At 40.2% G+C, this 116007-nt stretch overlaps 4 protein-coding genes and 1 pseudogene across 6 annotated transcripts; 2 read left to right on the top strand and 3 right to left on the bottom strand.

Annotated features, from left to right (window-relative positions):
- Nucleotides 1-31217: 31217 nt before the first annotated feature.
- On the bottom strand, nt 31218-33924 carry LOC137838659 (protein FAR1-RELATED SEQUENCE 6-like). The gene is made up of 4 exons (XM_068647892.1): nt 31687-33924; nt 31494-31598; nt 31303-31400; nt 31218-31224 (listed from the first exon to the last, which is right to left on the bottom strand). The coding sequence occupies exons 1-4, from the start codon at nt 33922-33924 to the stop codon at nt 31218-31220; spliced, it is 2448 nt and encodes an 815-aa protein (XP_068503993.1).
- A 9291-nt stretch (nt 33925-43215) lies between these two features.
- LOC137837533 (receptor-like protein EIX2) lies at nt 43216-46879 on the top strand (annotated as a pseudogene).
- On the top strand, nt 43832-56471 carry LOC137837534 (mitotic spindle checkpoint protein BUBR1-like). 3 transcript variants are annotated; one of them, XM_068646552.1, is made up of 14 exons: nt 43832-43971; nt 47929-47986; nt 49970-50169; nt 52127-52277; nt 52373-52476; nt 52714-52797; nt 52890-53042; nt 53124-53281; nt 53645-53729; nt 53821-53885; nt 54240-54315; nt 55239-55316; nt 55441-55523; nt 56234-56471. In XM_068646552.1, exons 5-11 carry the CDS (start codon nt 52432-52434, stop codon nt 54268-54270), a joined length of 621 nt encoding a protein of 206 aa, XP_068502653.1. In that variant the 5' UTR covers nt 43832-43971; nt 47929-47986; nt 49970-50169; nt 52127-52277; nt 52373-52431; the 3' UTR covers nt 54271-54315; nt 55239-55316; nt 55441-55523; nt 56234-56471. The 3 variants fall into 3 exon arrangements, with proteins under 3 accessions (XP_068502653.1, XP_068502654.1, XP_068502652.1); XM_068646553.1 differs by lacking the exon at nt 56234-56471 and having other exon boundaries at nt 52714-52761; nt 54240-55316; nt 55441-55769; XM_068646551.1 differs by lacking the exon at nt 56234-56471 and having other exon boundaries at nt 54240-55316; nt 55441-55769.
- An 8388-nt stretch (nt 56472-64859) lies between these two features.
- On the bottom strand, nt 64860-65726 carry LOC137838658 (uncharacterized). Its single transcript, XM_068647891.1, has 2 exons — nt 65599-65726; nt 64860-65409 (listed from the first exon to the last, which is right to left on the bottom strand). The coding sequence occupies exons 1-2, from the start codon at nt 65724-65726 to the stop codon at nt 64860-64862; spliced, it is 678 nt and encodes a 225-aa protein (XP_068503992.1).
- A 1818-nt stretch (nt 65727-67544) lies between these two features.
- Nucleotides 67545-68264, bottom strand: LOC137838657 (uncharacterized). Its single transcript, XM_068647890.1, has one exon. It carries the CDS (start codon nt 68262-68264, stop codon nt 67545-67547), a length of 720 nt encoding a protein of 239 aa, XP_068503991.1.
- Nucleotides 68265-116007: the final 47743 nt, after the last annotated feature.

The following is a 116007-nucleotide window of genomic DNA, read 5'->3' as shown; positions in this document are numbered from 1 at the left end:
TGTGTTCCCTTATGGCCCTGGTGGAGAGTAAGCAGGAGCATTCGTCAAGGAGCTCCTCGAAGCCCACAGTACAGGTTCTTGGGGTCGACCCTGGGGGGAGTAGCACAGACGACATTCTTGAACAGACTCAGGGAGGTTTGAGTTTTGGCAAAGGTAAAACGCCGGTGAGAACAGACACTGAAGAGCCCTTCGCGAGAGAAGAAAGGTGCAAGAAGAGAGGGCGCAAGAGAAAGGGTGCAAGTAGGTCACGAAAGGTGTGGAAGTGATGAGAACAGTTTCGAAGTTTCGAAGAATTAAATATACGGTTAGAGCGCCAAACGACGCAAAGAGAAGTGTTGCGGTTAGAGCGTTAAACGACACAAATGGATGCACCGCACGATCGAGCCACGTGGCAGAAGATGGAAGGATGGCCCTGGCATCCCTGGTTAAACTCAGAACACGTCGTATCGACAGAATGCCCAGTGGTACGATGCGCCGTCGAAAGTGGGTCAAGGGCACAGTAGGAGTCAGGATCAAGTCAAATGATTGAACGTCCCATCAGCCATACAAGAAGCGCCACATGGATCAAGTCGAATGACTGAACGTCCCATTAGCCATACAAGAAGCGCCACGTGGATGGCACGGGCAAAACCTTGAGCTCTTCGTTGTCCTCAGGCGTCGACCAAGGCCAAGGTCAAAGTCAATGTCAAGGTAAAGATGACGCCCAAGGCGACGCCAGCATGAGACGCCCTAGGCGTCGCCTGGAAGGACGCAAAGGGCGATGCCAGCGTAAGACGTTGCGGGCGTCGCCAACCAAAATATCAGCAGGGTCGCCTCCCCGATACCCACAGGTAGGAAAGACTATGGAGGGAGACGAAATCGAAGAGGGCAAAGTTAGTTACTGGCGTCGCCTCCCCGATACCCACAGGTAGGAAAGACTGTGGAGGGAGACGAGACCGCCAAAACGCCAGCGAATCACTGGCAGGGTGTTCCCCGATTCCTATGGGAAGGAAAGACCATGGAGGGAACGACCCCCCCCCCCAGAGCACTCGGCGTTTTAGACACCCGGGGACGATACGGCGCTGCTGTAGCAGGCCTCTCCTTAGGCGTGGGCGTCGGGCGTTAAGGATCAAGGAAATGACCGTTTGGGTGTTAGAGACACCCCGTAGACGATACGGCTCCACTAGGTGAGCCTCTCCATGGGCGTGGGCATTGGCGCGTGACCTTTCCCGGGCATACAAGGCCGCCCAACGAAGTGAAAGAAATGGGTATAATACAAGCAAAACAACCGAAGCACGCGAAGGCAAAGAATGAGAATAAGATCACACAGGCAGAATTCTATGTCGCGAGGACACGAAAGTAATCATACAAAATCCCAGAGTTGTAGCAAGAGTGCAGACGATTCAAAGAATTACAAGTTTATCAAAGAAGGTTAAAACAAGTATAAAGGAATGGGCTGATGATCGAGGTGGCGGCTCAATCGTCTATCTCCAGAGGCACGACCATTCCATCAACAATGTGGTGAGTGGAATCGCAGCTGGAAATGTCGATCCCCGGGTTCATGCAGACTGCTTGGGCCAGAGCTTCCTGGAATCCCTCCTCGAAAGTGCCCGCCATCTCCTGGATGAGGGTCTTTTTGTCCTTCTCTAGTTCTCCAATGACGGCGTCCCCGGAAGCCACCTGCTTCTCCAAAGCCTCCTTCTCCACGCGGAGTTGGTTGACCTCGACTTGCAGTTTGTCGTAGTCCGCCCGGAGAAGGCCCATAGCTTAGGTCTGGGACGCCATTTCCCCTTCCATCGGCTCCATTGCGCCAGTTTGCTCACAGCAGCGGGCCTTCAAGTCCTTTTGAACTTTTTCGTAAGCTTCGACTATGTCTTGAAGGCTCGTCACCTGAACTTTGAGGGCGACTTCCCGAGCGTAGAAGTCGATCTGGAGCTCCAACGCCTCTGCCAGTTGTCCCTCAGCCTCTGCTTTGGACTCTTGCGCCTGCTTCAGGGAGGTTTGGTAAGCTTCATTCTGGCGTCCCAGAGTTTTCTTTTCCTCCTCCAGGGCAGTTACCCTTGTTTCCAAGGCCTGGAGGGTTTGAGCTTGCAGGACAGCATTTCTGGCCTGGGCGCGCCATTCAAGGGCCACCGCTAAGAAGGCCCCCAAGTAGAAAGGCATGCCCTCCTTCCTGTCGGTGCCCTCTGGCATAGTTTCGCCACTGAAGCCCCTCATCAGATGCATGATTGGAGGAGGGATGGCGATGAGATCGGGGGGCGGCAGCGACGGGAGCAGGGGAAGCAGAGGCCTTGGCGGGGGCGGGGCAGATTCGACGCCTTCGCCCCCTTCCTCTTGGACTGTTGTGGGGGAAGTGAAGTCGCACTTGGAGGTCGTCCATGAAGGAATTCCCTCCATGGGGCGACGCCTCTGGCAGAAGAGGAACCCGCGCAGATTTCCTCCTCTTGAAGGGTGCCACACCTTCCGAGTCCTCATCATCCGATAAAATCTCCAAGACCCGTTTCCCTTTGTCAAGGGGGGTTGGAGCCGGCGACGAGGCCACGGCTAGAGGAACAGCGGCGATGGGCAGAGGAGAGCCGGGAGTCTGAAGCGCCTCGGGGCTATGTGGAGATGACGGAGATGAGGCAAGGGGGGCTTCGGTGGTTATCGGTGGTGGCGGTGGCAGAGTTGGTGGGGGATCGGATCAGTAGCAGGGGCAGAGGAGGCGCTCGCCTTGGCAGCACGAGCCTCCTTCATCGCTTTCGCCAGCATCATCCTTTTGAAGGCGTCCATCACCGATCCTACATCAAAATAGACCAAGCAGCAGAAATCAAGGGCAAAGCAACTATACAAATTACAAAGCGCATAGATGCGTGAGATGCAAGTAACATGGCACCATGGAAAACAGGGGGAAGAGGCTGTGGGAACAAACATCCGGTAGCAAGGTGTTCACAGCAAAAGGGATGAAGGGAGAGTCTCCTTACCAAAGTATGTTGTCAGGGCGTGAGCATGTATTCGCTAGCAACAAGCTTCAATGTATCAAAATGATCCCCAGCCCAGCCAAGGCCTTGCTTACCTCCCTGTCAGCAGGAGATAGCTCTTCCAGGGCTTTGGCCCTAAGCAGCTTAGGGCGCTCCGTCCAAAGCAGCTTAGGGCTGTGGGGTCATGCTTGGCGCTGCACACTCTAAAGAATTTCCCTTTCCAGTTTTTGTAAGAGTTTTGGAAGAGGGAGAGGAGGATCCTACCCGCGATCCCGGAAAAGCTTACCCAGAAGCTTTTCCCCTGCTTCTTCACTTCGAAGAAATGCAGGAAAACGTCTACGGAGGGAAGGATGCCCAGGTGCCCGCAGAGAATTTGAAAACCCCTTACAAATGCCCAGCTGTTGGGGTGGAGCTGGGCGGGGGCGGTATTGATTTCGGTGAGGAGTTCCCTTTCAAAGGGGGTGAATGGGAGACGCACCCCTACGCGTTTAAACACCGTCTGATACATACGGAAGAAAGGGTTCCCCTTTCTAGGTCTGTCGTCCACGCAGACAGGTTCCCCAGGCCTGCCGGGACGGACGGATATGTGAGCGTCGTGAGTGCGGCAGAAAGCGTTAAAGTTATACAAGTGGGGATCCCCACGATGAGCTTCCAGGTCCTGGAAGGTAGTCAGGCTGGTACACTCGTTCAAGAGCTCGTCGAGGGCCCATGGGTAGTAGGCTTTGTAGTTGGACTTGGGGGTCTTGGGGGAGGAATCAGACTCCGCGTTCGTGTGCGTCATGGTGTGAATAAATAGCTGGAGACAGAAGAGAGGAAAAAGGTTTTAACAAGCGTAGCCATGGAAGGGGAGTGAACCCCAGGAAACACCACCCACGCGAGAAAACCCAGAAAGAAGGAGAAGGGAACAGAGAAGGAAGGAGAAGCGGAAGAACGTAGTAATGCATAAATGATTAACAGTCCCAGGCAGTTCAATAAATCATGCAATGCGACGAAAGGGAAGAGTCGTGGATATGCGAAAATCATACCTTTGCTGTCAAAGTGAAGGAGGAAGGAGAGCACGGGAGGGAGAGAGCAGAAATTGCAGAGAAAGGGGGTTGAAGGCGATGAACAGTGCAGAGACGCAGAGGGAATGAATGTAACAGTGGGGTGAGCGCGGGGTTTGGGGTAACTTGAACGTTACATTTGCAACCCAAGAGGCGCTAACTAGGAGCCGTGAGATCGTGCCACGTGTCAAAGGATCAATCGCCCAGGGGTAACGCAAGGGTCTCTAGAAGCTGGCCGTACGATGGGTCACGTGGCGCGCGATCAAGGGTAGCCCCAAAAGGTGTTATTTTCCCCGTTTCAGAGGATGTCCAATCAGTCATTAAGAGCGCTCCCATGGTTCAGAGGGTGTCCCGTCAATAATTCCAGAATTGTTGAGTCAGCAGGGAGTAACACGTCATCAGGGTGGCACGTGGACGGCGTGGGCGAGGCCTTAGTCTTTGCGCTGAAGACAAGTCTTCGGCTTAAGACTGGGGGGCTTGTGTACCGTCCCGTATCCGGGCGTTGACTAAGTCAAGGTCAAAGTCAACACCAGGAGTCAAAGTCAACACAAGGCGTTGCCTAGATGAAGAGACGCCAAGTGCCAGCGTCGTCAAGAGGAAGCGTCGCCCAACCAAGGCGTCGCCAGATCAAACATTACTAAAGCAAGGCAATCACAGTGTGGTTCCCTGATACCCATGGGTAGGAAAGATCAGGAGGGAGCGACGCCGTGGAAAGGCCTCAGGTCCCGATGATCCGGGAGAGTGATAAAGAGAAGAGAAAGGTGGCTTCAAGGCCATAGTAACAACACCAGTGTAGGGCAGCGTGACTCGTGAAGTACCCCTGCCGCCCCAGAGACGCCTTTGGGACAGATACGACTCAAGAGGAAGGTCACGCCCAGGGTAGCCGGGTGCAAGGTACGAGAGGAAGGCAGATACGCTCTCAAAGTGAGTGACTAGATGATTGGGGGCATGAGTTGGCACCCAAAAATTTACCCCTTGCACAGTAGCACTCCCAGGCAGGAGGACTCACACGTAGAAACGTCCCCAGATGGGCAGAAACGCCCCCAAATGGGGTCATGGCGTCGTGAGGCCCTCCACGTGTACGACAGCCAGGTCAGAATAGAAACACCCTTTAGTCAGGTGCCAGGTAATTAAAGTCATTCAATACAGTTTCCGTTTCTAGCGTTTAGGTACTATAATGGCTCCCAAGCATTTCAACGTCTTAAATGCGCTACGTTTTCTAATTAGACGCCTTAATTGAGCGCGTTACGTTTGTGATTAAAAGCGCTTTAAGGCGCTTTAAATGCTTGGGTAGTTTAAATAGCGCTGAGAATGTTGGGAACGGGGTTCGAGGTTTTGGCAAATTTTCCCATAATACACTCCAGTTGCTTGCTCGAAGTCGTAGGGCTACACACAAGGGACTGGAAAAGAGGTTGTTTGCCAGTGCGAGAATATACACACAATACACAGTTCTTTTTACCACCTTCAGAGTGCCATACGCGGTGCTCAGATACGGAGGTGCACAGTTTTGGTGTTTCTTGCTGGCTGACTTGAGCGTCGGAGTGCAAACGGCCGCTAGGGCGCCCCTTTGTCCTCTTTTGCAGGAATCCCCAGGTAACCAGTGGGAAGGAGTCCCTAGCTGACGGTTGAGGTCGCGCACAAAGACGTTCTAGGTCAACCGGACGGAACAAAAACCTTTAAATCCAAATGTTTTAAATGCTTAGGTTTTGGACACATAGTTGCCAATTGTACAAGCAAAAGAACCATGATGGTTAAGGGGGGGGGGGGGTAAGTGAACATAGTGATCAATCTTCTAGGTCTAACTCCCCTTCCCCTTCAAATACCCCTAGTGAAAATAAATGTGACATACCTTGTGAAGGTGACTTATTGGTGATAAGGCGAATGTTGGGAACAATTCCAAAACCTTTGGATGACACCCAAAGTGAAAATATTTTCCACACTCACTGCCTTATCAATAACAAGTTATGTTCCATGATAATAGATGCGGTATTTATGCTAATGTGGTAAGTACAAGAATGGTGGAAAAGCTTGAATTACCCACCATCTCTCATACAAAGCCCTATAAGCTCCAATGGCTTAGTAAAGAGGGTGAAATCATGGTTAATAAATAAGTCCTCATAACTTTTGTTATTGGAAAGTATCAAGATGAGGTTTTATGTGATGTTGTTTGAATGGAAGTAACACATATTCTTTTGGGAAGACTTTGGCAATATGATAGACAAATTCTACATGATGGACTAACAGACAAAATGTCTTTTAACTTTCAAGGGCACAATGTTATCTTAAAACCTCTCTCCCAAAGAAGTTCATGAGGACCAAATAAAAATGAAAACCAAAAGAGAAAATGAAAAAGGAAAGGAAAGTAAAATGGGTTTCAACACCTCTTCTCAAGCAATCAAAACAATAATGTTGGCCCATACAAAACTAATTGCGCCTCCTAGGTATACTTTCTCCTTCTCTTTTTTCATTACCTAATAAATCTAAATACTTAACATCTTGGACAAAAACGTTTTGGGATGAAATTCAAACACCTCCTAAAGGTTATCACCTTCTAAGAGAATTTTCATCAAAAAGTCCTTTCATCCCTAAATATTCTTTCCCAACATGGCTTGTATCGAGAGCTTTTTCTTTTGAACTCCCCAAACTTAAGGAACATAAGTTTACTTCACATACCACTCCTTGCAATATCTTATATGTTAACAAACTAACTATGTTATCTACAGGAGTTCTAAATTTGAGGTCGAATTCTATCAAACTTGGGGGGCATTATACAATCCAAGTAAACAAGGAGATGACCAAGGTCTTAAGAGACCATTCACACTTTGAGCAGTCATCTCAACAATCAAGTCAAGTCCCCACCAAAGATCTAGTAGACCTCACCAAAAGAAGAAGTGGGCATAGACCAGAACACCAAATGTTCTTTCTTCTGGTCTTCTTAAAAATAAAAAATGTTGTAAATAATTTGGGCTCACTTTAGGGGTCCAAATAGCAAGATAGGCTAGAATAGGCTAGAATAGGTGCCTTTAGCATAATAAGGGTTGTAGTTATCATTTTAGCTTGTGCCTAGCTCTTTAGGAAGGAAATTTGACCTAGTTTCTAGAAGAACAAGCCTGTGTGCAGTTTTGACTTAGTCAAACCCTAAAGGCCACCCCTCACACTTTTACAATCATGCTTTTGCTCTTCTTGTTTTCCAAGGCACTCATTCCTATAAATAGGGGGCCTTGCTCCAAGTATTTTCATGTTGAATTTGAATAGAAAAGAAACTCTGCACAAATTGTGTGAGGCTTGTGTCCTCTTAGAATTCGGTCTTATCTTGTGAGAGTTTAGAGTTCTTCAAGTGGCAGCCCTCCACACTTATCTTGGAGAAATCACACTCCAAGTGACGTGTTCAATCTCTTTCATCACCAGAAGCTTTCTTTCCTTCATCTTTTCTTCCATTTTCTATTACTCCATTTGCCTTTGTTTTTATGTCCTTGTTTTTCCTCCATTTTTCTATTCGGTCATTATCATCTTAATGTGTTACATTTCATGTTCTTCCATTTCCGCAAACCACATCATAATCACCCTATCTTGTGATTTTTCTCTTTGCCTTTGGAAGTGAACCTTCACACTTACTTAATCACTTGGTTAAGTTTGTGTCCAGTGGGAATCTTCCCTAGGTCTCACCATATAATTGCTAAAACCCAAAACATAAGAAAAGTGTCACCTCTAAAATGGATAAACCTAAAATCAACTCACATCACAAGTGTACTCAATCAATGATGAAGACGCTTCGAGAATCATACATAATAATTTTTATGAATGGTTCAAGAGCTACGTGAGTATAACCTAAACCCATATGTTCTTATTTAATCGAAATTCATAAATAAATGTAATGTTTTCTTATTGCTATAACACATGTTCATGATGAAAGGAATGCAATCAACCTAAACTTGAAGAGACTTTCTTGGAGACCTAATTCAAAGATAACATCATGGAACATGTACTTCGTTATTGGATATAAGTTTCATACAAAGGCATAGGATCATGGTAAAAAAACAACAAATAGTGGGTTGTTTGTTAAAGGTGTTACTAACGGAGGAGAAGACGACTTTTATAGTATAATTCATTATATATATGAATTTGAGTATGTTGCCCTGAATAAGAAGATCTCATTATTCTATTATGAATGGTTTGATCCTACAATTAATGTTGAGACTAGATTTCATTCACAATATAATCTAGTTGAAATCAAGTTAAGTGGAAGATATGGACCCTATGATCCATTCATTCTTCTACCAAAGATCAAACAAGTTTATTATGTTAGTTACCCAAACATATGTAAAAACCTTCGTGGATGGTGCGCTCCAATTAAAACAAAACCCCGATAACATGTGCAAGTTGACAACATCAATGATGAATTGTCATATCAAGCTGATGAGACGTCTAATGTCTTACCAGTTACAATAATTGAACATTTAGAATGTTTAACAAACACATCTAATGTCGAAGTACTTGATGATGATGATGATGATATTGACCTCTTAAATGAAAATTATTCGAAAAATCACATAAACAATGATGATTCACATTTTGATAATAATGATGACTCACATATATTACTTTTAATAAACTATAAATAAACGTATCATCATTAGATAATTGTACTGATATTATCAACAAATATTTTTTTAGGAAAAATAGTTAGGACTAGATGGAGGGATGATTCCATTGTTAGGTGTGGTCAGCCGAGATGTGGAGTTTCTACATTGATGCATGGTCAGCTAGCTATAGACCTAAGAAACATCCCTTATTATGGTATTTTACCTATGTCTGATGTTGGTAGTCCACATCTTTCATCCCATTCCTCGACATCGTCTTCTAACTCGTCTTCCTCCACCCCCTCCTTCTCCGGCCATGGTCAATTTTGGTATGCTTCTCCACTATATCACCTCATCACACACATATTTCATCATCTTCACACCCTCCTAATATTCTACTACCACCAAGGTTGTCATTCTTTGTTCTGACTTACCATCACAGTGTCCCTGCACCACTCCACCAGACTTGGATTTTTCCACTCCAACCCACTCATGCTCCATTTGGCCAACCCATCCCTAGTACATTTATGTTGTCCAACACCTCATACTTTTGTGCATACCACTCCTTATACGATTGTCCAAACCACATCTTCTCCATTTGTCCATGCAACCACTATTGCCTCTATGTAAGGCCTTGTTGACCATGACGCTGCTACTGCTTCAGAGCACGACCTTCCCCTTAAGGATGTCCAACATAACCCTACTAGTAGGGTCATCATTCGAATTCTTGGTAAAGGGTAAGTTATCCTAAATTTATATTTATTTTATCTTCATATTACAAAATGTTTATAATTTGATTTGTTTGTATTGTAGTTGGACACCAAATCATTATGCTAGTGATGCCACCGGACATTGCATTCGATCTAAATTTAGAGGTCCATATCATCATTATGATGCCATGAATGAGGAGGAAAAAATAAAATGGAGGACTGACTTTAAGGTAATTTTAATTTTTAATTACAATTTCATACAAATCCACCGAAATGGGAAAACTGAAACGAAATGTTTTCCTCTTTTTAACAGAGTGGAGTCACTTGAGCACCTTAGGATGAGTGACAGATTAAAAAGATCTACGAGTCTAAAGTCAAAAGAAAACTTTGTGACATGTTGACCAAAGCCAGGGTAGGTTGTTCGACCTACCTGGATAGGCGAGCAGGAATGGGTTGAGCTTATGAACTGTTGGGATACACAAAAGATCAAAGATAAATCAATTCAGAACAAAGTGAATAGGGTTTTAGCTCGTGGTGGAGCACTGCACTCCACATGTCAAAAATCACACTAAGATATTATAGTGAACTTGGTAAGTACTCGTCATTGTCTTACATGGAATACATTTTACATTTGCAACATATACTATTTCTAATTGTACAACATTATTAGGAACGTCAATATGGTCGTCCCCCTGAACCTAATGAACTATTTATGGTCACCCAAACAAACAAGAAGGGTGATTGGGTTGATACTCGTGCTTGTGAAACTTATGTAAGTTATTATTCTAATTTTTTAAATTATTTTTTATTTCGTAACATTTCCATCTCCTAATGAGCTGTGTAGGAAAACTGTCATGAACACTTGAGGACCCTTCAAGTAAATAGTTCTCAGGCTTGATGAGGACCTAGGAGAGAGTGCGCCTACTAAGCAGGCTCAACCTTTGAGAAGGAAGACAATGAGCATGCCTCAAGACATAGGGCCCGGTCAGGATTCTCCAACTACTGCCTCAGCACCTAGATTGCCCTAGAGGATCACGAAGAGCAAAGTATAGGCCTTGGGTGCTGAGCATCAGTTGGTTTCATTATTTTTAATTTCAGTAGAATAGGTGTCATTTAGCATAAAAGGGGGGTGCACTAGCATTTTTAGCTTGCTTCTAGAAACTAGGCTTATGGTGCGGCATTGACCAAGGTCAAACAACCTAGTCGCACCATATTTATCTTTTCCATCCTACCCCTCTTTCTTGTTTTCCAATGCTCATTCACCTATTAATAGGAGGCCTACCTAGTGTATTTTTCATGTTGAATTTTAAGTAAAGAAACTCTGCACAAATTGTGTGAGCTTTGAGTGAGGCTTGTTTCCTCTGAACTTGGTCTTATCTTGAGGAGCGTGAGACTCTCAAGTGGCGGCCCTTCACTCATCTTGGTGGCTACCACACCCAAAGTGGCGTGAACCATTCTCACCACCACTCCATAAGTTCCTTCTTTCATCTTCTTTACATTTCCATTCCCATTTTCATTATTGTCTTTAGCTTATTTCTTGTCTCGGTTATTTTTCTCTTAATTGTAAGCTTGTGGATCATCATTTGGTTCGACCATGTCCACCATTGATGTTACCTCATAGCTTCTCTTTTCCGCTTTGCATTCCATCCATCACCATATACTGATTTCTATCTTTGCCTCTGTGAAGTGAACCTTCACACTTACTTAACCACTTGGTTAAGTTCGTGTCCAGTAGGAATCTTCCTTAGGTTTCACCACTAATTGTTAAAATCACAACTCTAAGTAAAGTGTCACTATAAAATGGAACCCTCTAAAAATCAACTCACACCATGTGGTTCGCAAAACTTGTGTTTTTCCAACCATTTTCTGTACCATCCCGTCCCCGGGCGTTGACCAAAGTCAAAGTCAAACATGTGGTGGGACCCATCAAGGGGTCCCAGGGGAGAAAGTCAATGGGTTGACCTCTTGAGCCGTCGCCAGGACAAGGCGTCACCAAGACAAGGCATCGCCAGGACAAGGCATCGCCAGGTTGAGGCGTCGCCAGATTGAGGCGTCGCCAGGTGGAGGGGTCGCCAGGTGGAGAGGTCGCCAAGTTGAGGCGTCGCCAAGTTGAGACATCGACTGTGTTACCCCCCGATACCCATGGGTAGGAAAGACCATGGAGGGGGCGACACCACGAGGAGGTCTCGGACCCCGATACCTCAGAACAGTAATAAAGAGAAGAGAAAGGTGGCTTCAAGGCCATATTCCCAGTACTAGTAAGGAGTAACCTGACTCGTGAAGTACCCACGCCACCTCTGGGAGACCCCTAGGATAGATACAACTCATGAGAGGGCCATGCCCAGGGGCGAACCATGTTCGTAGTGCGAGAGGAAGGTATATACACTCCCAAGGCGAGTGACTAGAGGCTGGGGCACATGAGTTGCCACCCAGAAAGTCACCCCCTACGCCAGATGCACTTCGAAGAATGAGGACTTACACGATGGAATGTCCCTAAGTTGGGTTACGACGCTGTAAGGCCCTCCACGTAGAATAGCAATCAAGTCAGAAGAACACAGATCAATAAGCACTGAAACATGAATGGGTATAAGTTTTCCTGAAAGTTTGCTAAGGTACGTTATTATTCAGTTTACGTTTCAAACGCTTTAAAGCACTTTAAATGCTTTGAACGTTTTAAACGCGTTGAACGTTTTTAAGCGCCTTAAATGCGCTTTAGAACGCTTTGAATGCTGGATACGTTTAAAGGGAGCTTTAGACGTTTGAGGTGGATCCGGACTCAGTTTGACACACACTCTAGTTGCTTGCTCGCGCACCCACTGTACGCACAGGCGATTAGAGAAGTAAATTAGTCACTCAGTTATTCGACCACCTTCAGAGCATCCATTCACGGTGTTCCGATACGGAGGTGTGTCACATTTGATATTTCTCGCTTGTTGACTTGATCATCAGAGTGCAAACGGCCGCGAGGGCGCCCCTTTGTTCACTTCTTTTCAGGTACTCACGATGGCGCAGAACGAAGATGCCCTAGCTCGCGAGTAGAAGCCACGCACGAAGACATCCCTGGTCAACCGGCGGGAACATTTTCAAAGAGCAACATTTCAAATTTTGGGGTTCATCTTGATTTGCAAATTGATTTCAACATTGTGGAATTTTTATCCTTTTTCTTTAACAATTTCTAAAGAAAGTTTCATTGTTAAAATTTTAGCAAGTGTCTTAGAGTCTTTTTGTGTGCTTTTCTTGTTTGTCTTTGTTTTAAAGTTTTGTCATAATTTCTTCTTCCAATTTGGTTTTAGCTTTCTTTGTTTTGAGCTTTTCTTGTTGTCTTTTAAAGTTCTTAGTTTTGTTGTCGTTCTTCTGAAATCAAGTGATTAGGGCTTTTTCCTTTTTCATTTGAGAGTTTTCAACATCAAGATAGACCTTTGTTAGAGGACTTTTTCTTTTTAAGTGCTTTGTGTGTTCTCTTCTTTATTTTTACACAAAACTGACACAAGTTTGAGAGAGAGTGCTCTAACTTTTATTTCACTAATTATTTGTTCACTTGTGAATTATGGCTCATCTTTCTTTAGGGGAATCGTCTAAGCCTCAATCTCCCCAAAAGGCTTTCCTTATGGGTGAATTGGCGGCGACAAAGAGATCACTTGCCCAAAAAGACGAAGAAATGAGACAATTGAAGGAGAGGCTACAAAGGCTTGAATCGGCTCATGAAAGACAACCCAGAGGAAGAAGGTGGGAGCAAAAGAGAGCTTCTAGGAGCTACCATCATTACGACAGCCAAGAAGAAGAAGAGGAAGAATGGATAATGCATTAATATTATGAGAGGCGCCACCAATACCATCTTCCAAGAATTTCTTTTTCTTTTGTCAAAATTCCTAGTTTTAGTGGGGAAACTGACCTCAACATTTACCTAGGATGGGAGGCTAAGGTTGAACAAATTTTTAATGTACATGAGGTCCAAGAAGACCAAAAAGTCAAAGAAGTCTCCTTAGAATTCTTAGACTATACCATGCAGTGGTGGCATAAATCTGTAATGGACATTGGACTTAACAAGAGGTCAGTCGTGGTCTCTTGGAATGATTTGAAATTATGGATGCGCGCTAGGTTTGTTCCTCCACACTATAGGAAGGAATTCTTGTTGAAGCTCCAACGGCTTCAACAAGGACCAAAAAGTGTTGATGAGTATTTTAAAGAGCTTGAAACGACTTTAACTAAAATTGACATGAATGAAGTGATGAGTCTAAAATGGCTAGATTTGTAAGTGGTTTGAGAAGGGAAATCCAAGATGTGGTAGAACTTTATGAGTATTCATCTTTAGAAAAATTGGTTCACCTTGCCATCAAGGTTAAATCTCAACTTTCAAAGAAAACTCATTTCAAAAACTCTCATAATGATGGTTATTACCAATCATCTTGGAAAAACAAAAACAAGTCTTCTTCAAAAACTTTTATCTCAAATTTTGTGAAAGATTCCACTTACAATTCTAGGAATTCTAAGCCCTCCACTTCTACACCTACCAAAACCTAAAATCAAAAGTGTTTTAAATGTTTAGGTTTTGGGCATATTACTTCAAATTTTCCTTCTAAGAGAACCATGATGGTTAAAGGGGGGGGGGGGGGTTGTCATGAGTGACCATAACTCACAAAGGTCTAGGTCCCCTACCTCTTATAGATCCCCCCAAGTTAGGAAGAAAGTGAAATTCCATGTGAAGGAGACTTGTTAGTAGTGAGGTGCATGCTAGGCCATGTTTTAAAACCTTTTGATGAAAGTCAAAGAGAAAACATTTTCCACACTAGGTGCCTCATTAATGATAAGTTGTGTTCCTTGATTGTGGATGGGGGAGTTGTGCGAATCTGGCAAGCACAAGAGTGGTAGAACACCTTGGGTTACCTACCATCTCTCATGGAAAGCCCTATAAACTTCAGTGGTTAAGTGAAGAGGGGGAGATAATAGTAAGCCAACAAGTCCTCAAAGCCTTTTTTATTGGTAAATATAAGGATGAGGTCTTGTGTGATGTTATACCTATGGAAGCTACACACATTCTTTTAGGTAGGCCATTGCAATATGATAGGAAAACCCTACATGATGGCCTTACCAACAAAATCTCTTTCACCTTCCATGGGCTTAAGATCAAACTTAAATCTCTCTCACCAAAATAAGTCCATGAGGACCAAATGGGAATGAAAGAAAAGAGAGAAAGAAAAAGAAAAAAAGAGTTTGAAGAAAAGCCTTCTCATTTCTTCCAAAGAGGTTAAAAGGGTAATGCTTTCACAAAAGTCTATTTTCATAGCTTTTCCAAAGAAAAACCTTAGGAGTGAGTCAACGATAAATAGTCCTATTTGCTTGGAAAATTTGGTAAAAGAATTTGAAGATGTGTTTCAAGATCCCCCTAAAGGACTACCTCCTCTCAGGGGAATTGAGCACCAAATAGATTTTCTACCAGGAGCTTCTTTACCAAATAGGCCAGCCTATAGGACCAATCCAACCAAAACCAAGGAAACTCAACAACATGTGGATGATTTAATAACTAAGGGGTGGGTGCAAGAAAGCATGAGTCCTTGTGTGATGTCTGTAATTCTTGTCCCTAAAAAGGATGGGAGTTGGAGGATGTGTACGGATTGTTGGGATATAAACAACATAACCATTAAGTATAGACATCCCATTCCTAGGTTAGATGACTTGTTGGATGAGTTACATGGGTCTCAGATATTTACCAAAATTGATCTTAAGAGTGGTTATAACCAAATTCGGATTAAACTGGGAGATGAATTGAAAACCGCCTTTAAGACCAAATTTGGTTTATATGAGTGGTTAGTCATGCCCTTTGGCTTAACCAATGCTTCAAGCTCCTTCATGCGACTTATGCACCATGTGTTAAGACCTTTCATTGGCAAGTTTGTAGTGGTCTATTTTGATGATATTCTCATCTACAACTTGTCTTTAGAGGACCATAAGAAGCATGTTAGGAAAGTTATGGAAACCCTTAGGAAGGAAAAATTGTATGTTAATCTTGAGAAATGTGTGTTTATAGTAGACCACATAGACTTCCTAGGGTTTGTGGTAAGTTCACAAGGGGTGCATGTGGATGAAGAAAAGGTTGCAGCAATTAGACATTGGCCCACACCCACCAATGTTAGTGAGGTATGGAGTTTTCATGGACTTGCTAGTTTTTATAGAAGGTTCGTGAAAGACTTTAGTACCATTGTCGCACCTCTCAATGCCATAGTAAAGAAGGACGTGGTGTTTAAATGGGGCCTGGAACATGAAAAAGGTTATGAAACTTTAAAATATAAATTGACCAAGGCACCCATTTTAGCACTACCCAACTTTACTAAGACATTCAAAATTGAATGTGATGCCTCCAACATAGGCATTGGGGTTATCCTCCTTCAAGAGGGTCACCCCATAGCTTATTTCAATGAGAAACTTAAGGTGAGTCATCTCAATTACTCCACTTATGATAAAGAACTTTATGCTCTTGTAAGACCCTTGCAAAATTGGCAACACTATCTTTTTCCAAAGGAATTTGTGATCCATAGTGATCATGAATCCCTTAAATATTTGAAAGGCCAAAGCAAGCTCAACAAGAGACATGCGAAGTGGGTGGAGTTTATTGAACAATTTTCTTATGTGATCAAACATAAGCAAGGTAAAACTAATGTAGTTCTAGATGTTCTTTCAAGAAGGCATACCTTGCTAAATGTTTTAGATACTACCATTTTGGGCTTTGATCAAATAAAGGAAATCTATAAAAATGATCTTGATTTCTCTCATATCTATCAAGAGTGCTCAAAGGGAGGACACAAAGACTATTTCATACATGATGATTTTTTCTTTAAAGGAAAGAGACTTTGTGTTCCTCAAGGGTCTTTGAGGCAATCTCTTGTTAGAGAGGCACATGAGGGTGGTCTTATGGGACATTTTGGGGTAGCTAAGACTTTAGACACATTACATGAGCATTTCTTTTGGCCCCACATGCGCAAATCCGTACATAACTTTTGTGACAAGTGTATAGCATGTAGGAAAGCCAAGTCTAAAGTCCAACCCCATGGCTTATATACCCCTCTTCCCATCCCAGACATGCCTTGGGTATATATCTCTATGGATTTCATTATAGGTCTTCCCAAGACATCAAAGGGTATGGACTCTACCTTTGTGGTAGTGGACCGATTTTCTAAAATGGCTTACTTTATTCCATGCCACAAAGTAGATAATGTGTGTTATATTGCAAATCTCTTCTTCAAGGAAGTAGTTAGATTGCATGGGCTCCCTATAAGTATTGTATCCGACAGGGATTCTAAGTTCTTAAGTCACTTATGGAGGACATTGTGGAGAAAACTTGGAACGAAACTCTTGTTTTCTATTACTTGTCATCCCAAACTGATGGTCAAACAGAAGTGGTTAATAAGACTTTGGGTTAAATGCTGAGGTGCCTTATTTCAGGGAACCCAAGGATGTAGGAAAACTTGATACCTCATATTGAGTTTGCTTATAATAAGGTAGTTAATTCTTCTACTTCCCACACCCCTTTTCAGGCTGTGTATGGGTTCAATCCCCTCACACCCCTTGACCTCCTTCCTATCCCTATACTTGATGAGGTGTTGCGCAAAGATGGTTTTGAAAAAACTTACTTTATTAAAGACTTGTACCATCACATCAAGCTTCAAATAGAAAGGAAGGTAGGTAAGTATGTTGAGCATGCCAATAAGGGGCGCAAGGCATTGATCTTTGAACCCGGGGATTGGGTTTGGCTTCACTTGAGGAAAGATCGCTTCCCTACTCAAAGGAAGTCCAAACTTCTACCTCCTAACGATGGCCCTTTTCAAGTCATTAAGAGGATCAATGACAATGCATATAATTTGGATTTTCCTGACACCTATTTAGGTAGTAATTCTTTCAATACCAGTGATCTGACTCCTTTTTCTGCAGGTCTTCCAAATTCGTGGACGAATTCCGTCCCACCCGGAGAGCATGATGAGGACCTAAGAGAGAGTGCGCCTACTAACCAAGCCCAACCTGCAAGGAGGAAGACAAGGAGTATGCCTTGTAGGGCCCGATCAGGATTCCCCAACTACTGCCTCAACACCTAGATTGCCCCAGAGGATCACGAGGAGCAGAGCATAGGCCTTGGGTTTTGAGCATCAGTTGGTTTCATTATTTTTAATTTTAGTAGAATAGGTGTCATTTAGCATAAAAGAGAGGGTGCACTAGCATTTTTAGCTTGTTTTGACCTAGCTCTTAGAAACTAGGCTTATGGTGCGGCATTGACAAAGGTCAAACACCCTAGCCGCACCATATTTCTCTTTCCCATCTTATCCCTCTTGCTTGTTTTCCAAGGCTCCTTCACCTATAAATAAGAGACCTACCTAGTGTATTTTTCATGTTGAATTTTAAGTAAAGAAACTCTGAGTGAGGCTTGTTTCCTCTAAACTTGGTCTTATCTTGAGGTGTGTGAGACTCTCAAGTGGAAGCCCTTCACTCATCTTGGTGGCTACCACACCCTAAGTGGTGTGAACCATTCTCACCACACTCCATAAGTTCCTTCTTTCATCTCTTTTCCATTTCCATTCCCATTTTCATTATCGTCTTTAACTTATTTCTTGTCTCGCTTATTTTGTTGTTAATTGTATGCTTGTGGATCATCATTTGGTTCGACCATGTCCACCATTGATGTTACCTCATAGCTTCTCTTTTCCACTTTGTATTCCATCTATCACCATATACTAATTTTGATTTTTGCTTTTGTGAAGTGAACCTTCAAACTTACTTAACCACTTGGTTAAGTTCGTGTCTAGTGAGAATCTTCCTTAGGTTTCATCACTAATTGTTAAAATCCCAACTCTAAGTAAAGTGTCACCATAAAATGGAACCCTTTAAAAATCAACTCACATCAGGACTCTAACATTGATGTCCAACATGTTGATATAGCAACAAAGCTTCAAATTTGGAAGGAAGTTGCTAGAGGAAAGAGTAGAGGTTGAGTGTATAGTACGACAAACTTAGCTTATAACTTCCACCAAGGAGTCTCTTCTCTCACTCAACCCTACTTTGCTGCCGGCGCTTCTCAATCTGATTATTTGACTGAAAAACAACAACTTTGTGTAGATCTTAGTGTGTAGGGTCAAAAGTATACACACTTGGAGGATGAAATGAAGCAAATAAAGGAATACCTTGTCTCAGTATTGCAACGTGACAATGCTTCTTCCACTAGCACAAGTCAATTCCACCACCAGTATGCTTCAGAGCATGATGATTAGCCCCTTCCTTGAAGTGCATCCCAAACTATAAGTTTAATTATTTCACATTTTTATTATATACTAAATATTTTAGTTATTCACATTGTTTGTATTTTTTTACAAGTTTTTATGGATCACATTGTTATTCATGGGATGCATTTTATATTTTCATTTTTAATTTTTTTATATAATTATATTATCGTACATTTTAAGTTCAAGTACTTTTAGTTAATTTCTAAATTAAAATTTTATTTTATAAGTGTGAAGTTAAAATAAAATGATGATTAGATAACACATATGTGCTATAATTGGATTGTAAGTATGTTATTCTTCTTTAAAATATGCATTTTGTTATCTGAAAAACTAATGCTTTGTGGAAGCCCAACCTCATTATAACCTTGGAAAAGACCTCAAGATTCATGTTTCTAATATGTTTGTGATACGAAGATGAAAAGAAAAACAACTATGACTTATTGTGATTCAATAAAAATAGAGAGAAATACTTACATGTGAGCATATGAGAAAAAATTCCTTAATGAATTGTCATTTTATTGTTTTGATTTGATCTTGGAAGTTGATTATATCTACATTTTTCTATATTTTAATTTGGAAACATAAGTTTCTGATTTAATTTGTTGTTTAGTCAATTAAGCTGTTTTGATATTTAAATTTAAATATGATTTAGCTATATTCATTTACTTTGCTTGAGGTCAAGCAAGATTCTAAGTTGGGAGGAGTTGATAAGTGCCAAATTTTAGTAATTTTTCATATTAAAATATAGGCACTTATGGATATTAATTGATAAAATAAGTATAGAATAAACCCTAATTTATGAATTTAAACATTTTTACATAATTTGTGATTTTAATTTGAATAAGAATGATTTATTCCCAAATTTGTGTTAATTTCAAGATTTTAGGGAAGAATGGAGATGAAAGGGCAACCGGAGAATATACAAAGCTAAAAAGGGAAAGTTGGAACGCACAAACACTCACCCAAGCTGACCCAAACTCACCCAAGATAGAAGCCCCAGAGGATCTTTCCCAGAGGATCTCGCCCAATCGAGATCACTCAAATGACGTTGGGCCTTTTTTTGTGCAACTCGCCTAGGCGAGCCCAATCACGTCCAAGCGAGAAGTCAGATAGCCTAAACCCAACTAGGTTAAATATGAGGAGTGAGGCACAACCCTAGACATTCAATTGAGAGAATAAGAGGTGTTAGAAACCCTAGAGAAGGTAGTTGTTAAGGAGAAACATCCTGGATCTTCTTTTCTTGCTCTCCATGCTTGTAACAGCCAACATGAGTGGCTAATTCTACCCTTTGGGATTGGGAGTAGTCTGTTAAAACTCTATGTATTGAGGAGATATTTAAGTATAATATTTTGTTCTTGATTGATGATTGCTATTGTCATTTTTTTTGTAATGCTTGTTTACCATGATCTAGTTCCTTAGATTTGACTGGAAAGTACTTTTATGTTTTTGACTCAATGATATTACTTAGCATATTTGAATGCTAGGAATAAATTTGAAATGTTAATTGCTATCGACGTTTGATCGTAATGATAAGAAGTGTTTATAAATATGCAAGGAATCAATATTTAGGAGACTTCTTAATAATTTTATATGTGAGGAATCGATATAAATGATTTTTATACGGGCATCAATATCAATCAAAGGATAAAATATTATCATGCTAATCAAAATACAAAAGAGTAAGAAGGATGAACCCCAATCCTAAATTTCTCAATTGAATTAACTAACTCTTTTCTTTGTTTTTATTTATATTTCATGTATTGTCTATATCAAATCAAATAATTTTTTTGTACATATTCTTATACTTAGTGAATCTTACTATTAGAATTTTAAACAACTGTTCTTATGAGTTCGATATCCTTTCTTAGGGACAAATTATTACTTCTGACCACACGATGCACTTGTCGTAAAAGAGTCATCACCAAGGTCACAAATAATTTTTAGTTTTTTTTTTTTAACTTCGATTTATGCATAGTCTAGGCCCACAAAATATTTTTTTTTCCAGTTTTCACCAAACAAACTCTAATTTGACCTTTTTTTTATTTCTTTTTCATCGGCTAGCCAACGATATTATGTTTGTGTTCTTGTCAGCCAAACCAACAATACTGTTGACGATATTATGTCCTTTTTTACGTTGGCCTAACCAACAATTTTCGTGTCCGTCTAACATCGACTTGATCCACGCAAATTGCGTCGCTCGTGTTGGTCGATGCAAAATGTACTTCGCTTCTGCATTATTTTCATCCGCTTCTTGACCAACAGAAATCCAACATTTGGTTTTGGTTCATTTGCGTCGATTTTTGACCGATGAAATACACTGTTTTTTTCTGGTGTAAACAAAAGGATGAACCATGATAATAAGACCTACCTGTTGATTTTGGCTTAATCCCAAGTCCCACATCGGTGGGTTCATTGTTTGGGAGGAGGTTTGAGGGTTATAAATTAACCTCTCCTCCTTCACTGTTAGATATCCCAATTTGTAATATCTTCTCCCATAATAATAAAAGCGGGTTGTTTCAGCTGTGCTCGGAGATTAGGCTAAATTGGCTGAACTCCGTTAACAATTTTCTGGTGTGTTTTTTCCTCTTTATCTTTTTTATTATTCCGCTATATTTATTCAATATTATTTTTCGGGTAGCTCTGTTAGTGTTCTGTTTTAGTGGGAAAATTACCCATTTTTCCCAACAAGTGGTATCAAGAGCCGAAGGTTCGCCCTTGGGTTGTTTGAAATTGTTTGTAATATTAATACTATATTTTGAGTTTGTGATGGCAAGAGGTCGTCAGCAAAGCCAGACAAAGGGGAGAAGAGGGAGGTCTAAGTCTAAAGGTCGAGCCATTGCCAAAGATGAGTGTGCTTTCTGTCATGAGAAAGGACACTAGAAGAAAGACTGTCCAAAATTGTAGAAGAAAGGGAAGGCTTCGCAAGATGCAAATGTTGCAGAATGCAAAAGTGATGTTGGATCAGATATCTCTTTAATTGGATGTTTACTATGAAGAACAAAAAAGATGTGCTTGAAAATTTCCTTAAGTGGAAAGCTCAAGTTGAAAACCAGATAGGAAGGAAGATTAAGGTTCTCCCAATAGACAATGGAGGAGAATACAAGAGTGATCCGTTCCTGAAGGTATGTCAAAATTATGGCATAGTTCGACACTTCACTGTTAGAAAAACACCACAGCAGAATGGGGTGTCGGAGCGTATGAACAAGACACTTGTGGAGAAAGTTCGTTGTATGTTGTCTAATGCTGACTTAGGTAGAGAGTTTTGGGCTGAGGCTGTGACATACGCTCAACATCTCGTGAATCATTTGCCATCATCTGTTATAGATGGCAAAACCCTGCTAGAGGTATGGTCTGGAAAACCTACAACTGATTATGATTCTTTGCATGTTTTTGGTTCTATTGCATATTATCATGTGATTGAATCAAAGTTGAATCCACGGGAAAAGAAGGCTCTTTTCATGGGCTTTAGTCCTTGAGTGAAGGGATACCGTTTGTGGTGTCTAAAGGCAAAGAAGACGATTATCAGCAGGGATGTTACCTTTGATGAATCTGCCATGTTAAAGAAGGTAAATCCAGAAGGAGCTGATAGTACTCCGCAACAGGTGGAGTGTGCCCGGAAGCATGTGGAGTTTGAGCAGACAGTGGTGATCCCAACACGAAATACCACAAGTGACTCTCCTATGGCAGAAGAAGAGTTAGATGAGGAAGAGGTTCCTACCCAAAAATCTCAACAACAATCAGAACCAATTGCAGTTAGAAGACAGAGACGAGATATTCAGAAGCCTGCTCATTTCATGGATATGGTTGCCTATGCACTTCCAGTTGTTGATGACATTCCATCCACTTACCCAGAAGCCATTCTGAGTTCAGAGAGTGGTAATTGGGCAAGTGCGATGGAAGAGGAGATGCAGTCTTTGAAGAAGAACAAGACGTGGAAGCTGGCACAATTACCAAAAGGTAAGAAGGCAATTAGGTGCAAATAGGTATTTGCAAAGAAAGAATGATTTCCTAATAAAGAAGATGTTCGCTACAAGGCAAGGTTGGTTGCTAAAGGCTTTGCTCAAAGGGAGGGAATTGATTATAATGAGGTATTTTCTCTAGTTGTTAAACATTCCTCCATTCGAATTTTGTTGGCCTTGTTGAATTTGGAGCTAGCTCAACTTGATGTAAAGACCGCGTTCCTACACGGTAATTTGAAGGAGGAAATCTATATGACTCAACCAGAAGGATACAAGGTTGCTGGTAAAGAAGATTGGGTTTGTAAACTTAGCAAATCGTTGTACGGACTGAAACAATCTCTGAGATAGTGGTACAAATGATTTGATAAGTTCATGAAGGATCAGAAGTACAAGAGAACCAAATATGATCACTGTGTGTATTTGCGCAAAATTCAAGATGGTTCCTACATTTACTTACTCTTATATATTAATGATATGCTGATTGCAGCAAAGAGCCAAGTTGAGATTGACAGGTTAAAGGCTCAGTTGAGTAAAAAGTTCGAGATGAAGGATTTGGGGGAAGCCAAGAAGATTCTCGGCATGGAAATAAACAGGGACAGAGAGAGGGGAAAACTTTGGCTGTCATAGAAGCAGTATTTGCAAAAGGTACTACAACGTTTTTGTATACACGAAGATACAAAACCTGTAAGTACCCCGCTTGCTTCTCATTTGAAATTGAGTAACCGTTTATCTCCGACGAATGATGAAGAACGAGAATACATGGCGAAAGTCCCATATGCAAATGCAGTTGGAAGCTTGATGTATGCAATGGTGTGTACGAGACCAGATATTTCACAGGCTGTGAGTGTTGTTAGCAGGTACATGCATGATCCAGGCAAGGGTCATTGGCAAGCTGTGAGATGGATTCTACGGTACCTCCAAAATGCCTTAGATGTTGGATTGGCATTTGAGCAAGATGAATCACTTGGTCAATGCATAGTTGGATATTGTGATCCTGATTATGTAGGTGATTTGGATAAGTGACGGTCTACAACTAGCTATTTGTTCCCTTTAGCAAAAGCGCCAGTTAGTTGGAAGTCTACCTTGCAGTCTACGGTAGCTTTGTCTACGACAGAGGCAGAGTATATGGCGATTACAGAGGCTGTGAAGGAAGCAATTTGGCTTCATGGGTTGCTTAAAGACTTGGGAGTTGGTCAGAAACAACTTGAGTTATATTCTGACAGTCAGAGTGTTATTCATTTAGCAAAGAATCAAGTCTTTCATGCACGGACGAAGCACATTGATGTTCGCTATCACTTTGTGCGTGAGATTCTCGAAGAAGAGGAGATTATTCTCCAGAAGATTCACACTACGGAGAATCCTGCAGATATGCTCACCAAGGTGGTTACAAAGACCAAGTTTGAACACTGTTTAGACTTGGTTAATATCTTGCACATTTGAAGTTGGCACCCGGAGGCGCAAATTTGAAGCACCGCAAAGTTTGTTTTTGTTATGTTTTGAGAAGATTTGTATTGGGTGGGACTTGAAATTAAGCCAAGGTGGAGATTTGTTGATTTTGGCTTAATCCCAAGTCCCACATCGGTGGGTTCATTGTTTGGGAGGAGGTTTGAGGGTTATAAATTAACCTCTCCTCCTTCGCTGTTAGATATCCCAATTTGTAATATCTTCTCCCATAATAATAAAAGCGGATTGTTTCAGCTGTGCTCGGAAATTAGGCTAAATTGACTGAACTCCGTTAACAATTTTCTGGTGTGTTTTTTCCTCTTTATCTCTTTTATTATTCCGCTCTATTTATTTAATATTATTTGTCGGGTAACTCTGTTAGTATTCTGTTTTAGTGCGAAAATTACCCGTTTTTCCCAACACTACCTCCAATAATAATAGATGTTATTCCAAAATCATATATCCTCCGATTGTTTTCTAAAAAAAATTGTATTACCAACAATCTAAATCAATAGGTAAAACCAAAAATCCATTAAAATTACATATTTTGACAAAAAAACGATGACAATAAATCCTTCAGTAAAACTATTGTTTTTAAATTTATAAATTTTACCTACAGATCTTGTAATACTCACAGTAATTACGTATGAATATATTCTTCGATAATTAGTCACGGATATTCTCCTTCATTAATTATGATCGAACATAACATCCATAGAGCATGTGCATGTTCCGACATACAACTTATATACTAATGTATAATTATTAACAATAATAGAATGAGAATAACATACCTAACAAAATAAGATAAAAATAAATCTAAACTTATTACAACCAATATCGACATGAAATACAAATGAATTATAAGTATCATTAATTAATATAAATATTATTTATATTCTTAATTTTTTAAATAATTTCAAAAGTAATTTTAATAAAATTTCTACAAAAATCAACCACTCCACGTATACATGTATGAAATATTAATAGGTGCATAATTTTTTGTTTATACAATATGCATGAAATACGAAGTTTAGACTTTAATTGCAATGGCATGATTTTCAAGGTGTATTTTTTTGTTTTGTTCCTACAAAGTCGTATAAGGGACCGTGCCACTTTATACTATATCCACATTTTTTGTCTTTATCTGGCAAAGTCATATCTATAAGGTGGTCATGTAACTTCGTAACAACTTCTACATTTATTGTTATTGGAATGCGTGCAATTACTCAAGTATTTTCTCTAAGTCTTTCGTCTTTCTTTCTTTTCTCCAACATATAGAAGATAATTTAACATATATTTTTCAGAAAATTTGAAGGAAAATTAAACATGTTAAAGTTCTTACTTTTTTTTCTAACATAAATACAAGTTTATGACTTATTTGTTAAATTTAAAAGAGTAAGCATACTCTTATTTAAATAGTTTAGACATAAAAATTTAATTTTCTCTGGAAAAGATAAATTGATTTATGGCCATGATAATAACTATTTATAGCTATCACTAAATAATAAAAACTATTTATCGTTTTCAAATAAAAAAAAGGAAAATGATTATTTGACACCTCCAAACCGTTTGCTCCAATTTACACCTGTGTGACGTGGAGGAATGGATGATGTGGCATGGGCAGTTTTGGTATTTTTGTTAAAAGCAACGTGGCATGGGCAGTTTTGGTATTTTTGTTAAAAGCAATGTGGCATGTGATCTGAAAAGGGGGAAGAGTGTATTAGGGTTTGAAATTCAAATTTTACAGCAAGCATAGGAACGTGTAGAGATAGAGGAACGGTGACTTTGGTGACTGCGGAGAAGAAGTTGTGTACGGTGACGGCGGAGAGGGCAAAGGTACGAACTAACGGTGACGACGGAGTAGTGCTAACTTAGGGTGGTTTATTGCGAAGTGACAGCGGAGTAGTGCGAAGTGACGGTGGTGTGCGAAACGCTGCGAGGAAGGAGGAGAAGGTGGTTTGCGAAACGGTGCGAGGTAAGTTTGTTTATTTTGGTGTAGTGATTGACCAAATTTGACTGCTATAGTGGATGTATTTGAGATTGTGCATGCATAGGTAATCCTGGGAACTGAATCTGTATGGGGTGTGTGACTGTGAAGGATTTTGGATTGATGTTCTATTTCGTTGGCTGACGTCCTGAAGGGCAGTTATAGGTTTTTGGTCTCCTAATCCTTCATATGAAATTTCATGAAAATAAACGAAGTCAGTATAACACATTTGGTAAGTTGGAAAATCATGTGTTCATAAAAGTACTTGTAATTCCAAATGCCTCCTCTAAGGTTATTCTTTTTTGGACATTTTGTTAACAGCAAATAGGTACCATCATTTGGTGTACATGTATTATTTAGTTTTTTACCCTTGAGTATGTATTTGTTGTCTAGAATTCCAGTCTCTTATTTTATGTTTCAGCCGACAAGAGGAATTGTCGCACACACCTAGAAACGAAGTCAGTATAACACATTTGGTAAGTTGGAAAATCATGTGTTCATAAAAGTACTTGTAATTCCAAATGCCTCCTCTAAGGTTATTCTTTTTTGGACATTTTGTTAATAGCAAATAGGTACCATCATTTGGTGTACATATTATATTTAGTGTTTTACCCTTGAGTATGTATTTGTTGTCTAGAATACTGCAAATATTTTATGTTTCAGCCGACAAGAGGAATTGTCGCACACACCTAGAAACAAAGTCAGTATAAAATTACTTTCTGCTTGGTCATTGTCTTAAATTTTGTTTTTGCATTCCTGTAAGTGGAACTGATTGTTGTATGTAGTTTAGACATATTTGGATGGTATCAATGTTAATTAGGTGGGTTTTAGCATGATTTGGTGGTCATTTGTACCGTTATAGTGTAAGTGGGGACCCATGTGTTAATAAGTGGGGACCCATGAATTACTTTCTGCTTGGTCATTGTCTTAAATTTTGTTTTTGCATTCCTGTAAGTGGAACTGATTGTTGTATGTAGTTTAGACATATTTGGATGGTATCAATGTTAATTAGGTGGGTTTTAGCATGATTTGGTGGTCATTTGTACCGTTATAGTGTAAGTGGAGACCCATGTGTTAATAAGTGGGGACCCATGAATTACTTTCTGCTTGGTCTTTGTCTTAAATTTTATTTTTGCATTCTTGTAAGTGGAACTGAATGTCATGTGTAAGTGATACATAGTTGGACTGTATTAATGTTAATTGAGTGGGTTTTAACTTGATGTGGTGGTCATTGGTTTTTTGAAGTTTTAGAGAATGGAAACTTCACGGTCCAAGAATTTTGTCCGTCATGCAAAAGCTGATATGAAGGTACTAATTTTACATTTTGTTCATAATAGTTGAATATTTTGTGAATTGGCATGGTTCAATAAATAAAGTTGTTGTTATTGGTTTATGTTCTGATGTTGCAGGTACGAGTTAGGCACAATGTGCTGACTCAATATATTGTTGATGTCAACCGTAAACTTAGTAGGTTTCAACAAGAAAGGATTAAACAAACTCCATTTAAGTGGATGCTTGAAATGGACAAAGTGTTGGATATATCTAACAGCCTCATGAGAGAACTATTAAGTAGATGGGCAGCCGATAAGGAAGCATTTAGGATTAGAAAAAGTATAGTTCCATTTTCAACTCTTGATGTGTGTTTTGCATTAGGATTGTCGGTTGTGGGGGAAGAGGTGAAAATGGAGAATGATGGGGGAGGTGTTGTGAATACATTGTTTGAAGAAGGGGAGGAAATGAATTTGTCAACAATTTTGAAAAAGTTGGAGGATAAAAATTTGAACAAAAATGTTGATGATTTTGTTAGGTTATACATATTGCTAGGGTTATATGTATTTTATGTTCCTAGAACTTCTAGAACCTTTACTTCTTTTGCTTTTAAGTGTTTAGACAATTTAGATGCATTACAATTATATAATTGGGGGGGTGCAGTGTATAATGTCTTAGTTACAAGTTTGACGAGGGCATCCCAAGTTTACTACGAAGACAAGAATGTTAGTGAAATATATTTGGCAGGTTGTGTCGTTGTTTTGCAGGTTAGTTAAAATTTGTAAAATTATGTTGTCTTAAATTATTAGTGATTTTGTTTAATTGTTAATTAGTTACGTATTATATTTTTGGAAATAGGTGTGGGCGGTCCACCATGTGGGTGTTGGCGACCGTGCCCAGTGTATTGGTTTTCCACGATTTTTGCATTAGCCGAGTGTTAATAATCGTGGAAGAAGGTTACATGAAGTTTTTTTATCTGCTGAGGTATATTTGCGAATTGTTTAGTTTTTTGTGCATGTTATTGGGGAAAATTAAAATTTACTCAAAAGTAATTGTTTTTTCAGATTGTATGCGATTGGCCAGTAAGTGCTGAAGAGGAAGGAATCCAAATTTTGAAAGAAGCCTTAGCAGATTCTGATGATGGTGTTGGGGAAAATAGTGGTGGTAAAAGTGAGTGGGACGACTTAGTTTACCAGCACAAACTTTGTGAGAAGAAAGTTGTAGATAACGAATTAAAAATTGATCATTTGGACAAGCAAATTAAAGAGGTCCGACAAATGCTTGTTAAAGAAAAGGAGTGGTCAGTTGGATTTGTGCGTGGAGCCAACCCAAGCTCTCATGGAGCAAGCTGTGCTGGTCCAAGCTCATGCAGTTTGGATATTTCCAAAATTTATAAAACATTTTTTGCATTCAAGTTTGGCATGAAACGGTAAGTACATATAATTGTAGGCATTACTTCATTTGTTGTTATTGCTTGATTATTGAGTTGGTGTTAAATGTTGATGTAGTGTCATTGTGGATATACAAAACAACATGTTGACGAGGCTGGATTTGCAATCATTAAGGCCGCAATCAAGAGTTGACAATATGGTAAAAATGTACACATTGTATTAGTTGTTCTATTTACTTGTAATATTTACTTAGTTATATTTAATGTGTTTGTAGGTTATGCTATTTGTAACCGGCTTCTTAAATATGAATCAAATTGTTCATTTTGGAGTGGTGAATCGGTTTTCATTCAATCCGTTTTTTGCGGTTAGTGTCGATTTAAATTCATTTTGATTTCTTTTAAGTTTTGGATTTTACTAATAATAGAAATTGTTGTTGCAGACTCGTGTAATTGAGGAGATGATCAACAAAAGGGTAGAAAATTCATGGTCCAGTTTGGATTACATGTCATTTTATGAGAATGCTTTATTCCCATATCAGGGAATATCTTATTGTGATTATGTAAGTTAATATTATTGATGTTTTCTGTGAAATTTGTTGGTGTTTGTTAGAATGGTGATGTTGAGTGTGACTTTAAACTTTGCAACGTTTTGTAGGTGTTTGTCCCAACCGTGTTCCAGGAACACTGGTGGCTGTACGCACTCAATTCTCGAACCAGGCAATTGCATGTATTGGACTCCATTGGTCATGGAATTCAAGATCGATTCAAGATTGATAAAGCAATGGTAAATACCTGCATGTTGTTGAATACTTATGAATATATTTGGTTTGGATTTCTTCATCATTGTTGTTAAATTGCATGTGGTAGGTTGATCGTCTACAACACCTTTTTGAAATTCTTGACGAATTTTCTGGAAAGAGTGGTCGTCAAATGTTATTGGTAAAAGAAAATGTTCCCCTACAACCGAATAGGTTAGTATTGACAGTAATATTCATATTTATTTTGATTTGATATTTTCTCTAATTTGGTTTGGAGTTAATATTTTGAATTCTCCTTTAGGGTTAAATTTATTTTGGTTGTATGCAGTTATGACTGTGGTATTTTAGTTGTGAAATATATGGAGTTGTGGGATGGTTCACAACACTTGGAAGGGTATACCTTTCCAAATTACACCACAGTAAGAGTTATTTTAATAACTTAACACGTTTTATTTATTTATAGTTTGGTGATTGCAAACTGATTCCATGATATATTATTTAGAAGGAGCTCCTACGCTTTCGTCAAGAGATGCTAACTTCGTGGGTGCTGCATGAGTCTAACGTTCAACGAAAAGCTGTATTGACAGATTTGGAAGTAGATTGCCCTTGATTTTTATTGGACACTTTCAATTGTAACAAAAAAAAGTGTTACTTATTATGAGTTTATGTCAACAATGTAGATACTTTTATTTAATGAATGGAAGCATTCTCAATTTCATTTAATTTATTTAATTTAAGAATTTTTTTATATCATATTTTGGGCAGAAAGTTGTCACTGGAGCACATGAATGTGAAGGTCTTTGTTAATAAATTAATTGGAACCCTTATAGTGTAAGAGGGACCCTTGTGTTAATAAGTGGGGACCCAACAATAACTTTGTGCATGGTCATTGATTTCAAAAAAAAATTTGGATTCCTGTAAATGGAATTGAATGTTGTGTGCAAGTGAGACATACTTCCAGTGTATGGATGTTAATTGGGTGGGTTTTACCCTGATGTGGTGGTCATTGGAACCCTTGTACTGTAAGTGGGGACCCATGTGGTAATAAGTGGGGACCCAACAATAACTTTGTGCATGGTCATTGATTTAAAATAAAATTTTAGATTCCTGTAAATGGAATTGAATGTTGTGTGCAAGTGAGACATACTTCCAGTGTATGGATGTTAATTGGGTGGGTTTTACCCTGATGTGGTGGTCATTGGAACCCTTGTACTGTAAGTGGGGACCCATGTGTTAATAAGTGGGGACCCAACAATAACTTTGTGCATGGTCATTGATTTAAAATAAAATTTTGGATTCCTGTAAATGGAATTGAATGTTGTGTGCAAGTGAGACATACTTCCAGTGTATGGATGTTAATTGGGTGGGTTTTACCCTGATGTGGTGGTCATAGAAACCCTTATACTATAAGTGGGGACCCATGTGTTAATAAGTGGGGACCCATGAATTACTTTCTGCATGGTTATGGTTTTCATGTTGCTTTATCTCACTGCAACTGCATGCATGCAGGGGAGGGGATTACAATAATTTTATGACCAACCTAATTGTCATTCAATTCAACGAAATTCAATGCAACAAATTTAAAATGATTGTATTTTGAAGACATCATGGTTATCATTTTGTTCAATACACAAGGTACAACCAAATGGTGCAAGAATGATTTTTATATAACCATCTGTTGAAACAAAGAAGACATGAAATTGATTTGTAACTTAACATTGCAGTACAACAAGTATTATCAATACATATAGGAATTTATCCCATGTACGATGTTCAAATAGTGAGGAGTTGTGATGCACCAAAAATGATAAAGGTTCTCTTCTATGTCATATAAAAGACTTCCTTGTGTGCAAAAAGTTTTGTGGATCCTTCATTACAACCTGCAACCAAATAATGAATTTAACTTACATGAACAAATTGATATGTATAGAACATTTGTTGGGTTTAAGGTCACAAACCTAAACAACTCTGAAGCATTTGATTCTTCAGATATTGGTAAATTACTTTGGACTGAGTTCAACAATGAAAGAAAGCCAACAGACCCCGTATTTGACACCTACACTTTATTTCGTAGTAATTAAACAAAACAGGTAGTTCCAAACGTGAAAAATAGTGAAGAAGTACAACAACAAATACAATAGACACGTACCCCTGCAATTGCATTAGTCATCCCATTGAATGTATTCATGTTTCCTTCAGTTTGATCAGGCAGATTTGCTTGAACACCTCCCACATAACTTCCTTCCTCAATTCCCTAAGGCATTTAGTTTTGAATTAGATATAATATTTACATTTGACATATCAAAGTAAACAAAATAATGAAAAGAAATTGTTTTACTAACCGTAGTTGGCTGACTAGGAAGTTGACGTCTAGTACATGTATTTTTTCTTCTCGGAGCCTTTTCACACCTGGATTTTTGTCGTGTTGATCGCGGCCGACCCTTTCTTTTCACAAGTATAGGGCTACGGATATCACCGTTCATGTTGATTGTTGTGGTAGGAGTACTTGGTGTTGGTTGTTCAAGAGCTCCACAAATGTTATGCTTTGTCCTATGTTGATCATGTCTTTGTTGACCATATTCCAACACAAATTTGTCAAGTTGTTTATGGAAGATTTCTGTTGTATTAATTTCCCCGCTGGCATGTTTAGCTATGTCATAAAACTTCTTGCACAATCCATCATACCTTTGAACTTGTGGATCCTTGTCTTTTGTGCCAAAGGATGATCTTATGTACGTGTGCTTTCGCCTTAGATTTTTACTCCACCTTTCCAATACATACTTTTTTGGGACTTTCGTCACTTTTTCTTGAGCAAGGACAACAAGGCAGTGCCGACACAAAATTCCCCTAAATTCAAATAACAAGCAAGTGCAACATACATCTAGTTGTTCACGGTCAAAAAGAACTACTACATTGCGGTGTTCAGGTTTACCATTTTGGAAAGACTCCTCTACAACAGTGAAACGACATGCATGACCCTCAATATAGGCATTAGTAACAGCACAATTCATTTTTCCTCTAAACTCCCCTTGCACCTCATTCAATTTTGCATGTGTGTATTCCGATTGGAACTGTCTTTCAATGCCTGATTGAGATGTGCAGGGAATTATGGTGTTAAGAGAAGCAAAATCCGCTTCACACTCTAATTCGGCCTTATGTTGCAGAGCGTTCTCATACTGTTGCACAAATTGTTGGAGACTTGTGCTTGAATTAATGTACCCGTCAAAAAAAGCATTCATGCTTTCACTCCTTTGCGTTGTTGACATTCCGGCCCAAAAAAATGATTTTAGATAACAAGGAACCCAACGATGTCGTTCTTCAAATAATGTACTAAGCCAATCGTTTGTACTTAAGTTAAACGTATTTATCAAATTTGCCCACGAAGACAAGAAATCATCAACACTTGTGGACTCATACACTACTGTCTTCATTCCACGTTTCATTTCCTTGTACTGACTATATCCTTGAAGTTTTTCTGGAATTTTTTTCATAATGTGCCAAAGACACCACCTATGACGTGCATTTGGGAACACAACTTCAACTGCAATTTTCATTGCCCTGCATTGATCGGTCACAATGCCTACGGGGGGTCTGTTTGACATGCAACGCAACCAACTTTGAAAAAGCCACACAAAAGCATCAGTGTCCTCAGAAGATAGGAGTCCACATCCCAACAATATTGATTGACCGTGATGATTTACACCAACAAAAGGTGCAAACGACATATCATACTTATTTGTTAGGTATGTGGTATCGAAACATAAAATGTCTCCAAAACTATCCCATGCTGCCCTGCTTCTAGCATCAGCCCAAAATACATGTCGTATGCGGTTATCATCGCCCAAATGAATGTCAAAATAAAATTGTGGATTCAATTCCCTCATGCGACAGAAATGATTTAAGAGAGCTTTTCCATCACCTTCCTTCCCCAATGCTCTCCTACTTTGGGCAACATAATTACGCACATCTCGTTCAACAAAGTTGAGATTCTCGTAACCACCAGCAGCAGACACAAAAGACCTAAAAGTCTTATTTATACGAACCCCAGCATTGTCATTAATATCCAACACTCTTTTTGTTTGCAAAGATATTTTCCTATTACCGTGAAACAATCTAGAATTCGTCGGGCTCAATTGATGTGAGTGTTCCTCGTGTACCGACATAATATACCACTTGCCTTCTTTTATTCCAACAGTTATACGAGCCGGACATTCAACCGTCTGAGTAGGGTGAGTGCTTAATTCTGGTGGAATCGCAGACATGTAATTTCCCGCCCTAGCACATACCAAGATAAAGTACCTTAATTCCTTGTCAGGTCCTTTTTTTGAACTTCGAGTTCTAATTGCAAAACCCTTTTTAATGCCATATTGTCGGTAATAACTTTTCACGGCATCTGCAGTGTCAAAACACATTCCAACTGTAGGAGCTGATTCATCAACTACATTTGGAACAGACTCATCAATATTGATCTGGGAATCTGTATCAGGAAGTATATTTTCCACATAATCATTCCCAGCTAAATGATTCGAATGCTGAGATTCTTCTAAGAACGGAATGTCATCAAGTGACAAATCTGCCATTACCTTAAACCTGTTGTGTGTACAATGCTTAGCTTAATTGACGTTCACAAAAAACATTAATGCACATGTATACTATTTTCTTTATATAACTTAACTTAAAAATTTAAAACAATGAACAAAATAAATCTACTGCATCATTAAAGAACTATGACTACTTTTATGCATTATTTAACAATTTGCACAAAGTTACAAAATAAGCTATGTATTGAATGCAAGAGTACCTTCACCAACAGAACCTTCAATGGATGCTGACCGTGGTGGACGTTAACTGCTCTTGAATTTGTATTTAATGCAATGAAGAACAATGAAGATTAGTGAATGCTGACAGTGCTGGACGTTATCTGCCCTTGAATTTCTAGTTAATGCAGTGAAGAACAATGAAGAAGAACTGTTGCTATCAATGAATGCTGACAGTGGTGGACGTTATCTGCTTTTGAATTTGTAGTTAATGCAAGGAAGTAGAATGAAGAAGAACTGGTGCTATAATGAATGCTGACAGTGGTGGAGGGGATGCTGGACGTGGTGTTGGACGTGGTAGAATGAAGGGCACACACTTTCTCTTTAATGTGTGAATGGAAAAATCAGCATTTGTGGCATTGAGGAATGAACCCCACCTGCAAAAAACTAAAGATAAAGTTGGAGCAAAACTATCTTTGCACGTAACATTCATGGCAAATTAGCATTTATTGCCATTTTAAGAAGTACCGTACTGCACCTCACTTTAAAACATATTTTAAATTAAATTATTGATGCATTTATGCTAAGTTATTATTAGACAAGACATTTACTTTTTCCTTGCTTGAAACGTGAACATGTGCCCAAAGTTCATCTTTAAATGCCACTCACCTAAACTGTACCACACCTAAACTGCACCTGATATTAAAAATTATTTAAAAAAACAAATTATTGTTGCATTTATGATATGTTATTAAGGGTTATTAATTAGACAATACATCTGCTTTTTCCTTGCTTGAAATGTGAACATGTGCCAAACATTCATCTTTATATGGCACCCACCTAAACCGCACCTAACCTTTAAAAATATTTTAAAAAACAAATTCTTCCATTTTCGTCCCTTTTCCTTCCTTCAATAACATGTGCCCAACGTTCATCTATATATAGGGCATGCGATAGGATGAATTTGTTCAACTATACATCCATTCCAAATGGAGTCATGGGAAGGGCTTGATATCGACGACAATGACATTGGTAGTTATGTACGACGTTGCAACTCTACTACCAATGTCATTCCGGGACCAGCTGGTAATGTGCAAGCCATGATCCTTAATCGGAACTCTGACCAGCCAGTGAACACTCAAGAATTTATAAACTGTATAGGTCAACAAACTTATGATCGTGATTTTACATCCAACCAATGGAAATGGGCAGAAAAATTCCTTCAATTCCAAGGTAATACTCAATCACCTTTTTTAGAATGGAACAACAAAAGTTTATGTCTAATGATGTTTTCATTTTATTGAGAAGGAGAAATTGAAGGACGTGGTTCTGAACAGAGATCATTCCTGGGAAGTTTGAAAGAATTAGATGTTTTCCCACTCTTAAGTTGTCTAATCAAATCATGCAAGCACAATGGTCTAGGAGACATGTTAATAACAATTAAGGTAATATACCTATTATGTAATCTTTCTTACATTTTGCAAAACAAGTTGTATATTAAATTTCTTGCTTTAGAGGATCGGACGGGGACTGCAAGTGCAAGTGTTCATGGGAAGGTTTTAAAGAATGAAGAATTTGGTTCTCTAATTGAAGTTGGCTCTGTTTTAGTCTTAAAGAATGTATTAACCTGGTGAAAAACAAACTTTTCTTTTACAATTCCATATGTCATGTCATTCATACAAGTATTTTTGTGTGTTTTTTAGGTGGGCATTTTCACTCCAAATCAAAGGAACTTCTACCTTAATATCACTCTTAACAACATTGTCAAGGTATGTAGTCAATCAAAATAAATGTAATACAACTGTGCAAGTTAAAATAATAATCGTCTTCTTTAGATTACATTACATGGTTGAAATTAAATTGTCATTCATGTAGGTTTTCAATTCTGACATATGTCCACCCACTGATGACTTAGTTCGTGCTTGTCATCCAGTAGTAAGACTTCCACCCACGACTCTAGGTAAAATACAAGAAATGAACAACACTTTAAAAATTATAATGAAAGTTGCCCATGTATATTGTCTAACATTTGCCTTCCTCATCAATTTTCAGATGCAGAAAAGATGGAGTTATTATTCAAGGCCATCAAAAAATAAGGAATTAGACAATCTTCAATATTATGTAGTTCGAACTTGTATGTGACGTCAAATAATGTTAAATGACGATTATTAACATCTCAGTTTTTTTGCTGTTTTTATGTAAGTGGGGACCCCATTTATTTTAACTGGGGACCTATGTTGTAGTTTGTGAAAAGTAATTTAATCCTACAACTGGGTAATTTAATCCTTAATTTCTGGTGTATTTATATAAGTGGGGACCCCTGTTATTTTCACTGGGGAGCTATGTTGTAGTTTTTGCACAGTCACTTAATCCTACAACTGGGTCATGAGTTTTGGATTTTTCGTCTGCAAAGAGGGTTCAGATGGGAGTCCAGGGACCTCATTGGAGGTTCAGGCCATTCATTGGTGAAAGTCTACCTCAATTTCTGGTGTATTTATATAAGTGGGGACCCCTGTTATTTTAACTGGGGACCTATGTTGTAGTTTTTGCACAGTCACTTAATCCTACAACTGGGTCATCAGTTTTGGATTTTTTGGCTGCAAAGAGGGTTCAGATGGGAGTCCAGGGACCTCATTGAAGGTTCAGGCCATTCATTGGTGAATGTCTACCTCAATTTCTGGTGTATTTATATAAGTGGGGACACCTGTTATTTTAACTGGGGACCTATGTTGTAGTTTTTGCACAGTCACTTAATCCTGCAACTGGGTCATCACTTTTGGATTTTTCGTCTGCAAAGAGGGGTCAGATGGGAGTCCAGGGACCTCATTGGAGGTTCAGGCCATTCATTGGTGAAAGTCTACCTCAATTTCTGGTGTATTTATATAAGTGGGGACACCTGTTATTTTAACTGGGGACCTATGTTGTAGTTTTTGCACAGTCACTTAGTCCTGCAACTGGGTCATCAGTTTTAGATTTTTTGGCTGCAAAGAGGGTTCAGATGGGAGTCCAGAGACCTCATTGGAGGTTCAGGCCATTCATTGGTGAAAGTCTACCTCAATTTCTGGTGTATTTTTATAAGTGGGGACCCCTGTTATTTTCACTGGGGACCTATGTTGTAGTTTTTGCACAGTCACTTAATCCTGCAACTGGGTCATCAGTTTTGCATTTTTTGGCTGCAAAGAGGGTTCAGATGGGAGTCCAGGGACCTCATTCCAGGTTCAGGCCATTCATTGGTGAAAGTCTACCTCAATTTCTAGTGTATTTATATAAGTGGGGACCCATGTTATTTTAACTGGGACCTATGTTGTAGTTTTTGCAAAGTCACTTAATCCTGCAACTGGGTCATCAGTTATGGATTTTTTGGCTGCAAAGAGGGTTCAGATGGGAGTCCAGGGACCTCATTGGAGGTTCAGGCCATTCATTGGTGAAAGTCTACCTCAATTTCTAGTGTATTTATATAAGTGGGGACCCCTGTTATTTTAAATGGGGACCTATGTTGTAGTTTTTGCACAGTCACTTAATCCTGCAACTGGGTCATCAGTTTTGGATTTTTTGGCTGCAAAGAGGGGTCAGATGGGAGTCCAGGGACCTCATTAGAGGTTCAGGCCATTCATTGGTGAAAGCCTACCTCAATTTCTGGTGTATTTATATAAGTGGGGACCCCTGTTATTTTAACTGGGGACCTATGTTGTAGTTTTTGCACAATCACTTAATCCTGCAACTGGGTCATCAGTTTTGGATTTTTTGGCTGCAAAGAGGGTTCAGATGGGAGTCCAGGGACCTCATTGGAGGTTCAGGCCATTCATTGGCGAAAGTCTACCTCAATTTCTGGTGTATTTATATAAGTGGGGACCCCTGTTATTTTAACTGGGGATCTATGTTGTAGTTTTTGCACAGTCACTTAATCCTGCAACTGGGTCATCAGTTTTGGATTTTTTGGCTGCAAAGAGGGTTCAGACGGGAGTCCAGGGACCTCATTGGAGGTTCAGGCCATTCATTGGTGAAAGTCTACCTCAATTTCTGGTGTATTTATATAAGTGGGGACCCCTGTTATTTTAACTGGGGACCTATGTTGTAGTTTTTGCAAAGTCACTTAATCCTGCAACTGGGTCATCAGTTTTGGATTTTTTGGCTGCAAAGAGGGTTCAGATGGGAGTCCAGGGACCTCATTGGAGGTTCAGGCCATTCATTGGTGAAAGTCTACCTCAATTTCTGGTGTATTTATATAAGTGGGGACCCCTGTTATTTTAACTGGGGACCTATGTTGTAGTTTTTGCACAGTCACTTAATCCTGCAACTGGGTCATCAGTTTTGGATTTTTCGTCTGCAAAGAGGGTTCTGATGGGAGTCCAGGGACCTCATTGGAGGTTCAGGCCATTCATTGGTGAAAGTCTACCTCAATTTCTGGTGTATTTATATAAGTGGGGACCCTGTTATTTTAACTGGGGACCTATGTTGTAGTTTTTGCACAGTCACTTAATCCTGCAACTGGGTCATCAGTTTTGGATTTTTTGGCTGCAAAGAGGGTTCAGATGGGAGTCCAGGGACCTCATTGGAGGTTCAGGCCATTCATTGGTGAAAGTCTACCTCAATTTCTGGTGTATTTATATAAGTGGGGACCCCTGTTATTTTAACTGGGGAGCTATGTTGTAGTTTTTGCACAGTCACTTAATCCTGCAACTGGGTCATCAGTTTTGGATTTTTTGGCTGCAAAGAGGGTTCTGATGGGAGTCCAGGGACCTCATTGGAGGTTCAGACCATTCATTGGTGAAAGTCTACCTCAATTTCTGGTGTATTTATATAAGTGGGGACCCCTGTTATTTTAACTGGGGACCTATGTTGTAGTTTTTGCACAGTCACTTAAGTCTGCAACTGGGTCATCAGTTTTGGATTTTTCGTCTGCAAAGAGGGTTCAGATGGGAGTCCAGGGACCTCATTGGAGGTTCAGGCAATCCATTGGTAAAAGACTACCTCATTGGGTTTTTCAATAATCAGAACAAAGTTCATTAATAAAAACAATACTACAAAAGTAATGAATAACAATACTGTTAATGAATAACAAAATTAATCCACTTACACATTCAGAGTTTCCACAATAATTACTCCTCAACAAAATTATTGGTGCAATACTACAAATTACAATGGTTTCAACAATGTCAGCAAAGCATACATCCACTAACTTAAAAACAAAAAGCACCTATAAACATATCCATTAATGAAGTATCATTTTTTGGGTTTTTTTGGCTTCCTCTTTGAATATGTGGTCCAAGGTGTTTTCAAAACAGCACTCTTGAAACGTTTCCTCGGTTCAACGTTCATTTTAGGAAACATGTTGACTTCTTCATTAGGTTGGACTTCTTCTACATGTAATTGTTTATCTTCATGTACATCTTCATGACTGTTAAATTCTTCATTTGGTTCTACTTCATCTACATCTTCATAACTGCTTTCTGCCTTTTTCAAGTATGTGCAATCCATTGCAAGAGGTTCAACTTCAACTACTTCTGACTGAGTATCACGACGAAGACAATTTCTCCTTGCAATTAACTCAACTATGTCATTAACCTCTTTCTCCATACTTGTGATTAATAATTCCTGCTCCTCAGATTTCCGCATCAGTTGAAGAACTTTCACCCTCATTGCACGGACTTCATCCTTTGTTGGTTTCTTCTTCGTAATTCGACACCCAATTTGGTCAAAAGCTTCTTCAACAAATTTACTGCAAACTTCTTCATTGGAAGCACATAATTCAACAACAACCTGTTTGTTGACATATATAATTCCAAAAATAATTATCTACATTCAAAACAACATTAAGGTAATACAAATTACAAAAAAAAAAAAAATACCTTATTCTTACGTAGACCACGTTCAAGTTCATGGTCACCAACTCTAACATTCATCCAATGCATGATACGGGGATATTTATTCCCACTAGTAGGTACTTGACGCTTATAAGAGAACAAATGTTCCATCGTCCATATCTGAACAATGAATACAAAAAAGGCATTTATTAAAAGGTCAACACAGATGCACAATTATTACAAACATTTACTGATAACAAAAATGTTTCATTTTACCTGCAAGAGGTAAACGCAACCATCCACATGGATATACGACATATTTCACCGCGTAATCCATTTTGAAGCTGAACACAAACTATCAACCAAAATCTCATACACTAAACCCCCCCAATTATACATATCAAGTTTGTCTAAATCATCAACAAGGTTAAATAACCCATCATGAACTAAACCCAATCTAGTAGGGAGAATAAACTCCGACAAACCTAACAAGACATACAACTTACAAAAGTCCTCTGAGGAAATATCATTCCCAAGTTTCAAAATAACAGAATATATCATTTCCACAGTTACATGACCTTCTTCAAAAAAACTCCTTATGTGAGATATAATACTACTTTTCCTTAAATCAATTTTTCTACCACCTACTCTAAGACCACACCTAAACACACATCTACCAAACTAAACGACACAAATTGATTATGAATTGAAAAACATTGCTTCCTCTCCACCCAAGAACTACATAACTTACTTAAAAGTCCACGGCTCAATTTGATGTCCTCACGAACAAACAAAAGCCATCCAAATGGGGTGGACTGTATAATACTCTTTTGTTCCAAAGTTATAACCATGTTCACAACAGCCAAACACTTTGACCTGCAATTATGCCTAAACACCTGTATATCAAAATCAAATACAAATACAGTATAATAATTAAAATTAAAGATAAATAAATGTAATTGTCATGTCTACTTAAAAACAAAAAACATCATTTCAAACAAACCTTAGCTTGACCCTCAGGATAACGATCAATTGTAAGAACCTCCTCATCTGAACATCCGCTAATTGACATTATATCCTCAAACAATTTTGTGAATGTTTCCTGTTGAGAACGAAACCACCATACACTCTTATAACATCAGTATGCTTATGCTTCAATAATAGAACATTCAGTTAATTTAGAGCAACATGAATTGTTGTGCAGTTCTATTAATACCTCAATTCTTAAATATATGTGCAGTTCTATTAATAAATAAGTTTTTTCATTTGAAAGGGGCAACATACACTTATAAATGGGAGCAATCAGATTTTCATTTAACCAAGCCTTTTCCATCACCACCTGGCGCCACATCATTAACAACTACAAAGGGATTTAGAGAGAACATAAAACAATATTGTCCCACAATTTCATCAATAACTAACATAAAAGAATACTGCCCTATAGTTGTTTGTTACATTAGTGTCTCACAACCCATCCATTGCAAATTTAGGAACCAAATACCAATTTCAACATAGTTGCAAATTTTAAAACTAAATAACTATTTCAACAAATTTACAATTTAAGAACCAAAGAACAGAATAATTTAAAACTAATTTAGAAGGTACATGGTGGAATCTTCACTCTAACAGGAAGGCTTGTAACATCAATGACGTAAGGCTTTTCAAGACACCAATAACTAAATTGGGGAAACAAAGGTTTAATGATATTTTCAAAAAAATTTCACAACGAATGTAGAATGCAAATGAGTCAAATGTAGACCAAATTTACTCAGCTAACTAAACTGCCAAGAAATTAGATGAAAATAAAATAACATTTTAACAAAAATTGATTCTACTAACCTCTTCTTCATCTTTGGTCGGATCCAATATAATACAATAACTATCTGTTACAGAACGACATATTGAAACCAAACAGACAAGGATGACAATTAATTACTATTAATAGAATTAAAATGTAGAAATAAACCAACAGACAAACTAACTAGTGTACATTACCAGGAACATGCTTTGACGAATTCCAGTCTCTATAGGTGCATCACATGCTGCATAAACTGTACATGGAAGAAGATATATGTTAAGTTAAGTTAACAAAAAGAAGCAAAAATACAGAAGCATATATTTTAAATATTAAGTTAGGATAGGATTACGTTTTGGAAGCAAGCCTGGTTAGCCAACAAGAACTCATTGGCTTGAGATGCAGCTGCAGCTTCAGACACCAACGCCTTTATGACCAAAGTCTTAACCTCCCGGGATTTGTAAGGAAAACCCTCTCTCCCATACGAGTTAACCAACACTGCACTTCCCTCCGTCACCAATTGCTAGGAAACCCTAAAAAGTCAAATCCAAACCAATACAAAGGTCATTCAACATATAGAAAATCAAAACACCAATAAACCCCAGTGTCCAACAATCCAAAACCCCAACATCCAACAAATAAACGAAATCGAAAAACCCTAAGTCCTAAAAAATCAAAACGAAACCAATGAAAACTTGACGAAAAATTATATGAAAATAGATGCCAAATCAAAGACCTCACCGGAATCAGAATCGCAGACGTTACCGGAATCAGAATCGCACACGTTACCAGAATCAGAATCGCAATTTCAGAAATATCCAAACAAAAACGAAATCCAATGTAATGCGGTACCGATATCGCACTACAAATGGTGTTGATCGTAGACTTCACCGGAATCGGAATGAGAATCGCTACCACTCCAAATCGCACTGAGAAAATGGGGCTGAAAACGAATTCCAATGTAATGCGGTACCGATATCGCACTACAAATCGTGCTGATCGTAGACTTCACCGAAATCGGAATGAGAATCGCTACCACTCCAAATCGCACTGAGAAAATGGGGCTGATTTTGCCTTTCTAAAACCTAATTTTTTACTACAGAACCCTAAATTTTAAAATTTTGCCACCTCAACAATACTGCCCCACATAATACTTTATTATATTTTAATCCACATCAGCGGGCGTAATCTGGGGCAACACTTAATTGGGTGTCAAAATATCGGTTCCAAAAAAAAATATGCCACTCATTGCATTTTTACTGGTTCAAGTCATATAAGAAATTAAGATTGAAGCAGTCATGAGTTGTTTCGCAATAAACAAGGCAAAGTCCGCTTTTTTAATTTTGTAAGCAGAGACTGAAGTTGTCTTCTGCTCTTACTGTCATACTTTGTTTGGTGAGTTATGGATGCAAGAAATGTAATATATATATCGTTAATATTGACAGAGTTAAACTCATACTACCAATCTATTTCCAATATTGAGTGTGTTTGATCCATTACCTTTCCTTTGTGAGGATGACGAATTCAGTTGGTTTGAAATTCATGATTTTGATGGTGTGTTTGGTGACGCAGGTTGTTTATGGTGAAGAGGAAGTAAGATGCATAGAAAGAGAGAGGGAAGCACTTCTCCGATTCAAGGCTTCCATTGTTGATCGCTATGCCATGCTCTCTTCTTGGACCACTCCCGATTGTTGCCAATGGGAGGGAATTCGCTGCAGCAACCTCACCAACCATATTCTAATGCTCGATCTACACGGAGAGTTTCATTATGAAATTACTTTCAATTTTTACATTGAATTTATGTCAAAACGTTTTATCAGCGGAGAGATCCACAAGTCGTTGATGGAGTTGCGGCAATTAGAATATTTGAACCTCAGTTCCAATTATTTTCGAGACATCAATATTCCAGAGTTTCTTGGCTCTCTTAGCAACTTGAGATACTTGATCTTTCATCATGTGGTTTTGACGGAAAAATTCTAACCCAGTTTGGGTCTCTTTCTCACTTGAAATATTTAAATCTTGCTGATAATTTTTTGGGGGGTTCAATCCCTCACCAACTTGGAAATCTCTTCCAGTTGCAGCATCTTGATCTCAGCGGCAATGATTTGGAAGGAAATATACCAATTCAACTCGGAAATCTCACCCAGTTGCAGCATCTTGCTCTCAACGGCAATGATTTGGAAGGGAATATACCAAGTCAGCTTGGAAACCTTTCAAACTTACAGGAGCTTTATATTGGAAATGGTGGCAGTCTGAAAATTGATGATGGAGGTCAGTGGTTATCTAATCTTATTTCTTTAACCCATCTTTACTTGTCATCCATATCAAATCTTTATCGCTCTCATACTTGGCTGCAAATGATTGCTAAGCTACCAAAATTAAGGGAACTAAGTTTACGAAATTGTAGCCTTTCTGATCATTTTTTACTTTCATCGAGACCATCTGAATTCAATTTTTCTACTTCCCTCTCAGTCCTTGATCTTTCGGAAAACACCTTCATGTCACCAATGATATTCCAGTGGGTCTCAAACTTCACTCCCAATCTTGTTGAGCTTCAACTTTATAGTAACCTCTTGGAGGGTTCCATATCCAATCACTTTGGTTTGGTAATAATGAATTCACTCCAACACCTTTACCTCGACCATAATTTATTCAAGGGTGGGGATTTGAAATCCTTCATGAATATATGTACATTGCAGTCTTTAGACATGGGTGGAAACAGTTTCAACCAAGATCTTCCATCAATTCTTCATAATTTATCTACTGCTTGTGCTAGATATTCACTACAAGAATTGGATCTGAGATTTAGCCAAATCAATGGTTCTTTATCGGATTTCTCCATATTCACATCTTTGAAAATATTACATCTTGCTGGTAATCATTTAACTGGGAAGATTCCTGAAGGCTGCATATTACCATCTCGATTGGAGTCATTGTCAATCGAATTCAACTTTTTAGAAGGTAGAATTCCAAAATTATTTGGAAATACATGCACTTTACGCTCATTGGACATGTCTGATAATATGTTGAGTGGAGAGTTTTCAATGATAATTCAACACTTATCTGGATGTGCTAAAAACTTGCTACAACATTTGAAATTGGGAGGGAATAATATCAATGGTACGTTCCCTAATCTTTCAAGATTTTCAACTCTTAAAATATTGGATCTTTCAGAAAATCAATTAAGTGGAAAGATACCAGAAGGGAGTAAATTGCCATCTCAATTGGAGTCTCTCTCAATTGGATCAAACACTTTAGAAGGTGGAATTCCAAAATCATTTGGCAACTTATGCTCTTTGCGGTTGTTGGACATCTCTAACAATAGCTTGAGTGAAGAATTTCCATTGATAGCCCATCACTTATTTGGGTGTGCTAGAAATTCATTGGAAATCTTATATCTAAGCATGAATAAAATTAATGGTACATTACCTGACCTCTCAATTTTCTCATCTTTACAAAGTTTAAATCTTAATGGAAACAAGTTAAATGGAGAGTTTCCTAATAATATTCAATTTCCACATCAATTGGAAGCACTATATATGCAATCAAACTCATTAAAAGGTGTGCTAACTGATTACCACTTTGCCAATATGTCAAAGTTACTATCATTAGACTTATCTGACAACTCTTTATTAGCTTTGACATTTACTCAAAATTGGGTCCCACCTTTTCAATTACGGGGAGTAATATTGCGATCATGCATTCTTGGTCCAACATTCCCCAACTGGTTGCAAACACAAAATGAGTTTAAGGATTTGGACATTTCAAATGCTAAAATATTAGATAAGGTTCCAAAGTGGTTTTGGACTAAATTAGCATTGCAAAAATGGGTTTCGATGAATATTTCATGCAATGGTCTATATGGTATAATTCCGTATTTTCCAACAAAGAATCCTTATTCTTCCCTAATTCTTGGATCAAATCAATTTGAAGGCCCTATTCCCCCATTTTTGAGAAGTTCTACATTGCTTGATTTATCCAAGAATAAGTTTTCAGGTTCTCTTTCATTTCTGTGTGTGGGTAATTCAGTTGAAATATTATATCAGTTAGACCTTTCAAATAATAAATTGTCTGGAAAAATTCCAGATTGTTGGAGCCATTTCAAGTCTTTAGCTTATTTGGATTTGAGTCAGAATCAGTTGTCAGGAAAGATTCCTAGTTCAATGGGATTCCTCATTGAACTTCAAGCATTGCTTTTGAGAAATAATAACTTAACAGATGACATCCCTTTCTCCTTAATGAGTTGCACAAAGTTGGTGATGATAGATATTGCAGAAAACAATTTATCAGGATCTATCCCTATTTGGGTTGGGAGCAAATTAGGAAACTTGCAGTATCTAAGTTTAAGAATGAATCATCTCCATGGAAGCTTACCATTGCAAATTTGTTACCTAAGAAACATTCAACTATTGGATCTCTCGCTAAACAATTTGTCTGGTCGAATTCCTAAATGCATAAAAAAATTTACTTCAATGGCTGAGAAGACATCTTCAAGAGAAGGTCATTGGTATAGAGTTGAGACCATACATTTCTATGGTTATCAATGGTATAATTTGAATGCATTCTTGATGTGGAAAGGTTCACAACAAATCTTTAAGAATAATGGATTACTACTTTTAAAAAGTATTGACCTCTCAAGCAATTACTTTTCAGAAGAAATTCCAGAAGAATTTGAGATTTTATTTGAATTAGTTTCATTGAATTTATCCAGAAACAATTTGATAGGAAAAATTCCTTCAAATATTGGAAAGCTTACATCACTTGAATTTTTGGATATTTCAAGAAACCAACTAGTTGGTTCAATTCCAGCAAGTCTTACTCAAATTGATCGACTCAGTGTACTAGATTTATCACATAACCATCTAGTTGGTAAAATTCCCGAAGGCACACAATTACAGAGTTTCAGTGCTTCGAGCTATGAAGATAATCTCAATCTTTGTGGACCACCACTTGATAAATTGTGTATTTATGAAGTACCATCAAAAGAGCCACGAGATGAAATTCACGAGGATGATTATTCCTTTTTCAATCGTGAATTTTATATCAGTATGTCTTTAGGATTCATTATAAGTTTTTGGATAGTATTTGGCTTAATATTATTCAGAAGTTCTGGTTCATGAACGATTTATCAGACAAATGTCTGTATTAAAAAGTAACATGTTTATTGAAGACAGCAAAAGGTTGAGAGGTAATATTATTGTAGCCATTCATTAAATAGTTGTTTTTGCTTTTGGCTTGTTTTTGATCTCCATACAAATTAATTTTATGTACGTTATATAATATTTTCACACATCCTAATTTATTACTCCTATCCTTATATTTTTTCATTGATTAAAATAGTAACTTCTTTACTTAGTTTAAGACCTGAAATAACGATTACAATTCCTGTTTTTCCTTTTTAAAAACCAAATAAACAAAAAATACTTTTATAAATAATTTTAAAAGTGTTTAAAAGGTTTAGATTTATAAAAATGTTTTTTTAGATGCAAAACAAAAACAAATGATATCTCTGATTTATTTTGGTTTACTATTTGTAATCTTCTATTGCTAGTTTTTTCCTTTGCATTCCATTCTTTTACTCTCTAAATAATATATTTTTGACAATTAAGTTTTTAAAAACTAATAAACTAAAATACAATGAAATAAACTCCATATCTTTTTTCTTCACTGTTTTCTTTTGCTCCCGTTAAGTTTCTCTAATTTTTATTCTCTCTAGTTAACTTAAACTCTCTAATTTGTATGTTTTGAAATGGGAAAATTATCCAGATAAATTATATTTATTTAAAATCAGAACCACAGTAATTTTCACTCTTCTAACTATTTTTCCAATCATGATTTTTTTAGAAGCGATTGGATTTCTTTTAGTGGATGTTGAGATGGGGATCGATTTATGTGAAATCCTATTGTTAAGAATTTTAGCTTTTCCGTATATCAATTCTTTTCCGTTGATTTTTTATGTGATCCCTTATATAGTTTATGCCGTTATGCTGATTTATATTTTGTGTAGTATGTTATAATTGGATTGGAGAGATAATCACAAGTCAATTGCATGTAGACGTTAGTCTCTTAATTATTAAAAGCAAACGTGTTCCTTAAAGTTGTAAGATTGGTTAAATTCGAGAGATGACATGAATATATATATTTCATTATAAATTATGTCATTAAAATTCTAGTTCTTTGAACTCTCTTTTAATTTAGAGAATAATTATAACTCTTTTGTATTGTCAGATTACATATATGGGAAGATAGAAAAGATCAAACTGAGTCCATCAGAATATTGATTCGAGTAAGTAATTTATTCTTCACCAAGGATCATATCTCTTTCCTTCTGCTCTTAGACACGTTATAAATGAGAGATGTTATTTTGTGTAGGGCTTGATACTTGGAGCGTACTGGTAAATTAGTTGGGTTTATGATAGTATATATAAAAAAGAAGTTGCAAAGTAGGCACACTAGTTTCAAGTAAGGGGTCTTAATATTAACATCTAATCATTGAAATAATTGTGTTATTGTTGGATTAATAAACATGTTGAGTGTTCATATACATCTTTGTACCTATGCATGGTAATGATTGCAAAGTATATATGGGATTAATATTTAGTATGAAGATTATTATCAATAAATTGATTGGTTTTAAGGCTTTGAGTAAAATATGAGTGTCAATATCCTACTTGAATTCATAATTGTTTGTGAAATGTTTCTTTTGGCTGTGATAATACTCTAGCAATGCTTTGTCGTTTAAGTGATGCTTGAGTAATGTGTAATGATGACATGTATTGCTTACCATTGCTCAATCATTAGAAAGGTAGCTCAAGTGAGAGCTTAGAACTTGATCAAGAGAGAGGTGAAGACAACTCTCTCTTGTAGAGCAACCATGGTCATGCAAATTCGTCAAGCGACACAGAGGACACTTAAGCGATCATGAGCATGCACATGACTTATGGAACATACCAAACCATGCAACAATGTGTCACTCCTCAAGTAGTAGTCTAGTCGCCCAACTGAGGTGAAATGTTTTAATTAATGGTTCTGGAACATGAAATCGAGTGGCATCAGTTAAGTGAGAGAGCAAAGCTTTAGCGATAAGCGCTTAAATGAGGAAAGGACATTCGAGAGAGAAAATAACATAAGCAATTATACTCTTTAGAAATATCTTATTCATATAGTGGGAGACTGCTAAAGTGAGGAAATCTGTCTCAGTTGTTGGAAACAATGTTGCTTGAGTGACACTTAGTTGTGAGGATGAAGATGAGTGAGATTTAATATATTGTTAATTACATATGTTAGTATATATGATTATTGTGTGATATGCATGTTGATATATGAATTTATGGGAATGATAAGATGAATTATTAAGTAAAAAAAAGGAAATGAGATATCATATGTTTCACCATAATGACTTCATAAAGTAGATTAAGATATTACGTAAGATGCTAAAGAAAGTTTGTACATCGAGTTGTTATAAAATAGGTTCATGAGCTATCTTGACATAGGAAGTTGATGATGAATTTTCAAAATGCCTTTGATTGGTTAGGTGTTAGTCTCTGATGAAACATATTTAATACAAGTCTTTCAGATGGTGTCAAATATGACAAATTATACTATTTCATTAAAATGTACTTAGTAATTCTTCAACCTTAGGTTAAAATTATTTAACTGTAATTTTGTGTGTGTAAGAGATGTTGATATATAGTATGGTGTGATAAATATATGTACATGTATATCAGGTTGTATGATGCTTATTTTTAAATTAGATGATGTTGCAAGTGGTAGCAAAGCTGCATAATGATGATATTATGTTTTAATTTAATAAAACTTATTGTACATATTCTTTTGGAAACTTTAAGTTTCGAGTGTTGTGTAAACATACTATATATACGTACTAGTAAATCCATGTTATGTTATATTATATTATATATTGAGTAGTATGAGTATTACACTCTATGTTACATATACATACAGAAATACTCCTTTTCATAACAAATGACTAAGTTGCTTTTATAACTCATTATGTAAATAACTTAATTCAATAAAATTAAAAAGTGTAAATGTAGTACGCTAATCGATTAAGATCCATTAACAGAAAAAGAGCTTTTTGTGTCACTGATATGTTGGTTGCAAAAAAAAGTGAGTATAAAATTGTCCGATAAATTTTTTAAAATAAGTTTAACCTTTTTACATCAGGTGTCCTAGGTCTGTTATAGAAAATTCATTTTTACTTTGAGCACCCAACATAAAAAGTGTTTTAACTTCATCTTTGTTGTTGCAGCTATGCATAATGAAGCTCTATTAGTCTTGTGATCTCTCTCTTCTTTGCCAAGGAATTGTGTTGGTGGTTCTCTTATGCTTTAGTAGCACTTACCTTCCATCTCTATGCCTCATTTTCTTACTGGACATTTGTGTCTAGTCACATTGGAGCATCTCTTATTACAATTCTTTTTACAAATGTCCAACATACTTGATTGTGAGGTTGGTATTCTATATCTTCATTTTGTTATTCAAATTAATCTTTGGTTAATTTGAAGATTTTAATCACAAAGAATGGGTGAACCTCTCTGTTATTGATTGATCGTTTTTATACTGAAATATTGGAAAAATATTAAAAATTGAAAGACAATGTTTTTTTATTTATTTTAAGTTTAAAATTATGTGATTTAAATTAATTTTTTGCATGTAAATAAATATTATAAGTTATTTAAAATTTTAATTTAGACTTTATTTATAGAAGTTTGAAATAGTTAAAAATATGGAGACTAATTAGTTATTTATTAATTAGAAGTGACCAATTTTTAGTCATTTCAATTTTATAAGATTTTAGAGACTATGTTATAAGAAATTTATAAAAACTATACAGTGGAGAAATTATAGGAAAAAATTATATATTTATTTGTATTGTTAAGTTATAAGATAAAAGTTTAAGAAATTGTTCAAAATTTTAATAAATCTTAATAGTAAATCTTTGATTTTTTTTTAAAATAAGGGACTAAATAGAAGAAAATGTTTCAAATTATTTAATATTATAAGGATTACATAATTATACTTTTTTTAAATAGTTTAAATTTATAGAAATTAAATTATAACAAATTTATAAATATTAAGATCTAATGAAATTATAACTAATAAATTATGTATTCATTCCTATTATAAACTATAAAATCTAAAAGTTCAAAAAATGTTTAAAAATATAATTTAGACTATAGGAGTTGACACTACAAGAAAATCATGAAATAGAAACCAATTTTTAGAGACCAAAATAATTAGTTGCAATAGTAACTAAATTAGAGACCATTTTAAAAACTAAAACAAAAATAGTTTCTAAATTAGTTTATATTATTATTAAATAGTTTCTAAATTGGTATCTAATTAACAACCAAGGTTTTAGAGACCAAATTTAGAAACTAAATAATTGGTAGTTAAAACTTGGTTGCTAATTGTATACCAATTTAGAAACTATTTAACAATAATAGAAACTAATTTAGAAATCACTTTTTTTTTAGTTTCTAAAATGGTTTCTAATTTAATTACTATTGCAACTAATTATTTTGGTCTCTAAAATTTGGTTTCTATTTCATGATTTTATTGTAGTGTAAAAAAAATTGGTTAAAATTATTTTAGTTAAACTTTAAAATATATGTATGTTTAATTGATATTTTGTGTTTTAGTAATTTTATTTATATTTGGTTTTGTATTCAGACACACATTGAGACTTGGTTCTTGTTTTAGATTTATCACAAATGATTATTAATCATTTGTAAGAACTAAGTTTTAATAGTTTGAAAATAAAAAATTATAGTTTGTTAATGCATAAAGATTGAGTTTAATCTTAAATTTGATAGAATTTTGGTTCAAACATTTAGTGTTGTTCTCTATTTTCTTGTGGTGCATTGTTTATCACCATTTTCTTTCCTATACTGTGGAAACCAATGCAAAATATTGTCAAAAATTTATTAAATTAAGCTAATAGACTTAATTTATTTTATTAAATTAATCATAGACTTAATTTATACATATTAAAAAATTATGAAAAGTATTTTTTTAACTGGTAGGGTCTCACCATCAATTATAGAAGTGAGAATCATATTATATGATTGAAAAAGCTTTGAATGCATGTAGTTATGAATCGAGGTTAGGTCACATTAGTCAAGAATATGAAAATGCAGATGACAAGTTCGTGCAACTTGATCGGCAAAATGGAAAACATATTAAGGGAACATATTATTATCCATCCGTTTTGTGAATCAAAAGCATAAAAAACTCTAAATGTCTAAATGTCTAATCATCTATTTATGTTTGGCATTAACTCTGCAACTCAGTCTCTACAAAGTCGAAGAGGTTTATCTTCTGATCCAATTCTTTTTATACTTTGATTTGATTGTCTTCTATAATTTCTTAGTTAATCTATTTCGTTGGATTGTTAAACTTTCAGTTCCGGCCCTGATCACTGCCAGCTTCTCGATGTAGCTCATCCTAGGATAGTGTCGATGCACAAAGTCAATTTCGATGCCAAGAATGAGTACGAGGTGATTCAGAACTACAATGTCCTTTAAGATGTCTTTAACAAACTCAAAATCACCAAGGTAATACTCTCCCTCTCTCCTCTTTCAATCTCGTCTCTGTTTTACTTTAATTTTGGACGATCTTCAATTCGGTTGTTGTTCATTGTGTTTGTCAGTACATCGAGATCAACAAACTCGTGAAAGGAAGGCCACTGAATAACCTCGAATTCATGCAATGGATGAAAAGATACTGTCATTCTATACATTCCGGACAGAACAAGTAATCCAATCTTAATTTGATTCTCATGGTATTATCGTTGCAAATTCCTATCTAAATTCGCTGAAATTAGCTTTCAGGATTAAATGGTTGCTTTGGATTGATAATAAGGACTTAGGATTGAAATTCAAACTGATCAGGAGGAGAATCTTGTGAACTTTGGATTCTTTAGTGCAATGTTTTTGGTATTGCTCATATAAATTATTTGAATTAAAAATACTGAATGCTAAATTTTTATAGTTAATTCTTTGGAGAGGAGAGAGGTTTGCAGAGGAGGAAGAGAAACGAGTAAGAAATCTGCAAACACCCAAGCCTCTACTAACGGTTCTACTTCGCAAAGACCTCAGTTTTCCCATAATAATAATAATAATTAAGAAGAGGACAAAGTTTTTATTGGAGTTATTTTAATGTTGAAGGTTTATCAAGTGGGTTCCGGAGGCGTTTCCTCCCGGTGGCATTCAGAGCAGTGTGTGCGCAGAGGAGTTATTTATGAGCAGTGTGTGCGTGCCTTTTGGCATTCAGAGCGCTATAAGGATAATCTGCGCTACCTCAAAGTGTGGCTTGAATATGTGGGTATTCTTATGACACTCTTGTGTGTATTAATGTGGTGATTACTGGAATTATTTGTGACAATTTAAGAAATGTTGTAGGCAGATAATTGCTTTGATGCGGACGTTATTTATGCTTTCCTGGATGCAAATGGAATTGGAAAAACTCATTCCAATTTCTACATTTTTTATGCTTTGCATTTGGAGTCTAAGAACAAGTTTAAAGCTGCCAACCAGATATTCGAGTTTGGCATATCCAAGTAAGGACCCTAATCTCTTGGAGCCGGGGAATGAAGCCTTTTCTCGTTTGATAATAGTGTTATAGCATATTTGGATAACAATTTAAAAGTACTTCCCAATGCGTAATAAGGGACGGGAAATGCACCAACATTTCCAAATTTGTTTGAAATGAAATTACATGGACAAGCACTTGGAGTTATGCAACTGTTTTTTAGTCCCCTTCCAAAAATACTTTTTAGACCAAAAGATACAAAGGGTGTTTAACAACCAGAAGGGACTTTGTGGTTCACGGTGGTTTTTTCTTTGATGCCGTATTTTCCTATCAACATTTTGAGTTGCAAACCTGCAAATGCTATACCTCATTTGATTGCTCCATTTTGCAGGAATGCTCAACTAGATGATAAATTGAAGGTTTCTTTTAGAAATTTTCTTGCACACTCACTGGCAGGGCCAACAAAAACTAAAGATGTATGTGGTGTTCCAATTGAGTGCTTCTTTGAAACTGTTATAGTTGTAAAATGGTCGTTTGATCTATCTACTATATTCTTCTGTTGTCCAGGATTCAGTAGAAAAACTGGCACCCTCGCATAACTTTTGGAACTGTTCTTGGAAATTGAGAAAATCGTGAGTCCTTTACTTGGTGCACAATCATTTGTCTCAAAATCATGAGTTTGAATTCTGAACTCCTTTCCCCGTGGTTGCATGTTCTGCCCTGTCCACCTTGACCACGACTTGTGATCTTTCTGCCAAGAATGATAGGTAATATGATTGTTTCTTTGGCATTATTTGGTTGGAGTTTGCCATGTGATGGTTATTTTTCGAACTGCACACTACAGTTTTTTCTTGTAGAGAAATATCTGAAATTTTAACTCAAAACTCTCACAAGGCATTTCTAATGTGAAGGGTTTCTCAGCTTTCTATGAGTTTTTCTTTAGAATTCTTGATGAATGTCCATCATATTGTTCTCTCTTCATGTAGGACTCGAGCAGATCCCTTTTTCATTTATTAAGATTCAACTGCAACGGATTCTTGAAGAAAAGCTGATGTAAGGCAGGTAGGTTGTTGTTTCTAGCTCTTGGGGCAGAGGAGAGTTTCACATGCCAGTGCTGGAAAGGGTAGCTTTCACACCCTGTAACTGGTGCGGATCAGTAGAGTCAGTTTAAATAGGTTGATATAGGCTTGCCTATTGGCAGTTTTGTGTTGTGGCATGGTGGGGATGTGTTGTTTTGTATTCCTATAGGAGGTGACACATAGTCAACCAAAACACAAGAAGCATGTAGCTGTAGCACATTGGGAATGGGCATATTTGTGAGTCTGTCACTCGTGCAAAGCTAGGAGTCCACACTTGTAGGACGGAGGAAAATTGGAACTCTTCTGTTTTGAGATAAGGTGTGTCCGGAAAGAGCAAACTAGGAGTTATAACAAATATCTATAGCTACGGTCCAAAGCAAAGAGGAGGAGCAAAATAGGATTAAAGAGGTTCCAAGTGGAATTTGGGTGGTGGCTGCTGGTTTTCTGGCTGCTGCAGGTCTACGAAGATCTGATTTTATAGAAGGGAAGCAGGAAGGCACGGTCTAACCGTAATAGGGAAAAAGTGTCTCAGAAGGTGTGGGGTGGTTTTGTGAAAGGAACCTCGAGCATACAGAAGGAACTGCAATTTGGTCTGTTGTAATTTGCTATAAGGCCTGGATCATATACCAAAAGGGCTGATAAAAGGCGTGAGGTAAGTCTTTAGGATCAGCAGGGTGGTTCCTGGTTTGATGCAACACAGGGGTGTTGGTTTTCTGTTCTTCTGAGAAAATCTTCCCAGCTTACAATTGCTTATATCTAGTAATAGGGAAGCAAGTTTAAGTTTCTCTACATACTTGTGTATCTAGTGAGTAAAAAGGAAAAACAAGGTTTTTTTTATAAGGGTTGGGATAGCCCTGAAGTATCCCATTAATTTAATTTATTATTTACTGATAAAAAAAAAATCAGACCAATCGCACTCTTGGAGCTCGAGCTGACAGAAATAAGGAAAACAATGCAATTCCTGACAAATGGAAATCTTTCAAGGTACTAAAGTTTCAACCTTTTGCCTGCATTTCATGGTTGATCATAATAATCTTACAAAACTGTACTTAATTTTGGGTGTGTGTTTCTACGTTCATTTAATGCCCAAGTTCTTGAATGATTTCAGATTCCATAGCGATTTTGGGCAAGAGCTGGAAGGGCTGCTCCAGGTACCTATATCCCAATGTTTGTTGATGAAGAATGTCAAGAGTAAGTGGAATTTGCACAAATTCAGTTTGGCAGTCAAATTTACGTTGATATGTTTCTTAATTGGCAACCTCCATCATTTAACTTTCATAAGATTTTAGGAAGACAACAAATGTGCGTATTCCTTTTTTATTAATTATAGATTCACCACCAAGCTTCTTTTGGACTGAAGTTTCTGCAGAGAATAATTGACTAAATCTGATTTCTAAATTTTGAAACAATTTAATGAAATGATTTTGTTGATTTGGATACTAGTTTTTTAGGCAAGCTTCTTTTGCGGAGGTCTCATGCGACACAATATTTTGGGGCTTTGATACTTTATTTCATAAGTCACTCATTTTATTGTTGAATATTGCTCCCAATGATAATTTTTTAAGTGCATGGTGAAAATTGTATTAAATATTAAATAAGGTTTGCAAATGACTTACTACAAAGGAAAAATGGTAATGGCTATTTTCTGTGAAACTTAAAAAAAGTAAATTAATTAATCAGATTCAGTGTTAGTTGTTTTGTTTGTCCTGTTATGATATCATTTTTTTCTTGCAGTTTTTAAGCATATTTTTTATTTTGTTTCCAAATTTGGTCTGTTATTCAAATCTTTATGCATTTTATTGTTTCATGATTGATTATAATGTCTTTTATAATTATAATTTTGTCTTTTATTTTATAATTATAAATATTCAAAATCAATAACTTAAAATTATTTATTTTAGGCATAAGATAGTTAAAGTGGTGCTCCATCACCTAATAAAATAATAGGATCAAGTGCTGGAAGAAAAACTGAATAGGAATGAACCATGTGTGTTTTAATTTTAAATTATGTACCAAATTTTTAACAATTATATGTGTTTTAATTTTAAGTTATGTATCAACTTTTGAATAATTATTTGTGTTTTAATTTTTAATTATGTATCAACTTTTGAACAATATTATATATGTTTTAATTTTCAATGCAATGAATGGATGCTTATAACTTTATACATTATTTCATTTTATTAGTCTTTTATTTTTTTATTATGAAAATATATTATGTTTAGTTTAATTGTGCAAAGTAGATTATAAAAAATATTATAAAAAAGTGGTGGTTAATTTTTATTTAGAATTAAAATTAAGTTAGTTGAAACCGAATATTATTTTTACAATTTTATTATAATATTGACAGTTAAAAACGCCACATTATACTCTATGTAATGACACTGAAATCTTTTTCAATGAATTAAATTGCGACAGTTATAACTGACACTACTTACATATAAAAATCGTCACTTTAAACATAGTGTTAAAGTGGCGGGTGTTGTGGCGTGTTGCATAAAACCACCACATTAAACTTTGTGGCGGCCAGTTCTATGGCGGTTTGGAAAACCATCACATGCTAATTTATACGAAAATAATCGCTACATTATACACGATTTTTTGTAGTATGAAGAAGGAATAAAGGGTCCCCCTGTTAAGGTATTATGGTACTTGGCAATAAAACCTAGATTTAGAAGACTCTTTAGAGAAGATGTAAGAAACCTGAGATGAGATACAAATGGTAGGAAACATAACTAGTTACTTCACATCTAGCTAATTCTTCACAATGGAAGATGATAGATAAAAAATTTCTAAAATTTGGAACAAAGTCAAGGAAGAATGGAATTGAACTTGTTATAAATTGGATGAACCCTTAAGCCGTGAGCATAGTTCAATATTTTTTAGTAATTTACAATTTACTTCCTTAGTTATGCATGAAGAGAAAATATGTAACATTATGTATTATGATTTCAAGCCCACGACAATCAGGAAATTACATAGTTATATATCTTAGTCCTTTGATTGATAATTTGAAAATGTTTTGGGAAACATGAGTGAATGTGTTTGATACATATTGTCAAGATAATTTTAGATTGCATGTGATGTTATTTTTCACCATAAATGACTTTTCAGTATATGGTAACTTCAATGGTTTCAATTTGAATAGCCATTATGCATGTCCTATTTGTGAAAAATCATTAGTTATACATAATTGAAACATGGAAAAAAGACCATGTACACTACGTATAAAAAAATCCTCATTTGTTTCCACCCATACCATGATGAATGTTAGAACGATGAAGTTTCATCGACATCCCAAACTAATGAACATTGTGCTTGGAAAGACACAAAAGACTTCAAGTAAGAAGTGTTGAATTTAGCTCTTACCACCAGGCCAAAATATATATTTGATAGTTAAAGCGCAACTCGTACTACTTAAGAGCATAGCAACCCAAACACCACGATTTGCTTGTGACTTAGCCCACCTGACCTCTACCATAAGATAATTGATACCCTTCAACAATCTTCCCTAACTAATTGTCCCATAAGAGTCAAAGTATTTGATTGTGACTTGACCCACAAAGCCTATGCCACGTGTTAATTGATACTACATACAAGAATCTCCCTTTTAACATTGTTCCAATAGGAATCAAACTAGTGACTTTAACTTTGATACTAATTGTTGAAATGAGCACTTACCATTGGATAAAAAACTATAGCTAATAGTCAGAGTACAACTCTTCTACTTAAGAGCGTAACAACCCAAACACCACAAATTGATTGTGACCTGGTGATGTGAGTTGATTTTAGGATTGCACATTTTAATTGGTTGCTCTTGTTTATGATTTTGAGATTAGAAATTTAAGGTGAGAACCCTAAAAAGACCCCCACTGGACATGAACTTAACCAAGTAGTTAAGTAAGTGTGAAGGTTCACCAAGGGAAAAGAGTAAAACACAAGAATAAGGTGATTATGATGCAAGGGGTGGAATTTAAGAACAATGGAAATAAAGGATGAATGAAGGTGACCAAAAGGAAATGACATAAACAAGAACATAAGCAAATAACATAAATGGCACAAGGAAGGATGGAAAAAGAGATGAGGTAAAGGAAGCTTATGGTGACAATGGTGAAGATGAACACGCCACTTGGAGGGTGGGGACTCCAAGATAAGTGAGGAAGAGTCGCCACTTGAAATGCTCACACACTCAAGATAATACCTAAAATATTTAGGAGACAAAGCTCATTAATCCCTCAAGCACAGTTTCTTTACTATATTCAAAATCTAGGTGAAAATACATGAGGCAAGACACCCTATTTATAGGAAAGGGTGACTTGGTGGGCAAGATAGGTGAAGGGTAGAAATGGAAAGGGAGAGGGGCATCTTCAAAACCGCACCTTTAGGCATAGCTTCTAGAAGGTAGGTTAAAAATCCTAATTCTAGGTGCCTTGTCTTGAAAAAATGGGCTTGGTACAAAGATGTTTTTATCTTTTAAGAAAACCAGAAGAAAGAACAATTGATGTTCTAGTCTATGCCCAGTTCTTCTTCTGGTGAGGTCTGTCTGATATTTGGTAGGGCCTTGTCTTGATTGCTGAGATGACTGATCACAATGTGAAATGTCTCTTGAGTCCTTGGTCATCTTGGCTACTTGGATTGTATCACCTGGTTCACTTAGCTTATACCATGAGGCAATTGATGCATCCTATAATAAAAAGAACATTTGAAAGAAACCATCTATATTATTTGATCTTCCTTATTGGTATAAACTAGATGTAAGACACTGCATAATGTGATGCATGTGGAGAAAAATATTTGTGATACTATAACCGAGATATTGCTTAATGATGACTTTTTTATAGAAAGTGCACCGCGTTGTCAGAAGTAATAATGTGTCCCTAAGGACGGATACTGAACCCACAAGGAACAGTTGAATAATCAAGTAATTCACTAAATATAAAACAGAATAATAAAAGTTTGTTGAGAATTGTTATGATGACAATGATTAATAAGAAAACAAGTCAAAGAGTTTGTTGCTTCAATTGGAAAATAGGGATTGAGTTTCATCTTTCTCACTCTTTTGTATTTTGATTAGCATGACAATATTGCGTCGTTGATTGATATTGATGCCTGTACAAAAATCATTTATATTGATTCCTCGCATATAAAATTATTAAGATGCTTCCTAAATATCGATTCCTCGCATATTTATAAAATCAACTTATCCTTAAGATCATACATTGATAGTAATTAACATTTCAAATCTATTCATAACATTTAAATATGTTAAGTATTATCATTTAGGTCAGAACCTTAAAAGTACTTGTTGAAGATGAGAGCTTTGATGTATCAAATCCACATGAAGCCTGAAGTTGTGCTTCCTTCTAGGTTTGGGTTTAGATTAGGGTGTTTAGAATCTTTGTAAAATAAGTCCTTGAAAGCCTACACAAAGCTTTATTAAATATGTTTTAAACAACTAAGTGTTTTTTTTCAAGCAAAGGAAAAACAACCGATTGATTTATAGAAATAACCAGTTGTTTGTTACTTAGCTGGTTGAAAGTTCTGAAACTATTTTTAAATCAGTTGTGTAACTGCTTGACTCATTTCAACCGGTTAAATCATGGTTTCAACTAGTTAAATGTATGTTTTCATAACAGAATTTTGAAAACCTGTTTTAATTGATTTAGTGAATCAAAAATGCCTACAACGGTAACTTTTCAAAGGCTATAAATATAGCTTCTTTTTTCAAATCAAAAGACAAAAGAAATACAACAAGTATTCATTCAGATTTGAGAAAGAGTTTTGATTTGTGAAAGAGTTTTAAAAAGCAAGAGTGCTTTCAAGCTTTGTTGTGTGGTGACAAGTGTTGATCCTATGATCTCTGGTTCTGTAAATCCATGTTCTTTCTATTATGTGTAGTGTCTTGTAATTGTTCTTCTACATAGAGTTTGTTGTTGAAATCATGTAAAGGCAAAGGGTGTTTTGTCTTGAGGTGTTTTGTGTGCAAAGGGGGTGAGTAGGCTTTGTGGGATTCAAAGTCACCTCTTTGTGGTGTATGCTTGTAATCTGTGATTGATTGCTAGTGGAACTTAGTGGTTTGACTGAGAACTGGATGTAGCTCAGGGATTGAGTGAACCAGTATAATCTCTGTGTGTAAATCTATAATTCTCTCAAACTCTCAAACTGTTTGATATTTTCGCTGCTATAAACAACCGATTAAATCGTAACTTTAACCGGTTGAAATTCTGATAACTGTTTTGTTGGATTGTTTGATTGCCTTCCTTAAGCGCTTATCTGATTTTTTTTGTTAAGGATTCATTCTAAAGCAAGTATTTGCAAAAATCTTTGATAAAATAATTCACCCCCCATCTTGTTTCAACCATCAGTTCTTACAGTACTTTTCAATCAAATTTAAGATTCTAGATCATGGTAAACCAAGCATTACAAACAAAAAAATTACATCAATCATCAATCAAGATAATAATATCATGTTTAGATATCCCCTTAATACATAAGAGTTTGAACAAATTACTCTCAATCCCAAAGGGTAGAATTAGCCACACATGATGACGGTTACAATCAGGGAGAGCAAGAAAATAAGATCCAGGATGTTTCTCCTTGACGATTGCCTCCTCTAATGTTTCTCACACCTCTCATTCTCCCGATTGGGGTACAAGTCACTCAATGGTGTTTTCCTCTCAATCTTGCACACTAGGGTTATGCCTCAAGCCTCCTATTTAACCTAATTTTCTTGGACTTAAGTGTATTCTCGCTCAAGTGAGATTGAGCTCGCTTGAGCAAGTAAAACATTGAAAATGACCAATGTTGCTGGAGCAATCTCGCTCAAGCAAAAATGAGTTCACTTGAGCGAGATGCTATGATGGTGAGTTGGGCTTTTGTGAGCTGGGTGCGTGTCGGGGCCTTCCAGCTTTCCCTTTTTAGCTTATATTAATCTTCTTTTGCCCAGTCATCTCCATTCTAACCTAGAATCTTGAAATTAACATAAAGTGTGTGAATAAATTGTTCTTATTCAAATAAAAATCACAAAATATGTAAAAAGGTATAAATTCATAAATTAGGTGTTATTTTAGCAATTAATACTCATAAGTGCCCATATTTTAATATGAAATATTACTGAAATTTGGCACTTATCACTTAAAATCAAAGGAAAGACAAAAGATGAAGTGAAATTACATTAGGAATTGGTTGATAGGTATATGTTATGAGTTACACCCATAATATATTGGTAAACGCACTTACTTGTCCCTAACTTGCCAAACATTGTCCAAAAAAATGAAGTTTTTTTGTGTGTTAACATGGTGTGTAAGGCAAGCTACTCATTAAATGTTAAAGGTCTTGTATCCATGCAAGACTCATCATGACAGGATATTAAGGTATATTACCATTGCTTAATGATAGTGATTTATTTTTGCTTAATTGAACAATCTATAATTTTGTAATATCTTTTATGTTGTTAAATTTACATCAAACTTCTAAGATTTAAAGCATTGAAGCCATGAGGAAGAGGATTTTATCTACCATTACCGCTGGATGGAGGGACTTGAAGACATTTTTTTATGCGGGAGTATGTATTTGGAAATATTAAGAGGAAATTCCATGTATAAAGTAGCATATAAGCAAAATGGATTGGAGGCAGTTGCATGTCAGTCAATTGAACTTGAGTTAGCAGGTTATTTCTATTTGTTTTACTAAGTACATATATATGTAGTTATAAGTTTTCCTAATATTTGTGTTATTTGAATTACAGGAGAAAAGAATTGTTGCCCATGAATGTCTAAAGTTGAATGAAGTCCATGTTAAGACACTAAACAATCTAGTTACCTCTAGACAACATAATACCCCACAAGATGCTCCTATATGGATAAGAAAGTCTATGAGATTTTGATAATAACAAAAAACTATAATATGCATAAAGATTACTATCAAAGTTGTGTTCATGTGCATTAAAACACTAAACAATCTTACAATGTTTAACGTGTTAGAACATCCTTAATATGTTAGACGAACTTATGATGTTTAATGCATTAAACACTTAACTAGGTCTTACTAGGTCAATATTGGTGTCTCACTCAAGGGGAAAAGAGTTCTTCTCCCACCCTCCTTTCCCATACTTGAGATTGTTAACACCCCTAACTTTTCAGTTTCATCTTGCCTGAACTCACTCGAGGGTGAGAAGGACTTTTCCTAATGCCTCAACTTGCCCAGGGGCTACATCTCCTCCTCCCCCGGATGCACTGAGGGCTTTCAACTTGCCTCGATTTTCTCACGCAAAGAGGTCTTGTGATTTGTTCTTGCCTGTGCTCGCTCAGGGCGAGGAGGACTTTAATCTTTTCTCGCCTGCGCTCGCCCAAGGCGAGGAGGTCTTTCAAATCTCTTTCTTGCCTGCACTCGCTCAAGGCGAGGAGGTCTTTTAAATCTCTTTCTCGCCTGCGCTCGCTCAAGGCGAGGAGGTCTTTTAAATCTCTTTCTCGCCTGCGCTCGCTCAAGGCGAGGAGGTCTTTTAAATCTCTTTCTCGCCTGGTGGCGGTTAGAAAAGTTAACACTTGTGCCTCCGATCGCCGGGAGGCGGTGAGGACTTAAAAAACTTTATTCCTGTGCCTCCGATCGCCATATGGAGATGAGGACTTAAAACTTAAACTTGCGCCTCCGATCGCCGGGCGGTGATGAGGGTTTAAAACTTAACGTTTCGAAAATTTTGTACTGGATGCATGCGGTTTGGATTTACCATTTTGAAAGCTACATAAAGGCAATAAAATCTCTCCCCACAAACTTGGCAAACAGATAACATGCAAACTTAATAACTGGGAAACTTTGATAAACTTCGAAACCCTCTTTACTGGGTGGCCTCATTAAAACCCTCCTTAGGGAAAAAGAGTGCCCCCTTGAAAAATTGTTTAAACCGATACATCTTAAACTGTTCGAGTTAATTGCTACTTACAATGTCTTAGCTGTAGTAAAACTTGAGATGGGTGGCGTTCCAAGTGCGAGGAATCGCCCCTCCCTCCAGCGTCTCCAAGCAGTAGGCGCCGTTCCCAAGTGCTTCGGTTATTCTGAACGGTCCTGTCCACTTGGGTGACAATTTGTTTTCCATCTCGTACTGATGGGCCTTCCTCATCACCAGGTCACCATCTCTGAACTGCCTCGGCTTTATCTTGGAGTTGTACTTACGCTCCACTCTTCTCTTCACTGCCTCATCCTTCACTCGCGCTTTCTCCCTGACCTCGTCCAGCAAATCCAAGTTCATTCTCCTTTCTTCGTTCGAATCTTCCGCCACGAAGTTCTGGAATCTCAACGAGCTTTCCTGGATTTCGACTGGAATCATCGCGTCGCATCCATACACTAAGCTAACCAGGGTTTCATGGGTTCCCGATTGCTCAGTGGTATGATATGCCCACACTATGCGGGGAACTTCTTCAGCCCAAGACCCCTTGGCCTTTTCTAACCTTCTCTTCAAGCCTCTCAGCAGAACCCGATTGGCTGACTCTACTTCCCGTTCGTTTGGGGGTGCTCCACAGAAGCAAACACCTGTTGCGTTCCGATGTCCTCGCACAACTTTTTCAACAGGTGGCTCGCGAACTGAGTCCGATTGTCTGATACTAGGCGCTTGGGCACGCCAAAATGACACACAATATTTTTCCACACGAAGCTCTGAATTCTGTGTGTAGTGATCTAGGCTACTGGTTCTGCCTCAATCCATTTCGTGAAGTATTCGATCGCCACAACCAAATACTTCATTTTCCTGATCGCCAACGGGAAGGGCCCCAGGATGTCGATTCCCCACGTGTGGAACGACCAAGGGCTGTAGATTGACTTTAACTCTTCTGGGGGCGTCTTGTGCCAGTCGGCGTGCTGCTGGCATTGCTTGCAACGCTGGGCATATCTCTTGCAATCTTCCCTCATTGTGGGCCAGTAATAGCCTGCACGGACAGTCCTTGTCGCCAGAGATCGACCTCCAATGTGGCTCCCACAAATCCCCTCATGGAGATCAGCCATAATCCTCGTGCATTTCTCTCTATGTACACATACAAGAAGAGGGTGTGTAAATCCGAACCTGTACAGCTCGCCATCGATAAGGGTAAACTTGCTGGAGCTCTTCTTTATCTTTCTAGCCTCTGTTGAGTCCATTGGAAGCACGCCATCCGCCAAATAGCGATGGTATGGCGTTATCCATGTATCTGGCTCGTGGATAGCGCAGAATTGTATCGTTTTCACTTCATGCGCAGGGCGCGCTCTGACTCTCGGCGCCCTCAAAGTTTCCTGCGTTAGGGACCTATGGCTCCTCGCCGTTCTTTCCGTCGACCTGCAAACATGAAGAACCTGGTGGTCTTTCACGAATGCTCGAGGCGCTTTCAAGGTTTCTTGAATGACAGTCCTCTGTCTTCCCCCCTTGCCCGAGCTGGCGAGCTTGGCTAGCAAGTCCGCTCGGGCATTCTGCTCTCTTGGCACGTGCACTACTTCGAACAAAACAAAGGATTTCTTAAGCTCTCGCACGTATTCCAGGAAGGCTACCATCTGCGGGTCTTTGGCTTAGAACTCGCCAGTTACCTGCCCAGTGACTAACAGCGAATCACTCTTGGCCATCAGCACCCTTGCCCCCATCTCCTTTGCCAACAGAATACCAGCGATCAAAGCCTCATACTCTGCTTGATTATTGCTTGCTTTAAAAGCAAACCTCAGTGATTGCTCTATCAACACACCGTTGGGTCCCTCCAAAATAACGCCAGCCCCGCTACCCAGCTGGTTAGACGACCCATCCACCGAGAGCACCCAACGAAAATCACCTTTGGCGTTTTGGGTTGTTTTGGAAGACAGCTCGACCACGAAATCAGCGAAGATTTGCCCCTTGATTGGTCCCCGGGGCTCATACTTGATGTCGAATTCCAACAGCTCCACCGCCCACTTCACCATTCTTCCAACTACATCTTGTTTCTTGAAAACCTTCTGGATGGGCAAATCGGTCATTACCACCACAGTAAAGGTCTGGAAGTAATGACGCAGCCTCCTCGCCGAAAATACCATCGCCAGCGCCGCCTTTTCCAAAGCCTGATACCTCACTTCTGGGCCTTGCAGCACCTTGCTAACAAAATAGATGGGTTTCTAGACCTGATCTTGATCTTGGACGAGCACCGCGCTTATTACCCTCTCGGTTATGGCAAAATACAGCCTGAGGGGCGTTGCTACGTGAGGTTTGCACAGAACTGGCGGGGTCGCCAAGTATTCTTTGAGCTTTATGAAAGCTTCTTCACACTCCCTGGTCCAGACAAACCTGTTGTTCCTCTTCAAGCATTGGAAGTACGGGTGACCCTTTTCCCCACTGGCAGACACAAATCGGGACAGAGCGGCCATTCGCCCCGTGAGCTGCTGCACCTCCTTCACAGTGGCGGGGCTCCTCATCGCCAAAATGGTGGCACACTTCTCAGGGTTAGCCTCGATTCCCCTCTCCGACAGGAGAAATCCCAGAAATTTCCCTGCCTCCACGCCAAAAACACACTTCTCAGGATTTAGTTTCAGCTTGTACCTGGCTATGGTGATGAACAACTCTTCCAAATCGGCGACGTGCTTGTTTTTTTCCAGGGACGTCACGACCATGTCGTCAACGTATGCCTGTACATTCCTTCCGAGTATAGGTGCGAGCACCTTGTCCATCAGCCTTTGGTACGTGGCTCCCGCGTTCTTCAGCCCGAAGGGCATCACCTTGTAGCAGTAGCATGACCTTTCCGTCATGAAGGCAGTCTTCTCTTCATCCATGGGGTGCATTTTGATTTGATTGTACCCTGAGAAGGCATCCAGAAAACTGAGTAGCTTGCACCCTGATGCACTGTCTACCAAGGCGTCTATACTCGGCAAAGGATAAGAATCCTTTGGACAGACCTTGTTCAGGTCTGTGAAGTCAACACCCATCCGCCATTTTCCGCTACTCTTCTTAACCAGAACGACATTGGCGAGCCATTCTGGATATTGGATCTCCCTGATGTGGCCTGCTGCAAGGAGTTTCTGCATTTCATCCTTGATCGCCTGCCTTTTCTCCTCGTTGAACTTTCTCCTTCTCTGGCGGATGGGCCTGACTTGGGGGTCCATTGCTAAGCGATGGCACAAGAAATTGGGGTCGATTCCCGGCATATCTGAAGCAGACCACGCAAATGCATCCAGGTGTCTGCTGATTACTTTGGCGATCTGATCTTCCGTCTCGCTGTCTAGGGTTTTCCCTAGTTTAAACGTCTTGCCGCTGATCTTCTTCTCGAGCCATTCCTCCACTGGCTGAGGCTTCTTTTCGCTGGCGACCAGCGCTCTCGCAATACCTGCTTCCCTGGCGGTCTCCGAGCAGTTTCTTTCTCCCTCCACCCGGATGGCGCTCTCGGACCTCGCCTCCATATCCTCCATTGGAAAATCGCCCCCGGCGGCCACTTCCAAAGTCGTATCTGAAACTCGCCGGATTTCCCGTGTAGGCTCCACACTAGGGGGCGGTGTCGTGGTTATGTGACATACAGACCTCTTGTTCTTGAGGCTGTTTTCGTAGCACTTCTTCGCCTCTTTCTGGTCAGAACAGATGGTGATGATCAAACCTTCCATGGAGGGCAGCTTGACCTTCATGTGTCTTGTTGAAGGCACAACCCTGTCCTGTTGAGTGTTGGCCTTCCCAACAGTATGTTGTACGCCGATGGAGCGTTCACTACGAGATACCTGATTTTCTCTGTTCGTGAAGCCAAACCATCTGTGAACGTCGTCCTTAACTCAACATATCCTCTTACCTCCACTTGATCGCCGACGAAACCATACAAACAACCCCCATATGGCCTCAGTTGATCGGGGGACAGCTGTAACTTTTCAAAAGATGGCCAAAACATTACATCTACCGAACTTCCTTGGTCGACCAGCACCCGGTGGACAGTCCTTCCTGCTGTGACAAGCGAGATCACAATAGGGTCGTTGTCGTGAGGCATAACGTCTCTAAGGTCTCCTTTGGTGAACGTGATGTCCACATCGGGTGAGTGATCTTCAAAAATTTCCACTGACATCACCGACCTCACGTACTTCTTGCGCTGCGATGCAGTACACCCCCCCTGAGAATCCACCAGCTATGGTGTGGATCTCACCGTGAATGGGCACCTCGTGCTATTGTCCTTCATTCGCCGGTTGGGAACTTGTTGATTGGCCCGCTTGTTTCTCCAGCAAGTAATCCTTCAAGAACCCACATTTGACCAACTCGGCGAGTTAGTACCCCAAAGCCAAACACGAGTTAAGAGAATGGCCAAAACTCTTGTGGAACTTGCACCACGCGTCTGGTTTGGGTCCCAACACCTTGTCTGTTGTTTTCTCAGGCACTTTGACCCTGGCAGCGATATTTGGGATGGCGATCAGGTCATCCAATCCCATTACGAATTCATACCTTGGCGGGCGATTAACCTCTTTGGGCTTTCCCGGACCCTTGCCCTTACCTTTCTTCGGGTCGTAAGGATGGCGCATCCTCTGATCCCTCTTTCCCGCCGCTGCCTCCATCACCCTCTGCGGCTGGACCCTTGCTTGGGCGCACGGTTTAGCTGGGGCCACGTTTCCCCTTTTCTCGGAGACTTCGCTTTGGGCGGCTATGTGGGCCACAACACGTCGCCGGATTTCAGCAAACGTGGCGGGATGACTCCTGATAAGCGACTCGCTAAAGGGCCCAGGTAACACACCCTTTTTGAAAGCGTGTACAAACATTTCTTCGTCTTTACCTGGCAAGCGGACTATTTGAGCTCCGAATTTGTTCAGGAAATCCTTCAAGGACTCCCCTTGGTACTGCCTTACGTCAAACAGGTCGTAAGACACCAATGGTGGTGCCTTGTTCACTATATACTGCTCAACAAACATCTTGGAAAACTGTTGAAACGTGGTGATGTGGCCAGTAGGTATACTGACGAACCAGTCCAACGCTGTTCCACTAAGAGTGCTCATCCTTTCTCAGCAAACTTAGCAGCTCAAAGAAACTTTTATACGACCCCACGGTGGGCGCCAGATGATCCTACCGGTTGACTTGGCGCTAGAACGTTGCCTCGTCACGAACCTCCTCACCAGCTTGACTCCACGTGCCCTTCAAGTCCACTCCACAAAAAGCCTCTCTTAGAACCTGAAAAGCACAAGGTGGCGCCTCTGCGGCCGGTGGCGCTCCGACGCTCAAGTCAGGGACAAGAACACCCAAAAACTGAGAGAAAACTATACTCTGCAGAACCGTACTAAAGGCACACAACCCTAGCAATAAGCCGTAATGAAAACGTACCTCTGCAAATTCTGTTAAGTTTACCTTTATAGCTAGGTTTCTTCTCTCTGCAGGCCATTATGCTTTTGGACGCGTGACTCGCATCCAGCCCTGCACGTGTCGCCATCTGGGCTGGGATAGCAGGTAGCGCCCAGCCCTACACGTGTCATCATCTGAGCTAGGATAACTCGAGCGTCATTTCTCTATTGCATCCAACCCTACACGTGTCACCATTTGGGTTGGGGTAACAGGTAGCATCCAACCCTACACGTGTCGTCATCTGGGTTGAGGTTAACTTGAGCGTTATTTCTGCGTAGTAACCAGTCGCGCGGCGAAGTCTCCTACTCAGGGAGTAATCTAGCATGCATTACACTCTGGAAAACCACTGGACAAGGCGAGTATCGGATGCAACAAAGTGCACCATCTCTGTGATACCGTTTGTCGCAAGTGCTACCTTCCTCACTGCTACGCCGTGCATGTTCTGGATGAGGGAACCTCGCCACCAACGAATGTTCACGTCTGGGAATCCCGTCGCCGGTGGGCAAGCTGTTCCCTCCAACCAACTCGACCTCCGCGCCCCATGCTGGCGCAGTAATCATCTTAATGGACTCCCCCGTTTGAACTTACTCTTTGAGTTTCCAGCAGCCCAGACCACCCGATCTTCCATCGTCCAACGCGTCGATGTCATACAATCCCGACGACAACCGATCATGTACATTATAGCACGCCGCTTCCCCGAGCGGCGACTATACTAGCTTTTGAACCGCTCGCCTTCCTCTAGCCCACGTGTTCTGCTAAACATACCCCACATAGTCACGTGCTAGGCACGTCATCACACCCGATGACCTGGTCGTTACATTTGTTATGATATACACTAATTAAATAGAGATAAAAGTGTTGAACCAAGTGGTGTTCATGTTTTGAAGAATCCAAGTCCTTTGAAGGATGTTGAAGCCTCTGCTATGCTTGATGTTGTTGTGCTGGTTTAAGCTTTGTTCTGGGGTAGTTTATATGTTTTAATCCACCCTGTGATTAAATCTAAAGCATTAACATTCTCAATCTTTGTGAAAGTAAAATGTTTTTCAAACTAAGTTAAAACAACCGATTGTTTTGTCGAAACAACCGATTGTTTACACTTAGGTGTTTTGAGAAAAAGATTGAAAACTGTTTTGAATGGTTGAACTGTTAAAATACCAAAACAACCGATTGATTCGAGGAAACATCCGATTGTTTGTTTTGGGACCATAACAAAAAAACTGTTTTCTCTTTGACTGAGCTTTAAATGTTTTAACTGCTTACGCTCTAGTCATTAAATTCTTTGTCCAATCTTTTAATGCAATTTAAGAGTTTGTTAAGATTTGATAACAAACTACATCTTTGAATAAATTCAGAAAAGCAGATTTGACAATTAAGAATCTTTGACAAAGTTTTTCCTAAGAGTTTTTCAAAGTGCTGAGATTGCTAAGAGTTTGTGATTGATCAAAGTGTTGGAATAGGATTCTGCTTGTATTGATTTCAGATTATCTTCTGTAACAAGTGTAATCCTTGTACTCTGTTGAACATTTCGTTTCTGTGTTTGCTGAGACTGGCTGTGTGTTCTTGAGGTGTTCAAGATCAGCAATCTTAGTGTTGGCCAAGGAGAGTGTGTTTCTTGAGGTGTTCAAGGTCATTCTCTTGGTTGTGGTGTAAGTGATCAAGGTGTGGTTGCTTAGTGGATTTCCTCAGGGTTTCTGAGAAGACTGGATGTAGCTCTGGTTTGGAGTGAACCAGTATAAACAACTGTGTACAATCTCTCTATCTCTAACTCTTTAATTTCAGTTTATTTGTTGTTTGCTGGTATAAACAACCGATTGTTTCTACGAAACAACCGATTGTTTTTCTGGTACTACAGCTTTTGCTTGCTATTTTGGCTAACTGAATTGTTGAATCAATTGGTTTCTAAGATAAATTCATTCTAGTTTTGAAAAGTTTGCGAAAACCCTTTTTAAACAATTCACCCCCCTCTAGTTTAAAGCCATCTTTTCTAACAGTTGTATCTCCTATTGCTACTATTGATGTCATTGTTAAGAAAGTTAATAAAGATTTATATGTTTTTTCTAACCCTATTCATGATATAGGAACTAGGTCCGGATCTCAGGATGATATTTTTTATGATATGCCCTCGTTATAGAGAGTTCATGAGAAGAATTGCTACAAGAAAATGACTCCTTGTCTATTGCTGACAAACAATTTCATTCTAAACCTTTCTCTAATGATTTGACCTTGTAAAATTGTTTTGAATCCCTTATAGGTTTGGAGAATGTAGTGATACTGATGTGAATCCAAAATACATGAAGATGAGTAAGGATGCCAACTATGAAGGGTCATTTCACTAAGCAAAAGAAGACCTCATCACTAGAAGGAATGGACAAGGTCCAGAACATTTGAAGTTCTTCCTATTAGTCTTCTTAAACTGAGGCCCAAGCCCAAGCCCAATTTGAGGCCCAAGTCCAACCCATGATTTCATCATCCATCATGCCTCAGAAGATAATAAGAGCAAGGGCACAATCATTAGTATATGAGCATCAATTGATGTCTCGTTTTGTAATTTCTTTTTTGAGTAGTTTTTAGTAGAACATAAAAGGATAGTGTAGATATAGATATAAGGAGTGTCAATGTACAAAGATAAGTCACACCTTCCATGTGACATAAAAAGAAGGTGTAGGTGTAGTTTTAGGAGCTGCCAAAGAAAGAAACCAAGTCACACCTCCCATGTGACTTGTTTTTGGTGGCAAATTCAAATGAGTTTCATTTCAATTTTCCCACCTAAATTTCAGCCCTCTCACACTATAAATAGAGGTACTATGCTCATGTAAATTCAGAATTGAAATTTTAAGAAAGGTTACTCTACTCAAATTGAGAGAGAATTGTGTGAGACTTGTTCTCCTTCATCTTGTCTCATCTTGTGAGTGTTTGGGAAGCTTCAAGTGGTGGCATTCATGCACTTATCTTGGAACAATCACCTCCAAGTGGTGTGTTCTTCCCTTCCATGACTACAACCACATAAGTTCCTTCTTGCTTCATCTCCATTTTCATTTCCACACATTATTCTACAATTTTATTCGGTCATTTGTGTTTGTTATTCATTTCTATTCGGTAGTTTTTGTTCTTGTTCAATTCAATCGGTTCAAATGTGTTTAGTTGCTGTTTTAATCAACTAAATATCTTGTTCTTGCTTTCCTTTAAGTTTCCGCATCATATCTTGTTCTATTGTTGTTGTTTTGTGTGTTTTGTCTATTCAATTGTTGTGTAAGGAGTTGGCACTCATGTTCATGAGTTTGGTTCATCATTTGGAAGGCATTGAACTCCACTGATGTTTCCTTAAGCCTCCTTACTTTGTTCTTAAAGTGTCACAATTTAAAGGATCTCCTAATCAACTCACATCATGTGGTATCTAGAGTTATGGTTGTGTGCAAAATTTGTTTTGAGTTGATTGGCACTTTAATTCTGTTTTTGTGTTAGCTATTCTGTTTTTTCTTGAATTGAGTCTTTCTTGCTGTTTTCTTTGGTACAAATTCATTGTGTTTGATTCAATTTTTTTTTTGAATCCATATATGTTTTGTCATGTCATGTTTTTCCTATAATGTCATCACTTCTATGTAGTACTTTTCTTGCTAATTTTTGGTTGCTTGATTTTTACTTGAGTGCAGTTTTCTATTTCTGTTTTTGATCCTTTGGTGCATTTTATTTTTAGATTTCAGTTCATGCTTATGTATTAGATCTATACAAGTTCATATACATCAATTCTATTGTGTCTTTGAAGTCTCTTAATTTTGTTTTTTAATTCCAGCATAGGTTTTCTCTGTTTTCCAGTTTTTTGTGCTGACTGAAATTGTTTATGAAAATTAATTCTGTTTGAGAAAATTTCTGAAACTCTGGATTTGAGTAGTTTGAAGTGCTATAAAAAAAAGTGGAAAAAACAGTGTATCAAAATTCCAAATACAAAAAAAATGATAAATCAAATAAGTAAGAGTGCAAAATTATGACTCTGTAAAACAGTGAGTGGCAATGATTTTAAAAGATTTATCACAATTAATTGGCACACTGTTTTTGTGTGATTCCAGTGCCTAATTTGAGATTAGGTCTTGAACATTCAGTGGTTTAAATTTCAACTTCCAGTTTGCATTATTCAGTTTAGCATAGATCTTTAAAGTCACGCACATTTTATACAAAAATTCTAGTAGTACTGTTTTTTGGTTTTCTTCATCTTATTCTAGTACTATTCTTTAGGTTCCCTTTGTGTGCTATCTTTTCATTGAGTTCCTTATTTTCTTGATTGTCATTTTCATTTCATATTCCTTTCCAAGTTTTGTCATCTCTTTTACTTCTATTTTGGTTTAGCTATTTCTTGTTTACACCTTTTCTTACTTGTCTTTTCTTGTTTCCTCAAGTTTTGTGGTGATTTGCTCTTTGAATAAGTGTAGTTTGCTTTGACATCTTTCACTTGAGGCTCATCCAATCCACAAGAGAGGTTTGCTTAAGGAAAGAAAAATTTTCTTGGAGTTGTTTGAGTGTTCAGCAAGCATCTTTTTCTTCTAACAAGTTTTTCTTTAATAGTTTGTTCTTTGTGTTTTGTGTTTGTTTGTTGTGATGACTAATATGACAAGTGTTGCATCTTCCAAAGCTAAATCCTATCACAAAGCTCACCTTTTGGGAGAACTTGTGGAGGTCAAGAAGCAAATTGTCCAAAAAGATGAGAAAATAAGCCAACTTGCACAAAGATTGCAAAAACCAGAAGAAGCTCAAGCAAGGCAAAATCAACAAAATGGGGACAAATGGAGTTTGCACAATTTTTCCAAAAGGCACCATCAACATCAACCACAACAACAACATTCTTTTAATTTTGTAAAGTTGCCTAGTTTTCATGGGTCTAATGATCCTTCTTTGTATTTAGATTGGGAAGCTAAGGTTGAACATTTTTTTCATGTGTATAAGGTCACCGAGGACCAAAAGGTTAGGCTAGCTTCCTTAGCTTTCTTAGACTATGCCAACCAATGGTGGCATAAAATTGTAATGGACATTGGGCTAAACAAGAGACCAACCGTGGTTTCTTGGTATGATTTAAAAGTATGTATGCGCACGAGGTTTGTTCCTCCTCCTTATAGGAAGGAACACTTGTTGAAGTTCCAAAGGCTTCATCAAGGACATAGGACGGTAGATGAATACTTTCAAGATTTAGAAACTACTTTGACTAAAATGAATATGCATGATAATGAAGAGTCAAAGATACAAAGGTTTGTAAGTGGTTTAAGAAGAGATTTTAAAGATTTTGTAGAATTACATGAGTACTCTTCTTTAAAGAAAGTGGTTCACCTAGCCATCAAGGTAGAATCACACCTTTTGAAAAAAACAACTTTAAAAAATACTCATGATGATGGTTTCTACAAATCTTCTTGGAAGGATACAAACGAAAATTTTACCAAAAATACTCCTTCCACTTTTTTCAAAACACACCACTTCTTCCCAAAAAGTTTCTACACTAAATCCTTATACCCCTAAGTCACCCACCAAAACTTCAAAAACCAAATGTTTTAAATTTTTAAGTTTTGGGCACATAACTGCCACATGTCCAACTAAACAAACCATAATGTTACAAGTGGTTAATCAATATACCAACTTAAAATACAAACCAAAAGTGACAATGAAAGAGTAAAAGAAGGCCAAGATACCATGAGTCTTATCCCTTCACTTCCAAGGTGTTTTCTTTCCTTATCTTTTTCATTACTTAAACATTCTAAATACTTGACATTTTTGCTTAAAAAGTTTAGGGATGCTCTTCCAACACCTCCTAAAGGTTCCCACCTTCTAAGAGGCTTTTTCACAAAACATTTCATCCCCAAATATTCTTTACAAACATGTCATGTAGCTAGAATTCTTACATATCATCTCCCTGCACTTAATGAATCTAAGTCAAGTTTGCCTTTCTCTTCTTCCACTGTTTTACTTGATAGCAAACTACCTTTGTTATATGCAGGAGTTCTAAATTTGAGGTCGAATTTCTCCAACTTGGAGGGCATGATGAGAATCCAAAATACATAAAGATGACCAAGGATGCCAACTATGAAGGGTCATCTCACCAAGGAAAAGAATACCTCATCACTAGGAGGAATGGACAAGGTCCAGAACATTTGAAGAGTCCTTGCTTTTCTAGGATCTTCATCTATAGGTGTTATTTTGGTTATTTTGTTTGCTCCATAGTTTCTCTTTGGGGTTCGTTCTTAAAATGTTTTAAAATTCTATGTTCTTATTCGTCTAGATTTGATGTTATGTATGGGTTTTGGTGTAGTCCCCCACACTTTTTCATGTAACAACAACAAAGAAAATTCACAAAGTTATTATTTCAATCCCAACATTAGTGCTATATTGTTACTTCCTAACTTCAGTGATTTATCTTAACTTCACCTTTCGATGGATAATTATACTTTAATATCATTAATTCCCTGTGGATACGACAACCCTCAAATGTACTATAGTTGACTCGATCTGTTTGCCGAGTAAAAATAATGGGGACTTAACTGAACTGAATTTGATTTAACTTAGCCCACCACCACTAAACTCTTCTAGACATCCTCCTAAGTGTTGGTCTAACCTCATTAAGAATTCAAACACCAAACTTCATCTCTCATACATGTCTCTTCAATTTCTTCTCCATGCATTATGGTATTCTTCCATCTCCATTTAAGAAAATTAAATTCAAAACATCTTGAAGAAGGTACTAGCCACATGCAATTGAAGATAAATACCATCACTTGTGGTATAGGTCAGATTGGTCGAGTCACAATCGAAGAGATTGATTGCTAATGGACAATTGCTAAGGAGAAGATTGTTGAGGTGACATCATCTGTCCTATAACAGAGGTTAGGTAGGCCAAGTCACAATCAAATTATGTGTTTGGGTTGTTATGCTCTTATGTAGAAAGATTTGTGCCTTAGCTATAAACTATAGTTTTTCACCTAATCGTAAGCGCTCGATCCAACATAACAATCACCACTCATGTAGCTAACAAGATCTGGTATAGGAGATTCAGTGAAATGCCCCCACTCTGTGATTGTTGGACAAAGTTTTGTACATTATAAACCTTGACCCGATCCTCTCGCTTTCTCATTATGGCAAATTCTTCATGCGCCTCCATACCCTCCCTGCACCTTCATTTTTTTTCAATTCCGATAATACCCTTTTGAGTATAGTGGAGAGTGTGGTGTTTTCTTCTTCATTTTCAAGTGGTGGTGGTGGCTGATGGTGAACATTGGTGGTTGAAGTAAGTTTTTTAGTGTTTTTACTTGTAATGACTGTGTTTTTGTTCGCTTATTTTTTATAGATTTTTTTGGAAGCCACAAAACCAAAAAAAAAAAAACATGATGTGCAAAAATAGAGTGCACTAAAAAAAATCATCTCACATTGGAGAACGTAAAATACAAAGAATCTTCTCATTAACCCTCTTACGCATGCTCAAATGATGGAACTACTCAAACGGTGTGACAAGATAATAATGGAAGTGTTGCGGCTGGAAGAGAGATATGAAGGTGCGAAGATGCAATTCAAATTATTTAAAAATGTGAGATTATGTTTCATTTAGAGTTATTTAAAACTTTTAAAAATATTAAAACCGAACTTTTATAATTAATAAGGAGGTACATGGAAAAGATAAGGAGTTTGATGAAAATTTTGTCCTTTTATTCACTTTCTCTCTCTAAAAATAAAAAATTCACTTTTTGTTTCCACTCAAAATTCCAAAAACCTTCGTAGGTCTTATTCCTTTTCCTAAAATCTAAATCCCACCAGCCCCATTTGTAGTTTCAAGCCAAAGACCCGAACTTTTCAACTTATGCAAAGACTTGAACCAAGTGAGGAAACAAAACGCGTTCGGTTTGTCCAACTCTTTTATGCTTTATGCAGTTTTATTTATATAGAATCTGTTCCATAAAGGAAGGAGGAGGAAATAGAGGAAACAAATGTTGTTCTGTAACTGGTTCTTCTATCACTAATAGAGTTCTTTTTTAAGTAATGGCGAGCACAATTGCAGTGTGTATTAAAATCTTGATTTTGCTGGTTTAAAAATTTTGCAGGTTTGCTGCATAATCTGGTTATGTAATGGCAGTGGGTACTTCACTAAAAAAGCTTAAGAATAATTTTTTAGCTTTAAGTATAGTTTTACCTACAATGCTGATAAAAAAAAAAGTTTTACATACCATGTATTCTGAACTTTTAAATTTTGTGGAATTTTTATTTGGGAAAATCCTAAATTCTCTCATTTTATTTTATACCTTCTTAAAAATATCAAAGTTGGGGGCACACAAGATTGGAGGTTACTTAGGATAAAAAGGTAACTCAAGTTAGGGGGCACATGAGATTGGAGGTTACTGACAAAGCTATAACCACAATGGAAATGGTTAAGGCACGACATATTCGAAGGGAATAATGGAAATGGGTAGGGCACATCACATTTAAAGGAAAGAGTTAGTGATTAGAGTACCAAAAATTACATACAGGTATTTGTAAATAATTAATAGTTATTTTTCTCACATCTGTATGTAACACATGAATTGATTATTCATGGATGTAATCAACCTTATCCATGAACTGAACCCTTCAAAAATATTTTTGCTCTAACATGCCAAAAAAATTTATTGGTAAAAATAAATAAATTAATAAAAGTATTTAAAAGATATCCTAACTCTTATAAACAAAAAAACAATCATAACATCTTCTAACATTACAAAAATCTCACAAAAATACTGCATAATTATATTACCATCAACACAGCTTACAGCTTAGAGTCAGGACCAAACAAAAAACCAAGATTCAGTACTGTAATTCTAAATTATGGATCACAGCTGCAGCAATTGTGCTTTCTGCAGCACCAACACTAACATGCCAAAATGACATACAAATTATGTTTACAAAAAGTAATTACAGAAAATTTGCATACAAACTCCAATTTGTAGATACACATTTTTAGGTCATGCTCAAATTATCTATGAATTTCAATCTGTACCTAAATATCGAAACGTAATTAACCAATTTCTTGTGTTATCCAATGTATGAAACTTAAAGTCTAACCTAGACGTCATTCGAGTTCATTATACTTGAGATTGGATTATAAAATCTTTTTTTAGCATGTACTATATGCTAACATTTATGTAATGTAGCACATGAATTGTGAGATAACAATTTTTACTACATTCATCAGTTGAGTGAGTTTATGAGTGTGAATATATGTTGGTGTAAAGGTTATGTTAATGCATATGAATATTCAATTCTAAAAATTTCTTTATTTTTTAATTTAGAAAAGTGATATATATGTATTTTTTTACCCTTTTTTTCACATTTTATTAATATTTAAGAAAATGCTTTTGACTGTTGTTTGATATAATTAACTCCAATGTAGTGCTTATAATTGTTATGGAGGGTGCATGGTAACCACTTATTCAATCACTATCGCAATATCCTAATTTTGTATGACTTTATAAATGCAATATTATCTTAAATATGTTTTTGATTTCTAAAATAAAATTATCTAATTTGTATTCTAATAAAACTTGAATCATCATTGTTATTTTTTTTAAAAAAAAAGAGGTTTTAGTATTTTTTTTTATTTTTCATCTTTCCAATATTTGAAACAACTAATTTAAAACTTTGATATTCGTTTCAGAATAGATTAATAATATATACTTTACATGTCTTAAATTTATTATTGAGAGCGTTCCTTATTGATATTATATAACATTAGTAAACATTACTTAAAATAATTATTTTTTTATTTAACATAAGGTAACAAATAAACAAATTTAGAAGAATGGGGTATTCATTAAATTGGATTATCCGATGAGTCAACTCAATTTAATTTAATTATTAGGTCGAGTTGAATTTTATTTATGAATAAACCTGATTCAATTTAAACTAAGCCACTCTTATATGAATTGGATGATGAGTTTAATATGGGTGAATTGAGAACTCACACTCAATCACAACTAACATATCATTATACAAATCTAAAATTCTTGCACACCAACAAATTACTTTCTTCCATTTTGGAGGGGCGATATCAAACCTACATTCTCATCTGTGTTGTTTACTTTCGCTATTTATCTCTGTTGTACCTCCGCCACATTTGAACCTTAACATTAGACAAATAAACATACATATTCTTGCGGGTGCGTCTTCTTTACATCAATCCTAACATTTGCACCTTTATCGTTCTCTTCCACCATCCATTTGCCTATGTTATTTGTCTCTCCACCTTTCACCTTTGTTATTTACCTTTGTATCATTTGTCTCTATCGTTCACCTATGTCGCCTCTTTTCCAAAATAATCTTGTCTTCAAACTTTTTTTCAAATGAAATCTTTTGCATTTTAACTTTTATTATTTTAAATAACTACATTAACTTTCTTCTTTCGTCACCCTTATCAATCAGTTTCTTGCTTATACTTTTTTTTCACTTGATTTTGTAAATCAAGTGGACACGGTGGGTGGGTGGTGATAGTATTTGTACCGCCCTGGTAGTCGGAAGTGATGACGTGACAGCAAGCTATTATGAAGGCGTGTTGAGCGGGGCCCATGGCTGGCAGAAGGGAATGAAGTCGGAGGGCTCGAGCGGTCGCCAAGTATTAAGTTGGCGTGCTCCGATCTCTATTGTACCTAAACCGGCGGTCATCGAGTTTGAGATGAAGTCGCCAGATGCGAACCCAGACGACCTGATGGTTAGAGATTGCCGAGAGAAGGACATCGCCTCGCCGAAGGATCAGGGAAGCTTGTTCTAGGCCCTCGAAGCAAAGGATAAAGTTGTCAGATAGTCATTTCGTAGCTAACCAGAGGATGAGGTCGGGAGACAGCTTACTTGAACATACACGGTGAAGCAGGTAGAGCAGATCATGAAGGCGGCCGGCGAAACCACAGGGAAGGTGTATATGAAGGCACCCGAACTCGCCACTCAGAAGAGATCACGCTCCAAGGCAGCTTTGCGCTCCATGCGTAAGTAACTTAGCCAAAAGCCTGAAGAGTAAGAAGTGGCGCCCAAGTCAAGGATGCTCCAGATGGTGACACGTGTACAGCTGGATGCGAGCCACGTGTCCAGATGTGTAACTGTCAGGAGAGAGAAAGTGCCCAGGTATATAAGAGTTTCCAACGAACTTTGAGGTACGCACGTTCAGACTACTTCTTTACCCTTGCGAGTTTTGAGTACGCTGAGAGAGAACTTTGCACGGTTCCTTAGAGTTCTTGAGTTTTCTCTTAGTAATTGGTGGTTCAGTCGCTGACTTGGGCGTTGGAGCGTGATCGGCCGCAGCGGCGCCGTTCTGTCTTTTGCAGGTTCTTGAGGTGGATCGCGGTGAAGGACGGAGGCTAACACGACGCAGAAGTCGATCCAGGTTTGACGAGGCAAGGCTCCAGCGTTTTGGTCAACAGGCAGGATCATCAGGCGCCCACCGTGGGGCCATGTAAAACCTGTTCCCAGCGTGAGTTCTTGGAAGTTTCTGTGTGGTTGTGTGCTGGTGCAACCATTTTTCGCCGTTCATCTAAGCTTTGTTCGGCAGTTTCGTGTTTTCCATCGTTCGTTTGAGTTCTTGTTCGGTGAGGTGAAGTTTTTTGCTGCTTACGCAAGTTTTAATCGGTGAGATCTGAGTTTCGCCGCTTCGTTTGGATGTTCATGGAAGAAACGGTGGTTTGTGGTGGAGTCGTGAGTTTCTGCGAAGGATTGATGTTGAGGTCGTGTTCTTGAAGTTCTTCAGAGTTTTGCGAAGTTCTGACCGATTGTTCGCTGAATCGATCGTCGCTGAGGAAGGTGTTGTTTGTCGCTCTTTGTGATCTGTCAAGTTTTCATGAGAAAGATGAGAAGCAACCGTTCAAGTCCAGTTGCGCCCGTTGCTGCTGAAGGCGCCATGACTATGGCACAGATGGTTGAAATCATGCGTTCGCTGCAGGCGAATGTGGAAGCCTCGCGCATAGAGCAGGCAAGAATGCACGAGGACCTGGTCGCCTCTCAGGCCAGGAATGAAGAGCTTAGCAGAGTGACTGAGGAATTGTGCCAAGCTCTTCAGGAGCAGCGAGGGCGTCCAGTCTCGCGTTTTCCCTATGCCTTTCGCTCAGGCGATTACAGACACGCCAATCCCTGCGAGTGTGGTACCCGTGAAGGCTGTTTTTACCGGCGTGGAGGATCCTGAGGCACATCTCACCACGTTCCACACGCAGATGATGCTGTCAGGAGGATTGGATGCTGTGTATTGCAAGATGTTTGTGAGCACATTCCAGTGGACGGCGCTGGAATGGTTTGTGAGCCTGCCTACAGGTCACATAACCAACTTCAAACAGTTTTCGAAGATCTTCGTCGAGCAGTACATAGTGAACAAGGCGCCGCCTAGGGTGTCTTATGATCTGTTCGACATAAGGCAGTACCAGGGAGAGTCCCTCAGGGACTACTTGAATCGTGTTGGGGCGCAGATGGTCCGCTCGCCGGCCAAGGACGAAGAGATGCTGGTATACGCATTCAAGAAGGGCGTGCTGCCGGGACCCTTCTGCGAGGCGTTGATTAGGGCTCACCCCGCCACGTTTGCTGAGGTTAGGCGACTTGCGGTGGCCCACATCGCCGATGAAAGTGAGGTCGCCGAGAAGAGGGGAAGCGTGGCCCCCGCTAGGCCACGCGCCCAGACCAGGATCCAGCCACAGAGGGTGCTGGAGACAGCGGCGGCCAAGAGGGATAAGAGGACTCGCCATCCTTATGATCCAAGGAAGAACAAGGGCAGGGGCCCAGGGCGCCCTCAGCCGGCACGTCGGGAGTACAATCGCCCGCCGAAGCATAAGTTTGTCATGGGGTTGGCGGACCTGATCGCCATTCCCAATATATCAGCTAGGCTGAAGGCGCCCGAGAAGGTGGGCGACAAGGTGTTGGGACCAAAGCCGGACGCCTGATGCGAATTCCACCAGGGCTTTGGCCACACCGTGGACTCGTGTTTGGCTTTAGGGTACCAGCTCGACGACCTGGTCTAGAGCGGGTTCCTGAATGATTACTTGCTGGATAGAAGGACCGGGGGCGCGTCGAGCTCCCAGCCAGCAGGTGGTGAGGCTCAGCAGCACGAGATGCCTACCCACGGAGAGATCCACACCATTGCAGGAGGTTTCTCGGGTGGTGGATGCACCGCATCACAGAGGAAGAAGTATGCGAGGTCTGTGATGACGGTGGACATGTTCGAAGACCACTCACCAGACGTGGACATCACGTTCACAAGGGCCGATCTCAGGGACGTTGTGCCTCATGACAACGATCCAATAGTCATCTCGTTTGTTACGGCGGGAAGGAAGGTCCACAGAGTACTGGTGGACCAAGGAAGCTCGGTAGATGTAATGTTCTGGCCGACTTTCACACAGTTGCAGTTGCCCCTTGACCAGCTGAGGCCCTATGGAGGGTGCTTGTATGGCTTCGCTGGCGATCAGGTGGAGGTTAGGGGGTATATAGAGTTGAGAACTACCTTCACGGATGAGGCGGGTTCAAGAACAGAGAAAATCAAGTACCTCGTCGTGAACGCTCCCTCGGCATACAACATTCTGTTGGGAAGACCAACACTCAACAGGATAGGAGCTGTGCCTTCCACCAGGCACATGAAGGTGAAGTTGCCATCGATGGAAAGGGTGGTGATCACCATCAAATCTGACCAGAAAGAAGCGAAGAAGTGCTATGAGAATAGCCTGAAGAACAAGAGGTCAGTGAGTTACATCACAACGACGCCGCCTCCCGGCGTGAAGCCCAAGCCAACAGAGTGGCGGGTTGGTGGTGCAGCGATGGAGGTGGCCGCTGGGGAAGACGTCGCCATGATGGATGCTGAGGCTGAGGGAGAGAACGCCGAGCGGGAAGAAGAGGCGAGGAATCGCCCTAAGGAAGCGAGGGAGCTGGGAATCGCCAGGGCGGTGATCGCCAGGGAAGCTAGACCCAAACCCGTCGAGGAATGGCTCGAAAGGGAGATCGGGGGAAAGGTCTTCAAGGTGGGAAGATCCTTGGAGGCTGAGCTCCAAGAACAGATTACCAAGGTGATAGAGCGGCATCTGGATGCTTTCGCATGGTCTGCTTCAGACATGCCGGGAATGGACCCCGACTTCTTGTGCCATCATCTAGCAATGGACAACCAGGTCAGGCCAGTGCGACAGAGAAGAAGGAAATTCAACGAGGAGAGAAGGCAGGCGATTAGGGATGAAACCCAGAAGCTCCTCGCTGCAGGCCATATCAGGGAAGTCCAGTACCCTGAGTGGCTAGCGAATGTTGTGCTGGTGAAGAAGAGCAATGGGAAATGGCGCATGTGCGTCGATTTCACCGATCTGAACAAGGCCTGCCCAAAGGATTCGTATCCTTTGCCAAGCATAGACGCCCTGGTGGACAATGCTGCAGGGTGTAAGTTGTTGAGTTTCCTGGATGCCTTCTCGGGGTATAACTAGATCAAGATGCATCCTATGGATGAAGAGAAGACTGCCTTCATGACCGAGAGATCATGCTACTGCTACAAGGTGATGCCATTTGGGCTGAAGAACGCGGGGGCCACGTACCAGAGGTTGATGGATCGGGTACTTGCACCAATGCTGGGAAGGAATGTGCAAGCGTACGTGGATGGCATGGTTGTGACCTCGCCGGAGAAAAGGAAGCACGTTGCGGACTTGGAGGAGTTGTTCACTACGATCGCCAAGTTCAGGTTAAAGCTGAACCCCGAGAAGTGCATCTTTGGCGTGGAGGCGGGGAAGTTCTTGGGATTTATCTTGACTGAAAGAGGGATAGAAGCCAACCCTGATAAGTGTGCCGCCATCTTGGCGATGAGGAGCCCGGCAACCGTGAAGGAGGTGCAGCAGCTCACGAGTCGGATGGCCGCCCTGTCTCGTTTCGTGTCGGCTAGCGGAGAGAAGGGCCATCCGTATTTCCAGTGTTTAAGGCGGAATAACAAATTTTCCTGGACGAAGGAGTGTGAAGAAGCCTTTGTCAAGCTTAAAGAGTACCTGGCGAGCCCGCCGGTTTTGTGCAAACCGCTGATGGGGACCCCTCTCAGGTTGTATTTTGCTGTGACTGAGAGGGCGGTAAGTGCGGTGCTCGCCCAAGACCAAGATGAGGCCCAAAGCCTATTTATTTTGTCAGTAAGGTGCTGCAGGGCCCCAAAGTGAGATATCAGGCCCTGGAGAAAGCTGCACTGGCAGTAGTTTTTTCGGTTGAAGCTTACGCCACTATTTCCACAGCTTCACAATACTGGTGATGACCGACTTGCCCATCCAGAAGGTTCTGAAGAAGCCCGACGTAGCTGGGAGGATGGTGAAGTGGGCGGTGGAGCTGTCGGAGTTCGACATCAAGTATGAGCCCCGAGGTCTGATTAAGGGGCAGATTTTCGCAGATTTCATGGTCGAGCTCTCGTCAGAAGCCACACGAGTTGAGGGGGATGACTTTCGTTGGGTGCTTTCGGTGGACGGATCGTCGAACCAGCAGGGCAGTGGTGCTGGAGTCATCTTGGAAGGGCCCAACGGCGTGCTGATCGAGCAGTCCCTGAGGTTTGCCTTCAAGGCCAGCAACAATCAAGCAGAATATGAGGCGCTGATCGTCGGTATCTTGCTGGCCAAGGAGATGGGAGCTAGGGTGTTAATGGCTAAGAGTGATTCGCTGTTGGTCACAGGACAAGTAACAGGCGAGTTCCAGGCCAAGGATCCACAAATGGCGGCTTACCTGGAGTATGTACAGGAGTTGAAGAGTTCCTTTGCCTCCTTTGAAGTAGTGCATGTGCCCAGAGAGCAGAATGCCTGAGCTGACTTGCTAGCTAAGCTCGCCAGTTCAGGCAAGGGGGGTAGGCAGAGGACGGTGATTCAAGAAACTTTGAAGACACCCAGAGCATTTGTGGCAGATCACCTGGTTCTTCAGATAAGCAAATCGACGGAGAAAGCGGTGAGGACTCACAGGTCTTTGACCCAGGAGACCTTGAGATCGCCAAGAATAAGGGCATGTCGGGGAGAGAAGGTGAACGTGGCACAGGTCTGCGCTACCCATGAGCCAGACACCTGGGTAACACAGTACAAGCGATGCCTGGCGGATGGCCTTCTCCCGCTGGATCCGACGGAGGCCAGGAAGATAAAGAAGAACTCCAGCAAGCTCACGATGATTGATGGCGAGTTGTATAGGTTTGGGTTCACTCACCCACTCCTGGAATGTGTGCACGGAGAGAAATGTACAAGAATCATGGCTGAGCTCCATGAAGGGATATGTGAAAGCCACGTCGGGGGTCGAGCTCTGGCCGCAAGGACTCTCCGTGCAGGTTACTACTGGCCAACAATGAGAGAAGACTGCAAGAAGCACGCGCAGTGTTGCAAGCAATGTCAGCAGCACGCCGATTGGCACAAGGCGCCTCCCGAGGAGTTGAAGTCGATTTACAGCCCTTGGCCGTTTCATACATGGGGGTCGACATTTTGGGACCCTTTCCGTTGGCGATCAGGCAGATGAAGTACTTGGTGGTGGCGATTGAATATTTCACCAAGTGGATCGAAGCAGAACCAGTGGCCCAGATCACCGCGCACAAGATCGAGAGCTTTGTGTGGAAGAACATCGTGTGCCGGTTTGGTATGCCCAAGCGCCTGGTGTCAGATAACGGAACTCAGTTTGCAAGTCACCTGTTGAAGAAGCTGTGCGAAGGGGTGGGAATTCAACAAGTATTTGCATCTGTTGAGCACCCTCAGACGAATGGCCAAGTAGAGTCAGCCAATCGGGTATTGCTAAGAGGTTTGAAGAGAAGGCTAGAGAAAGCCAAAGGAAGTTGGGCTGAGGAGGTACCCCGTATAGTCTGGGCGTACCACACCACCGAGCAGTCAGGAACCCATGAGACCCCATTCAGCCTGGTCTATGGATGCGACGCAATGATTCCAGTGGAAATCCAAGAGAGCTCGCCGAGATTCCAGAACTTTGTAGCAGAAGACTCGAATGAGGAAAGAAGGCTGAATCTGGATTTGCTGGATGAGGTCAGGGAGGAGGCAAGAGTGAAGGCTGAGGCAGTGAAAAGAAGGATTGAACGAAGGTATAACTCGAAGGTGATGCCAAGGCAGTTCAGAGAAGGCGACCCGGTGATGAGGAAGGCCCACCAGTACGAGATGGAGAACAAGCTGTCGCCTAAGTGGACGGGACCGTTCAGGATAACCGAGGCGCTCGGGAACGGCGCCTACCGCTTAGAAACGTTGGAAGGAGGGGCGATCCCTCGCACCTGGAACGCCACGCACCTCAAGCTATATTACAGTTAAAAGCTTTGTAAGTAAAACAAACATGAAGAGTTTGCAAGCTTTCTGTTAAAACAGTTTAAAAGGGGGCACTCTTTTTACCCTAAGGAGGGTTTTTAATGAGGCCACCCAATAAAGAAGAGTTTTCGAAGTTCAAAGTATTTTAGATTGCATGCTTGTTGTTATTGCAAGAGTTTTGAAAAAAGAAAGACCTTGTCACCCAAAAGTGATTTAAGGCGAGTTTTGAAGTTATGTCGCATGCTTTCTAAAAAATTTTAAAGTCCCCATCGTCTTTCGGCGATCGGCGGCACCAGTTGAAAGACCTCAACGCCCTCGCGTGTCTTGAGGCGAGAAAGAGATAAAGACCTCCTCGCCGTCGAGCGAGTGCAGGCGAGAAAGAATAAAAAGTCCTCAGTGCTTCCAGAGGAGAGAAGATGTAGCCTCTGGGGCAATGTAGAGGCACCAGTAAAAAGTCCTCAGTGCTTCCGGGGGAGAGAAGATGTAGCCCCTGGGGCAATGTAGAGGCACGAGTTAAAGACCTTCTCGCCGATGAGCGAGTTCAGGCGAGTTAAAGACCTTCTCGTCGATGAGCAAGTTCAGGCGAGTTAAAGACCTTCTCGCCGTCGAGCGAGTTCAGGCAAGATAAAATCCTTCTCGTCTCGAACGAGTTCAGGTACGGTGTGGAGGGTGGAAGAAGTTTAAAGGATAGCTAAGGTAGGTTCGAAGAGAACACTTAGCTATCCAGCTCACTGTCCTGAAAGTCAGGGAAGGTAGAGAAGGATCTGAAAGGCGCCTCTACCCCCAGATGAGGGAACAAGGGCCAAGCTATGAAGGCAAGAGGAAGCTGGTATCGCCAAGAATCTTTGGCGATCAGAAGAAATTCAAGCGATGGCAAGAGTTAAGGCCCGTTTTGATAAGGCAGATCGGGTGAGCTATGTTTTAAACTATTAGTTGGGTTGAAGCTCGTTGTTTGGAAAGTGGTTACGCGCTGAGGTTCATTATCTTAAAAGTTCATAAGTTGTTAGAAGACTATCATTCGAAAGTCGGTAGTTCGAAGCAGTTGTTGAGCACTCGCGCTCGCAGAATTGCTAAGTCAATTTCGTTTAAGCGATTTATACAAGAAGAAATAAAGCTAACAGGGAGATTATATAAAGAAGCAGGAAATGTCATAACACAGTGGCATCAGTTTAAATTACATGTACCAAAGGGGGAAAAATTATTACAAGTAAGTTGTGTAAGAGAAAGACAGATGAATAAGTGATGGAGGGAAGCAGCTAGTCTTCAGAAGGAACGATCTTCCCATCCACCACTTCATTGTTTAGCGACACCATGGAAAGGTCCAGATCAGGGTACTGGTAGGCAAATTGCTCCAGGGCGGCGTCAAACCCAGCAGCGAGGATTTGGGCAGAGCTCAGCTCGAGTTCTTCAGTTTGCTTTTTGAGCCCCTCGGTCTGCTGTTTTAGTTCTTCAGCTGTCTCACGAGCTTGAAGGAGGTCTTCAGTAACCCTCTTGTTTTCCGCCTGCGCCTAGGCCAGCTCTGCGGCGATCCCTTCATTCTCCTTTTTGGCCTCAGCAAGTTTAGCCATGGTGTCATCTCTCTCTTTTTCAACTTTCCCCAAGAGGACCTCCCGATCTACTGACCTCTTCTCAAGGCTTTCTACCTTGGCGGCATCCGCTTTGATCAACGCCTCCAGGTCAGCCACCTTGAGACGGTAGGAGACCAGTTTGCTCTCCAGCTCAATTTTCTCTTGAGCTAAGAGGTGCACCCTATGGCGTAGATCGGTGGCCTCCTTGCGCGCCACCCGCAGCTCAGTGCTCATAGCATCCTCCACTCGCGAATGGTCGATCTCCGCCAGCATAAGGTTGCAGGACAACTTCTCCGCCTCGATCCTTATTAGGCGATTCTCCTCTTGGAGCACGGAGATGTCGTCCTGGAGTTTCTTGCTGGAACTCTCCACAGCTTTTGATATGATGGAAGGGAGGTCCTCTGCCATCATTTTGAGTTTTGCTGAGAAGGGTTCCCACATCCCTTTGACCGCAAGGGGAAGGTTTGCTTGTGGAAGCGCTGGAGGAGCCTGGTGCTGGTTCTCGCCACCACCTTCTTGAGTTGGTTGGTGAATTGGCGCTTCTTGGCGTGGTGGTGACGAGGGGGACTCGGTGATGATGATGGGCGAGTTGTGAGCACCTTCATCCCCACCTGCCGCAGCTTCGGCGATTGAGGCGGTTGAAGGAGGACCCTCCCCAGCGGATATGAATGGCGTGGAGGCGCTCGGAGGGTTCTCCATGAAGTTGGGCTCAGTAGCCTCAGCTGCGGGAAATGCAGCCGCCAAAGGTACTGCTTGAACTGGCGGAGTTGCAGCTGGGGGAGAAGGCGGTGTTGGAATTGGAGCTGGTGGAGAAGGCAGTGTCGGTGTTGGAAGAGGAGGTGGAGCAGGTGGTGAAGAAGGTGCCACCCTTCTTCTTTTGGTGATGAGGCGGTCTTCAGTTGCCTCATCGTCTTCTTCTTCATCCTCATGAACCACCTGAGGAATTTTCCTCTTTGGCTTCCTGAGGATGAGTTTCTTGCGTTGTTGGGCGAGCAAGGCTTCTGAAGGGGCTGGACCTTGAGGGGGCGAGCTGCCCTGAGCAGCGGCGATCTCCACCACTGAGTTGGGCACAGTCTGGGAGCTCGACGCCAACCCATGAGCTCGGGCGAGCGCCCTCAATTCGGCTAGTTTGCCTTTACCCAGCATGAGATCTGTATAAAGAGAAGGTATACAGGTCAGCTCAAAGACGAAGATAAACACATGGGTAAATATGCAAATGAGACAAACAAGTGGTGCGGAAAATAAAGACCAAGTCTATTGCGCAACCGAGAAGACACCCAGTAACAGATAACAAAGGTGCAGCACGAGGCGATAACTTAGATGTTAAGGTAAGCACTAACCTATGCGAGCCTCGAGTTGGCCTTCGAAGAACTCGAAGGAGATGATCGCAGAGGTGAGAAAGGTGATGTTGGCGTCTGCCACGCTCTTCCAGAAGAGGCACAGGTCCTTGTCTAAAGCGTCCATGTTATCGGGGCTCCTTGGCTTTCTGAAGCTTGCCTTGGAGTCTTTATTTCCCTTGTTTACCCAGTACAAGGGAAAGTCGTCGAGCAGCGAAGCGTCCTGGTAGTTTTGGCGTACTTGGATGAATTTTCCTTTCCAATCCTTGTAAGATTGCTGGAAGATAGAAAGGATCGACCTCCCAGCAATTCCGTTCAGGCTCACCCAAAGGCGATCTCCTGGATGCTTAGCTTCAAAAAGGAAGAGGAAAACGTCCACTGACGCTGGCAGTCCCAGGTGTGCGCACATAATCTGGAACGCCCTCACGAACGCCCAGCTGTTAGGGTGAAGCTGGGCAGGGGCGATGTCGAGCTCAGTTAGCAGTTCTCGCTCGAAACGAGTAAAGGGAAGTCAGAGCTTCACCTTCTTGAAAAGCGTTGCGTAGAGAAAGCAGAACGACTCGCCGTTGCTCGCTTTGTCGTCAGCGCAGATTGGCTCATCAGGGTGGCAAGGCAGCACGGCCATTTTGCTGTCGTGCTCCTTGTGAAATGAAAGATCTGACTAGTCCCCTTTCCTTAGTCGGAGCACCGCCAGCGCAAAGTTTATTGAAGAAGTTTCTTTCAGCAGAGCCGAGCTGGCCCAGGGGTAAAGCTTCTTATAGTCCGGAGTAGGGATGGAGGCTCCTCCGGCGACCGGTGGAGTAGCCTGAGCAAGGATGGGGCGAGAGGTTCAGGCCTCTCGGCCTGGGAAGAGGGAGCACCAGGTGCTCGCGATGGGTTATGCACTTGTGACGGAGGGTTTCGTGACGAAGGGGGAGGATTCGCGGTGATCTTTGTACGAACCATCGCGGGAACTGCAAAGGAAAAAGGAAAAGAGAGGTGAGCGAAGGTTGCAGAGGTTGATTTGATTGTGAATGAAGGATGAAAAATGAACGAACGAAAGTTCGTTGTGATGGAAGAAATGGAAGGCGAAGCCCTAAGTTGCAAAAAAGGGGGAAGAAGAAGAAACAACCCACAGCGTATGCACCAGACAGTTGATGGATGATGCGAATCGATTAAAATGCAGCAAATATCAACAGAGGAAGTAAAAGAGGTACCTTTCGATGATCGGTTAAACGCTGAAGGGAGTTGGGATTGAGAGGGTTGAAGAGCGTCGTGGGTTTGCAGAGGAAACTTAGAGCGTTTGAGAAGGCAAAGAGATGATGGAACAGTAGAAATGAAACGGGTTTAAGGGTTTTTCAAACGGTTTTTTGGAAGCGTAAAAGACAGCTAAAGATGACCGTTGATGAAGCCACGTGTCGAGCGATTGGAAAAGTGTTTGGTGGAGCGTCAGGGAAGCAGAAAGTACGAGCGTTTGGAATTCTGCGCCAGCGCCACGTAGATCGGTAGTGACGTGACTTCTTTAGTCTTTTCGCTGGACAAGACTTCGCTTAAGACTGGGGGGCTTGTGTACCGCCCTGGTAGTCGGAAGTGATGACGTGGCAGCAAGCTATTATGAAGGCGTGTTGAGCGGGGCCCATGGCTGGCAGAAGGGAAGGAAGTCGGGGGGCTCGAGCGGTCGCTAGGTATTAAGTTGGCGTGCTCCGATCTCTATCGTACCTAAACCGGCGGTCACCGAGTTTGAGATGAAGTCGCCAGATGCGAACCCAGACGACCTGATGGTTAGAGATTGCCGAGAGAAGGACATCGCCTCGCCGAAGGATCAGGGAAGCTTGTTCTAGGCCCTCGAAGCAAAGGATAAAGTTGTCAGATTGTCATTTCGTAGCTAACCAGAGGATGAGGTCGGGAGACAGCTTACTTGAACATACACGGTGAAGCAGGTAGAGCAGATCATGAAGGCGGTCGGCGAGACCACAAGGAAGGTGTACATGAAGGCACCCGAACTCGCCACTCAGAAGAGATCACGCTCCAAGGCAGCTTTGCGCTCCATGCGTAAGTAACTTAGCCAAAAGCCTGAAGAGTAAGAAGTGGCGCCCAAGTCAAGGATGCTCCAGATGGTGACACGTGTACAGCTGGATGCGAGCCACGTGTCCAGATGTGTAACTGTCAGGAGAGAGAAAGTGCCCAGGTATATAAGAGTTTCCAACGAACTTTGAGGTACGCACGTTCAGACTACTTCTTTACGCTTGCGAGTTTTGAGTACGCTGAGAGAGAACTTTGCACGGTTCCTTAGAGTTCTTGAGTTTTCTCTTAGTAATTGGTGGTTCAGTCGTTGACTTGGGCGTCGGAGCGTGATCGGCCGCAGCGGCGCCGTTCTGTCTTTTGCAGGTTCTTGAGGTGGATCGCGGTGAAGGACGGAGGCTAACACGGCGCAGAAGTCGATCCAGGTTTGACGAGGCAAGGCTCCAGCGTTTTGGTCAACAGGCAGGATCAGATATATAATCCCTGAAGCTGGTGGAGGTGGTATTAAGCTGTGAAAGTGGGAACTGTCGTGTCCTATAACGGGTAGCCATAAGGAGCATTTTGGGTGCTGGTTTTTTGTGCAAAACTTGTATTGGGGGGTTGGGACTTTTGTAAGCCCAACGGTAATGTCAAAGGAAGCATATTGTTAAATATGCTATGCCCAAGTGTCTGCTTATGCTGTTGCAACTTTTGTGGACACCGTTAAGTGTTCATATAATATTAAATTAATTCTTTGATGATAAAAAAAAAATGCTCAGTCTGCGCGAGATTCTTAGACAAACATGCACAGTCATCTGAACCATACCGATAACTTAAGAGAAAATCTACGGAGCTCCTTCAAAAGTTAGGGTTCATTATAATAGTGTAGAAGACAATGTAATTTGCAAGTATTATGATAAGTTATATAAGGTTAATAGTATTAACTTGATTAAACATTCAAATGCTTGTTACATGAACTCTAATAAGAATATTGATAAGAAAAAAAAACATTAGAGTTTCTCCAATTGAGATGGATTGTATGATATTCGCATCTATAAATACCTTCTATAAATCAGTTTGTATGTAGATTTGATATTAATGTGAATGAAGAATTTTGAATTGGAATCCTTGCTTGCAAGCCTAGACCGTCTAGTGAACCTTTGGAAGGTTTGTTGGTTGGAAAACCCACATTTATCTTTTCATGTTTTTTAGCTCAAGATAGTGTATTCTATGATGTTTTTCTAAACTAGTTTTTTTATAAGGGTTGGGACATTCATTGTCAATAAAAAAAAAAACCTTTGGAAGGTTCTCACCAACTTCCTCTTCAAAGCACTCACCATCACCGAACCATTTTCACCTCACCACCATTTGGTCTCCCTCCTTCAATCAAGTCTTCCGCTGCTTCTCCATACTTTTCCCCGCAATCAAGAGCTTGGATTGCATCAAGTGGTATCAGATCACATCAAGATCCAGCCAAAGCTAAGCCAAATTCTAAAAAAATAAAATTCCAGCATGTAGTGTTTACGATTTTTCCATAGCTCTTGATTGTTTGTCTTCAATTTTGTCTTTTCCACCGTTTATTTTCTGTTTTCTAGCGTTTTTAATTATTGTTTCCACCAATTAAATTTAGTTTTCACCTATTAAAATTCTTTGCAAGTCATCAAACAGGTTCTTGAAGTTTCTGATGCATATCCTCTTGATCTTGCTGCTATTCTTCACTTTCTTGTTGTTCTTGCTTCTTTTAATTGGTTAATTTTTTTATCTTTGTTGTGTTCCACCGTTTATCTCACTTGTGTGTGCCTTTTCTTGGTTTTTCCTAGCTTTTTGATCGATTATTTCTGGTACCAATACATCCACCAACTTGCCGCAGCACAACCTCCACAGCTAGGGTTATTCTTGCGGTGATTCTCCCTTTTGGTTGGTATTTCTTGTTCCAATTTCGTGTTTTCATCTGTTGTTGTGTTCTTTTAGGTGTTAATTCTTGTTTCTCCTCCTTGCATGTCTTTTTTTACGTCAAATTCTTGTGTGGTTTTGTCTTCTTGCATCATGTCTTGCTGTTGCATGCATGCTGTTTGAAATTTTTCTCTGGTTTATCAACTGTTTGTGAAAAGTCTTGTTGTTTCCACCTTCTTTTTTATCTTCATCTGGTTTTGTGTTGCTTACTTTGAGTTTTCCTTCTTTCCATTGTTCATTGGTGAGTTTCTTGCCTTAATTCCACTGTTTTGCTTGGGTTTTGTCTACATTATTCCTTTAGGGTTTTTCTTCCAGTTTCGAGAATTTCATTCTTTCTAACTGGTTTGCAAAATTTATTTTGACCTCAGTTCATATCCAAAGTTTTTGAAAATTTTTGTGTAACATCAACTCTCTGTGAAAAGGACACGTCCTAATTGTATCTAAAAGAAAAGTCATAATTGTCAAAAGCTAGGACGTTGATGTTGTTGCCACACTGTTTCAGTGCTCAATTTTACTCTCGGTTTTAAATTTTCTGCACCTAATTCTCTTGGTGTTTTAACCTGAAACTTTTACATATATTTTTTCATATGTTACCTGTCTCCAGTTAATATTTCACCTTAAAATTCGCTGTAGAAAAATTACCATAAATGTTACAATCCCATCTGCCAGTTCTGAAACCAGTTTCTCCTTTGCTGTCAAACAATTTGTGTTGTACAAATTTCGTTGATTTGTTTCTTAGCGTATACATATTCGTTTGTCCTAAGTTTGTGGCATTTTGTTCCTAGTTGAGCTCACTTTATACCATAAAAAGTTTAGGTTCAAATTCGCTGTAACCAAATTACCATAATTCTTACAATTTTGGTGGTCAGTAAACCTAGTTTCACTCTTAGGTAATTTTTGCTTGTCGTTTGCGCGTTTTGTTCCATTTATTTCTCCGTGCTTACTGAACCATTTGACCTCAAATTTGTATCATATTGTGCATCATTGATTTAGATTTTTCCACAAAAATCTTGGACTTATCTATTTTGCAAATCTTTTTGTATAAATTCGGAACAATCACTGTCAGTTCCTCTAGATTTTGGTTTGTGTAATCTGCTTTAGCACTTTTCTTTGGTCTTTTTTCTTGTGCTTCCTTTATTGGTTGCCTTAATTTTGTTTGTGTGTTATTGGATCTCTATTCTGGTTTGTCCCATTTTCTTCCTATTTGAGTTTAGCTTTTCCAAATTTTGTGCTTTTCTTGCTTTATTTATTGGTTTCCTATATTGTTTTGGTGAGTTGGTGGTGCTGGAAGGGTGCCTCAAGAAGTAGAGTGACTCCAATTTCCGGTGGGTTCTCATTGGCTATCTAGACTTACTATCAAGAAGAGACAACGGGGATCTAGAGAAATTTTCAATTTCCTTCACTTCACTAGAATGAAATCAATACACCTTGTTTACTGCTTTACAATACACTTTTAATTTTCCCTTGTAACTTGTTGTTCTCGCCGGTTGACCTAGCCGACGTTGACTTCAAAGGCAGGTGGTGACTCCTAAAATTTCTGGCGGTTTTTGGGCTCACTCCTGAGTGTTGGAGAGCGGCTCCGTTGAAAGAGAGGGGACCCTACCTGTTGATTGCACTTCGACGATCAAGTCAGTACTGATCTAAGAAACAATGAGTAAGTAAAATAGTTTTGTTCTCGCCAGTTGACCTAGCCGTCATTGACTTCAAAGGCAGGTCGTGACTCCTCCTATTTCTGACGGTTTCTAGCCTCACTCCTGAGAGTTGGAGAGCGGCTCCGTTGAAAGAGAGGGGGACCTACCTGTTGATTGCACTCCGACGATCAAGTCAGTACTGGGCTAAGAAACAATGAGTAAGTAAAATAGTTTTGTTCTCGTCGGTTGACCTAGTCGTCGTTGACTTCAAAGGTAGGTGGTGACTCCTCCTATTTCTGGCGGTTTCTGGCCTCACTCTTGAGTGTTGGAGAGCGGCTCCGTTGAAAGAGAGGGGGCCCTACTTGTTGATTGCACTCCGATGATGAAGTCAGTAATGGGCTAAGAAACAATGAGTAAGTAAAATAGTTTGGTTCTTGCCGGTTGACCTAGCCGTCATTGACTTCAAAGGCAGGTGGTGGCTCCTCCTATTTCTGGCGGTTTCTGGGCTCACTCTTGAGTGTTGGAGAGCGGCTCCGTTGAAACAGAAGGGGCCCTACCTTTGCCAGGGATCTTGACTCCCTATTTATAGGTTGTTTTTTGGTCAACTCATTATCCCCACCCTTCTAGAGAAATTAGGGTTACTGGGAGAAGATTCTACCACATTGTTACACAATCTTAGCACAACAGCCGCGCATAATCTTCCCTTTTTTAGAGTGAATAATCTTAACAGTATGGCCGCTAGGGCACCAACTCATGTACTAGCACTGTGGAGCCATTTGTTCTGTAGGTGTCGTAATAATCCTTTACGTATCATGCATGCAACTTTTCCTGAGTCCCTAGCGCTTTTGGGCCTTGGCGTCTTCAGGGAATAATTACTTGTGCTAAACCTGAATGTACTATCGCGACCAAACCACCGAGCCGACTTGTTCCACAGGTGCCGATGTCCTAAGTCTGGTCCTATACACAAGCCCCCCAGGCTCGAGCTGGAACTTGCTTCAGTGAAGAGGCTAATTGCTCGCCCACGACGACCTACGTGGCAGAAGAGTGATAGGACGTGCACAATACCTTGAGGTGATGTCTCACCATACTCTTTTACCAGCGTACATGTGACCGCATCAACGATTGGGAAATGTTGTCGCTTGTGCTTCCTCTTATACGTGAACCCTTTCGACTCTCGCATTCCCTTCACAGTTCCATTCCCTTTTCGCATACCTCTTTGAACATTTTTGCTTTCAAACGCTCTGTTTTCTTCTCCCAAATACCTCGAAGCATAATCACTTCCAAGGTACGTTTTTTTTTATCTTGTACAACCTTCGCCTTATCATTTTGATACTCTTATTCTGCTTATAACTGCGTTGAGACTGTTTATGTTTTCCGCACTTATGATTGTTGCTCTTCGTTTTACTGTTTGTTTGCTTCTGTTATTCAAAACACTTGCATTTCTTCTTCTGAGTTATGTATTTGCTTCTCTTCTCTTTTTTAGATCTTATAGATGGATCATCCAAACCTAAACCATCCCACCGATCATTGAAACCTAAACCATCCCACCCCTGACTACAAAACCTTATACCCTTGGGCTCCCAACAACCTCTTAGAGGAAACCTCTGAGTTTACCACCCACGCGACTATAGTGGTGTATAGGAAGAGTGAGAGTTGCCACAAATCTCGTATCTTTGGCAGAGAACACGATAAATTCGTGAAGGTTATGTCTTGTAGGATAAACGAACCCGTCTGCAGTGATGAGTCATCAAACTCGGAGGGACCATTTTGTTTCATTTATTCTACCATTTTCAAGAAGCTCTCCCTTCGCCTACCCTTTTCCAGCTTCGAACGGGCTCTTCTTACCGAAATTAATGTCACTCCTGCCCAGCTACATCCAAATAGTTGGTCGTTCGTTCGGGCGTTCTCCATCCTATGTCACCACTTTGGCCATCTGCCATCAGTGGATGTCTTCCTCTATTTCTTTGAAGCCAAAAGCCCAGGTAAAAAGTTGTGGGTGAACTTTAATGGGGTCGCTGGGAGAGTACTGCTGACCCTCTTCCAGCAATCGTAAAAGGGCTTCAAGGGTAAGTTCTTCAAGATTCGCTGCAGCAAAAATGATCCAACCCTCTTGGATGGGTTTCCATTGTACTGGACACAAAAACTTGGGCTTAAGAAACCCAGAAGCCTTGAAGATTTACCCTTACGGGAGCGAGAAGTGTGCGACTTTCTCTTCAGCCTCCAAGTAGTATTCAACTCAGCCGAGCTGATTAAGCGTGAGTACAGCTCCATAGGGCATATATTGGTACCCCCTCCCCCTTGCACCTGTTAGCGTTTTCTTGCTTGTGTGGTGTTTGCTGAAATTCTCATGTACCTTCCCCTCTTGTACATGCATGATGCTGGACGGTGGGAAGAGGAGACAACGGGCTACCATGGCCATGCAGAAGAAGACTGCCCTAGGCCCTTCCTAAAGGGAATGCCCTCTCAGTGCCTCCTCCCCCCGTGATGTCGTGGTGCAAGAAGGCAGAGGGGAGAGTGTTCAGAAGGAGACCAGTGGGACTCCTCTGCTGATCTGTCTACCTTCCTACAAAAGGTGTTGCAATCTACCCAAGCAAAAGAGAGGTTGGAGAACCTAGAGGAGGACCCTCTGCTAGAGCACGTGGCAAGGCAATTGAGGGAGACCCTAGTTGGCTCCAACCTCTTTATTTCCCAGATGCGAAGGACAAAAGAATTGGCCAACCAAGAAGTCTTCCAAACTGTCGAGCTCAAACGCCGAGTAACAGGGCTTACCCTTGAGGTGGAAGAGCTTCGTAAGGCTGACCGAGAGACCAAGGGCCTCTTGTTTGAGAAATCACAAGAGACCTTGAGGTTGTATGCTAGAAACGACGACCTCCGCACTGAAGTGGATGGGCTGAAGAAGTAGGTAACTAGCAGGGATGACTAGATAGGTCAAATGAAGGAGGGGTTGGCCTAACTGAAGGAGGGGTTGGCCCAACTGAAGGAGGGGTTGGCCCAACTGAAGGAGGAGTTGGCCAAGCTGAAAGAGGAGATGGCCCACAAGGATGAACTCTTCCAGCAAACTAAGGATGAACTCTTCCAGCAAACTAAGGATGAACTCACCAGTGATGTCACCGACTCCTACGCAGTGGGATTTGAGGATGCCATGTCCCAGGTTGCCTGCGTGCATCCTGGGTGGACCTTTCTCAAATTGATTTGAACAAGACCATTGCCGATGGGCAATTGGTGGGCGCTAATTAGCGGTGGTGGATCCTTCTTCTATTTGTTTTTATTTTGTAACTTGATGAACATTTTAGGACTCTGTATATATCTTTATGTATGAAGTCTTTTTCTTCCAATCTGACCTCTTATGTATTTACGCCTTCTTCCTTTTCAAACTTAATATTGTGTTTGTCCTCGACTAACTTGCATGTTTTGAAACGATTCTGCCAACTAACAGCGCGTCGATGATTGTCTCCACCTAAGTAGCATGATCCTTTATGTACCTGATTTTGCACGATCCTTACCTTTCTTGACCTTAACATATAGAGGCAAAGGAGAAGTTTACTCGAAAATTTACTGGTCTTTGACCTTGGCGTATAAAAAAAAGGGAGAAGTTCGCTTGCTATTCTCGACCTTAGCGTATAAAGGCAAAGGAGTTGTCTTACTTTGGAACTATATTATTCTCGACCTTGGCGTATAAAGGCAAGGGAGAGGTTTACTTGTTGTTCTCGACTTTGGCATATAAAGGCAAGGGAGATGTCTTACTTTGGAACCGTACTATTCTCGACCTTGGTGAAAAAAAGGCAAGGGAGAGGTTCACTTGTTGTTCTCGACCTTGGCGTATAAAGGCAAGAGAGAGGTTTGCTTGTTGTTCACGACCTTGGCGTATAAAGGCAAGGGAGATGTCTTACTTTGGAACCATACTATTCTCGACCTTGGCGTATAATGGCAAGGGAGAGGTTCGCTTGTTGTTTTTTACCTTGGCGTATAAAGGCAAGGGAGAGGTTCACCTGATGTTCTCGACCTTGGCATATAAAGGCAAGGGAGATGTCTTACTTCGGAACCATACTATTCTCGACCTTGGCCTATAAAGGCAAGGGAGAGGTTCACTTGCTTTACTGTACAACATACTGCAAACATATTTTTCAACTAACTTTTTATTGGGTGACCTCATTAAAAAACCCTGATTAGGGAAAAAGAGTGTCCCCTTAACTATGTACAATAATATAACTTAACTGAAATAAAATTTAAGGGTGGCTCCATTCCATGTTCGGTGAATTGTGCCACCCTCCAAGGTCTTGAGTTTGTACGCTCCGTTCCCGAACGCCTCTATCACACGGAATGGACCAGTCCACTTGGGAGACATCTTGTTCTCCAGCTGGTAGGGGTGAGCTTTTCACATTACCAAGTCGGCAACCTGGAACTGCCGAGGTCTCAACTTGGACTTGTGCTTGTACTCCACCCTTCTCTTCAAAGATTCGGCCTTGATACGTGCTTCCTCCCTGACTTCGTCCAGCAGGTATAAGTTGACCCTTCTCTCTTCGTTAGACTCCTCGGCCACAAAGTTCTGATAGAGGGGTGAAATTTCCTAGATCTCAATAGGAATCATGGCGTCCAAACCATACACTAGGCTAAAAGGCGTCTCCTTGCTGGTGGACTGGGGAGTGGTGTGGTAAGCCCACACAGTTCTGGGGACCTCGTCCGCCCAAGTTTCTTTAGCTTTTTCCAGTCTTCTCTTTAGGCCCCTGAGCAAGACTCGTTTGGCCGATTCGACCTGCCCATTCGTCTGGGGGTGCTCGACTGATGCGAACACCTGTTTGATATCGAGTTCCGTGCATAGTTTGCTAACTGTTGACTTGCGAACTGGGTGCCATTGTCTGACACCAAGCGTTTTTGTGAGCTGTGATTTGTGCTACGGTCTCTACCTCTTTCAACTCGGTGAAGTACTCGATGGCGACCACGAGGTACATCATTTGATGGATTGCTGGGGGAAAGGGTCCCAGGATGTCAATCCCCCAGGTGTGAAAGGGCCATGGGCTGTGGATCAATCAAAGATCCTCCGGGGGCGCATGATGTCAGTTGCCATGCCGTTGGCACTGCTTGCATTATTGTGCGTACCTCGTGCAATCCTCCCTCATGGTCGGCCAATAGTACCCCCCCCGAATGGCTTTTAACGATAGAGCTCGGTCGTCGATGTGATTTCCACATATACCTTCATCGAGCTCCACAATGATACGCGTTCACTGCTCAACACTCACACAAGACAGAATAGGGTGAGCGTAGCCATGTCTGAACAACTTCCCATCTTCTAGGGTATACCTACTTGCGTTCTTCTTGATGATCCTGGCTTCCGCTGGCTCCAGTGGGAGTAAACCATCAGCCAAGTAGAATTTATAAGGCGTCATCCAGGTTTCGCCCTTGGTTTCCCCCTCGTCGACTAAGCAAACGTGCAATGGTTCTTCCCTTGATAAGCCGTATGCACTTACCTTGGGTGCCCTCATCGTTTCCCGAGTCAATGACCTGTGACCTCTTATCTCGCCCTCTGAGACCCTTACCTGTTGGACCTCTATTGTGCAGCCTGTGGTGGTTTGGGGTGCCTTCAAGGTCTCCCGTATGACCGTCCTCTGTCTGCTCCCCTTGCCTGAGCTGGCGAGCTTTGCTAGCAAGTCAGCTCGATTCTATCCTCTGGGAACGTGCACCAGCTCGAACACCATAAAAGCTTCTTTCAATAGCCTGACGTACTCCAAGTATGTGGCCATTTGAGGGTCATTGGCCTGGTACTCACCCATAACCTGCCCCTTTATCAATAGGGAGTCGCTCTTTACCAGCAGACTTCCAACACTCATCTCCTTGGCTAGTAGCATTCCTGCGACTAAGGCCTCATATTCAGCTTGGTTGTCACTAGCCTTGAAGGCGAAACGCGTGGCCTGCTCGATTAGTAACCCATTTGGTCCTTCCAAAATGACACCGGTCCCAGCGCCCTGTTGGTTGGAGGACCCGTCCATGGAAAGGACACACTAGAAGTCTTCTTCTTCTTCTTGTGCGGCCGCCGAGGAGAGTTCTACCACGAAGTCAGCATAAACATGACATAACTGATGGCCCGCTTCGTAATGGCAAAGTATAGGCGAAGCTGAGTACCTGGCAGTGGCCTGCACAACACTGGAGGGCTAGCTAGGTATTCTTTCAGCTTGAGGAACGACTTTTTGCACTCGTTTGTCCATACAAACCTGTTGTTCCTCTTTTAACACTAGAAATAAGGATGCCCCCTATCCCCTCCTACTGATAGAAAACGAGATAGGGCGGCCATCGACCTGTCAGCTGTTATACCTCCTTAACCGAGGTTGGGCTCCTCATGGCTATGATCGTCGCACACTTCTCAGGGTTTGCCTCTATTCCCCGCTCGGTGAGGAGGAAACCCAAAAACTTTCGTGCCTTTACCCTGAACACACACTTCTCGTGGTTTAACTTCAACTTGTACTTGGCTATTGTGGTGAACAGCTCCTCTAGGTTGGCAATATGCTGGTCCTTCTCTTGGGAGGTGACAACCATGTCGTCTACGTATGCCTGCATATTTTGCCTTATCATAGGGGCGAGCATCCTGTCCATCAACCTTTGATAGGTCGCACCTGCATTCTTGAGCCCAAAAAGCATCACTTTGTAGGAATAACTGGAAAGCTCTGTCATGAACGTTGTTTTGCATTCGTCCCTGGGTGCATCCAGATCTGGTTATATCTAGAGAAGGCGTCCAAAAACCTAAGGAGTCTGCAGCCTGACACATTATCCACCAGGGCATCGATACTGGACAATGAATATGAGTCCTTCGGGCAAGCTTTGTTCAAATCTGTGAAGTCAACGCACATCCTCCACTTCCCGTTGGCCTTTTTGACCAACATCACAATTGCTAGCCACTCTGGGTATTGGATCTTCCTTATGTGGCCAACACTCAGCAGCTTCTGGGTCTCTTCCCTAATGACCTGACGTCTTTTGTCATTAAGCTTCCTTCGTCACTGGCGGACGGGTCAAACCTTTGGATCCATGGTGAGGCGATGACACAAGAAATCAAGGTCGATGCGAGGCATGTCTGTGGCAGACCATGCGAAGGCATCCACATGCCACGCTATCACCTCGGCGATCTGATCTTGTGCTTCCTGGCCTAGGACCTGCCGAGCTTGAACTTTTCCCCCTCGATCTCCCTTTCCAGTACCTCCTATGCAGGCTCGGGTCGTCTTTCCCGGGCGATCTCGGCACGGGCGACCCCTTCTCCCCTTTGAGGCTGGCTGGTGACGGTACACACCCCTCTCTTTGTCTTGAGGCTATTCTCATAGCACTTCTTCACCTCCATCTGGTCGGATTTGATGGCGATCACAGTTCCCTCAAGGGAGGGTAGCTTCATCTTCATATGCCTCGCCGAGGCTATTTCTCCAATCCTTTTTAGGGCAGGTCTACCTAAAAGGATGTTGTAAGCTGAATGAGCGTTGACAACGAGATACCTTCTATTAACGGTGCAAAATGTCGTGCCGTTTGTGAAAGTTGTCCTCAGCTCCACATGTCCTCTCACTTCTACCTAGTCCCCAACGAAACCATATAGGCAACCGTCACAAGGTCTAAACTGGTTAGGTGACAACTGCAACTTATTGAAGGTCTACCAGAACATCACATCTGCTGAGCTCCCCTAGTCGACAAGGACACAGTGTACTTTTCTCCCTACCGTTACCACTGAGATTATCACTAGGTCGTTATCATGTGGGACCACATCTTGTAGGTCGGCCTTGGTGAAGAATAGGTCAGGCTCGAGGGTTTGGTTTGACTCCTTTGATTCCACTATCATTACCTCTCTAGCATACTTCTTTCTCTGGGAAGCGGTACATCCTCCTCCTGAAAAGCCCCCTGAGATGGTATTTACCTCCCTGTGGATAGGTACCTCATGCCCCTGGTCTCCTGCTAGGGCTGTTGACGTTGGAGCCCCTTGTTGTTCTTCAAGATAATCTTTCAGAAAACCATTCCTTACCAATTCATCTAATTGGTGTCCCAATGCCAAGCAGTTGCGCAGGTTGTGGCCGAAGGCTTGGTGGAATTTGCACCAAGTATCTTTGCTTGGCCCCAATCTTCTGTCAGTTTTTGGAGGTGACTTTAGCCTGTCTGCCACGTTGGGGATAACAATCAGTTCCTTGAGGTCTATTCTGAATCTGTGCCTAGTGGGCGCGCCTTCCCTCATTCGTGCCCTGGTCTGATGCTTTCCGGGCTTGTACGTCACCTGCTTAGTCAGGGGTTTCTTCCTTTTCGTGGTCTCATGCACCTTCATGGGTTGAGGACGACAGTTCTGCGAGGTCTCGTTGGCCCGACGCTTCCCTGCTTTTCTGTCACCTCCTCTTCTGCGTTGATGTGGGCCACAGCTTGGCGTTAGATATCGCTAAAAGTCTTTGGTCGACACCTTATCAGAGAATCATTGAAGGGCCCCGATACCATTCTTCGCCTGAACACGTATACCGTCATGTCTTCGTCTTTGGTGTGCAGCTTTACCACTAGTGCCCCGAACTGGTTCAAGAAATCTTTCAAGGGCTCTCCCTGGTATTGTTTCACATTAAAAAAAAGATCAAAAGAGACAGGAGGGGGAGCCTGGTTGACAATTAACTGCTCTCTGAACAATGTTGAGAACTAATCAAACGAGGTGATGTGTCCATCAGGAAGGCTAATGAACCAGTCCAACGTTGTGCCTGAGAAGGTCCCCATAAACAGCTTGTAGTGCATAGTGTCAGCCCCTCCCGAGATCATCATCTGGGTGTGGAAGGTCGTGATATGGGACTCTGGGTCTTCAATACCTGTGATGGAGATTTTCGGAGTCATGAAGTTAGCGGGTATTACCGCATCCATGATCGCCTGGGAAAAAGGCATGGGGTGAGCCCTAACGGGAATGAGAAGACCTAGCTCATCTGTCGTGAGCTCCCCCATGCGTTGCAAGTCTCGGCGTAGTTCCTCATTGGCCCTGCACAATTCTTCATTTTTTGCTCGTGATGCAACCAAATCGACCTGGAATCGGTTCTGGTTGGCTTTCTATTCAGCTTGAACTTCAGCCAGAATCCTGTCCTGATCAACCTTGGATGTCACCACTACTTGTTGAAGGGTGTGTATGGTCTTCAAAAGTTGTTGCATGGTGACATTGTCCCCTCCTTCCAGTGCAGATGCACCTTGTCTTGTATTTCTCATGTCACAGGATGGCAATGAACTCGACTGTGGATGGGACTTAGTTTTATCAGACCCCACGGTGGGCGCCAAATGTTCTCGTTGGTTGACCTAGCCGTCGTTGACTTCAAAGGCAGGTGGTGGCTCCTCCTATTTGTGGGGGTTTCAGGGCTCACTCATGAGTGTTGGAGAGCGGCTCCATTGAAACAGAGGGTGCCCTACTTGTTGATTGCACTCCAACGATCAAGTCAGTACTGGGCTAAGAAACAATGAGTAAGTAAAATAGTTTTGTTCTCGTCGGTTGACCTAGCCGCCATTAACTTCAAAGGCAGGTGGTGGCTCCTCCTATTTCTGACGGTTTCTAGGCTCACTCTTGAGTGTTGGAGTGGATCCATTGAAACAAACGGGGCCCTACCTTTACCAGGGATCTTGACTCCCTTTTTATAGGTTTTTTAAGGTCAACTCACTGTCCCCATCCTTTTAGAGAAATTAGGGTTACTGGGAGGAGATTCTGCCACGTTGTTACACAATCTTAGCATAACAGCCGCACAAAATCTTCCCTTTGTTAGAGTGCAGAATCTTAACAGTATGGCCACTAGGGCACCAACTCATGTACCAGCGTTGCGGAGCCATCTGTTCTGTACGTGCCCTTATCCTTTACGTATCTTGCATGCAACTTTCCCTGAAACCCTAACGCTTTTGGGCCTTGGCATCTTCAGGGAATATTTACTTGTGCTAGATCCGAATGTACTATACACACCGCATGGATGAACTTTCTCGCGAACTAGGTCTTTCTTATATTTCTCCCCGAGGGCCCATGTACGTGGCCGACTATCGCGACCAGACCACCGAGCCGAGCTATTCCACAGGTGCGGATGTCCGAAGTTTGGTCCAGTACACTTGTGTATCACAAAATTTTGCGTTTCATTTACCTTTTGCCTCAAGTATTAGTTTTCGTTTCATTGTTTGGGAAAATGCTCCATTAGGACATCCCACTGAACTTTGTGATAGTATTCGTGCATTAGTGTGGTACTGTGTAAGTGAGCTCTCCTTGTTCTTTGCACTATCGCCCTAGGTTTCAACTAGCATCTACATTCTTTTTTGTTGTCTTTCTAATTCCTTGTATTTCTTTTCTTGATTTCTACGTCTCTTTGATACACTAGGGTTTTTGTTTTTCTTGAAACTAGAATAACCTTTCTTTGGTTTTAAGAGCATTTCCATGTATACATCAATTTTCCTGTTTTCCAACATTGTTTTGAGGTTTTGATATCTTTAAGGTAAGCTCTGACTAAGAAAGCCTTGGTACTTAAGAAGTCCATATGACTCCCCTCGCTTTCCTAGGAGTGAACTTGAACTTTTTTTAATTTTGCTTCCTTTAGTAAACTTTACCAAAAATAAATAAATTTTTTTAAACAACATTTCTTAGTTTGAAAAATTTTGGGCTCACTCTAGTTGATTTCTTTCAAACAGTTGAGAAAATTTTATTTACAATCAACCATGAGTGGACCATTTTATCAGTCTAGTGTTCTGTACCGATCAGGTCATCGGGTGTGATGACGTAGACAAGAGAAAGGTGGGTGCTCAAGAAGTCAACATAGTCGCCGTTTGTGGAAGTGGCGTTCTGCAGTGTACATAGTCGGTTGTCGCCAGGTTGGTGTCGTCACCGTGTTAGATAACGGAAGATCAGGTGGTCTGACATCGCCGCAAGAAGCACATCGTCGGATTTCCCAGTAAGCTCAGTTGAAGTTGTTGGGGGTTTAGGCGAGGAAGTTCAAGCGTGTAAGTTCAGTAAAGATGATTGTTACGTCAGCATGAGGCGTAAAGGTTAAATCAGTCGGAGTAAACAGCTTGCTCCTCGACGACGGGATTCCCAGAGTGGACATTCGTCGATAGCGAGTTCCTCTCAGTTAGAACATGCATGGTGTGGCAAAGAGGAAGGTGACACCTGCGACAAGCGATATCACAGAGATGCTGTACTTTGTTGCATCTGATACTCGCCTTGTCAGGTGGTGTTCTAGAGCATGTTACGTGCTAGGTTACACCTTGAATAGGAGACTTGGTCGCGTAACTGCATGCTACGTAGAAATGGCACTCAAGTTACCCCAACCCAGATGACGACACGTGTAGGGTTGGATGCTACCTAGAAATGACGCTCAAGTTACCCCAACCCAGATGACGACACGTGTAGGGTTGGATGCTACCTAGAAATGACGCTCAAGTTACCCCCGCCCAGATGATGACACGTGTAGGACTGGGTACAACCTGTTACCCCAACCCAGATGATGACACGTGCAGGGTTGGATGCGAGCCACGCGTCCAAAGCGTAACTGCCTGGAGAGAGAAAAACCTAGGTATAAAGGTAAACTTAACAGAATTTGCAAACGTACGTTCATTACGGCTCATTGTTTTTAGGGTTGAGAATATTTGAGTACGGCCCTACAACACTTAGTTTTCTCTCAGTTTTTGGGTGTTCCTGTTACTGACTTGAGCGTCGGAGCGCCACCGGACGCAGAGGCGCCATACTGTGTTTTCAGGTTCTCAGAGAGACATTTTGCAGTGTGGACTTGAAGCGCTCGTGGTGTTAAAGCTGGTGAAGGAAGACCGGGACGAGGCAACGTTCTTGCGCTTGGTCAACCGGCAGGAACATGTTCATAGCACTATAAATGCTCAATATCCAAAAGATATCCGATCACGAGTAGACCAACAAACTTAAAATCTTTATGAGATAAAAACAACTTCTTTTGCAATATAAACAAATTCAGGAAAGTAAAACACATAGTTCTAGAAGTAGATATGGAGAAAGTTCACATCGACTGAGGAGTAGACATTGAGAAGGGTATTCTACAAACACTAAACTTTATACACAAACCCATTCTCCAAGTACAAAGGTATTTTATCATGATAATGTGGATCAATATTTTAGCTCAACCTGTTGGGTCTATTAGTGTCTAAGTTCAAGAGGGGAGGGGTGAATTGAAGTTAAAAAAATTTCACAAACACAAATTGGTTTATAGTAATTCGGAAGAAAAAGAACATATTGATATTGAAAAGAACAAATTTATTATTCAATACAATTTATCAAAAATCAGAACTGATTCAGATTAATATTGAGATCAATCAAAGAAATTATGCAAAACCAGTTGAGTTATTATTACAACAGCTATAAGATCAAGATTTATACCAAGATATCAAACACAAGTTCTTTTAATACAAATCTTTAAACAAAGAGAATCTTGACAAAGATATTGTAAAGAAATTGTTTGTTCTTAAAACATTCAACACTTGGATTCAGAAAAACTTAGTTGTGATTAAAAGACTTTTCCAGATCAAAGAAAAACAATTTGAGCAAATCCAGAAATAACAGATTCAATCTAAATGAACAGATTTATTTTTCCTGACAGATTATTCAATTAATCAGAAACGAATGCAGGGATGAGAAGAATAATGCAAACACACTTTATACTTGTTCACTCATAACGAGCTACATCCAGTTTCACCTCACTCAAAGGTGAAATTCACTAAAAACAATTCTAATCAATTACAACACACAACAGTTCTTGAAACCTACAAGAACAATACAACCAAAGATGAAAAACCCTATTTCAACACTTCATGCACTTCAAGAAACTCTATCAAGAAGTGACTTACACAAACACCTTTTACAAGAATGAATAAAGGAAGGATAACACTTGAAAGAAGATGCAAGAACTAAAAACCAGTAGCTCAAATTGCAGCAGAACCACACCAACACCTTCACCAAGATCAAGGCTCACATAGAACAAGCACTCTTGAAGATGTTTTTGAAAACCTTTCAAAAACTCATTCAAATCCTTCTTCTCACAAAGAAAGCGTTTGGTCTATGTTAAAACCGTGATTGCACAACAACCTTTCATGTCAGAAAAGCCTTTCTTTATATAGATATCAGTTTCTAACAACTTTTCCAAAAATAGTTAAAAAGTTGTTCCAAAAAGAATATGTTAAATTCAAAACAAACAGATTGTGTTTCTGAAAAATTGCCAGCTCATCTTAATTGAAAAAATGGTCTGCAACAAACTGTTTGGTGCCCTAATAGAATTTTGAAAACATTTGAACAGATAAAAATTAAATCTATTACATTGAAAATAAACAGATTTAGTTTTTGTGCAATAACTTGATTTTCTGAGAAAACTTTAAAGAGCTTTTTTGGAAAATAATGAATAATTTATTGTGCTTGATCTTACCACCTTGATTAGACATATAGGGTAGGTCATAAAGCAAAAGGCAACCTTAAACTCACTCAAACCTATCTACAAGATCACCTAATTACACATTACAACCTTCAAAGCAAACTAGTTAGTTTCTACATCAAACACACACTAAGACTTTGCAGAGAAGAAACTTCATCCATCTTCAACAATCTCCCCCTGTTTGATGGAGACAAATCCTCATTGCTTTGATAGCTTTGAAGGAAAGTCATGGTCAATACCTGTACTGCACTGAACCAGATTAGCAACTTACATGAGTTATTCTTCAATTAACACAACATGTATCAAGCTATTCTTCTCCCCCTTTGGATTCATCGAACAAAATGGGAGCATAGAATAAAAAGAAACACACCATAACCATACATGACAATTCAACTAACAACAACATAAAGTGTTATTACAGTCCAAAAATCAAAACATAATCAGTGTAGGGAATTTAAAAGAAATTGTTCAACAAGACATAAAAGTGAAAGATTTGAAAAGGATCACTTGTACTTGTAGTAAAGTTCAGCTAACTGCTCCTGGACCGCTTCAATTTGATAGTCTTTTGATCATCTATGAGTGTATCAAGCATGTTAAGAACTTGTCTTTCAAACATTGATAAAGGTTCACCATTATATTCAGGTTCTTGATATGCAACCAATGCATTGTAATTTGTTGCAGCAACATCTTCATTCATGAATGAATGGATTGGTGACTCCTCTCTATGATGCATAGAAGGTTGAGCTGGTGATTCCACCCTGTGTGATAATGAATTATGCATCATATGGCATGATGCCTCTGCAACCTGCATAGTTTCATCTCCCAAAGGCACTCCAACATCCTCTTACTCTGTATCTCCATGAATTGAGGCTTCATGCTAAACTCTGTGAGCAACATTCCTTCTAAAAACCCAGCTGTCTTCCTCCATGTGAAAACCCATTTTCATGAGAGTAGAATTTTCTATCTCACTTGTTGCTTTGATAGTTTCATTTTGTTGATATTTCTCGGCAAGTGTACCGAATAAACTGTAATATAGTACTATTTAAAGTATGAATGTCGAACCCACAGAGAACAATTCTAATTAAGATGTTCTGTTATAAAACTCATTGAGTATAGAAAATAATTTTGAGACTTTGTTCATAACCAAATTAAAGATTTCACAAATAACTGAGAGAGTTAGGGTTTGATTCAGGACGTAACAAAACCAACTTATCAAATATTGAGAAAGATACTTGGGATTGAATTGCGTCTATCTCAATCATTTGTATTTTGGAATAATATAATACATAATACTCAAGACTCTATTGATCAGACAGAATCAAGCAATAAGCATAAAACGAAAAATACCAAGAACAAGTAGAAAAGAGAATTTTATATATATATCACCAAGAATACATTTGATCAAGGTAAATTACATTCAATCCCAAGTTAGAAAGAACTTAGCCACTCATGATAGCTCCTTCAATCTTCATTCTTGATCTGGATTGCATAAGAAGGTCTGATCTGAGCAAGTTCTTCTCCTAAGAACAGAGGTTTCTTCTCTTTCTCTCACTAGTCTCTCTTTATAAAAACCCAATCTTTTTCCACCGCTGGTTTTGAGTTATGTTTCAGAAATTATATAATCAACTTTAGCTCAAGCTAGCCCGTTTTAGCTTAAGCTAGATCTTTCAGTGCATTTTTAGCTTGAGCTAGCGATTCTAGCCTGAGCTAGATCAGTACTGCACCTTTAATCAACTTTGGACAGTTTTAGCTTGAGCTAAATCCTCTAGCTTGAGCTAAATCTTCTTGTGATCCAATTAAGTTTTTACTTTTTTTTCTTTCAATGCCAGCTTGAATACATTCTTTCAATGCTTCATATTCATTTGCAATTTACACAAAAATTGAGATTAAATTTCTTCATTTGTTTCTTGGTTCAAAAAAATATATAATCAGATTCAATAATTCTCAGATTAGGGTAATTTTCTTACATTAGGCAACAATTAAGTTCCAAAGTGTTCAATTTTCTCAATCATAAAAACTACACATTGGCACTTATCACATTTCTTTCATTTGTAGTATCCACTTCAAAATAATCAATTAGTTTGGATACAAATATTGTATATGAAAAGCGATAATCAGGAAGCCTTGTTGATTTGAGCATATGCTCCTTCATAGTACTCACCCAATTTACCTTGAGTTGATTCATAATGCAATAAAGCAATATCAAGTCTTCCTCACGAAGAACAACATGATTGCTACCTCTAGGAGTGAGTTGCCAAACAATGATGTGAGCTAAGAGTCTTAGAATTAAAGTCAAATTACCTGCATGGAATCTGACCACTGGTTTAGTAGGATTCCTCACACAACTTCTATAAAATTGCATCTTGTTGAACTCACGAATCTCAACAGTATTTCCTTTGCTCACTTTCAACCCTGAGTACTTAATTCCACCAATGTTGATCCAGACTTCTCTTGTGATTTTCAGCTTCACTCCTTTCACATAGGAAACAAGATTCTTGCCATCTTGAACAAGATTGCTATAGAACACCTTTACTAGGTCTGGATAGACATTTCCAATCATTTCCAGGAAGTGCTTCAGCTTTTAATGCTTGAGGAGGCTTTTTGCTTATGTCAGATTTTCACTCCTTACCCATCAAAGCTCCAACACCTTGGCTACATTGATTTGCTTCCTGCTTGTCTTGTGTATGAACTTTGTCATAGCTTCAGAATCTCCAACAAACCAGTTTTCCATAATACCTTAGTTGTTGTTAGGTTGCTCTCTGGATTTCTTCTTTCTGTGTGAAGAGGATGTCATTGCTCAATTTGTTTTTATTTTCACCTATTCACCAAGAGAGATAGTTCCAGCTAGAAAGAGTGTTAGTGCAAGGTTCATTTAATGAAAGATAAAACCTAAAAAAGTAAAGAATGTGAACCTGGACAGCTTGTAGCAAAGAAGGAAAGTGTAAGATACAATTGTTTTAAAACTAGATTTATATAGAACCCAAAGACCATTTCAGGAATCACGGGTTTGAATGCAAAATCAAGAAATCAGATGCACTACAAATTTCATTCTATGTAGTACATAAGGGTGCAATTTTGGATGATGCAATAATATATTGGAAACATGTTTCTGCTAGAAAATCAAATTTGTTGCTCAATAAATGTATCAAATCAGTTAGGATATCCATACATGAATGTCATAAACCTGTTGGTCAATAACCATAAAAGCAGTGAATAGTCAAGGAAAGAGAAAAGTAATTATTTCTCATTCCTAGTCATAGTTGTGATTCTGAAATTGGAAAATAAACACATGAAATAAGAAGAAAACATATTTAAATTCTCACTGCAGTGGACAATTTAAGCTAATAATACCCAATTCATTTAATATAAAGTAAAACCTATTTTTTGTAAGAGGTTTAATAAACAAGTCAGTCAATTGAAATTTAGTACCATTGAATTGGATATCACATGTTCCATTAGCTATATGCTCTCTTAGAAAATGATGTCTAATTTCAATATGTTTGGTTCTTGAATGCATAATTGGATTCTTAGACAGATTTATGGCACTAGTGTTATCATAATTGATAGGTATTTTATTTAAAAGAATTCCAAAATCACTTAGTTTTTGTCTTAGCCATAGTGTTTGAGCACAACAACTTCCAGTTGCTATGTATTATGTCTTTGTTGTAGAAAGAGCAACACATGCTTGTTTCTTGCAATGCCAAGAGATTAGACTTGATCCAAGCATGTGGCAAGTTCCACTTGTGCTTTTCCTATCAATCTTGCAACCTGCAAAATCTGAATCTGAAGAACCAGTTAGATTCAAGGAAACATTGTTTGGATACCATAGTCCAACATCTTTGGTTCCTTGCAAGTATTTCAATATTCTCTTTGCTACATTGTAGTGTGATTCCTTTGGATCTGATTGATATCTGGCACATAAACATACAACAAACATAATGTCAGGCCTGCTAGAAGTTAAGTATAATAAAGAACCAATTAATCCTCTCTATTTTGATTGATCCACTGATTTTCCTGCATAATCCTGATTTAGTTGACAGCTTGTTGAGATTGGAGTGTTGATTGCTTTGCATTGGTCCATCTCAAACTTCCTAAGAAATTCCTTACAGTATTTTACTTGATTTATGAAGATTCCATCCTTGAGTTGTTTAACTTGCAGTCCAAGGAAGTAATTCATTTCTCCCAACATTGACATCTCAAATTCACTTTTCATTGCTTTTACAAATTCTTCACACATTTCTTCATTTGTGGATCCAAAGATGATGTCATCCACATAAACTTGCACAAGTATAATGTCTTCTCTTTTCTTCTTTATGAACAAGGTTCTATCAGAGGTCCCACGGTTATAACCTTGAGAAAGCAGAAATTCACTTAGCCTCTCATACCATTGTCTAGGTGCCTGCTTTAATCCATAGAGTGCCTTCTTGAGCTTGTACACATGCTCTGGATGTTTGTAGTCTTGAAATCCTGGAGGTTGAGAAACAAATACTTCTTCATTGATATATCCATTTAAGAATGCGCTCTTCACATCCATTTGGAATAACCTAAATCCTTTTATGCTGGAAAATGCTAAAAGAAGTCTAACAGCTTCTAGTCGTGCCACTGGTGCATAAGTCTCATCAAAATCTATTCCATCTTCTTGATTGCAGCCCTTAGCAACCAGCCTTGCTTTGTTTCTGGTGATAGCCCCATGTTCATCCATCTTATTTCTGTACACCCATTTGGTTCCTATGATGTTCATCTCAGATGTTCTTGGAACTAGAAACCATACTTCATTGTATTCAAACTGATTTAACTCTTCTTGCATAGCGGCTATCCAGTTGCTGTCAAGTACAGCTTTCTCCAGATTTTTAGGCTCTACTTGTAATACAAAATCCATTGCAGAAATTGTTAAGAGAATTCCTTGTTGAGACTCCTTTTTCAATTTTCCCAATCACATTGTCAAGTGTGAGATCCCTGGGAGTCTTCCACTCTTTAGGAAATCCTGCATTCACAATAGATTCTTTGACAACACATGAATTAGTTGCATCAAAAAAATATGTTGATTCTTTTGAAGAATGGTTCTTAAATCATCTACACCAGGTTCACCAGAATAGATTTAGGCACATAACAATCAGATTCATCAAACACCACATGCATAGATTCTTCCACAGTAAGCAATCTTTTGTTATACACCCTGTAAGCATGTCCATTAATAACATAGCCAATATGTATTCCTTCATCAGATTTAGGATCAAATTTTCCCATATTATCTTTGTCATTATTCAGAATAAAGCATTTGCAACCAAAGACCCTAAGATGACTAATGTTAGGCTTTCTACCTCTATAAAGTTCATAACGAGTTTTCTTAAGAATAGGTTTAATCAAAGTTCTGATAAGCACATAAGAAGCCGTGTATACTACATCTGCCCAAAAATATTTAGGTAGGTTAGATTCATTTAACATGGTCCTAGCTAATTCCTCTAGTGATCTAATCTTCCTTTCAACTACACCATTCTGTTGGGGTGTCCTAGAAGCAAAATAGCTATGTATGATCCCATGTTTTTCACAAAACCTATCAAACTTAGCATTTTGAAACTCTCCCCCATGATCACTACGAATTTGTTTTATGTTATTTATTGAAGATGGGAAACTTTGATATTTCAAATCCCCATGGAACCTGAAGCTGTGCTGCTTTTTAGGTTTAGGTTTAGATAAGGGTGTTTAGAATCTTTGTAAGATCAGTTCTTGATTCCTACACAAAGCTTGATCAAATCAGTTTTAAAAGAAATAAAGTGTTTTTTCATGCAAAGGGAAAACAATCGGTTGAATTGTCAAGACAATTGGTGTTTGTCACTAAGATGGCAATGAAGTTTTGAAATTGTTTTTTGAATCAGTTGTGCAACTACTGGAATCAGTCAACCGGTTAAATCATAGTTTCAACCGGTTAACTGTGTGTTTTCGTAACAGTATTTTGAAAACCTGTTTTAACTGATTCAGTTGTTCAAATCTGCCTTAAACGGTAGATTTTCAAAGGTTATAAATATAGGTTCAATTTCAAATAAAAAAAAAACACAAGAAACACAACGAGTATTGATTCAGATTTGAGAAAGAGATTTGATTTTGAGAAAGGATTTTAAAGAGCAAAAGTGTTGTCAAGCTTTGCTTTGTGGAAACAAAAGTTGATCATAGGATTTCTGGTTCTGTAAATCCAGGTGTTTTCTATCCTGTTTAGTATCTTGTAATTGTTCATATTACCTACTGTTTGTGTTTGAAAACCTGTAAAGACAGAGGGTGTTCTGTCTAGAGGTGTTGTGTGTGCAAAGAGGGTGAGTAGGCTTTGTGGGATTCAAAGTCACCTCTTTGTGGTGTGTTGTTTGTAATCTGTGATTTGTTACATAATGGAACTGATCCTGCCGACAACTCGAACGTGGAGGAATCGCTTTGTAGCACTCTCTGTCCCGTCTACGCGACTGTGTTCTCTGCAAAATCACCCTCAGAACCTTCTTTTGGATCTCCAAACGTGACCTGCAGAACACACAGATGGCGCCTCTAGCGGTCGTTTGCACTCCGACGATCAAGTTAGACCACAGAACCACCAAATGAGAAAAACTAGTAGTGTGTGTGAAAAACTCTTGCTCTCTCTCTGTTCTCTCTCTCCCCACTCTCACCCTGATTCTCTCTTTTATGTCTCTCCCTGTATCTGGGCCTAACAGAATTCTGTTATGCCTCTCTGACATGTGCCAGAACCCTGTTATGCTTTTCTACGACAACGTACCTCTAGAATCAGGAGAGTGAGAGCGTGAGTGTCTGTGCGTGTCTGCGCGTCTCTGCGCTTGGTTGCGCCTGTCTGTACCCTTAGCGGTACGGAGTGCACCTTTATCTGGACCGCGCCCTTCTCAGATGATGACACGTGGAGGCATGCAACTCACATCTAACCACACACGTGTCACTTACTTGAAGGGCTCTAGCGCTTCTCTTTGTGTGCCTAAGTTATTCCCTTGCGGAGTAACTTAGGATATTTCTTCCACCTGGGTAAACCGCATACGCTCAGGAGAACGCCAGGTGTGGCTGGTCTAGGCACACTCACCAAGCGTTGCTCTCTGCGTAAACGGCTTACCCTTCACGGTGTCGCGCTCGTGATGGGTTGAGGGAATCACCAATCACTGACCGGTTTACTAGCTCCCTCAGGCCACTCTCGTGCACGATTCCCTGAGATGTGCTCATGCGAGGTCCATGCGTAACGCTCTTGCTGGGAACCTCAGTCCCAGTTTAACTGCGTGTAACACGAGACCCCGATGACCATGCACCCGATTACTGATCGGTGCTCTATTGCTTCTCGCGTTCTGCCCCCAGGCGTTCATCTGGGAACTAGTCTGTTGGTGGCCACTTGGTTACTGACCACCGATCACCGCTCTGGGTGATCTGTCCCCTGACTTCGCTGCCGCCTGATCTGTCGGTGGTCATTTGGTTAGTGACAACCGATCACGTTCACCCGGATCTATCTGTCACCTGGTCCGCGTGTCACCCCGCGAGCGGTCCACGTGGTTCTCTGCTGCTGACGTCATCGACTACCGATGACCGATCGTATCACAAGCCCCCCAGTCTCGAGCCGTGAACTCGTTCTCGGCGAAGAGACTAAGTGGTCGTGCCCTCAGTCCACGTGGCAAGTGGGACTGCATCACGTGCCACCTCACGTGCTGCTTCTTTAACGTTTGGACTTCCTTCCTTAATCTCGCGACATGTGGCCCCATCGACGGCCAGCGTGGTGTGTCGCTAGCGCTTCTCTTATTCAAATAGGCGCGCGCCTTCACTGTTCCTTCATCTTCTTCAATCGACTCTTAGACTTCCTGCGAACTCTCTCTCTGCACACCCACCCTTCTTCAAGTTTTCTGCTTCCAAACCTCTCGCGATCACCCAAAGGTATGGTTTTTCTTCTTCCTGGGTCCATTTAGGTCATTTTTACCGATTGCATTTATCTTTGTCGTTATCATGCATTCATCTTCTCTGTTTTCCCTCTCTCGACCCGCGCTAGGGTTTTTTGCGTTCTTGCTTTGATTTCTGCTTCTCCTTCTTCCTCTTTTCACCTGGGCATCTCTTTCTCCTTCCCTTTCTCTGTTTTCACCGAACCATTCATCATTCCCTCTTCTTCCATTCATTCTGACTTTTCGTTTTTCCTCCATTGCAGCTATCTCGCGATGGCTCACTTGAAACAAACCTCTCGCATTATTGCCTCGTCTTCTGGTGCACAGCCTTCCGCAAGTGCGCCAGCTCCAGCTCCACCCGTTGCAACCTCCTACCATGACAACGCCAGGGTCTACGACTGGGCCCCCCTGGCG

The sequence above is a fragment of the Phaseolus vulgaris genome, chromosome 4, assembly GCF_000499845.2.
Source record: "Phaseolus vulgaris cultivar G19833 chromosome 4, P. vulgaris v2.0, whole genome shotgun sequence".
In the NCBI taxonomy this organism is placed as follows: Eukaryota; Viridiplantae; Streptophyta; class Magnoliopsida; order Fabales; family Fabaceae; genus Phaseolus; species Phaseolus vulgaris.
This window is presented reverse-complemented; position numbering and strand designations above follow the sequence as displayed.

What these genes read in the sequence shown, in the direction of transcription:
- LOC137838659 (XM_068647892.1), bottom strand. Translation starts at nt 33,924, where the DNA reads ATGGCAGATTTGTCACTTGATGACATTCCGTTCTTAGAAGAATCTCAG. An exon ending in TTCCTAGTCAGCCAACTACG is followed by an intron (nt 31,599 to 31,686) that starts GTTAGTAAAACA and finishes TAAATGCCTTAG; the next exon opens with GGAATTGAGGAAGGAAGTTA. An exon ending in TGACTAATGCAATTGCAGGG is followed by an intron (nt 31,401 to 31,493) that starts GTACGTGTCTAT and finishes AATAAAGTGTAG; the next exon opens with GTGTCAAATACGGGGTCTGT.
- LOC137837534 (XM_068646552.1), top strand. Translation starts at nt 52,432, where the DNA reads ATGGATGAAAAGATACTGTCATTCTATACATTCCGGACAGAACAA. An exon ending in GGCCAACAAAAACTAAAGAT is followed by an intron (nt 53,730 to 53,820) that starts GTATGTGGTGTT and finishes TCTGTTGTCCAG; the next exon opens with GATTCAGTAGAAAAACTGGC. An exon ending in TCTTGGAAATTGAGAAAATC is followed by an intron (nt 53,886 to 54,239) that starts GTGAGTCCTTTA and finishes CTCTTCATGTAG; the next exon opens with GACTCGAGCAGATCCCTTTT.
- LOC137838658 (XM_068647891.1), bottom strand. Translation starts at nt 65,726, where the DNA reads ATGAGGAGCCCCGCCACTGTGAAGGAGGTGCAGCAGCTCACGGGGCGA. An exon ending in TGCTTGAAGAGGAACAACAG is followed by an intron (nt 65,410 to 65,598) that starts GTTTGTCTGGAC and finishes CTATTTTGTTAG; the next exon opens with CAAGGTGCTGCAAGGCCCAG.
- LOC137838657 (XM_068647890.1), bottom strand. Translation starts at nt 68,264, where the DNA reads ATGAGCACTCTTAGTGGAACAGCGTTGGACTGGTTCGTCAGTATACCT.